The 110,570-nt window shown below is 40.0% G+C and overlaps 2 protein-coding genes across 2 annotated transcripts; one reads left to right on the top strand and one right to left on the bottom strand.

Moving 5' to 3' along the window:
• Positions 1 to 3,771: 3,771 nt before the first annotated feature.
• LOC149080939 (leucine-rich repeat protein soc-2 homolog) lies at positions 3,772 to 89,102 on the top strand. The gene is made up of 15 exons (XM_089237632.1): positions 3,772 to 5,600; positions 54,080 to 54,235; positions 62,885 to 63,019; positions 66,661 to 66,729; positions 67,973 to 68,188; positions 68,279 to 68,374; positions 71,997 to 72,117; positions 73,223 to 73,331; positions 76,013 to 76,106; positions 77,192 to 77,296; positions 81,050 to 81,164; positions 82,788 to 83,000; positions 83,729 to 83,866; positions 85,254 to 85,423; positions 88,293 to 89,102. The coding sequence occupies exons 1-15, from the start codon at positions 5,493 to 5,495 to the stop codon at positions 88,326 to 88,328; spliced, it is 1,881 nt and encodes a 626-aa protein (XP_089093758.1). The 5' UTR covers positions 3,772 to 5,492; the 3' UTR covers positions 88,329 to 89,102.
• A 7,123-nt stretch (positions 89,103 to 96,225) lies between these two features.
• Positions 96,226 to 99,389, bottom strand: LOC149080938 (intracellular coagulation inhibitor 3-like). Its single transcript, XM_089237633.1, has 2 exons — positions 99,331 to 99,389; positions 96,226 to 97,921 (listed from the first exon to the last, which is right to left on the bottom strand). The coding sequence occupies exon 2, from the start codon at positions 97,899 to 97,901 to the stop codon at positions 96,723 to 96,725; it is 1,179 nt and encodes a 392-aa protein (XP_089093759.1). The 5' UTR covers positions 97,902 to 97,921; positions 99,331 to 99,389; the 3' UTR covers positions 96,226 to 96,722.
• Between the last annotated feature and the right edge of the window lie 11,181 nt (positions 99,390 to 110,570).

Here is a 110,570-nt window from a genome sequence, read left to right as displayed (position 1 = left end):
AAAAAAATTTAGACTTTATTGAAATTTTGGAAAATGGGACCTGGGAAATTGCAGGTTCAAAGCAGTTGAATCCAATACGGGATTGAGGGGGGGCGGGGGAAGGGGCCACAGGACATCCCGGGACGGGCGATTCCACCTGATCTATTTCTATTATTTCTAGATTCAGCTTATGTATAGACACTCAATAACACTTTTTGTCGTTCATTGACCTGTTCCATCGCTCTCTAGGTCACTCTTCTGGTCATTAACATGCTTGCACATTGTTTTCTGTCAAATGCTTTCAAACGTTATCGGCCATTCTTTTGGTCACTCCCTTGCTTACATACTCTCTAGTCACTAGCTTGAGTCACTACCATGCTCACACCGTGTCTCCGTCACTCCTTCGGTCGTTCACTGACCTGGTCCCTCACTCTCAGGTCAATCTTTCAGCCATTCATCACATGTCTGCATACGCGTAAGCAAAATTTTCTCGAGAGGGGGGGGGGGGTTAGAACCCCAAAACCCCCAATGCATGCCTGCACATTGTTTTCGTCACATGATTTCATATTGTTTTGGTTACATGCACAGAGTAATAATACTATAGAGTGCGCGCGAGGGGTTGCAATGTGAAGCAAAGATCCGGAGTCACGTGACTCCGGTCGAAAGGCTGGTCAGGGAATCTCGCTGCCAATGCTTTCCTTATGGCTACTCGTATGACGATCTACACGCGCTGTCTTATTTTTGATTAGAATGGCCAACACTTGCGCAGCTTTCGGATGTTCTGAGCGGTTTAGGAAAGGGGGACCAGTATCCTTTCACAAAGGAATACTTTTTTGCTTATTCCCCTTCTTATAAATTAAAAATTGGAATATTTAATTGACGATGCAATGGATTTCTGACGTAATCTCAGTTTTTAACGACTCCATTTTGGATTTAATTCAATTAAAGTTCCAAGTTTTGGTAAAATTCAAATGTCATGAATCATTATTAAATGTTTTAATAGAATTTTTGGCAATAAATGATTGAAATTGTGAGTTTTATGAAGTTTTAACTGAAATATACGTCTCCGCAAGATTTGGCGAGATTTGGCGAGCTAGTGAGTTCATTCGAGTTTTGCTCAACTTGGAAGAAAATATGCTTTTCAGAAGGAGAAATTTATGAAAAATATTCTATTTAAATAGATTGTGAGGAAAACTCCCCCCCCCCCCTAGACAATTGCAGTTTTGCATAAAAATGCATAACAACCTCTAAAAATAATAGTATTTTTACCCATCTTCGTAACAGTTATGTTTGCATATGCTGATAAATACAGCAAAAGCCAACATGAACTAAGCCGATGAAAAAAAAATCTCTCTCTATCTTCGCATTTATTATTAATTTAATTTTTATGGCGAAATATGTGTAGTGCACGCATCTCATACGGACAGAACTAAGTTGTTGAAATAAAGTGATATTTCAGCATGGATTTTTTCCATATTCATTAAACTTACTAACTTCATTTTGAGAATTATTCGATTCATTCGTAAAAAGTGATAAAATTCATCAAACTTACTAAAAATATTGGTAATTATGCATATATTTACCAACTATTATGCATAATTTCTGAAGATAACGCGCACTACGGATTTATCAAATTTACAGTAACATAAACATTATATATTTGTTGTATACAATATTTTGTTTCCTGTGTGTGTATAGATACTTAGAAAGCTATTAAAAACTGTGCCAAAAAAATTTATTTCATGAAATTTATACTCTTTATATTCACTTCCTTCAAATATTATATATTCAATTAAAATTTAAAAACCCATGTGTTAAGAAATTATTAAGAATTATCCCTTAATGGAAAATAAAAAAATTCCGTTTTCCAATATTTGTTTATTTTATAGAATTTATTTTTTCAAATCTGATACTCCCTAAATATTTCACATAAAAATGAGTGAAATTCATTGGAAAAAATGAAGGAAAGTTTTCATCAACTTGATCGAATTGAGTCAAATTTCGTTACAGCAACATCCTTGCTTCTGCGAAAACGTGCCAAATGTAATAGCGCAGAACCTGTTCTTCCCCCGACAATACTGCTCATCTTTTCTTCACGTTCGACAAGTTTTATGAATAGCGTGCGCGGTCTATTTATATCTTAAGTCTATGGTTACATGCTTGTACACTATTATGGTCGCTCACATGCTCACACACTTTTTAGGTCACTCGTTGACCTGGCCCTTCACTCTCCAACCAGGGGCCGGATGTATGGTTTCACCGCCTGTATTCTACTGACTTTCTTGACTACTAATTTCTCAAATTTGCCACCCTGGGCAAAACCCCGGCTTCTGGCCGAACCCTTTTAATAAACGAGTTATAATTAGGGCTTCGGTTCAACATTTATGGAGATCTACGTCCACCCGTCCGGGACCTCCTTGAAAGTAGGTCAAGGACTAATGATGTTCTGGCAACGCAACGATTGATCAGAAACCTCTGTTTAAATTCCACATTCCCATGAAATACACATACATTACATGCATTTATTATTATTAAAATTCTTATTAAGTCACACACCAACATATCTTCACGGGTGGGAAGAGGGGGGGGGGAGGCAACGAAACCCAGGGTCGAACATAGCCCCCCATAAAAAAAAAACCGAGAGATTTATAACTCATAAATTGAACAATAAAGAAACCCCCCTACAAAAAAATAATTTTTCTTCCTGTAATATAATTATAATTCCCTAAATATATTCACGAATAAATTCAATAAAATTCAGAATTAAAAAAAAAAAATTACAATTTCTAACGAAATTTAACATGCATTAAAACCAATAGTTGCAAAAAAAAAATTACTATTGCATATAAATAATAATTAAAAATTAAATAATTTCAAAATTATTAAATTTTTTTAAAACTTTTTTTTTTTTTTTGGAAAATGGGACCTGGGAAAATTGCAGGTTCAAAGCAGTCGAATCCAATGCGGGATAAAGGGAAGGGGCCACCACATACATCCCGGGACGGGCGATTCCACTTGATCTATTTCTTACTCTCTCTAGACGTATTGTTGTTTTTTTCTTGTAAATCACAAATATCCAATAAATAATTAAAAATTATCACTTAACTAATTATTTAATAATAATTATTATTATAATTTCGCATCATTCCAGAATTCGTACCTGCTGCTGCTGAACTCTCTCCGGTCGGTCCCGGGCAGGATGCGTGGTAATATAGTACCTTGACGAGAGAGGAGGAGTGCGTGTGTGTGTGTGCACGGGATCAGCTGATCTGGGTAAGTGGGCGTTGATCATGGCACACACCATCCGACAACAACAACAAGTCTCGGTATATTCCTGTATGGTGATTCCCATCCGGACGTCCCCGTCGATACCGGGTTCCCCCGCGGCGGTCATAATCACGTTAATCTAAACACACGTTATTATTGCTGCCGGACCTGCACATCCTCGTCGACGACGGCAACCCCCTTTGCCGGACGGTTGGAAGAAAACCGCCGCCGCTTCCAAAAAGGCCTGCTGCTGCTGCTACTTCTGTCTTCTGCTCTTGTGGAGGGAGCTGTTGGCTTCACCTGCTGGGGTGTTTTCGGCCCGTCGGTCGTCTGTCGCATCCCTGGACAATCCCCGGGCGTTACGTCACGGGCCCCATCTCGAGCTGAGCTGAGCTCCCAGCCCGAGCTCCTCTCTCTCTCTCTTTCGCTCCTCTCCGCGCGCAACGCAATCTACGCAGAAAGTGAGTGAGAGAGAGGAGAGAGAGAGGGCTCAGTTTCTCTCCGTGTGGTGTGTGTGTGTGTGTGTTATTATACGATGATCGTCGTCGTAGAGAGAGTGTGTGTGGTGTGCGCGTTTACAAGCGATGTTTCGAGAAAGGGGAAAGGAAGTCACAGAAAAAATGCATTTCTCGTATTTTATCGTGAATAATTGCAAGAAATTTTTTACCCGACGTTAACTCAAGGTGTGCGGATTGCATTTGTGCGGCATTTATCGCGATAGCATTGGAAATAATTGCGCATGCAAGCTTTTCTTTCGTAAGAAATGTGCGGATTCTGCAGACGAATTCTTGGTTTGTGCCTCAGCGCCACATTACTACGTTCAGCGTAAACGTGCGTTTGTGTGTGTTACGATGATAGTAGTAGCGGTTTGCAGCAGCAGCAGCGGTGCTCCTTGCTATTACTCCACTGTATGTGCATCGAAAAATGCAGCGTTTGGATTTTAAAATATGCTTTTAATTTTATTTGCAAAATTTAATATTGAGGTACCGGCGCGGAATGCAGTCGTGGGCGGAGAAATTCGAGCAACGAGAAGCTAGAAATAAGTAAAGCAAAAAATTAAATTCGTGCAAAAAAAAAAAAAAATGCAATTTTTGTTTCCAATCTGCAAAATAAATGAATTCGTGCAAAAAAAATTCAACTGTTCGCAATCTGCAAGAAATAAAAAAATAAAATAATTCCTGGAAAATTGTTTTTTCATAAATTTTGCAAAAATGCAAAGAAAAGAAAAACTCTAAATAAAAAAAAAAAAAGAATTCCTGAAAGAAAAATTCCATAAATTTTGCAAATCTACAAAAAAGAAAAATGTGTACTCCTAAGAATTTTTGCATTTAATTAGAATTTAATATTAAGAAGAAAAAATAACTTAACAAAATATTAACCGCTAATTTTTTTTTCAATTTTTTCTGATTTTTTTTCTTATAAAAAAATTAAAATTTTTTTGTAAGAATGTGTATTCCGGGTGGTTTTTTTAATAGCCTCGTGTGAAAACTTCCCGTCGCCAATAGGTTTGCTACTCGAGTTTGTAACGGCGAGAAGGCGGAGCCGATCAACATAAGGAAAACGCCACACGCAATGTGCTGCTGCCGCTGCCGCATTTCTCTCGCCATGTGGTGATAGAATAGTGCTAAAGAGTCAGAGTCAGAGAGTAAAAAAAAAAAACATCGCGAGAGATACGGCGGAGTTTATCTCGCACACACACACACATATACACCGAAACAGCAGCATTTTAGGATCAGTGTCCGCGGCGCGTGGTTAAAAAGGAAGCTTTCACGGCAATGACCGGCTTCCGGAAGATCAGGTACGTTCGACAGCGTGTTGGACATGAACACATACTCACCAATCTCCCACACAAGTTTTAAATGGCAGAGAAGCTCGAGAAGTTAAGAGAGTTCTCGTTCCGGACTCTTATATATATGGAAAGGATGACGAAGATACCCCAAAGACCAAGGTCTCTTGTTCTTCTCCTCTGGTTATGTACACGCGAGTCGGGCAACAAATATTATAGATAGTGGTGAGAGAGAGGTGTGGACAAGGAACGTCCCGATTGGGAGAATCATAGGGAATTGGAAAAAAAGGAAGCTCAAGAAGCTTTTTTTTTTTTTTGTAATATAAAAAAAAATTTATTTGAAATTTATAAACATCCCGTGTTAGTCCTAATTTTTATTTGCTCGTACAAATTCGCGTGTTGTGGTGCTGACCGGCGAGTGTCCGAAATTTTTGTTTTTTAGAGAAAAGGGGTGTCTTAAATGGCAAGGTGTCCCGTTAGTAGGCAAGAACAAGGTGGTGTTTACATGGATCAACCTTCGACTAGTAGTACCAGCAGCAGTAAAGACAGCAAAGAATCATCTAGTAAAGTAAGTGCTGTAAACCCTTCCAAATTATCTTGGGATAATTTTCATTTTTTTTTTTTATTGCCGTACCTGTTGATAACGTTATTGTCAGAGCACGTGTTTTTTTTTTTCTCGAATTCCAACTGACATTATTTTTGTTAAATTATTTTTATTATTTCAATATAAAATATATTTCGTTATGATAAATTTTTTTTTTGAAGTGTAATATAATGATAATTTCTATGAATATCTAAGAATTATCAAATTTGAATGATAATGCTGGGGGAAATATGGCATATGTTGATAATTTTTTTTCATTTATCGTTTCTTCTCAATCGCTGAAGTAATGATTGAAAAGCATTTTTGGCTTTGACTTAAGTAAGCCCTGGGTGTAATAGACATTGATAGGGCCCTCCATGAAGTGTTGAAGATCTATGTATAAAGTTAGCCTAGTTGCTCGTACAGGTGTTGTATATTGCAAATTGGTACGTAGCATATCGTCCAATGACAATCGCATCAATACCGAGTATAACTCCTATCATATATTGGCAGTATTATACTTCTCAAGGCCCCGGGTTAGCACCTTCAAGAAATTTATTGTGTAACTAGAATAAATTGATCCTGGGGCCACAGGCTAGAGAGCCCTGTCAGCCCCTCTGACGATAGAGGTCATGGTACTTATAAAGGGAGAAAAATGATCAAATATGTTGTTATGTCTAGAAGTGTTTCACGGTTTTTTCAGAATTTACAACAAATTCGATATTATATTTGGCTATTATCTGCAGTTGATACAGTATATGGGGGCTCCCTCCCCCCCCCCCCCCCACATTGACTTGAAAGGGACCTTGTGCAAAGCATGCATTGTAGGGTCTACCACGAGTAGGATAAAAGAGGTTTGGATAGTATTTCGGCGAATTTATATTGTGCAAAGTTGGGAACCCCAAAACTATTGGGACTTTAGGGCCTAGGGTCCAGGCAAATGCCCCACTGCTGGATGCGGAGATGAGAATGTTTAGAAATCGGGAGAATTGGCGTTTTATTCTTATTGCGAAAACTGGAAATTTTCAATGAAAATGTGAAGCATGTTTTTTTCTATTTTTTTTAAAATTCAGTTGAGTACTTAATTCATTATTACGTAAGTTGGCGTATCTCAAACGTCGTTTGCAGCGCTAAATGTGAACGTTGTTATGTCGGAATTGTGTGCCTAAGAAACACAGTATAATAAGTAGTATATAATAGTAGTATAATATCTTTTGAATTGAAAGCAAGAGAAAGAAACAATTAAAAAAAATCCATTGTTTTATGGATTAGCTAGTTTTGTCATTTTGTAGTCATTTTAGATTCTTAGTTGGGCTCGAATTCGTGAACTAGAATCTATCCCCGCAATCTGGTAGACGGGGGAAAAATTTTGTGTGAGCATTGTTGAAAGCATTGTATTATTTGAGCTATAATGGAAGATTTCATGGTTTGGGCATTGTGGAAAGAAATTATTCTTTGAGCATTGTAGGAAGAAATTATTGTTTGAGCATTGTAGGAAGAAATTATTGTTTGAGCATTCTTGGAAGAAATGATTGCTGAAAGAGATAATTATTTGAGTGTTGTTGGAGGAAAGAAGTAATTGTTGATAGAGATTACTGTTTGTGCATAGTTGAAAGGAATGATTGTTCGAGCATTTTCTAAAGAAATGAAATTTGTGCAATTTTTGGAACATTTTTGAAAGAAACGACTTTTAGGAAAGCTTTATCATTTCTTCCAAAATGTTCTATAACTTTTTCTAAAATGTTCTATCAATTTTTCTAAAATGTTCTATCAATTTTTCTAAAATGTTCTATCAATTTTTCTAAAATGCTCTATCAATTTTTCTAAAATGTTCTATCAATTTTTCTAAAATGCTCTATCAATTTTTCTAAAATGCTCTATCAATTTTTCTAAAATGCTCTATCAATTTTTCTAAAATGTTCTATCAATTTTTCTAAAATGCTCTATCGATTCTTCTCGAAATACGAAAACTTAATTTCTTCTAAAAATGTTCAAACAATCATTACTTCTAGAAATGTTCCAACAATAATTCCGTCTGAAACTTTTCTATTGTTTCATGTTCAACCAACCATTTCTACTAAAAATGTTCAAATAATTTCTTCAAAAAATTCTCTATGATTTCTTTTTTAAGATGTTCAAACAGTCAGTTCTTTTTAAAATGTTCAAATAGCCCCTTCCTTTCCAAATTTTCTAACAGTGTCTAACAGTCTTTTAAAAAAATCTTCCAACAGTCATTCTTCTAAGAACGCTCAAACAATCATTCTACAAATGCTCAAACAACCATTTCTTCTAAAAATGCTCAAACAATAATTTCTTGCAGAAATGCTTAAACAATTATTTCTTTTAAAAATGTTCCAACATGTCTTAAAAATGCTCCAATTTTTACAAAATGTCATTCTTCTCTAAGAACGCTCAAAAAATCATTTCTTCTAAGAACGCTCAAACAATCATTTCTTCTAAAAACGCTCAAACAATCATTTCTTCTATATAAGAACGCTCAAACAATCATTTCTTCTATATAAGAACGCTCAAACAATCATTTCTTCTATATAAGAACGCTCAAACAATCATTTCTTCTATATAAGAACGCTCAAACAATCATTTCTTCTATATAAGAACGCTTAAACAATCATTTCTTCTATATAAGAACGCTTAAACAATCATTTCTTCTAACAACGCTAAAAGACAATCATTCTCAAAATGCTCAAAAAAATCATCCCGAAAATGCTCAAACAATCATTTTAGTAAGCTCAAACAATCATTTTAGTAAGCTCAAACAATCATTTTAGTAAGCTCAAACAATCATTTTTAGTATGCTCAAACAATCATTTTTGGTATGCTTAAACAATCTCTCAAAATGCTCAAACAATCACTCTCAGAATGATCAAACAATCACTCTCAAAATGCTCAAACAATCGTTCTCAAAATGTTCAAACAATCATTCTCAAAATGCTCAAATCATCATTTTTAGAATGCTCAAACAATAATTTTGAAAATCCTCGAACGATCATTTTTTTCTAAAAATGTTCTTTCACTTCTTCTAAATATGTACAATCTCTTCTTCTAAATATGTACAATCTCTTCTTCTAAATATGAACAATCTCTTCTTCTAAATATGAACAATCTCTTCTTCTAAATATGTACAATCTCTTCTTCTAAGAATGAATCTCTCATTCCTTCTAAGGACGAATCTATAATTTCTTCTAAGAAAGCAACAACCATTTTCTAATAATGTGTAGAAATGCTCAAACAATCATTTCTTTTTCAAAAATTTTACAACAACATTTCTTCTAAGAAAGCCTATCACTACTTCTAAGAGAGTCATATTACTTCTAAGAACACTCAAACAATCACTTTAAAAATGCTCAAGCAATCATTTATTCAAACAATGCTCTATCATTACATCTAAGAACACTCTAAAATTTCTTCTAAAAATGCTCGAACGACTAATTATTCAAAGATCGCTCTATCATTTTTTCTAAAGGGGCTCTAGTATTTGTTCTAAAAATGCTCTATCATTTGTTCAAAAAATGCTCTATCATTACTTTTAAAAATGTTCAAACAATCGTTTCTTTTAAAATTCTTGAACATTTTTTTCTTCAAAAATTCTGTTTCGTTCTAAACACTCAAACAATCATTGAAAAAATGCTCAAACAATCAGTTCTTTTAAAAATGCTCTAGTACTTCTCTTTCAGAAATCTTTCAAATTCTTTAACGCTCCATTATAACTTCTAAGAAAACTCTGTCATTTCTTAAAAAAAGTTCAAACAATCATTTCTTCTAAGAACGAATCTGTCATTTCTTTTAAGAATGAATCTGTCATTTCTTTTAAGAATGAATCTGTCATTTCTTTTAAGAATGAATCTGTCATTTCTTTTCAGAATGAATCTGTCATTTCTTTTCAGAATGAATCTATCATTTTTTCTCAACATCAAGAAATCAACAATCATTTTCTAAAAATGCTCAAACAATCATTTCTTCAAAGAACGGTCTATAATTTGTTTTAAAAATGTCCAACAATAATTTCATCTAAAAAAGTTCAAACAATCATTTCTTTCATCTAAAAAAGTTCAAACAATCATTTCTTTCATCTAAAAAAGTTCAAACAATCATTTCTTTCATCTAAAAAAGTTCAAACAATCATTTCTTTCATCTGAAAATGTTTTGTCATCTTTTTCTAAAAATGTGCAAACAATCGTATCTTTTAAAAATGCTCTATCATTTCTACTAAAAATGTTCAAGCAATCGTTTCTTCTAAAAATGCTGTATAATTTCTTCTAAGAATGCTCTATCATTTCTCTTAAAAATTCTTCAACAGTAATTCCATCTAAAAATGTCATGTCCAGGAATAATTTCATCTAGAAATGCTCCAGCTGTAACTTCACCTTGAAATATTCACTGGTGAATGAATCGTGCCCAGGTGAGCCCATGCGTTAATACAGCACCGATTGTTTGTGTACATTCTGTTGAAAAGAATCATCATAATGTTATCCATCGCTAAAATAATTGATTTCTGGCGCATTTTTTAAAAAAATGATTGTTTGAGAATTTTTAATAAAATGATAGAGCGTTCATAAAAAAAAAATTATTGTCTTTACACTTTTAGAAGAAATGGTAAAGCGTTCTTAGAAGAAATGGTAGATAGAGCGTTCTCAGAAGAAATGGTAGATAGAGCGTTCTTAGAAGATATGGTAGATAGAGCGTTCTTAGAAGAAATGGTAGATAGAGCGTTCTTAGAAGAAATTATTGTTGGTGCACTTTTAAGCGAAATGGTTGCTGGAGCATTTTTAGAAAAAATGAATTTTTGAGCAGTTTTTGAACAAATAATGGAGCGTTTTTAGAAAAAATGGTAAAGCGTTCTTAGAAGAAATGATTGTTGGAGCACTTTGAGAAGAAATGATTGTTGGAGCACTTTGAGAAGAAATGATTGTTGGAGCACTTTGAGAAGAAATGATTGTTGGAGCACTTTGAGAAGAAATGATTGTTGGAGCACTTTGAGAAGAAATGATTGTTGGAGCACTTTGAGAAGAAATGATTGTTGGAGCACTTTGAGAAGAAATGATTGTTGGAGCACTTTGAGAAGAAATGATTGTTGGAGCACTTTGAGAAGAAATGATTGTTGGAGCACTTTGAGAAGAAATGATTGTTGGAGCACTTTGAGAAGAAATGATTGTTGGAGCACTTTGAGAAGAAATGATTGTTGGAGCACTTTTAGAAGAAATGATTGTTGGAGCACTTTTAGAAGAAATGATTGTTTGAACAGTTTTAAAACTGTTAACAATGATGAACAAATAAATGAACAATGAAAATCAAATGAAACAATGATTAACAAAAACTGTTTTAAAAGATGATTGCTATTGCAGAAATTCATTGACTGATTGATTGAATATTGTTTGTTTAGAAGAAATGATGCAGAGTTGTCTTATATACAGAAAAAATGATTGATGTAGTGTTCTTAGAAAAAATGATAGAGCGTTCTTTGAAGAAATGATAGTGTTTTTCGAAAAAATGATAGAGTGTTCGGTGTTTGAAGAAACGTCTGTAGGAGCAGTTTTAGATTTTCTGATGAAATGATTGTTGGAGCATTTTTAGAAGAAATGATTATTGGGGAATTTTTAGAAGAAATGATTGTTGAACCATTTTCTGATGAAATGATTGTTCAACCATTTTCTGATTAAATGATTGTTCAACCATTTTCTGATGATTGTTAGAGCATTTTCAAAACAAATTATGGAATATTTTTAAAAGAAATGATAGAATGTTCCTGAAGAGGTGAACTTGAATAATTCACGAACTTGGTTAATTCGAATTTTTTAGTAACTCGCCTTGGGTTTTCTATTCAATGTAATGTTGAAATTACCTGCTTAATGTGATTTTTACGCCTTATGATCTGAATAATTCGAAGTTTGATTCCGATGTGCCATTTGCAAATTGTCTCATTTTTCTGAATTCCTGGCCAACTTTTAATCATCCTTTTCTTTTTTTTTCCATGGCTCACCGACCTCTCCTAGGAGTGTAATATGTAACCTACAATGAAACGTTACAAAAGTTACAATCGAAAAAAAAAAATCTGAATATTGTTTTTGCTCTATGTAAGAAGCAATGATTTCGTTGCCGATTCCACACACTGGCTTTTGTCTTTCCGTTGGGTTCTGCCGGGTCGCTTTTTATTCCATCCTATACATAGGATTTTTACATGGGGTTACACCAACAACATCTATAGCGGAATTCCTCCGCGCGAAGCTTTGACTTCCCAGAAGTCCATTTCACCTGTAGCCATTGGATATAGCAGGCCGACACATGTGACATCTTTACTTTTTTTTTTGCAGTGTATCTAGTGACTATAGGTGAAATGGACTTCTTCAGTGAAGCCACGAACTTCGCGCGGAGGCTTTCTGCTAAATATGGTGTTGGTTACACTCATCACTATTACGTCACTAAAAGGGGGTTGTGGGACTAAAGAGGCAAGGAGCTCAAAATGTTTTAGTATACGTTACAGTAAATGTAATAAATCGATTATATATATATATTGTGCGTAATTTATCGATTTATTTGCTGATCGTCTGCTTAAAAGATTGGTAATTTTATCATTTGTGACTATGCATAATACTCGCACAAACATCGTTGGTAAATTTGATAAATACTAAAAAAAATTACATCATTTTCACCGGTGATACGTAATGCCCAAGCGTACGTGGTAAATTTGATAAATTATCAAATGTGATGAATTCAGAATTATTTATAATGTTTACCAACGACGCTTGCGTATTATGCACAATCACCGATAAAAGTGATGATTTCTTATTATCATTTATCAAATTTTCCAAAGACGCATAATCGGCGATATAGGTGATAAATTTACGACACTTACCAAAATGGCCTACGATTATGCATGACCTGTTATTATGCATAATTACAGGATCTATCGCATTTTTAACGTAATACATCGGGCGAATCCGACCTATTCTGCCAAGCGAAGAAGGGGGGGGGGGATAGACTAGCCCGAGTGGATCAGAAACAACCTACCAACCCTGTCCTATCTCGAACAGTTTTCGAGTTATAGTGGATAATCGATTATGGAAAAAAATGTGTCAAGTGTAGAAAAAAATCAGAATTTGTGAAGCTTTTAAGAGACTCTTACACGCAAACTGAGCACACATTTGGAAAGAGCAGAAAAAATTCTATAAGTGGTGATACCAATTTCATCGAAATATCTGGTTTTTAATGGCGAGCTACAAGCGCTGAAAGATTGGCAAAGAGTCCAAAATCGAATTGTCGCCAAAATTTTTAATCGCCAATTCAGGAAGCACCCTTCTAGCTACAATCGGTCAAATTTTCCAAAAACTTGTCCATTCCACCAGCTTCCGGAAACGAGCTTACAATAAACCATATTGGCTTTCTGGTTCAAGAGAAATTTATTCTTTTGTTTGCAATGCATCACTGAAATCAGCGTTTGTCGAAGTAGGTATTCGACGAAAATTCGAATTGGCGGTTGCAGATTTTGGCGACAATTTGCTTTTGCACAAAAAAAAAAAATCCTATAAGATGACACTACCTCTACCTACAGGATATCTGTGTTCAATGGCGAGCTACAAGCAGTGAGAGATCGGTGAAGTGCTAAATCGAATGGTCGCGAAAACCTACTGAAATTAACTTCGACAAACGCTGATTTCATTGGTGTATTGCAAACAAACGACTAAATTTTTCCTGAACTAGATGATCAGTTTGGTTTATTCTAGGGCTCTTTCGAAAGCTGGTGGAATGAACAAGTTTTTGGCAAATTTGACCGATTGCAGCTAGAAGGTGTTTGCAGAATTGACGATTGAAAAGTTTTTTTGGCGACAATTCGATTTTGGACTTTGTCAACCTTTAAGCGCTTGTAGCTCGCCATAAAAACCAGATATTTCGATGAAATTGGTGTCACCTTATAGAAATTTTTCTGCTATTTCCAAATGTGTGCTTAGTTTGCGTGTAGGTCTCTTAGAAATTTCGTAAATTCTGTTTTCTTTCAGACTTGACGCATTTTTTTCCATTATCGATTATCCACTATATATAACTCGAAAACTAGATAGTATGTAATACCCAACCACAGGGTTGGTAGGTTGTTTCATGATCCACTTGAGCTCGTCTATCACCCCCCTTTCGTTTGGCAGAATAAGTCGGATTTACCCTGTATATTCTGTATTATGCGGTAAACGTGATAACAGACGTAGCAACGAAGAGTCGCTGCTGGGCAATTTTAAATTTCTCTATTCAAATGCAACAGTTAGAACCCATTTCTTAAGAGCTTGCACGCAATAATGCAGGTTTTTGTTTTACGCCATCCCAGATGGCACTATTGTCATAAACAAAAACCGTAGCTTTCCTCGCTTTTTAATGACGTATTATGATCGTAACCCAATGTTGAAATCCTATGTATAAGATGAAATAACACTGCCGGGTCTTAGATGAGGGCCATTACCTAGATTATCCGCCAGTGGCAGATGCGCAATGATGAAACACTATTTGGGAAAAAATTACTAAATATTATGAGTATATTTGATAATCAACTCTTCCACAAGCGGAACGTCTAAAAGCTGAAACGCTGAAATCTCAGTGAAATGTGTTGGAAACCCGTATCTCTCTAGCATTATTGTCCGTTTATTTTGGAATATCAATGTAACATTTTTCACAATGTGCGAACGAGGTTCATAGGCCTAGTTTTTCCAAGGTTCATGGTTCAGAAGTTTTCAGCGATTTTTCATATTTTACTCTCAAAAATCATAGGAATAAATGCCGTTATCACGAGCTCCCCCCTCCCACGGGCCCCACGAGTTAAGGCGACCCCGATCGTTGAGGAAAAACCCCTTGTAACTACGCCGTCTGAGGGTTTTTTTTTTCCTCACCCACCTCAATTCCAGTAGCCTTTGGACTGGGTTCAAGGAAGTCAAACCCAATGATTAAAAAAAAAAAAAAGTAAAGTAACTGTGTTTACAAACAACACCATGTGACGTCCTTCGCGTGTGTGTGTGAAATCGACCGATAGCCCATCACACAAATGACGTTTTAAACTTAATCTCGTCCGAATCCATCTAATCAGCCATTTGATCACGTGTCTGATTTGTTTCATCATGTGGGAACCTCCGGACTTTGATATTGGGTCTCTCCCGCTCTCTCTTCCTAAAACACGAGAAGGAATTCAAAATATTTATTATTAATTAAGTGACAGTGAAAATTATGAGTCCGGTCGGACCAGGGCCGAGGACGTCCACTCAATTAAAATCCTGACGTTATTGTCATCACATATATGTATACTGACGTCCGATTTCGATAAACAATAATTGAATTCATTGGAATGTAATAAGCCACAGCCTTGACTGTACGTAGCAAATGCAGAATTATGCATTATATTAGATGAGTTTCGATATACGGAGGTCATCCTGATGTTTGTGTTGTTTGTTTGAATTATTTATCTACATGCGTACATTATAATGATTGGTTCAAGGATTAGGTGCGCATTTTCGAAACGAAAACAACGTCATATAATAACAACAACAATAAATTGTAATACGTTATGTTTGATCCGAATTCCTTTAGTAATCTCATGCTAGTAAGCATAACCCTAGGTCAACTGAGTTGGTGGTCCCAAGGACCATTTGGGATAGATTTTACTTATCTAATTAAGCTCCATTGAGCTGGTATGCGTTTTCTTTTGAAGGTCAAGGTGTTGAAGAATGAAGGCGTATAATATATGGAACTCAATTATTACATTCGATTCCTTCTTATCTCGTCTTATACGGTCTGTTTGTAAAGTTTTCCGGGGCTGATTTGGTTTTGTTTTTCTCGACGCGTGCTGGTTCAGCTGTTTACTGCTTGCTGATGGAATTGGCGTATACGTCGAACCCATATTCAACGAAATCAGCTTTATGAAATCGACATTTTCATCCGAGCTTCATTTTGGACTGAGAATTTATTCATTAAATTGAGGAAAATTGTTATTAAATCGGTGTTGAGGTTAACGCAAATAAATGCACAGAAAGCTAGATCTGAGTTTGTTGTATCGTGTGGGGGGGGGGGGTGTTGACTGCATCAGCAGTTTTACACCCCTCCTGTCCGCGGGCCAAATGCAGCCAGCCGGGGGGGGGGGCTGAAATTTTTCCGACAGAGAAGTACCAATACATTCCAACAGTATCAATACATTTCACGATTGATTTACCTAGGCTGAACGCATTTCCTTCAAACAATATGGCAAATCGGGGGGCAAAATATGGGAATAAAATTTTCAATTTTACTCCTCCAAAATTTCGTTAAGGAGTGAAAATACTTCTTCAAATATTGTATATAATAGTTATTATTTTTTTCAGTAGAGTTGTGGTCTCCCTGTTTTTCTTTAAAAAAAATACTCTCTAAATATCGTTTTAAATGAGGGGATATCGAGTCGGGGGTATCGTGGTGGCTTATAGAACGAACTGACCCCACCGTTGCCTGAAGTTGGTTTTCTGTGGTTCCCAGCTTCGGGGCGCAAATGCGAGCCGATCTCCCCCTTTAAAATGTCTCGCCACAGAGAGCAACAGTCCTACAACCAGCACAAGTATTCAGACATTACACTTCTGAAATATAGATGGCAGCAATGAAAAATAATGCGCAACCAGACTCTTAGGTACACGCACTTACACTCCCGGCACAACTCACAAGGTAGTAAACTGCTCATGGCGATAGACCTGAGTTGTGCTCAGTTTGAAAAAAAGAGAAGGAACAGATTACCTCGGTAGTTGATTTGGGCGATGGCCTCACAAGTTGGGGAAGGTCAACTGTCTAAGTATGAAAATTCCTCTTGATAAATGTAAGTACACCCTGTCCTGGATGGTTGGAGCGGTCAAGACTGTGGCATTCATGCGTAGCGACTTTGACGTTTCGTGCCTGATAATAAAGCCAAGACTTTTTTTTTACGGGAATTGCATTTGAGTTGAATTATAGTATATTTTACCTATAAAAATTTACTGTATAAAAATAGTAACGGTTAAAATTTTGAAGCAAACATGACAATTTAACTAATATTATTGTTTATATTTTTAATTTTATTTTGTGCAAATTTTTTCTAAAGGTTACGCAATTCTAAAAACAAATCTGAATCTAATTTTGAAGGATTTTCAATCGAAGAATCGTAACAGTTTCAGTTGATAGGTGGCAGAAAAAGTTCTAGTTCATCTATATTGTATATTCTCCACACATGTATACTTATACCCCCCGTTATACTTATTTTCAAAATATTTTCTAAAAAGGCCCATATTTATTGATAACTTTTATTTTTACCCGTTTATTGGTCGTGGCAACAATAACAAAGAAAAGCGCCATTTTTTCACGGAGTGTCATTCAATTATTACGTCAGCATCGATTGGGGGGGGGGGGGGGTGTTCCGATTTGCTGACTACTGCTTTTGATGACGGGGGGGGGGTAGGATGAGGAGTAGGCCACTTTTGTGATCTCTACATGTTCCGCCAATCCAAATGATGTAATGTGTCCGGACCACTTAAGTGCTCTGGAACTGCTTGACGCATCACTCAACCGATAATTAATTATGCCGCGGGTCACTTTAGTTATCTAGGAATGTGCCGCGGGTAACTTGAGCAATGCAGAACCGCACTGAGGGCCGCTTGAGTGCTCTAAAACTGTGCCACATATGGATCAAGGGATCTCTAAATGTGCCACGGATCACTTAAGTGTTCTGGAACTGTGTCACGGGTCACTTTAGCGATCTGTAAATGTACCGCTTATTTCATTTTTACAAAATTAGTTTTGGGTGCCACATCAGATAACCCCTTCCCCCCCCCCCATGCACATTTGGTCCGCGGGCTTACACATATATGGGTTGCACACACAGATTTTTTTGCTGAGCAAAGAAAAACTATATTCTACAAGGCAGCATGTTATTTTGCCATAACGCACAGATATCAAAATTCTATGCGCAGAGAAACAACAGGTTACTGCCCTACTAATTATTATTTTATACCACCGAAATATATACAGTAAAATCTCCCAACAACGGCCACTAGCGGGACCGTGAAAATTTGGCCGCTATTGGGAGGTGGCCGTTATTGGGAGAGGTGTTTTATTTCTGGAAATAATAAAACAAAAAAAATTTGCGATGCAGGTGCATAGCATGTGAAATGACAATCCATTCTGTAACTGATTACGATAGTTATATAATTGATTACATTAAAATATATGATTATATTTTGATAATATTATAATAACTGATTACTCCCTCGATCAACAGCACTATTATGACATTCTAAAATTCAGGCTTGCAGTGCTCAGGTAAAACACAAGCGGAAAAAACTGATATGGACTAAGACGGTGTATCAGCAACCCCAGATCGTTTTTAGTTCACATTCGACCTTCAACTAGACTAGTGCTTCCCAAACTGAGCAATATCACCCTCCCCCCCCCCCCGGGCGATGGAATGATCCAAGCTATGGGTTTAGTCATAGCACCCACAAGGGTGGGGTTGACAGGGCTCCTTGATGACTATAGAGTGTGCAAGCATGTGAGCGACCAAAACAGTATGCAAGCACGTGAGTGACCAAAACGGTGTGCAAGAATGCGAATAATCAAACGAATGACCCGGTAAGTGAGGGACGAAAAGAGTGACCTAGAGGGCGTGAAAGCATTAAACGACCAAAAGAGTGACTTGGACGCAGAGGCATACTTGCGGTGTGGGATGGGGGCTAACTATACGAGCTATGGTTCAGGGATTATTACCTGGATTATTACCCTTACTTTACCTGGGGCCCGGGAAAAGTTTCAAAATTTTTTGCTTTTTCACGCTATAAATTAACTATAGAAGGGCCTGTGGAAGTCTGACCGGGGGCTCGCAAATGATCCCAGCCTAGGGGCCCTGCTCCTGAATGTTGGGGCCATGGGTTTAGTACAGGATCCTATGAGTTGGTTTGAGTTGGGGGGGGGGGTGATGAGAAAATGTTGAAGGGGGGAGTTGAAAAGTTTGGGAAACTATGAACTACACCTTTCCAGGGCGTTGCCGAGTCAAATCCGATAGCTGAAGACATAGGCTCTGACATACGTTCTTGTTAGAAAAAAAAAGGTTGACACACTCCTCTCAAAAAGTTAACACGCTGGACCAGGGCCGTAACTGGGATTTTTGCCGCCCGGGGCAAATATTATTTGGCCGCCCCCACTGCTTTAAAATTCGATAATTTTGTAATGATGTTCTTTGTTCTCACCTAAAACTGCCGCCCCTTAAATTTTGATGCCCGGGGCAGTTGGCCCTCCCTGCCCCCTATAATTACGGTCCTGCCCTAGACATTTCTATTCTTATTTGCGAGCACCATTTGTATTGGATGTAACCATCCTTTAGACTGGGGAGTGCCGTGAACTTGCATATCCCTCTAACCATTAGAGTGCTGACAACAGGTTCTATTGTCTCCTATATTACATCTCTTCAAGAGTTTTTCTTCTCCACTGCCCTCAATATACTCATCTGGCATTTGTACATAAGAAAAGAAAGCATACATCATAAATTCCCCCCCCCCCCATAAAGTTCGGGGAGCGCAAAAATCCCTTAAAAATCAGCTTGAAAATTATTTTTCTCATAACGATATGCGTGTTTTTTCCCCCCGACGCCATGTCCAAAGTGGCTGTTATTCGGAGGTTTCTTGTAATGTTAAGTCTACGGGACGTGTTCAGTTCCAACAAAATGTGTTCGTTTTTCGGAGGTGGCCGTTAGAGGAGGTTTTACTGTATTTTGTATTCCGCTCAGCCGGGTTTTTGAGCAGTCTGATGTTTATTATGTTTTATATGCCGCTGTGTTATGTTTTGCCGCTGTGGTGGTCGAGTGGTTATAGTGACGGACTCGCGATGCGAGGATCCGGGTTCGAACCCCACAGTGGTGGTCGGCTGAAGTTGGTTTTCTGTGGTTCCCAACTTCAAGGCGCAAATGCGAGCCGATCTCCCCGTTAAAAAGTCTCGCCACAGAGAGCAACAGTCCTACAACGAAAAATCATTCAATCATAACACTTCACTCATAGTTAGAAAAACTGGTGGCAGATGGCAGCACTACACATAACAAGCATTACAGAGAAAAAAAAAAAACTCCACGCCAGGTTTCACTGCACGTACACGCACATTCCCGCATGTACCGATTCGTTGGGGGTTCCGCGGGGGGTTGTGGGCGGGGTGCATGTGTGGTGTAGCAGTAGTAGGTAGGGCTCGTAGGTAGGGTAAAAAAGGGCTCGGGGATCCATGATGTTCTTAAGTCAGCCACCTCGTTGGGCAATTTGCCTGTTGTGGTGTTGTATTTGTATTAGTATTTGTATTGTATTAATATTTCGTAGTCAGCAGGGGTTTCAATGTAACGATATTATTTTATTATTTGCGCACTCAACATGCAAGTGAAATGTTCCCCGAGGCAGGGCCGTCTTAAGAGCATCATGGACCCCCGGGAAAAGGGGTTTTTCTGAGGCCCTACCAGGTAAATTCTAGAAAATTTCAACCAAATCTCATTTTTGTGAGGCCCCTCTTCTCTTGAGGCCCCCCAGGCCATGCCCGGGTGGACCCATATGCGTTAAGACGTCACTGCCCCGAGCTCCCCCCCCCCGGAAGTGTATTTATGGTTTTGCAGTCTGTGGACGATGCACAGTTTGTCATCCTTCACTCATTCTAGTCTAGTTTTCTTGACCTCTCATTCCTCTAAAGTAGCCTCCCTGAACCATAGCTCGTATAGTTAGCCCCCATCCCACACCGCAAGTATGCCTCTGCGTCCAAGTCACTCTTTTGGTCGTTCAATGCTTTCACGCCCTCTAGGTCACTCTTTTTCGTCCCTCACTTACCGGGTCATTCGTTTGATTATTCGCATTCTTGCACACCGTTTTGGTAACTCACGTGCTTGCATACTGTTTTGGTCGCTCACATGCTTGCACACTCTGTAGTCATCAAGGGTTCCAACGTAAAACCTCTAGCGGAATCCTTGATGACAATGAGGCTGCCCCATAAAACTCAAATAATTTTTTGAATATTTGTCCAACAAAAAAAAAATTGTGTCCCCCTGTCGTCTCACAGCCCCAAAGCAAGATAAAAGACGGCTTAGGCACCACCTCTTAATTTACATATTTATTGTCATAAATCGTTGCACCATATCTCATCACGAACAGATAATTTTCCGATGAAAAGGAAAATGACAAATTCGTAAACTTCCGAAGCTTCTGGTTCGACGATTCGAGGAAGAAAAAAATGTGACGTTACTTTTTCCTAAGTTAAGTCATCCAAGAGGGGTCTCATTTTTTTAAAGACACTATCTCGTTAAAATTCGAAATGAGGAACAGTTTTGCGAGTTATACCAGTAACAAAGAAGTGTTCTTTTTTTTGGGATTCTTGAGGTTCCCACGGCATTTGATCATGCGGAACCACAAAAAAGCTTGATCCACTGAAAAGGAAGGGTTCCGCTGCATGGGTTTCCATGCCCTAGAGATTCAGGAGAAACTTTCGCATTTCTAGAAAAGCAGAAGAAGTTTTCGTATCCCCTAGAAATGCAGAAACTTTCACATCCCTCAGAAATGTAGAAGCTTCCGTATCTTCAGAAATGCAGAAGCTTCCGTATCTTCAGAAATGCAGAAGCTTCCGTATCTTCAGAAATGCAGAAGCTTCCGTATCTTCAGAAATGCAGAAGCTTCCGTATCTTCAGAAATGCAGAAGCTTCCGTATCTTCAGAAATGCAGAAGCTTTCACATCCCTCAGAAATGCAGAAGCTTTCACATCCCTCAGATATGCAGAATCTGTCGTGTGTCCCTTGGAATGCATAGAAAGCTTTCGTATCCCTAGGAAACTTTCCGCATCCTTAAAAAGGCGGAACCTTTCGTATCCCTAGAAATGCAGAAGAACCTTTCGCATCCCTGGTAATGCAGAAGAACCTTTCATATACTTAGGAAAATGCAGAAGCTTCGTATCCCTAGGAATGACATCTCTGGAACTGCAGAAGAACTTTCGTATACTAAGGAATGAAGGGACCTTTCGTATACTTAGGAATGCAAAAGAACCTTTCGTACACACACTTAGGAATGCAAAAGAACCTTTCGTACACACACTTAGGAATGCAAAAGAACCTTTCGTACACACACTTAGGAATGCAAAAGAACCTTTCGTACACACACTTAGGAATGCAAAAGAACCTTTCGTACACACACTTAGGAATGCAGAAGCTTCGTATCCCTAGGAATGACAGAAGAGCCTTCCACATCCCTGTAAATGCAGAAGGACCTTTCGTATACTTAGGAAGGAAGAAGGACCTTTCGTATACTTAGGAAGGAAGAAGGACCTTTCGTATACTTAGGAAGGAAGAAGGACCTTTCGTATACTTAGGAAGGAAGAAGGACCTTTCGTATACTTAGGAAGGAAGAAGGACCTTTCGTATACTTAGGAAGGAAGAAGGACCTTTCGTATACTTAGGAATGCAGAAGGACCTTTCGTATACTTAGGAATGCAGAAGGACCTTTCGTATACTTAGGAATGCAGAAGGACCTTTCGTATACTTAGGAATGCAGAAGGACCTTTCGTATACTTAGGAATGCAGAAGGACCTTTCGTATACTTAGGAATGCAGAAGGACCTTTCGTATACTTAGGAATGCAGAAGGACCTTTCGTATCTTTCGCTGAAAGACCTTTCCTAGGAATGACAGAAGAGCTTTCTGTATCCCTCGAAATGCAGAAGTTTTCGTATTCCCTAGAAGAACCTTCCGAATCGCTAGAAATGCAGAACTTTTCATATCCCCTAGAAATGCAAAAGTTGACTTATCTACTTCCCTCCATTAGTAGGGTGCTTTCGTACTTCGTCAAATTTTTACTATTCACAATAGATGTTTCTAGTGCATTTTTTTTTTACCAACACGAGCTACTGTTAGACCGAGTGGGGGTGTTATTGGGTCCGTGATGAAAACCTGGTCCAAAGACTAGATCTCAGAATGTAGGGTGAGGGAGGTCCTATACATCATAGGCAAGGATATACCGGGATAGAAGGAGAATACAATATATCCTAGCGTCTATACGGGGATCAGTTGAATAAACGAACGGACCTTATTTCTGGTTGTATTAAAGATTCGAATGCCCCTATAAATTCCTGGACCGCCGTTTCCCGGCACCCAACAAGCGTTTTCATTTTCACGGCCAAGGTTGGCTTTGCCACGTATCGATCCGGCCGCCCGTTTGAAAGAGCTCAAGTAAAATAATATCGAGGAGAAAAAGACGACCCTCTCTTTTCTCTCTCGTACGGCCGTCGCGACCGTAGTTTGGCCGTATATATGTTACGGTAAATGTGATGTGATTATGCATAATCACCAAACATTTTAGTGAATTTCCTAAATTTATTACTTTTACCGGCGATTTTGTGCATATTACCCAAGTGTCGTTGACAAACGTCATAAATAGTAATAAATTCGTCACACTTGCCGGTTATTATGCATAATCGTCATTTCGTATTGGTAAACATGATAAATCGGTCCCATTTCCTTGGGTTACCGTACTTGTGAGCTTGCGAGCATAGTCTGAACAGGACATAATGAACTCCGATTCACCGAATTTTTCCGAATATCGTTGAAATAACTCAAGTTTGAAAAATTCTGAAATCGGACTTCGATATAACGTACTCATATTTAACAAAATTTACTATCATACCCCGATATAACGAATAATTTAATAAATTATTTGATTTAATAAACAAAACAATAAACAAACTTTTATTTAACGAATTATATATAATCGGAGCTCGATATAACGAACTCTCATTTAACAAACTTCACGATCATTCCTGATATTACGTATTATTTTATCAAATTGTCATTACGTGTAATTTCTTTAGCATTTATCAAATTTACCAACGACACTCTGGTATTATGCATAATCTTCGGTAATAGCGATAAATTTATCATACTTTCCGTGTGTATGACCAAGCCTTTTCCACTTACAAAAGAAAAAAAATTTAAATTAAATTTTAAAAAAAATCAACCGTGCCGCGGGCTTCCAAAGGTTGAGAATTACTGATTTAGTCTATCTGGGAGGCTTTGAAATTACCTGTCACGGGCTCACGGTAGGGAGGGGGGGGCTCAAACATTTTTTGGGCCTCCTTGATCCCTGAGGTGTATTTACTAGACGGAAGGGGGGCTTAGTGGGCTATAGCCCAGGGCTTCAAATTTTGAGGAATTTGTGTTCAATTAGTAGAATGCAAGAGTGACAAAAAATTTTTATAGCCCAAAGGCAGCAAGACCATAAATTCGCTTCGGCCTAGAGAGTAAGAGACTTCGTCAATGAGCGACCTAGAGAGTGTATGGGCCATACGGTGGGAGACAACAAGAGTGATCTAGAGCGTTTGCAAGCATTTCAGTGCTTAAAAGAGTGACCCAGGGTGTTTCCAAGATGTGATTGATCAAGAGAGTGACCTAGGATGTTTCCAAGCGCGTGATTGATCAAAAGAGTGACCTAGAGAGTTTCCAAGCATGTGGGTGATCAAAAAGAGGGACTTAGAGAGTTTGCAAGCATGTGAATGATGAAAAAAGTGACCTAGAAAGCGACGGACCAGGTCGGTGAGAGACCAAAAGAGTGACCTAGAAAGCGACGGACCAGGTCGGTGAGAGAACAAAAGAGTGACGAAGATAATGTGCAAGCATGGGAGTGACCAAAAGAGGGACTTGGAGACAGAGATCGCGGCTGAGTGGGCTATGAAAGTAAAAAATATGCAGAAATGCTTAGAAATACAGTTAAACTCGATTATTACAACACCTCGGATATTACGTCATAATTAGCAATCCCGGAATATTTCCATACAGCCAGGGTCTTTCATGGATCCCCCGCAGGCCAAATGTGACCCGAGGTGATCCGCTCTCTTCGGTAAGTGCCCCGCAAGCCTCACAAAGACTTCAACTTTAGCCCGCGCTGCGTTAACTGTTGGAAGCATCTGCTGTAGAGAAATAATATAAACAAGCCTTGTTTACAACATTGTTGAAAATTCAGCAAACTCGGATAAAACGATTCTGTCTCTTTCAGTTCTATAGCGTTTTCCCTAGAAATTATTTAGAAATGTCCCGTTTTGTCAGAAAAGTTTATTCATAAGCTTCACTAAATCGGGGATGAAGATAACTTGCATAATTTAGCAATTGTATTATTGTGTATGTAACTATAAATGCAATATTATTGCAAACATTATTTGAAAGCAATAAGCTACACCAGGACCCCTAGTCTGGAATTTAGACGGCGAGCCCCCAAACCAGCTTTTCAGGGGCCCCCTCTGTGGTTAATTTATAGTGTGAAAAATCAAAAAGTGATAAGAATCGTTCCGGCCGCTGTCAGCCCTGCCCTTGTTGGGGGTCATGCCGAGAGGTATGTATAATATACATATACATATACCAGTGCTCCCAACACACAGGGTCCGGGTACCCCGGGGGGATTGCACGTATACCTTCATGGGGAAGTTAAAAGTTTTCATTTCCAGGGGCCCTTGATAGGGATCTCATTGTTTTCTTGCTGCTTTAACGTTGAAAAATTTGCGATAGCGGAAGCCCAAGATATATCCAGTCTGGGTGGGGGGGGGGGGGCATAAAATTTGCGAATTCGGTCACGGGCAGTTGCATGGGTGGGCCTGGATTTTATTCGTTGGTAAAACGAATGCAAGTGAAAATTTTTCATGATACTCGCAGCGGGGGATGACCGACAAACTTCCAAGTCGGGGCCCCATGTTTACAAGTTTCGTTTTGGGGCCCCTGGATGAATCTCATTCTTTTCTGTTGTAGAATTTGCCACAGCCGAAACCCGAGATATAGCCAGTCTGGATTCCCCACTAAAAATCTGAGTATTGGGTCCCCGCTACTGGATGGGGACCCTGGATTTCATTCGTTGTAAAATTTAAAAATTTAAAATTTTTGTGGCCCATCACCGGGGAGATGTCCGGCAAGCCTCCAGGTCAGGACCCCATGGAAATGTTGACAGGTTTCATTTTGGGTGTCCCTTGACGAATCTCATTGATTTTTGTTGTTTTACATAGTAAAATTTGCAAGACATCGGTAGCCTGAGATAAATCCTGTCAGGGGCCCCGCTAAAATTCAGCGAATTGGAGTCTGTGGGCCCCATGGGCAAGTTTTCTGGGGGCACTTGATGAATCACATTTGTTTTTTGTTGCTTTGTTGTTGCGAAGTTCGCTTCTTCAGTAAGCTGTTGCTTTCACACGTCCCTTTCCATTGTACGCTGATGAAGTAGGACGAAATAAACAAGATATGTTGTGAAAAGAAGTGTGGGGGGAGGGGGTTGGCCTAGTATATATATATAATTATAACTATTCATTATATAACTATCATAATTTATTGTAGTTACATAATTACGTTATTTTTATCGCACATATATGTTAGACGCATATGTTTTTGGCGAATCATATTTTATTCCATCACGTGACTTGCAGTGGCCCTCTACTTCCTTGCTGTCATTGGCAATTGTTCAGCAATTTTAGCGATATATGGAATAAATAGGCTATCTGGATATTATGCCAAGGTGAACATGGAAAAAAAGTATCGTTCGCTCTACCGGGAATCGCAACTCTCGCCATAGAGAGCAATATGCCTACAACGGTAAAATCTTCAATCACCATGCTTCACTCATAGTTAGAAAAACTGGTGGCAGATGGCAGCACTACACGTAGCAAGCATTTCATAGAAACAAACACGGTTGACAACACGGACACGCTCATCCCAACGTGTGGCAATTCTGTAGAAGTTCCGCAGAGGAATGTGAACGAGGTGCATGTGTGGTTTATATAGTAGTAGTAACAAGTCACACTACTTTTCTTGTTTCAAGGGGGGAAGGATCGTCTCTCTGTGGTGTAATGGGCAGTGCGCCTACCCGGTATGCAAGATGCCCTGAGTTCGATTCCCTGTGGAGAAAACACTTTCTTCCAAACTCGCCTCGGCATATCATCTATTTATTTCGCTTGGCCGAGCAAAAATAATCACAGAATTTTGGCGATAATTTGCAACTTGCCTTTGTACGATCCTCACAGACGTCCGGGCGGCAGCCCTGAGACGATTAGAGAAGTACGCCTATGCGGTCCCAGCCCTGTTCTAAGATGTGGGGGGGGGGGGCATGAACTTTTGACACCGTTTTTTCACCATAACTGGTAACTTTACTTACTTTTGACAATATTTTCCGCCAATTTTTTTGGATCCAGATTTCTTGTATGTTTATGAAGGATATTTTTATGTAGGAGTTCACACTTCTACAGCAGTTCAAACGGCAGAAAAGTGTATTAGAGCGGTCTACACTCATTCTCTTCTACCGGAAAATTTTTCTGTCGGCCGCATTCAAGCCCCCGGACTGGGTGGTTTTCCACCCCCCCCCCCCCCCACCACCGCCCGCCAAAAACAATCCAGGTTCATTAACGTTATTCTCCAACGGAATTAGCCCAAAAAATTATTGACGATACCAAAAATCAACCGCAGGTACGCTGAAGGGAGTAATGCTGGTCCCACACAGACTGAGAAGGTTCAGAACCTTTCGTCTATTGAGGTAGTAATTCGCGAGATTCGACGTTTTAAAACGCATTAATAGTAAAAGATGTTAATATTTTAATTAAATTCCATTTATTAAAAATTAGTTGCAATAAAACATGAACAAAAATCTTGATTTTTGATAATTTATATATAAAAATAATAATTTTAAACTTGTGATTTATTTATAAATGAATTTTTCAAGTAGTTCAACTTATTGAATAATAGACGACGCTGCTGATTTCTTTAAAAAAGGTGAAATATTTTTACTGAGGAGAAGTCCTTTATTATACTCATACTAGCTGTTACCCGCGGGTTTGCAAGCATGGATTTGGTAATCTGAAAGTTACTCGGGGATGATTTCCCCACCTCATGGCTGACCCCCCCCCCCTCCCTTCCCGGGGGAATGAATTTACAGAAATCCGTCTTAGAGTGGAAATCTACATTATAAAATATAATACTGACTAAATTTCATATTTATCTACTTCAGTGATTTTAGCTGCGATTTTGGTTGATTCATTCTTCCCTATAACATCTGCACCCGACCCACCCACTTACGGAATTGCATTTTACAAAATCCTTTCCCAGCGAGTCTCTACATTAGAATACACAAACATAGTCAGAATTTCATATTTATAGCTTCAGTGGTTTCGGCATGGCGTGATTTCTCCGTATGACCTCCTTACTAAATATTTATTATCCCTTATGACCCCCTTGGGGGGGCCGAATTTCGAATTAAAAATAAAAACCTTCTTAGTTGGTGTTTACTTCTGACTGAATTTCATGAATTTAAGCGGTTTTGGCTCAGTTTGATTTCTCTGTACGACTTCCCTTATTGGACTCCCCTCCCCCTCCATTATGACCCTCCCTCAAGGGTCGAATTTCGCAAAATCACTTCGTAGTTGGTCTTCAAGTGATGAAATAAAATTTCTGACCAAATTTCATTTGTTCCAATGAAATAATACACGAATTCGAGTTCAATTACTAGTTGTGTACGAAGCTGTATTGGGTGTGTGTCATCTACATCCCATTCTGAATTTTCACTATTTCGGAACTTTCATTAATTCAGAATTTTCATTGTCTCCGAACTTTCATTAATTTAGAATTTTTATTGTTTCTAATTCTTATTAGTTTACGAGAATATATCTTTCATTAATTTTGAAATGATCTTTCATTAATTTTGAAATTATTTTTTATTAATTTTGAAATTATTTTTTATTAATTTTGAAATTATTTTTTATTAATTTTGAAATTATTTTTTATTAATTTTGAAATTATTTTTTATTAATTTTGAAATTATTTTTTATTAATTTTGAAATTAGTTTTTATTAATTTTAGAATTATTTCTAATATTAATTATAAAACTATTTCTTTTTTATCGATTCTGTGAAATAAGTTCTTTCATTAATTCTCAATTTTCATTGTTTCGGAACTTTCACTGTTTCTGAACCTTTATTCATTCTGAATGTCATTTTTTCAATTTTATCTCGATTTTTCATTGGAATCTGAAATTATATTTTTCATTAAGCTTTTTTATTGAGTAATTTTTTCCATTACTATTAAATCATTTTTCAATTGATTTCAAGATTTTTCTTTTAATAATTCTGAAAATTATTCCTTTTCTTAATTTTTAATTTCTTTCTTTTCTATCAATTTTGACATTTTTTTTGTCATTAATTCAAAAATTATTATTTTTTTCATTAATTCTGAATTCTTGTTGATTGTCGTTGAGCGCACCAGTATTTTTGGTTTAGCATTTTCAGCACTCCCGTATTATGCGTCTTTTTTTGAATGGCTACTTTTCTCAGTAATTCTAGGTGAGAAGTCACAGTGACGGACTCGCATCGGGACCCGAAACCGACCATGGCCCCCCGCTCTGTCCCCATAGGTGATATAAGCTGGTTACCCAGAGGGTTTGGGCCATGGTGGAAGAGCGATGCAATATCCGGAGCACTAAGCACCCAAAGACCACCAGCGGATAAGAAGACAAAAAGTTGAGGTTACATGGGCAGGTGCATACGCACGTCGCCAGCAGGCCACGAAGGGGGGCCCACAAATAACTATAGACACACATATATAAGATACATAAACATATATATACAAGCATATAAACACTCATATATATATATAATATATACAAGACAGGCGACATTGTCCATTGACAGCAACGGGAATCAAGGAACTTCATTGTCTGTCAGAAGTCGCGCACAAAGACACCGTGAGACAATCCCAAAATATCGCATTTCATGCCAGAGGATCATAGTCTGAGTCTGATGAAGGGTTGTTATCAGCTTGTGAGGGAGCTGAAACATTCGTACTTTGACTGTTTCGTGACTGTGATTTTGTCTTCGTTTGAAATGACGTATCTAATAAGGCGCTTAATTCTTTCGATTCTGGAGTGTTTTCTCAGTAACTGTTTCTTCCAAGTGGTGTAATTCTGTGGCGTAGTAGAGCCAAAATGAAAGTCCTTGGTATACTCGCATGCCGTAGCATAGTGAAAGACGGTTCCCTTCCCTCCACATTTACACATGCTTGAAAACCTACTCTTATGAAAACGATGAAGATAGGAGGGGAAGGGGCCATGCTCTGAAAAAAATGAAATAGCCTCTCTAGACCAGCCATAACTAGAGCATTTAACTTGTGGGAGAACTTCATAGATCTCACGACCTGTTTTCGTGTCATTTGACCATCGCGATTGCCATTTCTGTAACAGATCATTTTGCAACTTCTTCATCGCCCACGACTTTGGAAGAAGGATAGAGAAATCTTTTCCTGGTCTTTCGGTCGCTCTTTTGGCTAACCGATCAGCTGCTTCATTCCCAGTATTTTCACTATGCGCTTTGATCCACGAGATATAGATATGTCTATTTGGCAGTACGCATCGGGACCCGGGTTCGAACCCCACCGTCACCACAGTGGTGGTCGGCCGAAGTTGGTTTCCTGTGGTTCCCAACTTCGAGGCGCAAATGCGAGCCGATCTCCCCATTGAAAAGTCTCGCCACAGAGAGCAACAGGCCTGCAATCATAAATCATTCAATCATTACACTTCACTCATTGTTAGAAAAACTGGTGGCAGATGGCAGCACTACAACACATAACAAGCATTACACAGAAACAAACTTCAGGTTTCACTACACGCACATTCCAACATGTACTAATTCATACAAAAATTGCCACGTTTTCACCAAATAAATTCAATTGGTCGAATGGTCGACGCGTTTCGGCTCTTCAATGGAGAGCCGTCATCAGGACCTCGGGGTCAGAATTCACACGAATGAGTCGTGGAGGGGTGATGTTTACACGCGTCTGGTCGTCCGAAGAGTTCGCCTTTGTATTTGCTGCGTCCGAGTGGTCTTTGGATGCGAATTGGGGAGCCATCTATTGCAAAGTGTTGAAAGTTTTGTCACGACTGAGGTTAATAAAACCTGTCCAAGCTGACGAAATGGGTGGCGTGTTTCTTCCATCATTAACGAGGAAATTCTGGCATGTTCTGATGAAGTATCCCTCGAGAAAATTCAATTCAGAATTGTGTGTTTTCTCGAGGGATACCTCATCAGAATTTCCTCCTTAATGATGGAAGAAACACGCCACCAATTTCGTCAGCTTGGACAGGCTTTATTAACCTCAGTCGTGACAAAACTTTCAACACTTTGCAACGGATGGCTCCCCAATTCGCATCCAAAGACCACTCGGACGCAGCAAATACAAACGAACTCTTCGGACGACCAGACGCGTGTAAACATCACCCCTCCACGACTCATTCGTGTGAATTCTGACCCCGAGGTCCTGATGACGGCTCTCCATTGAAGAGCCGAAATGCGTCGACCATTCGACCAATTGAATTTTATTTGTCTTGAAAACGTGGCAATTTTTGTATAAATTACAACCAGGCAGTTTCTCATTTTTGTGATAATGTACTAATTCGTTAGAGGTTCCGCAGAGGAATATGGACGAGGTGCATGTCTCTGGTTTAGTAGTAGATGAGAAGTCGGATATTTTCCACTTTGAATTAATGCTCCATTAAATGCTTCATTAATGCTCCATTTGAAATTAATTAATGGGGGTGGGGCATGGCCCCCACAAGGGGTGGGCTGACAAGGCTCCAGCCCTGGGGCCCGGGAGGATTTTAATCATTTTTTGTTTTTCACACTATAAATTCATCATAAAGGGGGCCCCGTGGAAGTCTGGTCAGGGGCCCGTAAAAGATCCCAGCCTAGGGGCCCTGCTTCAGGATGTGGGGGCCATGGGGTGGGGACGAAATTTCCTGCCGGCTCCGGACTCCCCAAAAGCACCGAGATGGATCTAATAATGACTCACCCAGCTGCACAGCCATTCAATTTTTGTTCAAATCTGAAATCATGATAATTTTGTTGCTCACCGTACTTAAGTAAGACATGCAATAGTCTTATAGTACTTGCTGGTGAACATGCTTTCTAACTGCTTTAAACTTAGGAATACGCTTTATAACTTAGGAAGATTGTACTAATTTTGAGATTTGATGATTCCGATCGGCCAGTTAGTGACCTGCTAGGGCTATGAGGTAATTATATATGATCTGGAATGGGTCTCCTGAGATTAATTACTGTTCTCGAAAATCATAGTATACAGTGAAACCTCCCAACAACGGCCACTTACGGGACGGAGAAAATGTCGCCGTTATTGGGAGGTTGCCGTTTGTTAAGAGAGGTTCAATTTTTTTCCTAAAAAAAAAAAAATGTGAAATTTTGATTTCATGTAAAATTGTAACAATCCATACTGTATAATCACTGGAAAGAAGCTGTTTTGTCGCACCTGATATTTATTCTGCATTGAAAATGCGTGAATTTAGTCTGCAGATCTTGCGTACTCGTTAACAACTACAGCTGAGCCCCGTTATAACGCCTCGGATGTTGCACCAAACCCTCTTTGCGCCAGAAAAATTTTCAGTGAGAAACAAATCTTCCGTTTCTAGGCCTTACGTATGTTAAACCGTAACTCAATGTAACGCCGAACTCGTTATAGTGCCCTAATTCTGCGAAATGAACGGTGGCGTTTCATCGGGGTTCGACTGTACTTGCGAAACAACCCGTGGCCTGCATTTTGGAAATCACCGACGTAGCAGGGGTGGGTATAAGCTGTGCAATCTGTGCGGCCGTTATGCAGAAATCCTTGTTGGCAGAGGCGCCAACGTGAAGAAAACATTGGAGGGGCTGAAAATTGAAGGCCGTCCCCCGTATATACGAGACTCAATCACGTACGCAGGAGGAGGAAAGTGCATTGCATTGTTTTTTTTCAAAAATTATTCGGGGGAGGGGGGGGGGGCTCAGCCCCTTTACAAAATTTATTGGGGGGCTCATATGGGCCTCAGTACCAGGTTCCGGCGCGTACGCTTGTTGGTAGGCTAATGAACCTTTTTATTAATCCAATGGGATGCGCTCTGTTCCAAGAAAATGCGACCGTTGTTCCTAGGTTACCGTCAGGGCCTGACTTGGGCAGGTGCAAAGGGTGCGATCGCACCAGCCCGCAGAATATTAGGGGCCTCAAAACTGGATTATATTGCATTGATGACGAATATTTTACGATAACTGCTTTAAATAGCCAGAACTTGAAATTCTCTTGATCTACTGGTGAAAAATATGTCGATGTAACACATATGATAGTGAATCCGTGGCCCTCGTATTCTTGAACGGGGCCTACATTTTCGACAGAGCCCCAGAATAAGGTTTTTAGCTGGTTTCTTATGTTGATTTTTCAAGAAAAATTATAGTTTTAAATATTGGAATGAGATAAGACCGATACCCGAGACCTGTCAGCTTTTCTTCTGAGGGGGACAATAGCTTTAACAGCGCCGTGAGCCCTTGGGAAAAATGATTCTCTGAGCCCATCACCCTATCAGACTTCAAGTGTCTGTCAACACCATTGAAAATCTTATTTCCACGTATTACACATTATTTTGTTTTGCATTTATACCTCGTTAACGCGAGACTCCTTATCCGCCTGAAGACGTCCTGGTTTCTGGTCGTCTCAAGTTTTTTTGACGGATCTCAATTCTAAGACTTAGTGGGTTCCTTAATTCAATTTCAGTGGATATATTGAGCAAACATGAGATAACCTCTGGGACCAACCCCTATTACATCTCTCTCGTAATATTGAAGAGGGTCGCAAAACCGTTTTCGCAAGGGCCGCTAAATGACTAGGTCTGGCCTTGGTTACCGTTGTTCGCAGGCGACCGTTGTGGGAGGTTTTAGTGTATCAAGCCTGATTATCACGAGATTCCTTTTGTAGTTGAAGTTCCCGCGCCATGTCTGGTCGGGCCCCATGCTTTAAAACGGCCCTGCTGGAACCATAACAGAACGATAACAGCATTGAGACACTTCAAGATGCATTTCCGGTTTCTCAGCAGAACTTATCTGTACCACCGCTGCCCGAAAGTTACGGGGGGTGAAACCGCATGTAAAAATATTAGTTCTCAGTATTTTTCATGGAAATTTACACAAGTCATAGGCATGAATCGAAAGGCAATTGTAGGAAAATTAAAGAAATCATAATTGAGAGAGACACGTGTAAAATTGTTCACATGCCAGTATTGAGCTGCGAAAAGTTCGAAACGTGCCTTGAATAGCAGTAGTAATGCAGCTCACCGAGTCTTCGGGGAAGGTCATAGAAAACTTTTAACGATGTTACGACCTAATGAAGAGTATTTAACTTCAGACTAATATCTATTACTTCATCCTGTTGTTCATCCATGACTTTTCCAAAGCCATTGATAACACGTTACAAACCGACATCATCGTCTTGCATTTTTCTAAAGCCTATGACAAAGTTCCTCACAATAAACTCCTCCTTAAACTTTCAAATCTTGTTCTCAATGTACAATTGCTCAAATGGTTAGAAGCTTTCCTAAAAAATGGTAAACAATTCTTTGATTTTAAAGATCATGATTCACCTTTTCCCACTGTAAATTCCGGTACTCCTCACGTGGAGCGGTTCTCTCTCGCCTTTATTGTTATATACATATATAAACGATCTCCTTGAAACCTTCAACTGCACCATTCGTTTTTTTGCTGATGACTATGTAATCTACCGCTCAATTAATCACAAATCTGATCAAGTAACTCTCCAACGTAGTCTTGTTTCTATCTCAGACTGATGCTCACATTTTGGCATATACCTATCAACCTATCTAAACCAGTTTTCATATATAATATGAGAGGCTCTCATAAAACCCTTCTCGAATTCTCATACTCGATCAACCTCGGCTGACCTCCGTTGGAATAATCATATCAATTATGTCTATACCAGAAATGTCTCAACAAACTTCTTTTCCTTCGCCGCAACATCAAACATTCTACTCGTGACGTCCGACTTCTCTGCTACCAAACTTATATTTCTACCGTTCTTTCTTAAGCAGCTGGATCCCCACACCTCTTGTAACATCAATGAACTTGAATCTATCTAAAATAAATCTGCCCGCTTTATTTACGACTGCTGGTCATCTTTTAGTTCAGTTTCCGATCTTAAACGCGAACTTAATCTCCACCTTATCCATGAGTATTCATGGTCATCTCTCTCAAAGATTATTCAATCTTTGCAAGATTATTAAAGATTAGTCATTTAAATTTCGATACGTCCGGTATTCTGACTAAGCCTTACTATGTTTCCAATAGACTTGACCACCCAAAAAAATTAAAACCTATTTTTGCCTCTACAGATTGTTTTAAATTCAATTTGTTTCCGAATACCCTAGTTGAATGGAACAAACTCCCCTCTACTATTCTTAACTCTCCCACGATCTCCGATTTCTTGTCAAATGTTACAAAGCATATGTGTACAAATCTACCGCGTCCTGTTGTAAAGGCCTTGAAGGGCCAACAATATTGCATAAATAAATAAATTTAATTTCTAAATATACGTGTGATACACGATGTCAGGCCCGTGGACTAAAAGCGAGGCTATAGTCGTAGTGGTTTGATGGTCTAATCATAAACTCTTCTCAATGCTGGCAGTGTATGTGTTAGCTCTGAAAAATTCCGTGTCGTTTGACCAGATAACTAAGAATCCGTCTTGTTCAGCCAGATTCTCTAAGATGCCATCTTACTTAGGGCGGTATTCACCGACATGGTGAATACATGACTGTAGTCACAATTTTTGGATAAGAGATCAACATAGATTGGTTAAAAACCTGAATTTAACCAATCCGTGTCGATCTCTTATCAAAAAATTGTGACTATAGTTTAAACCACATGTCGGTGAATACCGCCCTTAACCAGATGACTTCAGGATTAGGTTTCATTTGACCAGAAACTCCAAAAAACTAAGTTATTTAATGAGATAACTTCAAAATTCTGCCTTGTTTGACCAGATAATCCAAGATTTCATCTTATTTGACTAGATAAATCCAAGATTCAAACTTGTTTGGTCGGATACTTTAAAATTTTGTCTTGTTCGACCAGATATTCTCCAAAAAGCCATGCTATCTGACCTGATATTCCAAAAATTCTCATTTATGATTCCATTTATGCTTATTTATTATTATCTAATTTATTATTATCCATTTAGGATTTTAAGATTCCATTTTATGCTCGCGCGCAAAAGAAACCAACAACAACACAACTGTGATATTTGAACAGATGCGTAAAAAACCGTATTATTTGAATGAATGAATTTGATAAACCCAAGATTGGTCTTGTCCGACCAGACATTCCAAGATTGGTCTTGTCCGCCCTGACATTCCAAGATTCCGTCTTATTTGATCACATACTCCAAAAAAAAAAGTGTTATTTTTCAGTGAATAGGCCTACTGAAAAAAAAACCCATTGTTTGAATTAGAGAAATCCAAGATTCGACCTTGTCTGATTTATAGAGCTGATAATTTGATATTTGTCAATATTTTATAAGCAATGATATTATTTAAATTGTCAATTTCGCTTTAAAGTTTTAACAACTGATATTTTATGTACAGTCAAATAACAGTATTGTTTCCAAAGTGTGGCCATTAAGACGGGTTTTCCTAGGAGCAGGCTTCCTGTTGCGCGTCCAGCGTGAAAACTGCGATTGGTCATGAAACCTTAATTTCAGGTTTTTAACCAATCAACGTTTTCACTTTTCTTTCACGCGCAGAAATTTTACTCCTAGGAAAACCCGGCTTTTGCTTCTTTCGATTACAGTCGAAAAATCATATAAGGCCAAGGATGAAGCTGTTTTTTCGATTTACATTCTCTTCAAGAAGCCAATGTGGGCCACGCTATGCAAGTGTTATACTAACGTTATTTTACTGATTTTAAAAACCAATGTTAAAATTTTGCAGCAAACTTAGTAATTTAATCTATATTATTGCTCAAAAAATATATATTAATATCATACTATATTGTTTTTTTATACATATATATCATTTTTTATTAATTCTATTTTCAAGGATCATTAACAGTTGTGTTTCTTTATTTCATAGGAGGCAGAAGGGGGCTCCAGTTAAAAGATGTTTCTCAATATAACAATACATACTGTTCAGTATAGTTATTTTCTAAAAGGGATATTTCGGTGGTTAAAACTTTCTTCTTAACCATTTGTTGGTTATGGACAAAAGTAACTGAGAAACGCACCATTTTTTCATGGTTAATAAGTTTACAAAATATGGACTTTTAGAGCCTGAGAATGACAAAAAAGTGTGAGTACTTCCGTGTACACCGAGTTTCTGCTGCTCAGAAAAAAAATTACATACCATTGTATATGAGGTAGTATATGGTATTTTTTTCATTCCGCACAGAGAATGAACTAGTCTGTATCCACTATCTAGAAAATAAAAAGTATCTTTTTTTTTCACGAAATTCGAGCAATTGACATGGACCACATAATTTTTAGGCCCCTACAATGAAGACTTTGCCCCTCCTCAGGATGCGGATTTATCGTTTTGTAGCCTATAGTGGTCTACACAAATTTTGTCTCCATTCATTCACCCATTCTAGTCGAATTTTCTTGACTACTCATTCCTCCAAATCAGCCGCCCCGGCCTACCTATCCTCTCCCATGCCATAAATATGCTTTTGTATCACCATCTTTCGGTCGTTCATATGCTTTCATACCCTCTAGGTCATTGTTTTCGTCCTTTTACTTACCAGGTCATTGTTTTGATCACTCACATACTTCCACATTCTCTAGGTTAGTCATCCAAGTGGTCCGGGTTTTTTTTAAAACGTGACACTATACCGTTAAAATTTAAAACGAAGAACAGCTTTACGAATATCTCTCAGCAACAAGAGTTTTCTTCTTTGAAAGCTCTCCAGAATCCAGGATTTTTAAGGGTTCCGTGGCGTTTGATCATGCGGAACCCCAGAAAAACTGCCGCTAAACCCCAGGGAACGCCAGTTGGAAACCCGTGGTTTAATCGGATAGGCCAATTCCACGATTTCAGATGTTCGATCGGATAGCCCAGTGTTTCTCAACCTTTCTGAACCAGGACCAGACACGGATCCAGAAGGGGGATGTTTGTTGGGGTTTTACTCATGGCCGTCTCTACATCAGCATTTCTCAACCTCCAGGCCCTGACATCAGTCAAACCGGGCCTGATTCACCGTTTTATTTTGCTTTTTTTTATTTTTTGCCCATTAGTCGTGGGTGTGACCGGCCCTTCCACTCACAAAAGAGAAATCCACCCCGGGCCGCTGGATTCCAAAGCTTGAGAACCACTGCTCTACATCCGGGTCTCCGGGCAAAATGATGGGGGTTCATAGTTAGCTGGAAGAAACGGCTAACTTGTTTACATACTTACATTCGAAAATAATAGTAACCGATCTCACCATGCAGCCCCCCCCCATGGATATTAGGCCTGGGAGCCATGGCTTCCACAAGGGTGGGGCTGATAGGGCCAGGGACAATTACCGTCATTTTTTTTTTCATGCTATAAATGTAGAAGGGCCCGTGAAAAATCTGGCTTTTGACCTGACAAAGATTCCAGCCTAAGGGCCCTACTCCCCAATGGGGGGGGGGGGGCATGCCTGAGGTCGTGTTCACATAGGTCCGTGGGTTAAGGCGGCCCTGATGCTATGGGAAGTAGTCACGTTTTTTTCCCCATTGTATTTCACTTGGAAGCTCTAATCCTTCACACGTGTCCGTGGCTCCCTTTTCATTTGATTTTCAATCGCGGCACCCCTTAGAATATCCCAGAGGGGGCTGAGAAGCCCCCCCCCCCGGTTGAGAGGCACTGGTGTACGCTTCGATTCGAGAAGGTGGAGATGGCAATTTCGTTTGACATCAAGATATGATTTCACCCATGTCCACGAAGCTGTATCAGAGCTGCTGCAATTCGCATAAGCAAAATCTTGGTGCCAAATTAAATTTACATCTCCGTATGAGTTTCCCGAGTTCCCAACTTTTGGAATGAAAACGGTGGGCAGCGAGTAAAAGTGCATTCAGATAAGTCTGTAGTCTTCTCTGACTACTGCCCTGGTATGGTGGTCGTACTGTCAATGATAATTGACGCATTCAGTGGCGTATAATCAGGAATTCATTCGGTTTATTTCCACGTAATGACACATACCAAAGGAAAAACTTTGCAGTTAAAAATTTAGAAGAGGAAATAAATGTTTACATAAAATTCAGTGATGATATCTTACCACAACGTTAGACACATTCAATATAACGACCGATTCCTCTATAACGATATTTTTGGATGAAATCAGTTTCATTATTTATGAGAATAAAACTCGGCTTGATTACAAGTTACGTTAGAGACTGAAAATTTAATTTTAAAAAAAAATTCAAGGTATATTTTTAGGGAATTTTATTGCATACAACGTATCTTTAATATTTTAGATCAGTGGTTCTCAACCGGTGTTCTGCGAAACCCTTGGGCTCCGTGTGCACTTCCTAGGGGCTCTGCGGTTACTCGAGGATAATAAAATAAATCAATAAGTTTGACAAACAAAAAAAGGCTCCTCAAGTTAAACAGGGCTCCGCCATAGAAATTATACACTGGAAGGGCTCCGCGAGTCGGAAAATGTTGAGAACCGCTGTTTTAGATCTAGTTTTACAAACTTTTTGTTCCATCGCCCCCTTCATCAGAATTTTTCCGTTTGTCATCTGCCAAACTCAAGTGAACCCATAGGATCGTGTGTTAAATCCGTAGCTTCTATCGCACCCACTGGACCATTACATCGCCCATCAGGGGGCGATATTCCTCGCTTGTGGAAACACTGTTTTAGATGATCGACAACGATCTCGATTGTGGAAAAATTTTTCGCTTCTGAGCCAGCTCTTTACGCCATGCTGCGGCGGTTTTTTTTTAATTAAAGAAAGAAATTATAAAAAAAAAATGAAAAAACAATTGAAAAAAAAAAACAAGCAATTGAAAAAAATTAGAATTTTTTTTTTAAAAAATGAAGAAAAAAATTGACAAAAAAAAAAGTAAAAATTTGGAAAAAAAATTGCACCAGGAAAAGAAAAGGGGTGGAGCCACAAGGAGATTTGAACTCACTTTTGCTCCCATCCTCAACCGAACCTCCCAGCCAACCTCCCAAACACTTCGAAGCAAATTCGGTTGCGTCTCCTTTTATAAGCCCATAAACAATGGTGAAATTCATTCTTCTTCACAACAGGTAGATTTTGTGGGAAATTCGATTCTTTGGTTCCTTTTTTTGCGAAAGAGGCGGCAGCAACAAACGCATTTTGCAGCACACAGATGCATGTACCAATTCGTTTATCCCATTTCTATTAGAAAAACCGTATTCAGGAAAAATATCTTCGGGGAACTACGAGCACAAATCCAAAAAACCGCATCATCAATGTTGATTGGGACGTACCCCGCTGACCCATGTGACCACACGGGGCGCTTCTATACTAAGGGCTTCAAATCAAGAGTAAAAGAATAAAAGAAATTATTGGAGAAACTTTTCCCTGGGGGAAAAGAATGAGAGAAAACCCAGGGCGAATCATTTTATTGCAACCCCGACCCACCTTTTCAAGTATACGGGAAAAATTGTAAACCGGACGCTTCCTGATTAATCTTCCCTGCCTACTTTCTGGTTCCAGCAGCTGATGACTGTTTGTATCTTCTTTTTGTGACCGTAGTATTCATATTGAGCTATCCTGAGTTCAATGTCATATTAACGCATGGCCTACCCGGCCACAGCCCGGGGGCCTCAGAAAAACGATTTGGATTTTTTTTTGAGAATTTTCCCGATAGGACCTCAAAAATCACTTGGCCGGGAGGCCCATGATGCTCTTAAGACGGCCCTGTCTGGGTTTACGACGTATGAAAGACTTGTTACAAACAGTTCGAGAAGAAAATTCACAAAATGCCTCTGTGGGGAATCTCAGTCTGTGGGACTCAGCGTTGATATAGGCCTACAGTAGGCCTATGTATTATTCAAGAAGATCCGGAACAGTAAGGAATTTTTTCCGTCATCGTGCCACTATTTTCCCCTCATGTAGATGTTTTCCATATCATGAGAGTAAAAATCCGGATCATTCGAGAATTTTTTCATGGCCTCTCTCGTGTCAATCTCGATGGGTAGTCTATTGGTAAGAATTGGGATCACGAAAATTAGTCGCACTGTTCGGGAAAACGTTCTAACGGCCGTATTCACCAACACAGTTCAAACTGCAATCGGAGGTTAAAGGATTAGCGATCGACACGGATTGGTTAAAATCCCCAATTTAACCAATCCGTTTCGATCGCTAATCCTTACCCATTGAGATTTCCCGCTTAAGGCGGAACACAGTGAGGCGACCACGAGGTATGGGAGTGCATAATACAGACTATCGACAAAACAATTATATTGCTTTGTTCTACACCGCCCATACTCGGAGAGAGAGAAAAAGAAGAGAAAGAGCGCGGCCACTCAACGAGGTGCGCGACTTGAACAATCCTGTTTGTTTTCACCTCGATCTGGTGATTTTCGCTGTCAGCTGATTGGTTCGTTTCGCCTCCCCCCCTTTTTTTTCTTCCCCTCTTCTGCGGAGAGATCATCATCATCATCCCCCCTACATTTCAGAACCCCTTCGACCATTTCCTCTAACCTCTCTTCCTCTTTTAGCATATGTGCGGACATCTTTTCCTCCACCCCTTCACATTTTTTTTTTATTCCTACTCACTATTCCTGGAACTCGTATCTCTTCGCTTCACTATGATCGCAGCCTAAAGCCTTTACCCGCTCGCAATGTCTTTTAATTAAGCTTTTTTTGGAAAAAAGTTGCAAGCGGATCCACTGTAGGTGTTTTTCGAATCCTGAATGCACACACAAGAGTCCGGCCCAATAAAGAACTTTCCCCCGACCTCTGACCACTCATTTTTTCCTCGCAATACGTGTTTTTATATATGTATTATGAGTTCAAAAAGTACTTCCCAGCAAAAAAAAAAAAAATTCTGCGTGGCCTCATGCCATTAATTTTTTTTTTTTTTCAAACAGGTATTTCTCATATCATATGAATGCAAAATATTCATCCCACCAAGAAGTTTTTTTTCGGTCCATATTATGAACGCAAAGATCCGACTGGATCAGTGTTTCTCAACGTATGGTCCGTGGACCAGTAGAGGTGCGTGACGACAGGTGGCCCATCGGTGGTCCGTAGACAGACTCGATAATCCAATTCTAACTTGCTGAAAACTTATTGAGTTGTTCCCTAATTGATAAAACTAATATCCATACGGGTTCCTAAAAATTATACCAGCATACTTAGGTTGACCGTACCTCATCAAGGAAAATGCGGTAAAAACTGCAATCCCAAACACGGGATATCACGAATAGTAGTCATAAAAGGCAATATACGACGAATTTGGTAATTACGGCATAAAAATGGGCGTAGGGTGGGGGTAATAGAGGTAAATAGAGGGGGTAATGCGAAATTAGGATCTTAAATACGGTAAAAAATACGGGACGTCATCAATTGTCATGAAAAACGTTGCATAACGCTGAAAAATCCTCAATTATGGCAAAATCGCTGAAAAATTGAGGGGGAAAAACCGTTGAACCTGACGAATACTGTATGTGAGGTGAATAATATTTACAGCCATAAATTATGGCCTATAATTATCATGATAGGTTATGAAAACGCTGTTTAGTCTTGATTTTAGTGAACATTACGAATTCAAATACGCATCGTTAAAAAACGGGAAAAAAATGTATAAAAAGAAATTCGGAACAAACAAAAGTCCCGTAATACGGGACTCAAATGGTCCGTCGAATTGTTTCTGACATTTTACTGGTCCTTGGGTTCAGAAAGGTTGAGAAACGCTGGACCAGAGACCCAGTAAAAAAACTTTTTTCCGGTCCATTCGAGAATTTCTTACGGCCTTGTGCCAATCAATTATTTTTCTTTCACATACACATTTCTCATATCCTGAGAGAAATGGCACCCATAGAGTGCACAAAATCCGCCCGCCATTAAAGAACTTTTCTTCGGCTCATTATAGAACTTTTTTTCCCCGGCACATTGTGCCAACCATTTTCATTCTGGCTTATTTGAACAAACTTTTACGACCCTCATACCGATTTTTTCTGTCATATGAGTGTTTCCTCTTATAATGAAGGGTTCACTACCATAGTAGACCAAGTCCATTTATCTTTATCATGGACACTAAAACACCTTCAGGGGCGTCGGTAGTGTTTCGAAACTGTGGGTGCTCGTCTTTAGTTTCATATCGTAAACTTTAATTTCTGAACCAATTCCTGGGTGTGCTCGGATCCATGCCACAAGTTACCGGGCTCAAACAGCCACGTTAACTTGTGGCAGTGGGTGCTTGAGCACCCACAGCAACCCCGGCTCCGACGCCACTGAACACCTTAAAGTTTTTGTAAGACCAGGGCACTAAAAAATTATAGTTTTAACTGAACTTTGGCATATTTAATTCCTTTACATCTCACTTGAACTGAATTAATTGTTTATCAAAGACTTTAAGGTGTTATTATCCATAATAATAATGATAAATGAATTTGGTCTACACTATGGTTGTGAACCCCTCGTGTCATAAATGTACAAAATCCGGCCCAGTAAAGAACCTTTATTTTTTCTGTTCTCTTGCCAATCATTTTTTCCCCTTCATATATAGGTGATCCTCATACCACAAGTACAAAAAATCTCTTACGATCAAAAAGTTTTTTCCGGTCTTGTGCCACTCAGTTATGTTTCTCATGTAGGTGTTCTTCACATCATGAGTATGCCCCCCCCCCCACATCTTGCAGGGCCCCTAGGCTGAGCCTCTTCTAAAAGTTTTATATGTTTGTTATTTTTTTTCTCTTTGACTCAAAATAAAGAGTTCCGGACTCTGCCACGAAGCTGAGCTGGAAGAGATCTCAGCAACGGGATAAGTCCGGGGGCAAAGTTCTGGCGTTCGTTCATTCTGAGCTGTTTGACTGCCCCCTCGCCCAAGTCAGACTTTTCATGGGCTTCCTTATAGTGAATTTATAACATGAAACCCCCCCCCCCAAAAATGACAGTAATTGTCCCGGGTCCCAGCACTAGAGCTCCGCCAACCTCACTTTTGTGGGGGCGTGGCATGATCATGATATGCAAAATTTGTGGCCCATTGAAGAACTTTCTTCCAGTTTCGCGTGTCACTTATTTTTTGCTCGTATAGGTTCTAATCATGAATAGGTTCACGAGGTTTTTTTTCTCGGGTACATGCCACTAATTTTTTCCATATAGATCAGTGATTCCCAACGTGGGCGTTAACGCCCCTTTGGGGGTGATGGAAAGTTCCAGGGGGGCGGTAAAAGCTACGGGTATAACATAGGATCTTATGGGTTAGATTTTGTTGGGGGGCGATGGGAGAAAATATGTTCCGAAGAAGGGGGCGGTGGGAAACTATGATATAGATGTTTCTCATATCATGAATGCAAAAAAAAATCCGTTCTATAAAGATTTTTTTCTCGGGGTTTTCGCACCACCCATTCAAGTTATTTTTTTCGCGTGCCACAAGTGCGAAAGTTCCGAACCGTTTGACAATTAAAGAAATTGCGGCCTCTCATGTCACCTATAGAAACTGGTGATACCCTTCTATAGGTGATGCTGCCTCATGCCACTCATTTTTTTTTTGGGTCTTCCTGGTATTCTCATACTATTCATACATTAACTTCTGATGCGCAGGACAATCTGGCCCATTCGTGATTTTCATTCCGGTCTCTCCAGCGCCATTATTTTTATTAAAGGTGTTCCTAATATTTAAAATACCGAGTGCAAAGAATTCGGCCGAGGCACATTAATGGGGTTTTGCGTTCTTCCCCCCCCCCCCATTCTAGTCAAACTTTCTTGACTACTATTTCCCCGAATTCGCCACCCTGTGCAATAACCCGCTTGGCCACCCTCCATTCCTGCAAGTACACCTGTGTTTCTCTAAGTCATTCTTTTTGGCATTCCTATGCTCACTCACTCACTCACTCATTTAGTCATTCACATGCTTCCACACTATTTTGGTCGCTCGCATGCAGAGTCGCCGACTTGAAGAAAACATAGGGGGTGGGCGCCGAAAGTTGCTGGTCGTCCCGTATATGCGGGACTCAAGCGGGAACGCAGGAGGAGGAAGGTGCATTGCAGTGTTTTTCAGAAATTATTGGGAAAGCACAACCCCTTCACAAAATTTATTGGGAGGGAGCTTAAATGGCCTTAGCCCCTAGATTCCGGCACCTATGTTCACATGCTTGCACACGATTTTAGTCATTCATGATTGCACACTGTTTTGGTCACTCACACGCTTGCACACGCTCTGCGTCATTCTTTTGATTGTTCAATCATTTGGTTCCTTGCTGGATCGCTCTTTTTATCATTTACACGTTTATACACACTGTAGATAATTCTTATGGTCATTCACAAGCATGCATACCCTCTAGATAATTCTTATGGTCATTCACAAGCTTGCACACCCTCTAGATTAGTGGTTCTCAACCTTTGGAAGCCCACGGCCCGGTTGAGTATATATATATTTTTTTGAGTGGAAGGCCCGATCATAAACACGACTATGGGAAATTAATGGGGAAGAATTAAAAGATGAATTATCCACGGCCCGGCGGTTGAGAAACAATGCTCTAGATCACTCTTTTTGTCATTGACATGCTTCCACACTCATCAGGTCATTCACGTGTTTCCATGCACTCTAGGCAACTCTTTTGCTCATTCACGTGCTTGCAAACTCTCTGGGTAACTCACTGTCCCTAGCCCCTAGCTCTCTCTGGACAGAGGTGGATTTATTGAGGGTTATACAAATTTTTTGCCGCCTTTCTCCCATTCTACCAATTTTCTTGGCAAGTCATTCTTAAAATCTGCTGCCCTGTGCTATAGTCCGCTAAGCCCCCCCCCCCCTCCACCACTGTAAATACGCCACTGGAAGTACGAAAGACTGGTTACCAAGTGGAGGTGAAATTCGAAAAGAAAACTCACAATGCATGCCTTTGTCGGGGATCGAACCATCAACTTCTCACAGTCCTGGGTGCTTGCTCTATCATTAAGTTACAGAGGACTTTGACATTTTTCTTTCTTAGAGCGTACGCCTACATCCGGGAAAAGTTCTTCACTGGGCCAGATTTTGTGCTTATATAATACGAAAAACATCTACGCATATGAAAGAAAACAAAAATGAATGACCCGAGGTCGTGGGAAAAAAATTCTCGAATGGGCCCTCATGCCCGTAGTCAGAAATTTCGTTCGGGGGAGGAGAACCAAAATGATATAACAATAGATTTGGCCATCTTTTACCCCCTTTTTCCACATTTCGGGGGTAGGGGGAGGACCCGTCCCTCCCCCCCCCCAAGTCCTCCCCCGCTACGGCCTTGAATGAGCCAGAACTTTTGCGCTCATGATAGAAGAAGCAAATAGTGGCATGAGGCAGGAAAAAAGTTTTTTTTACTGGGCTGGAATTTTTTGCATGGATTTAGTGCATTCATGTGATGTGAGAGAAACGCCTATAGGTCTAATGCAGTGTTTCCCAAAGTGGGCGATGGAATGGTCCAAGGGGGCGATAGAACCAACTAATTTAACATGGGATCCTATGAGTTTATTTGGGTTGGGGGCGATGAGAGAAAACAAAAAATTTGAAGAAGGGGGCGATGGAACAAAAAAAGTTTGTGAGACTATGGTCTAATGCAGTGTTTCTTAACCTTTTTTGCCCGTGGCCCCCCTTTGAACCATATTTTTTTCTCGTGGCTCCCCCCGTCTTACTCAGAGTTTTCGACCCTCACCTAGGAGCAAGATCCTTTATTCGTATTGAATTGATTTTTTCAGTGAATGTATATCGAACGAAAGTTTTGCAAATATGATTGGCCTCCATACCACTGGCCTAGAGTTTACTGCTCTGCCCGCTAGTCTGAGTCTTAGTCAGGGCCGTCTCAACATCATGGGCGCCCTAGGCAAAGTGATGCTGTGGTAGTCCCATATTTAGCTGGAAATAAAGTCTATATATTTCCTACAATTTTCAAAATTTGTTGTACTATACAAAATATCATAAGGTGGGGGTCAGGTATTAACATGAGACCCCCGGGCATGACCCCTCACAAGAGTGGGACTGACAAAGCCCTGAGCCTGATATGGCCTTCATTTTTGTTTTTCCACACTATATGTAATATAGTGGAGCGGTCTGTGAAAAATGTAGCTGGTGGCCTGCGAAAAACCCCACCGTAGGGAACCTGCAGCAAAATGTAGGCGGTGAGTCCATGCCCATAGACGGCCCTGGTTTTATGTGTGGTTTTTTGGATTCAGTAAAAGTGTATAGTCACTAATACAAAAGCTTTATTTCTTCACTCCTTAATTTTTCTTCTCAGCTCTCTGCAGCCCTCCAAACCACCTGTCATGGCCCCTTTCTCCATTTTCTTCCGTGCCCCCCCCCCCTGAAGTATCCCAGTACCACTAGGGGGGGGGGCATATGGCCCCCGGTTGAGAACCACTGGTCTAATAGAAGAAAAAATGATTGCCCCAAAAGGCGGTAAAAAAATTCTCGAAATGGGCCGGATTTTCGCACTGACGATAATCACGAGAACAGCGCCGCCTTAAAAATTGCCGGGCCTCGCAAAAATGTGCGACCTGGTTGAAGTTTTCTAGAATTTACCAGGTGGGGCGGCCTAAGAAAAAAAAACAACTTGGCCCTGGGAGGGGGGGGGGCTCCCATGATGCTCTTAAGACGGTCCTGCATGAGAAAAATCCACACGAGAGCAAAGAAAAAAAAAAGCGGCACGAGACGGGGGGGGGGGGAATTCTCGAATCCTCTAAACTCATAATAGGAGGTGGGGAGGGGGGAAGGCACGAGGCCGCCGTAAAAAAATTCCCCAAACGAGCCGGACTTTTTTTTGCACACACGGTACACAAAACCCAAAAAAAATAACCCCACGAGGTAGACACAAGCCCCAGAACAGCGGCTGGCTTCTTTCTGCTGGCGCCCATCCTCGTGCCGACACGCGGTCCGAAAGGAATGCCCGGAATCCGCGATAACCGCATCCAGCGATCGCCATTGGTTAACCCTTGCACAAATAGGCCCCGCCTCCCATCTATACGTATGCCAAACAATCCAGCCGAGATCCACCTACCACGTGAGAGCACACACACACGATCTTCTTTATTCTTCTTCTCCCCCTCTCCCCACTCTCTTCTCTCTCTCACACCTCGAACTAGCCTCAAAGCATATCTCTTCTTCCCCCCCCCCCTGAAGATACCAAAATATAGACGACTCTGATTGGTCGACTCACAATAACGGAGCTCTGGGGCAAAAATACTGCTGTCGAGGTTAGCACGAAGGAGGGGGGGGGGGAAGTGAGTGGGAGAGGGGGGGAATAGAAATTGGACGGAAACGCCCATTTTAATCTGAACATTCGGGAGTGTGCACACGCATGTTTTTTTATCCCCTCCAGGAGACTTGGGCCAGATTTTCCAGGGACAGGAAGGTATACACGCTTGTTTTTTGTTTTTAACCCGTTTATAGCAATGATGATAACAAAATTTCGGACCCGTTTGTTATCATGAATGTTATCAGCATGTTATAGTGGCAAATGCTTATCCTGCGATTGTTTGCATGACTTTGGGTTTTTTTTTTTTCCCCACCCTCTTCCCGTTTTGCGCTTTTGTCGCCAGGGCACGAGAGCCCGCCGAGTTCCTGCGCGTGTCGAGACGGAATGGCGGGAAAATTTTCGGGCGTCTCGCTGGCATTAGCATGCCCGCCCGGCTAATCTTTTTTGCTGGTGCTCTGCTAGCTAGCATTAGCTGAAGAATGTGACACCGTGATATTTTTTATGCTGTATGTGGCTCTTTTTTTTTTGGCATCGTCTTGCCAATTTTTTTTTGTTGCTAGAAAAAAATTTAATTTTAAAAATACAGTAGTTGCAATGTTCTGCGTGCAGTGAAACCTCGATATAACGATAGATACTCTGGGGGGGGGATCAATTGTATATATCGTTGTATACGCGGATTATCGTTACATAGAGAGTCATTTTTCTCCAAAACAAGACTTGGAAAAAAAAATATCGTTTTAGAGGGATTTATATCGTCGTATCGAGTATCGTTGTATAGCGAGGTTTCACTGTATTTTCATTCCTCTAAAAAAAAAAAATAAATTCAATGATAAAATTTGTGCATTTTGATGAAAAACAAAAAAAATCGACTAATAACGGGGAAAAAAGTACAGGTTGTCTCATAAATTCGCAAATTCAGTAGATCCCGCTTATAACGTTTTTCAAAAAAAATCGTCATGAAGAGACGTTGTAAGCGAGAAAACGCTTAAACCCGGAAATCTTAGTGGGAATTTCTTATTCCCACGAAGAGGAGGGTTTTTTTGGTACAGAAGGAAAAAAAAAAACGGTTAAATTTTTTTTTCCGGTAGAGGGCGATGCACAGAAACAATCCACATTTCTCTTAAATTCTCTACCATATCCGACCCCCTTTCAAGTGGTGGAGGCCCCTGTGCGGGTACACCTGTTGCACCTCCATAGTTACGGCACTGAGTGCCAGTAACAGGAAAATTCATAAGTTCACTTATCAGAATGTTATCACGGTTATCCTGCAATCAGGGTCGTCTTAAGAGCATCATAAGCCCCCTGGGCCAAGTGGTTTTCCAGAGGTCCTACTTAGCAAATTCACTTCTCGTTTTTTATGAGGCCCCTCTTCTCTTGAGGGTCCCCCGGGCTGTACGCGGGTGGGCCCATGCGTTAAGACGGCACTGCCTGCAATGGTTTGCATCACCTGTAGTTTTTATCCCCGTATCCAAACGCTTTTCTTATTTTTGCTTGGCATTTGTCGGCTGTTTGTCGCCAGGGCATGGGAGCCCGTGTTTGGGCACCGAACAACTTCGCCAATAGTGCTTTATCCACCAATGACAACATCTCAATGGAAATCTTATTGTAAGTGCCAGCAGTACCGTAACTATAAGTACTTGTAGTAATTACTATGTCCTGTGAAATAATTTGCATTTAGGCCCATTCTACCCCTAGAAGGGCGGGGGGGGCAGTGCGGGTGCACCTGTTGCACCTCTCTAGTCAAGTAACAGAAAAATTCATAACTTCACTTATCAGCATGTTACCACGGTTATCCTGCAATTAGGGTCGTCTTAAGAGCATCATAAGGCCGCCGGGCCAAGTGGTTTTCCAGAGGTCCTACTTAGCAAATTCTCAAATTTCAACTACTTCTCATTTTTTATGAGGCCCCCGGGCTCATGCATTAAGACGGTACTGCCGGCAATGGTTTGCATGACTTGTAGTTTTTATCCCCATATTTTTAAGACCGTATCTTAACACTTTTCTTATTTTTGCTTGGCATTTTTCGGCTGTTTGTCGCCAGGGCATGAGAAGAGCCCGTGTTTGGGCACCGGAACAGAATGGCGGGAAAGTTTACGGGTATCTCGATGACATTAGCACAACAAGCTAAATTTTGTGCTGATGTGCCTCAAGGGTGACTAGTACTTTTTGCTGCTATGTGGCCATTCAAGTATTACGTAAGCAGATTTTCAGCCATTTTTGACCCCTCCCCCCTGTCAGCAAAATTTCGTCAGTAGCTCAGAATATTTCATATCTCCAAAAAGGGGTGGTTGATGACGCGTAAGCGCACCTTCAAACACCCCTCCCCCCTTGTCATCAAAAGTCAGCAAATCCGAACCCCCCCCCCCCGATGCTGACGTAATACTTGAATGACCCCTATGGGAAGTAGGAAACAAGCCTCCTAGAAGTAGTATCTAGGAGGCTTTGGTATTACCTACAGCCTTCTTTCCCGCGCATACATTAGAATATGATCCTTGAATTGGTTATACTTGAAATTCATCATGAGCATGAAATTTGCATTTTATAATTTTTTTTTTAAAATCGACCAATGACGGAACCTTTTTTACGTTGTTGAATTTTTGCATTGGTTTTGTAAAATAATCACAGTCAAGTCATGTCACAGTAAACCCCTCCCCCCCTTAAATGACGGCTGCGGTCACCCCACCTCTTTTAACGGCCAAATAATATAATTTCCCCGTACATAATAAAAGTATGCTTTTCCTACCCCTGATTAACGGTCACCCTCTCTTTTGCGGGCGAATGTTTTCTGTCCCGCCCGGTGTCTTTAGAAGAGAGGTTTTTGTTTTTAGTGTATATATAGTTATATGACTACTTCCCCCCCCCCCCCTTCTATTTTGTCACGCCAACAACGTGCATGGGTAGATAGTTCTAGAGCTCGCTGTTGCGAGGAGTGATTTTACTAATTGGTTGCGAGTTGGATGTCCCGTATTTTCTGTGACAGTCCCGGTTTTTTTCCTGTTTTTCTTTTTAGTCGTCCCGACTTTTTTTTCTCCCGTTTCTCAGTCGAAGTTTTATTCAGTTTGTTATTTTATCAAAAACGTTGGTAAACAGGTTATTTTCAACGGAATGACTGAATGCAATATTATATATAATATATACACTCGTGTGCAAAATTAAGGAAATTAGCACATTATGTCGAATTTCTGAAAAACTAATGGATTTTAATGAAATTTTGTCCGAATACACAGTTATAACAGAGAAAGAGAATATACCGTACAAAAGTCATAGTACGCACGTATGATTGTCAGTGAAGCTCATCATTGCAGGAATGTCCAAAATCCACGTTGCAAGATCGAACTGAAAATTATTCTAATACGGGGTACGGTTCCCCTCTCTCACACAGTCAAACAGGTCGCACAGCGTGACGGCATACTGGACACGAGGCAGTTGAGAAGCCCCAGAGGCAATCGGCCCCATTCCTGAAGCAACCCAGTTTTTAGCTCCGGGATGGTTCTCGGAGGGGGGGTTGCGAGATTCAATTTTTGCCCCAAGAGGGTCCCGGACATGTTCTATTGGTGGTGGTGGGGGGGGGGGGTTTAGGTCAGAAGATCCGGCTGGCCAATCCATACACCGCGAATATCCTTACTTTCCAGATAATCCCGATGTGGACGAGCGTTGTCGTCCATGAACAGGAACCGAGGGCCAACTGTGCCCCTAAAATATCGAACATAGGGCTCTAAGTTCTCTTCTCTACACCTCGTAGGCAGTCAGCGACCCCTTTGTCAAACACATGAAGGGGGTGTGCGGCCGTCCCACATGATGCCTCAAATAGACACAATGTGCAGATTCTCGTAATTTTACGCACGAGAGTATATGTACGGGGAAATTAATTAATAACGGTAATAACAATTAATAACGCTAGTCTGTCGTTTATGAAGCTCTTTTGATAAAGAAGTGAAGTTATTGAAAAAAAAAATATTGGGACGCTCAAAAATATCGGGACGAACGAGGGGGGGGGGGGATTGAAAATATTGTGGGGCTTAGGCCTACACCACGAACTCTTGCAATATAAATCAGCAAAAATTATTCTTTCTATACGAAGGGACTCGAGAATATTTTCTCACTGAACCCTGCGTCTGGTATAATGGACGACCCTGAATTTTTTTTATCGAGTCATTCGCTTCTGCAACATAATGATGCGCAACATGCACATCCTGTAATAACATGCGGCTGTGTTTGACGACACCATCCGGAGGATTTTAAAACTAAAAAAAACACGTGGGTAGTTCGAAATCTCATGATGAAACAGTTCTGCCAACTATAAATATTTAAAAATAGTTCAATTTCATTCATCATTTATTACAGGAATATTCATGGGCATTTTTATTTATTAACAAAATAAAAAAAATCATGAATTTCCCGGAAATCGGGACACATGGTCGCCCTATATAGGGGGAGTCGCGCTTCAAAAAGTTTGGGAACCACTGGCTTAGAGAAATAAAATCCGCAGAACATTATTTTTATGCTTTGGAAAATTTCCCGTTTTGTGCTCTTGATGTTTTTGGTAGTGGATCAGTGTTTCCCAAAGTGGGCAATATCGCCAATTGGGGAGGGATGAGGAGGAAAATGTTTTGAAGAAGGGGGTGATGGAACAGAAAGTTTGGGAAACTATGTAGTAGATCAGCGGTTCTCAACCGGTGCTCCATGGAGCCCTTGGGGCTACGCGGCCACTCGAGGGAAATAAAATAAATTGGCAAATTTGATAAGTAAATTAAAAAAAAAAGTGACTTGCAGTGTTCTACCATAAAAACTATTCACAAAAAGGGCTCCTCGAGTCAAGCAGGGCTCCGCCATAGAAAAGACCGAAAAGGGCTCCGCGAGTCAAAAAAGGTTGAGAACCACTGTAGTAGATGGTTTGCAACCAGCTGGCAAAATCAAAGACCCGCAACCTTAGGGGGGGCCTTTGATTTTGCATCTCTGCTTTATAATCGGTTTCAAACTTGACACAAAGTTGCTCAACTGTTTTGCAAGATCAACTTTCGTCATTAATTTAAGATTCTTGTCGAATTTTTCCGAAAATTTCCAAATAATCTTTCAGAGAAAGCGCCTTTCGTTTATCGACATTACGGAAGGCGGCTTTGATTGACACGAGCACTACAGTAAAAAGGAAATTCTACAGGTAATGATCAAAAGAAATGATAAACTACTGTGTGTGTGTGTCTGTACGGTAAATGTCCCTTATTGACAGAACCTGTACGCTCCAAATCCTTACAATGGACTTTCGAATTCTCTGGGGATAACACAGAAAACACCGGGAGGAAAGAAAAATTCTAAAAGGACATATGGCCGTCTCTCAAACAATTGAAACTCGTTTCTTTGGAGCTCGCCGCGTCCGCGTATCCTCAGAATCAAGCAATAAACGAATCACTCAAGTGCCCACTTTAAAATGCTCATCAGCCAGCTCAATTGCTATTTTAGTATGTATCGGCAATCACCCAAAAAATTTGCAACAAATCTGGCTTTTGCGGTGGCAACATGCAAAAAGAACTGTTGCAGCAACGCGCTTCTTACTGCATGCAAAAATTTTGCTCATTTGATGGATATAAAATGACGTTTTTCCGAAAGATTCGGAGTTCGAGTAGAAGTTTAAACGTTGAATAATTGAGGTTTCTTTTTTTTGAGGTCGAATAAATGAATTATTTTAACATTAAAATGTATAGGAAGGAACCAATATTGCGACCGAAACCGAACGTCGTATAAATGTGAAAGTCTAATAACTGAGTGACGTATAAACGAGGTTCCACTGTCAGTGCCGTCTTAACGCATGGGCTCACCCGGGCACGGCCCGGGGGCCTCAAGAGTGAAGGGGCCTCACAGAAATCAGATCTGATTAAAATTTACTAGAATTTACAAGGTAGGGCCTCAAAAAAACCACTTGGCCCGGGGGCCCATGATGCTCTTAAGACGGCACTGTCCACTGTATACACTCGTAGGTATGGAATGATTCCAATGAATCTTAGCAATCGTGCTTTGTGAACGTGCTTCGTAATTTGTGAACGTCTTCTAATTTGCACTCAGAAATGTCATTTGCATGTAAACTGTGGATGCAAATGGCGTTTCGACAAGCTATAGCTTTGCTTTTTTCCCCCTCACCTTCGTTAATAATAAAGTTGCAGAATGTGTATAATTAGGTGAATATTATACACGCTCACCTAAAAAAAAAATGTGTATAACATCGATGTAATATTGGAAGTTATTGCAAAAAATGTGTAATTTTTTCTTCCTTTCTTATCTTCAGAGAAGTTCGTCCTCTTGTTGTCAAGTAGAGTGTTGCGGCAGGGGCGCAGACAGTGGCGGTGCTTCATCCACGGCGTCATCAGAGGAATCCGGAGCCACGGTCCGACCGGGCCCCAGTTCAGCAGGAGATATGGAGATGAAAGAACGAGTGAATAGTGTATGTATATTTCATTGTACTGTAAAGCGGTGTTTAATCAACCTTTTTTTTCCAGCCCCCATGATCCCCTTTGGAATATAGTCGAATCCCGTTATAACAAACTCCAAGCGAACGGAGAAATCACTTCGTTATAACGAAATTTTGTTATAATGGAATTTCGGGTTTTTGCATTGTTCCTTTGTAAACTTATCTGGGGGATTATAGAAAAGTGTTCGTTAAAACGAAATTTTTCGCTATAACGGTATTCGTTAAAACGGGATTCGACTGTATATATTCTTCTGGTGCCCTGCTTCCCCGTCTTATCCGGGGCCCCCTACCCTCATTCAAGAGCGAGAACCTTTCTACTTATCGAATTTAGTCAAAATTAAATTTATAATGAACAAAAATTTCATAACAATAAGGCCGGTCTGTGGAACCCTAGGTCAGGAATGGATCCAGAAGGTGGGTGATCACATCTTTCCCAAAAACCGAATAACCTGTATATGGGAAAGATAGATGTGCTTAAAATACGAGACGATCCAACAAACCTACGCGATGAATCGACCCTCCCGACACATCACCCTTGGTCCACGCCTGACCTAGGCTAGAGTTCAGTAAGCTTCCTTTTTGTAGGGGAATTTACGCATGGCCTCCTGGCAAAGTGATGTTCTGGGGGCCCCCCACACTTAACTGAAGAAGTAACAGCTTACATATGCAGTAAAATCTCTCTTTTGCGCACACCGGCGGGACAAGAAAAAAATCGTCAAATTAATCATTTGGCCGTAAAAGAGGGGTGACAGCATCTTCACTGCATTTACATGACAGTAGTCATTTCTTTCACATCATTAGAGCCCGGAAGTTCAGGCAAAATGCCATAAATGTGTGTGCGTGCGTATTCTAACATGTTTTCAAGTTTGTTAGTGAATTTCAGCGGTCATAATTTGCAAAACTTGGATATTTTTGGCATTGAAAACTTCAAAAGAATCGCTCTTTTTAAAAATTTCCGACTCTCAGTATTAATTATCATCAAAAGAGCCCCCCCCCCCCCCACCTGCAACTACATTTAGACGCATCCAAGTGATCTGAGAGATTGCTGTTGGCATGAATTAATTTTGCTTTGACCGGATGGTATTAGACGCATGGCCCCCCACATGGAGGGGGGGGGGGCTGACAGGGCCCGGGAAGGTTATCATCATTTTTTTGCCTTTCACGCTATAAATTAACTACAGAAGGGGCCCGTTAAAAATCTGACCGAGGGGCCCGCAAAAGATTCCAGCCTAGGGGCCCCTCTACAGGATGTGGGGGCCATGATTAGACGTGAATGGTTTTGTTTCAGATGAATGCAGCCCGTGACCGATGATTTACCGAAGCTCTTTCGTCCAAAATGCCCTTTCGTCAATTCAAGAGGTCTTGCTCATAGAAGGCGGAGTAGGAGTAGACAGGGCTCTGTGGGGGCCCTCCATGTTGTTTTGGTTTAATTTTTTGCACCATAAATGCACTGCAAACAACCATGGCTATTTATTAAACATACATATTTAGTACTCGATTAAAAATTGGCAAAAGTTCCCCCTCTGGGGCGTGTGACAGATGCGGTCACGTTGGGTCCCCACGCTTGAAGGAGGCCCTCATGCGTGGTTATATACAAAAAAATTAATTTTTCTTTTTAGAAAAATAAATGATTATTCAAAAAATGATACAACAAATAAACGAGAATCATTCGCAACTCCCCCATTCGAGAGCCCCACAGATCATTATCCCTACCGACTCCGCGTCTGGTAATGGCAGCCCTGGAAATGGCCTAATTTTGAGGGGTCTAGTAACATTTTATTTTGGACTTGAAATCAATTTAACTTGCATAATATAATGCAGTTATTACACACTGTAATCAAAACAATAGATGGATTAAGTGCAATCGATTTGTCAGCTAGTTTTTGGACACTAAATACCTTAGTTTTTAGTTATTTGTAGTTATTCTTTTCTTTCTTCCAAAAATTATAAATTATTTTTTTAGTGCCTATTTTAGGCACTTTTAGTGTCTTTTTGCCTTCCGGGCTCTACACATCATATTTCACTTGAGAGCTTTATTTCTTCACAGTTTTCTGTGGCCCCCCTTCCACCACTTGTGGCGGCCCCATTCTTTCATCTGATTTTCACCTGTGGTCCTCTTAGAACATCCCAGGACTGCAGGGGGGGGGGGGGCCATAGGTTGAGAACCACTGCTGCCAGCATATGTTATTTACTTTCGAAAATGTTATAACGTGCATTTCATACATTTTGAGTTCATATTCATTACGTTCACCGCAGAAAAAGTCAAATCTCTAGTTATTTCTGGACGGAAAAATCCCAACAAGATACACAAATCTCGTATTAGTCGGCCCGTTCCTCTCTCACAAATTTCGGCCCAAGGTGATCACACGAACCTTTGGGGGGGGGGGTCCCTTCTTTTAGCATCCATTGAGAAACTGCTATGGAGTATTGTTATGTGAATACTTTCGAAATATATACTAAAGTATGCTATGACAGTTGCTTATTTTTCTACTTGTCAGTCGATTTTTCAAACAAAATGTTAGTGTTCGGCCGAATAACGGTCTATGTCACTTTTTTTTTCCTTCAAACTTTAGAGGAGACAAAAGTAAAGTTATCACTGAATCAGGTAGAGCAGTTGCAGTTTTTTTTTTTTCTCAGTTCAAAAATCTACTGAAATAACTTTAATAATCAATTTTTCTCAATCTTTTGACATCTCCGGCTCCTTCGCCCAGAGATATTATGCAGAGGTATTGGAATTGAACTTCCCGGCACCTGCTTATTATGTACAGTAGTTCTGCCTCCCACACCTCACGATATTGAATGTAAGGGCATCTTGGAAATACATCATCACTGATTCATCATGTGGGAAAGTGATTCATGTCGTCGTTCAGAGACGTCCATCGAACATAATCACCATGAATAAAGGCTATCACGGTCGGTATCAAAGTCAGAAGATCCCTTATAGAGCCGTGGTCCAGATGAATTACTAGTAAACGTTTTCCGTCCACAGCTGCTGTGGAAAACCTTAGTGTAAACGGTCCACAAAAAAAATTTATAAATAAGGTCGATTTCCGGACCGCTGGGATAAAATTCAATGAACTTCCCTCTTTTGAAGGGTTTCGTGCCCGGACGCCTCAACCTTACGGGTCCCCGATCAAAGTAATCTTCTGTACTTAGCTGGAAGTAACAGCCTTACATATTTACATTACTTGCCGTCGAAAATCGTCATCTTGTCATCAAAAGTCAGCAAATCCGAAACCCCCTCCCCCTCGATGCTGACGTAATACTTGAAGGACCCCCTTAATCGAACATTATGCTTCACAAGCCAATTATGAACACAGATAATGTTTTTATTGAATGAAAACATATTTATAGAATTAATGGAAAATATGTTACTAGTGTACGATAAATATATTCGAAAGTATGTACTCTAGAAGTATTCTTCAATACGTACGCTTAATTATTTCATTTTTGTTCTCCGTTGAGCCAATTAGAGGGTGCTAACTTTCCTAATGAAAAAGTAAAAATCTTAGATATTGTGATCATTGCAATTAAAAACAATTTCATTTCATTTTTGATGTCTGATTTATTCGAGAAGCTTTATTAACATTGATCCCTCATTAGTTCTCAACATACAAATTATACTAACGTTGTAAAATGACAATTGAATTATTCCCCGAATACCCCGCTTAATCGGATATTATGTGCTGGAATCGTTGATATCCGATTAAGCGAGGCCGAATGTACCATTCATATTCGTCATGTTTTGAAAATATCTGACAAGACATTGTCAAAGCTCCCCCCTCCCCCCCACAAGTAAGTAATCCTTGGTTATCCTGAACAGTTATCGGAATACGGTTATTATCCCATCTACGATTACGACAGAAAGTTGTTATCCTACGTCTGGAAATGAATATATATATATTCCAAGAAAGATAAAAAGAGAGAATGTGCGATATTAATCTAAAGTAAGAGAAAGAAAAAGAGTAAGAGTTCGAGGAATAATTGATGAGAGATGTGGAGTTATATGGTTTCCTATCTACGTAGAGTTATATCCGCGTCTATCTATCTATTCAGTCTAAGTTATTACACAACCGATAGTGACAAAATCCATGCAGATGGATCGTAATCTCTGAAACTCAGATAATGAAGTGATATTGATAATGACGTATCGTTATGAACACGCAAGTCTCCATCTGATGAAGCTTAGAGGTTTGAGTAATATGTGAAACGTCAAAAATAATTTTCCCATGAATCTCATCAATATATTGTATATCTCATATAAGGTTTATAGGAACAAAATATATGAGTTCGGATCGAGGGAAATCACACAACTCTTATGGGGAATTATACGTTATATTAAATGGGATGAGAATTCTGCGGTATTAAATAATAATTTTATGATGACGTGAAGAATAAAAATTGCCAAGTCGATCGACGCCAACAATCAGACAGAGGTCATTTACACGGATTTCACTAAGGCATTCGACAAAATAAATCACCATACACTATTTTATAAACTCCGTTCTCTCAATGCGTCCTAGAACTCTATCATGTAGTTCACCAGATACTTAAATTTGAGAACGTCCCAAGTTGTATTTCATAACGCAATTTCAACAAAGTATGTCAGTGGATCAGGTGTTCCTCAGGGTTCGAATCTTGGATCATTGCTTGTCTTAATATTCGTGAATGACCTTCCTCGGTGCTTCAGTGCATCTAAGTGTCTGATGTATGCTGATGACATGAAAATTTATCGCGAGGTTGGGAGTTTGGAAGATTGCATGGGCTCTACAAAAAGACCTAGAGTCTCTCCATGATTGGTGTGGGGCTCAATGTTCGTAAATGCCACGGCGTCAGCTATACAAGAAAATTGTCATCGACCGAATTTGACTACACCATTGATGCAGTCTCAATCAGTCGTGTTTCTGTAACCAAAGACCTTGGTGTTTTCTTTGACTCCAATCTTGCATTTACCGATCATATATATGATCTCACAAATAAATGCTTAAAACTGCTAGGATTTGTTGTGATGACCAGCAACAATTTCAAATCAATCGCAACACTTTTCAGGACTTGTGCTCCCGAAACTGGAGTATTACACTATTATGTGGAGTCCTCGCAACAATCTAGACTCACTGATTCTAGAAAGAGTCCAGAACAGATTCCTACGTTATATTTCACAGGCAATTCCACGCCTACATTAATGACGTAAGTACAACTGAACTGCGACGTTTTTTCCATTTTCAACCATTGGAATGCCGAAGAAGAAGAAGTTACCTTCGCTTTTTGTATAAAATTGCCAATCATATAATTGATGACCGCGATCTTCTTCAACTTGTTGATTTTTCTGTGCCAATTGGAAATAGGCCTGTGTTTGGCAGACTTTTCGCCTGCCTAAACCCCGAACAAATATTTTACGACGGTCCCCTATTTTTGAGATGTGCAATATATATAATCAGTGCGATGTGAAACCCGATATGTTCAATTCAATAACAAGGGAGTTTCTTAAAAGTTATATGTGAGTATTGAATGTTCATGTTATTATGCTTTTCCGTATGTATTTCTCAGTATCGTATTTTTAATCATTGTTCCACTCGTTTTTGTACTTTGTTGTATTCACCTTTTGTGTGTGTTTTGTATTTCTCTTATCTTTTCCATCTCTGTAATTGGGCAATCCTTGCCTGTGTGTGTTGAGATGTGAATCAATAAATACATTTTTATGAGAAGAAAATAAGATATAACTGATCCCCCTTCAAGCTGCGAGCATTTGCGATTATGCACAGCGAAATCACCAAATACAGTCGGCCCCGCTTAATCGGATATCAACGAGCACACAATATCCGATAAAGCGAGGTATTCAGTTATTCGGAGAACAATTCAATTACCATTTTACAATGTTAGCATAGTTTGTATACTGAAAATTTATGAAGGATCAATATTAATGAAGCTTCTCGAATAAATCAGAGATCAAAAATGAAATGAAAATTATTTTAAATTACAATGATCACTAGGGCTAAGATTTTATGCTCTAAAACTTCTATAAAATGCTCTATAAAGCATGCATTTATGCTCTTAAAAAACTGTGAATGTGCCCGTTGTAAAACGAAAAATGTATGTCCTTAAAATTTTTTTCATTCCTATCTCAAATAACATTAGTTTCAACAAAATAATATGGTAATGAGAAGTGTTGATGCTGCGTCTAAATTATTTTGAACCATTACTTATTGTATGAACAGAAATTCTTCGTTTTACTAATTAACCTCACATCGTGCCAAAATTTCTCTCTAAGATTTCCCTTTTGAGCAAGTTTTTCCCTTCCAAATTCAGAACTAATGTGTTTCCATCTATAGGTAAAAATACCTACTTAAGTAATGTATTTAGCTTTAGAAAAGCAGAAAATTAAATAAATAAAAAATTCTTTTTATTGGATAAAAACTCTCAAAAAAAATTTCCCACAAACGCTAAAAATTTTTCTCCCGTTTACCAATTTTAGCCAATTTTTCCCCACGAGTTACCATCACTGATTCAGATGATTAATCTATTTACAGCCACACACCAGTGTCCTTGAAGGGCTAGTATTTTTATGCTCTGAAAATAATTTGGTGCGGGTCGGAATCGAGTTTCAGTTTGATCTTCACATCCACAGAATACAATTTGATGTGGGTCGGGGCGTCATTCGGTGTTTTGGTTTGTTTTGGCCTACAGACCCCACAGAATACAATTGGAAGTGACCTCCATAAGCACAGAATATAATGCGGCCCTTATATGCTCGGAATATACAGTGGATCCCGACTATAACATTTTAAAAAAAACCGTTATTAAAAGCGTTGTAAGCGGGAAAACGCTTTAAACGGGAAATCTATATGATCATTAGTTGAAGTTGGGCCCACGAACACGTAGGGGAAAACGTTCTAAGCGGGAAAAAGTTCTAAGCGCGACCATCATAAGCGACAAGTGTAATTGAATGTGGCCTTTATTATAAGCACGGAATATAATTGAAAATGTGGTCTTTTTTTATACGCGCAGAATATAATTGAATTCGGTCTCTATGCGGACAGAATACAATTGAATATCAACACCTTCTATAGCAGAAAGCCTCAGCGCGAAGCTTTGATGTCACTGAACTCGTCCATTTCGCCTGTAGCCATTGGATATAGCAGTCCGACGTGTATGTGAAATATTTACCTTTTTTTGCAGTATATCCAATGACCGCAGAGAGCAACAGGCCCACAACGGTAAAATCTTAAAACTTTACACTTCACTCATAGTTCGGAAAATATTTAGTAGATGGCAGCACTATAACAAGCCCCCCATTAAACAGAAACAAGCTTCAGGTTCACAACACAGACACGCACATTCCAACATGTACCAATTCGTTAGAAGTTCCGCAGAGTAATATGGACGAGGTACACACGTGTGTTTAGTAGTAGTAAATCCAATGTATATCCAATGACTATAGGCGAAATGGTCGGCTTCAGTGACTTCACGAGCTTCGCTCGGAGGCTTTCTGCTATACAGTCGAATCCCGTTTTAACGAATACCGTTACAGTGAAAATCTCGTTTTAACGAACACTTTTCTAATCCCCCAAATAAGTTTACATAGGAACAATGCTAGGTAACCTGGAATTCCTTTATAACGAAATTTCTTTTTAACGAAGTGATTCCTCCGGTCTATTGGCGTTCGTTATAACGGGATTCGACTATAGAAGGCGTTGCCTGTATGCACAGAGAATATGTATGCCGCCTGGCAGTCGAGTGGTTACGGAACTAGCTTCTCACTGTGCGTGCAGGTCTGGGTTCAAATCCCGGTTCGGGCATGTATGTCTTCTATAACCTAAACTAACAAATTCCCTGGACGTATCATGCCGATCCCCTTGGGAATACGTGAAGATCACGTTACATAAATTTAATGTGGCTTTCAAATGCACAGAATATAATCTTGAGTATTTTTCAACACGCACAAAAAAGTTGAACGCGGCCTTCATACTCACAAAATATAACCTAACGCGTGTCATACGCACAGAATATAATTGAAAACAGCCCGACTCCTGGTACAAATCTGGTTGATTGGTCCTTTGCTTCGTGTGAGAAGATTATTGAGAAGGGGCCAATCAAGTATTACATAAACAGATTTTCAGCCATTTTTGACCCCCCCCCCCTGTCAGCAAAAGTCAGCAAAACACTGACCCCCCCCCCTCCCCCCCGTCTACTAAATTTCGTCAGCAGCTCTGAAGATATGAATATTTCATATCTTCAAAAAGGGGTGGTTGATGACGTAAGCAACCTTCAAACACCCCCCCCCCTCTCCCCTGTCATCAAAAGTCAGCAAATCCGAAACCCCCTCGATGCTGATGTAATACTTGAATGACCCGGAAGATATAATCTTATATATAATCTTATTTATCATAAGATTGTAATAAATAAAAATAGCGATTCCGAACTCACTGGACACTAACATTGAGGGGGAGTGATGTTTGTAAAGAGAAATATAGCGTCTAATGAAAATTGGAAATCATCCTGCCATTGCAGCATCCATGATGAAATTTTAAATAGTGATTCTGATTATAGTTTTAAAAAAAAATCGTGGTGTAATATAAGATGTCCATTATTATTTTTATTAAATATTGTTATTATCTTCTCCAGCAAGAGAAAAAGTTGAGTTCGGGCTCACTTGGTGGCGGCGGCGAGAGCACTAGGCCTAAGCAAGTCACGGTTCATCCCCCCGGAATGAAAGTTGCAAAGCCTACCATCAAGAAAAAGCTCATCCAGGCTGACCTGGTCAGTATAACTCCTTACTACCAAATACGTTCATTTTTATAGAAAGCTATTCATTATGAGATATTTTCTATTCAAATTTGTTCTTTTGATTAGCACTCGTAGATGATTAATTAATGAAGCTATTATTACAGAGCTGGTAATCAGCGCCGTCTTAACGCATGGGCCCACCCGCAAGAGAGGAGGGGCCTCAGAAAAATGAACAGAGTAGTTAAGTTTTTCGAGAATTTTCCAGGTAGGGCCTCGGGAAAATCCCTTGGGCCGGGAGCCCATGATGCCCTTAAGACGGCCCTGCTGGTAATATTTATATTTTAGGAGTTTATCGTGCGACTGGATGTTAAAATAGCATATTCCGGAAAAATATTTCTTCAGAGCCCAGGCTCGTCGAACTAAATAAATTCTCAAGTAAATCACAAACGAGTAACACTGTGTACTGTGTTACAGGAGAGCAAAACCAACCTCTAGCTTTTTTGATTAATATGTTGCGCGCCAATTCCTCATTGACAGCTAAAAAGATAGCTGCCAATCATGAAAAAATCGCAAACTTTGAAATCAAATACCTCGCTTTAAAAATTTTGTATTTATGCATACGGAGCATGGCTAGGGACGTTTAGGCCCGTGGTACACATGCTCCCGAAAAAGTTTGCTTATTTGCTACTAGGTATAGCGTGCTTGCCGCGTGTATGCATTTGCTAGGACCTAGCACAGCCATAGGCTTGCTTGTTATAGGCATTTTTTTGATGTGTGCTTTATTTTGAGTGTGCGCCACACCCAATATTTGATGAATTAAAGGATACGTAATTTTTCATATTTGAAAAATAGATGTGATAAATTTTTAGCCTCGGCCAACATTATGGTATAAATAAATGAGTAAATAAATAAATAAATGTATCATTTTCTCTAAAAGAATACGAAAATTTGATTTTCACCACTTTTCCGCGAATCTCGTTTATTTACACTTTTTGAAGCCAAAATTAGTAATAATTTTGCTGAGCACTTGAACTGTAGATCCTTTTACTAAGTACAGCGCACTTTAACCCTCTGAACAGTCTTTAAAATTTTCCTGGTCCGCATTACAACTGCCATATTGGAAATTAATGCGTGTTAAGAATCCGAGATATTCGGGGCGTAACCGAAATAAAGCAGATAAAGTTTGACGAGATATCTCGGGATTGCCCCTGTAAAGGTTAATAATTTACCTCGATATTAAAATTTGAGAAAAAAAAATTTGTGACGATAGTTTAGAGTTCGCTTTTGTGAATGAATTCGCGGAACTTTTGATTTGAAAAAAATATCTTTGAAAAACAATTGCAGAAGTTTTTGATTCGAAAATTATTTTTGCCAATAAATGCAAAATTTCCTATTATTGAATCTCATTTTTTGCGAAATTTGGGTTTTTTTATTTGCGAAATTTACGTGTGTCTATTAATTGAGTAACACTTAACAACTATCTTATTAATTATTCCTCCGCAAAAATTAACAAAATCATTGAGCAATTTTTATTGTGCAGTCGAAACTCCATAGCACTCAATGTTCCTATATAACAAATACAAACACAAACAAATACAAATACAAACAAATACAAATGCAAACTAATACAAATACAAATACCACGCCACAACAGGCAAATTGGCTTCATTCACATAAGCCCTGGCAGACGAAGATGTGACCGTAGTCTGTTATTTAACTGGAAGTAGGCTACTGTACAAATAGGCGAATGAAGTTGTTACATGTTCACGTATGTAAGTTTGGAAAGTCTAAGAATAGGAAAAAGGGTGGTAGAAAATTCGACTTTTCTGTGTTCTCCTTTGCTAGAAGTAGGTACTTCAAATTAATGTTTAGGCCATGGACCTTCAATGCATGGCCCGCGGGCCACATTTGGCCCTTGGGGCTTTTTTTCGTGGCACGTCGATCATTTTCAGAAAATGGATGAAAGCATTGACAAACGATTAATTCTGGAATTGATCAAAAAATTATTTGGGAATTGATGAAAGAAATTGTTTTAAAATTTTTGAAACGAACAATCGGATTGGATTGGATTTTAAATTTGTTGGTGCAAGGACCAATTTGGTCAAACTGCGCCAAAACAAATGATAATATAAAAATTGTTCTTTGGTCATGTCAAAAAAACTAAAACTGTCCATGATAAAAAGCAACGTGAAACGTAAAACAGTAACATGAATTGTTAAAAACTATAATTTGTCGTACAAACCAATGGCCTTGATGAATTTAAAAATGCGAGATGCATCGCAATGGTCAGATAAAATGTCATGAAGTGGGAGATGATTCTGACCAAAAGCGGTCATAAAATGATGGCGGTGATACGGACAAGTGAAAGTATGAGCAGTGGTCAATGGACTTTGACAATGAGGGCACTCTGGTTGACTCTCCCGTAATAACAAAGAAACGAACAATTCAAAATTAGTGAGAAAAAAAAAAATAACTTATGAATCTGAGAGAAATAATTTCGTAATTTCTGATAGAAATTATTTTACAATCAATAAATGAATAATTGCATAATTATGGAAACAAATGATTTCAAGATACGTACATTGAGAAAAAAAATAATTTCATAATTACTGAAATAAATAATTAAAAAAATCATTTGAAGTGATTTCAGAGTAAAATTATTCTCAAAATTAACTAATCAAAATTGATAATAAATCAAAGAAATAATTTCAGAATAAATAAAAATCTTCGATTATTTTTGTCCCTGTTTAAGCATCACCACCTATAGATCAAGGTAGAACCCCTGTATACCCGTATATGAAGGCGTCTTACATCAAGGCCTCCGCACGAAGCTTGTGACGTCAATGAAGGCCATTTCTCCAATTGCCATGGAGTATACTGCAAAAGAAAAAAGGTAAAGATATTCCATGCTTCGGGGCCTGCTATTTTCAATAGCAATAGGTGAAATGGCCTTCTTCAGTGACGTCACAAGCTTCGTGCGGAGGCCTTGGTCTATAGGTGGTGTTGGTTTAAGTCGGGGGGCTCCATTGGCTCCTTCAATTAAGATGCCACTAAATTACATGAGTTTGTAGTGCGCGTGGGAATTTTCAATTTGGCCCACCGTGTCTGAAAGGTTGAAGACACCTGGTATAGGCGCAGCATGTACTGCAATTTAAATAGTGATAATTAATCCTTAGTTTAATTCTTGATGAGATAGAAAAGAAAAAAAATTGGCGATTTAACAAGAATTTTTTTGTCGCTATAGCGAATGGTTTTGATTTTAAACTCGCTAATAAAGGAATTTTTTTTGTAAAAACAAAGTGGCGTTAGATATCCACAGCATAGCAACTGAAATACAGTCGAATACCGTTATAGCGAAAATCTCGTTTTAACGAACACTTTTTCTAATCCCCCCGATAAGTTTACATAGGAACAACGCTATGTAACCTGGAATTTCTTTATAACAAAATTTCAAAATTCCAGGTCTATACATTTTTCCTATGTTAGCTTATCTGGGGGAATTATGTAGGAACAATGCGAAAACCTGAAATTCCTTTATAACGAAATTCCATTACAACGAAGTGATTTCTCTTTGAGTTCGTTATAACGGGATTCGATTGTACTTCAAGAATTTCTTTTTTTCATTTATTTTAGCGATATTTCCTTTATTAATCTTATAATCTTATTACTTTTAGGACGTTTCAAAAGAGTTTACGAGGTGTCGGGAAGAAGGAGCGGATAGATTAGACCTCAGCAAGTCAAGCGTAAGTTGCAAATTACTCTCAAAATTAACCATAAAGAATGATAACAAATAATTAAAAATCCCCCAACGTGTATAGCAAAAATTCTGAACTTCATTATACAGGGTGTATAGCAAACGGGGGTATGGCATGGCATTTAACTGGCGAACCGTTGATCCTAGAGGTGCACTTCCAGTTAGAAAAAGTTTCCAAATACTCAGATATGACATTCATGTGGCAAGGAGTTGTATACTTATTAAAATGAAAAAAAAAAAATTAACTTTTTATACCGTCCTCTTGTGCCCCAAAACCCAGTTAGAAAGTTGTTGCCCTGCCTCTCCTGATGCCAAAAAAAAAAAAAAAAATTCCATGTTTTTAAATGCAATATTCAATGATATATTCGAACTCAAAAAACGGAGGATATTTGGGGGAAGAATATCATTAAAAGCGGGTAAAACTGTCTTTCTCTCCTAAAGTACCAAAGGTATCGCGAGTTCGATACCCGGTTCGTCCTTGTATCCGAACCGGGAGGAGGGAAACCTTTGTATCCGAAAACCTTGGGGGGGGGGGAAGAAGAGATAAACGTCACAGAACAATGCACATTAAAATGGACATAATGGAATTAAAATGCACATATACAGTGAAACCTGTCTAAGACGGACACTATATGAGACTGAAACCTGTCTTAAACGGAATCAAAATATAGTCTGTTCAATGATTAGTGCTTTTATTTGCACCTTTATAAAACGGAAATCTGTCTAAAACGGAATATTATTTCAGTCTGCTGACGTTCCGTTTCGCACAGGTTTCACTGAGTATATATCAGTCATTTATTTTCTCACATTTAGGGGAGTGCGGACCCCCCCCCCCCGGTCCACCTTTCCCGCTACAGCCTAGCGTGAGGCTACAGATACGCGAATGAAAGAATGAAAGCACTATCAATGTTATATGGATGAAATGGTGTCATTCCAATTCCAATCCGGTAATTCCCAAAATTTTTCACGTCCGCGGCCCCTTCCCCTTAAAAATGAGATAAGGATTTCGAAAATCTCTCGGCACCCTCTGCCCAATCCTAAGAGTGAGACTCACTGTGGGACTCCGTTTGGGAATCATCGCCCTACTACTGGTACTGTACTTACATTTGAAATGAAGCGACTAAATCATAAGCGACTTTTAAAAAAGGCATGTAATGAATTTTCGCATAATATTTTTTTAAATCATTAAACAATGATTATATGAATAATCATTTTAATTCACGTGATTACAGATCACAGTACTTCCATCATCGGTAAAAGAGCTTACTCACCTGGTAGAATTCTATCTGTACGGGAACAAGCTTTCGACCCTTCCCGCGGAGATCGGATGTCTCGTGAACCTCAAGACCTTGGCGTTGAGCGAGAATTCCCTGACCAGCCTGCCAGACACATTGTCCAACCTGAGGCACCTCAGGGTCCTCGATCTCCGACACAACAAACTCAGCGAGGTAAGACACTCTCTCCTTATATATAACTACATGAAATTCTTCTGTAAACTGTCGAGAATTAAATATGGATATTCATCGTACTTTTCGCAGATTCCGCAAGTCGTCTACACCCTGACATCGCTGGTAACTCTGTATCTGAGGTTCAACCGCATAAGAGTAGTTGGCGAGGAAATCGCCAACCTGAAGGTCAGTTTGCATTCCATCCTTTAATTTTAAATTCAGTTTTTAACCAAATAAAAACATCAGTTTTTAGCTTCCGGGACAACTTACTTTACCCTTTGAAAGGGAGGTAAAATGGCCATGACGGCGATGAGCCAGGGCTGTGCTTGGTGTAGTTCTCAAACTTTTGCTACCCGTGGTTCCCCAGAATAATCTTGAAAATATACATATTATCGTCGTGATCAGAGGCATATTGAAAGCGGAGTTGTCCAGGGATCGATGTTAGGCCCGATCTTATTTACTTTGTACACTTACGATATTACTCAGGCTGTGTCACCCATCTCTGTATTGCAATTCGCTGATGACGTGAAGTTATTCTCTCCAGTGGAAAACACTAGGGGCTTAAGAATTGCATGCCAACAACTTTTCCAGTGGAGTTGTCGGTATAAGCTACCTATTTCATCATCAAAAAGTGGATCAATGCATTTAGGTAGACGCACCGATCCTGAATATTACCAACTAGGTAATGAAACGTTACAGCAATTGGATACATGCGTGGATTTAGGTATTGCAATGAGCCGCATTCTGGATTTCACTGATCATTATCATGGCATAGTCTGCAAAGCTAATAGAATTTCATATTTGTTACGTACGGCATACCGTAAGTGTAATGCGCATACGTTGTCATATGCTTTCTGTGTGTACGTTCGCCCGACTCTGGAGTTCTGTTCGCAAGTATGGAGCCCTTACAAAATCAAGGACATAAAGCTCCTCGAAAAGTCACAGAGGTCGTTTACTAAACGAATACCTGACATGAGCGGTCTATCTTATTGCCAGAGACTTCAATTTCTGGGTTTACACTCGCTGGAATGGCGTAGAATCGCTGCAGATCTGAAGATGTGCTACAAAACTAGTCCACCAAATTGTTTATCTACCATCGAGAGAGCCTTTCTTTGAGATCATAGACAGGCGAGTAAACCTACGTAGGCATCGCTTCCAAATAAGAATACCAACGGCTAGAAGGGATTGCTTTTTCCACGGATATAGATGCCGTGTGGCAAGAATATGGAACAGTCTTCCCTATGCAGCAATATTTGCTTCCGCTATTGGGGATTTCGACCTGACTCCGTATGCGAAGTGCTTCCCGTTCTGACTATTATTATTATTATTATTATTTTCTTCCAGTATAAGTGCATTTCATGCCTTCTGGGGTTATTGTAAATAAATAAATATTTACGGTTTTGCCGCCTGTGGGTTACACGAATTTTGACACCCATCTCCTATTCTAGTCTAATTTTCTTGACTACTCTTACGCTACCCAGTGCTACAACCCGCGTGGCCTCTCCCCCACTCCTGCAAGTACACCCGTGTCTCTAAGTCACTCCTTTGGTCACTACCATGCTCGCACAATCTCTTAAGTCACTCTTTTATATATTCTCATGCTGGCACGCTGTTGTGGTCGCTCAAATGCTTGCACACTGTTTTAGTCAATCACATGCTTGCACACGCTCTAAGTCACTCTTTTGGTTCCTCTCTGACATGGTTCCTTGCTTTATGGGCCACTCTTTTGATAATTTACACGTTTACACGTCATCTAGGTCATTCTTTTTGTCATTTGCATGCTTGCACGCACTGCGGGTCACTGTTTTGGTCATTAAAAGGCTTGCACACGCTCTAGATCAATGTTTCTTAACCTTTTTTGCCCGTGGCCCCTTTGAACCATATTTTTTTTTTCTCGTGGCTCCCCTATCTTACCCAGAATTTTCGACCCTAATCCAGATACTTTATACGTATTGAATTGATATTTTCAGTGAATTTATACTGAACGAAAATTTTGCAAAAGAGATTGGCCTCCAGACCACTGGCCTAGAATTTATTGAGCTCCCCAATAGTCCCAGTTTATTCAGGACCATCTCAACATCATGAGCCTCACAGGCAAAGTGATGCTATGGTAGTCCCATTACTTAGCTGGAAATAAACAGCCCACATATTTCCTACTTATTTTCAAAATTTATTGTACTATACAAAATATCATAAGGTGGGGTCACTTATGGACATGAGAGCCCCGGGCATGACCCCTCACAAGAGTGGGACTGACAGAGCTGCCGCCCGGGGCCTGATATGGTTTTCAAAATTTTTTTGTTCTTCACACTATAAATTTTATATAGAGGAGGGGTCTGTGAAAAATCTAGGCGGGGGCCTGCGAAAAACCCCATCCTAGGGAACCTGCTGCAAAATGTAGGCAGTGGGACCCGGGTGGGTCCTTGCCTTAAGACGGCCCTTGTTTTATGGGTGATTTTGTAGGATTCTGTAAGTTTATAGTCACTTTCTTTGATTTATTTATTTATTTTTAACATTTATTTCTTCAACACCTTAATTTTTCTTCTCAGCTCTCTGCAGTCCTCCAAACCACCTGTCAAGGCCCCTTTCTATTTTCTTCCGTGGCCCCCTTGAAATATCCCAGTACCACTAGGGGACCATATGACCCCCGGTTGAGAACCACTTCTCTAGATCACTCTTTTGGGTATTCATATACTTGCATACGCTCTAGATCGGTGGTTCTTAACCTTTGGAAGCCCGCGGCCCGGTTGATTCCTTTTTCGTGAGGGGAAAACCCTGTCATAGACACGACTAATAGCGAGTAAATGGGGAAAAATGAGACAGTGAATCATTCACGGCCCGGTTTGACTGATGTCAGGGCCCGGTACCGGGCCACGGCATGGCGGCTGAGAAACACACTGCTCTAGATCACTTTTTGGGGTATTCATATACTTGCATGCGCTCTAGGTCACTCACTGGTTTGGTTCCTACCTCTCTGGGTTACTCTTTTGCTTACTCGCGTGCTTACAGACTCCCTATGTCACTTTTTGGTCACTCACTGACCTAGTCCCTAGCTCTCTGGGCAGATGTGGATTTATTGAGTGTTATACAAATTCTGCCACCCTTCTCCCATTCTACTAATTTTCTTGGCTCATTCCTCAAATTTGTGGCACAGCTGCTGCCCTGGGCTTTAGCCCGCTAAGCCCCTGTGTAAATACGCCACTGGTTGTGATGTGAACTCCATCACATCATGACATTGACTAGGCCAGTGGATATTGACCTTTTTCAGCCGCATCCCATGAGATCACCTTCGCGACACAGCATGTAACTGTTTCGAAATTAGTGAAACCAGTGTTACAATAAACGCGTTTATAACAGGACTGCACGAATCATATAGGACAGTGGTTCTCAATCTTTGCGACCCCGCGGCCCGGTTTCATTTTTGTGAGTGGAAGGCCCGATCAAACACGGGACCAACGGAAAATGAATGAGGAAAAATGAAACGGGTAATCACTCGCGGCCCGGTACCGGGCCTCGGCCCGACGGTTGAGAAACACTGATATAGGAAGCTCTTGCGAATCAAGTTCGGGTCGGGACCCGTGTGTGGTTTAAGAATCCCTGGTTGTAAGTGGATTTTTACGATCCATCTCGGAAACCCCTGCGACCCAAGTTCGTGTAGCGAGCCAAAGGTGTAGAACCCCTGATTTATCGTATGCAATTTCCAGGGCTTATAAAGACGCTACTTATGTATAAAATGTATTCGACAAAATCATAATGATTTCATATGTCTAAGGAATATTTAAATATTTTTTCCCTTCCTATATTTTAGAACTTGACGATGCTTAGTTTGAGAGAAAACAAAATCCGTGACTTGCCAGCCGGAATCGGTGACCTGAAGCAACTGGTCACATTCGACGCCTCAAACAATCATCTGAAGCATCTGCCAGCCGGTGAGAAATTATGAGAAGCCCTTATGTATTTATATATATATTTATAAATGAATATATTGGGTAACAACACATAGGCGTACGCAAAATTTTCTCGAAGGGGGGGGTTTCAATTTTTTTTGGGGGGGGGGGGGGTTTACGTTTTTTCCTGCAAAATAACACTATATTCTCGGCTTGAGGGGGGTGTTAGAACCCCCCCCCCCCCGCTTATGCCGATGCCGATGGGTAACAATCATTTCGATTTAGCCCGATAAAATAATTCATGAAATTCATAACGTGAAACGGAAACATTTCACATTAGGGTAAGAGATAAAAATTTTCTCTTCAACGATAATTCTTCTAAACATTGCAAAATTTGTCTCTCAACAATGCAATTCGACAACAATTGCAATCGAAAAACGCTTCCCAAAATGAAACACTACGATATTTATCTTTGTAATGATAATATCGGAGAGAATAATATCTTTGAGGAAGGGCCACTTCATTCGCTTCAAAATGTGCCGCTTAAGTGATCTGGAATAGCACCCCAGGTCACTTAAGTGATCTTTAAATGTGCTGCGGATCACTTGAGCATAAATGTGCCGCGGACCACCTAATTGAAGTGAGACTGTGCCGTGGGCACTTGAGTGATCTGAAACAGCACCCCAGGGCATTTGATTGATCTGGGAATGTGCCCCCGGCCACTTGAGTGACACGGAACAACGCCCAGGGCACTTAAGTGCACGTGATGCGGGTCACTTAACTGATCTGGTAATGTGCCGCTTAGTTCATTTTTGCAAAAAAAATTAGGTTTCAGATCACGAGCCACATCGGATTACTCCAAGAGACAGATTTGGCATCCATTGGTTAAACATGTAGGATTTACATACACGGGGAAATGGATTTTTAAGTACACCGAGAGAGAGAGAGATGAGTCATTACATTATGTCCACCCAGTTATTACGCTATTTCGTGTCTATGGAATATACAATTGTATTTTAATGGAACTTCTTGACACTTATCCTTGTTTGTAGATTTTTAATTCTGTGGTTTAAATTTTACAACTTCGTCTGCATCTGCAGTACATGTGTATACGAGTTTTTCAAACATGTGTATAACTTTATTGCAGAGGTTGGAAACTGTATCCAGCTGTTGACGTTGGACGTCCAACACAACGAGCTCGTAGACATCCCGGAAAGCATAGGGAACCTGAGGCAACTTTCCAGGCTTGGAATAAAGTATAAACTGCATTTTTGTGTCTATTTTATTGTTAAGATATGCATAAACAAACTGTTGCAAATTGTTTGCACAACAGATATCTCTGCAACCATTGACTTCAAAAACATACTTTCAATTACAAAAAGTTTTCAAATTACACGCAGTTACTTAAAATCTCAAAATTCGTTTTAGGTTCGTCGTCGTGTACATAAATTAAAAGCAATGAATTTTCTATACAGTCCCCGTGTGCGAAACTTCCAGTTATTGAGATATAGATCCCTCTCTGAACAATTATTTGCAAAAAAATAAGTATTTTTAAATACAATGTTCATCCACATATTAAATATACTGGGTGTTTCAAAAATAATTAGCCGATTTAAAAAAAAACATAACTATTTAGCTTTTAATCTGTTTTGATCGAATAATGTATAGGTAGAAAGAGGGAAATCTCGAGTTTCACGCAGTTGCCGACAGGTAGCGCTAAAGCTCTACCGACAAGATTGCAGCGCCATCTATCTATCATTTCTGGAACACAATATTTGCTCATTAGCGCGTACTTAAAAAAAACTGAATTTTCTTCAAATCACAAGGGGGTTGACGTTGTCCCCCCCCCCACTTTGGGAAACAATGATACAGATCTATGCAGCAATGCAGACATTGGAGATACAAAAATACAAAATTTTCATTACCTATTTCTGTGGGCAAGGCCTCGATCTTGTTCTCTTCGAGGTCCAACACCAAAAGCTTCCTCAAGTTGCCGATGGTGGCGGAAATCCTCTTCAGCAGGTTGTTAGACAGGATGAGGACCTCCAAAGACTGCAGGTACTGAATGTCGTCCGGAATCTTCGACAGCTGATTTGTTCCCAGGTTCAACTCCACCATGTTCGTCCACGTACCGATATCTAGCGAACAGAATTTAATTGTACATTTACACACATTGTTATACTGTAATATTGATTCAGTTCATATATTCTCAACCCACGTCCCGTGGGCCAAATGTGGAGGCCCGTGACCCGTACCGACAGGTAGCGCTAAAGCCACTTCAGTGTTCGTCAAGACGGTGACTTCACAACAGAAATCGTTTTGTGTTCTAAGCTTCGCGAAGTGCGATTCCGTAACAACTGTTCATCGTGCTTTTCATCGACAATACAATACCCTGGTGTTGAACTTCCTTCCGCTAAGAGCATTAGGCGATGGTATAAACAATTCCGAGACACGGGCTGTCTGTGTAAAGGGAAATCCCATGGCCGTCCCCGCATGTCAAACGAAAATGTGGAGCACATCCGACAGTTTCGCACGCAGTCCACAGAATCAACACAATCCACTCGCAGTGGATGCAAACATGCTCGCAAAAGTTTGGGACGAAATTGACTACCGTATAGACATATGCCGTACATCCCAAGGTGGACATATTGAGCACCTTTAGTTTGGTTTGTACATAAACTTTATACAATACAATACAATACAAATACAACGCCACAACAGGCAAATTGCCCAACGAGGCGGCTGACTTAAGAACATCATGGATCCCCGAGCCATCCTTTGGAGGCCCTACCTACTACTACTACAACAACAACACCCCCCCCCCCGCGGAACCCCCCAATGAATCGGTACATGCGGGAATGTGCTTGTACGTGTAGTGAAACCTGACGTGAAGTTTTTTTGTTGTTTCTCTGTAATGCTTGTTATGTGTAGTGCTGCCATCTGCCACCAGTTTTTCTAACTATGAGTGAAGTGTTATGATTGAATGATTTATCGTTGTAATACTGTTGCTCTCTGTGGCGAGACTTTTTAACGGGGAGATCGGCTCACATTTGCGCCTTGAAGTTGGGAACCACAGAAAACCAACTTCAGCCGACCACCACTGTGGGGTTCGAACCCGGATCCTCGCATCGCGAGTCCGTCACTATAACCACTCGACCACCACAGCGGCCATATGATTAGCCATGTAATATAAAATTAATCTTAAGTGTCTATATTCAATATTTTTCGTAATATACGCATTTCAAATCGGGTGATTCTTTTTGAAACACCCCGTATAAAATCACCATGTGTTTTAGCGACTTAGAACGGTGTTGGCATGTTTTCATTGGCTCAAAAATTGCAATTTTTAGCATCATCTCCACAATGAATAGCAATTACATTTTTTTGGCAATTACAGAATTTTTAAAAATTTGAATTTATTTTTCGCAATTTGTGAACCACACCCTAAATCGGCGAAAAATGCTGAAAAATTCAAAGTCAAATATGTCCTTTGATATTGCATTTAAAAATATGACTTTTTTTTGCGAATGACTTCCAGTGCCGCATTTACATTTCACTAACTAGAAGTTACGGCACGCAGGGTTCACATAAAAAAATTATTTTCCCTGTTTTTTTAAAGTATGCGACCCCTTGGGAACATAGGCGTACGCAGAATTTTTTCGAGGGGGGGGGGGGTGTTTACGCTTTTTCCTGCAAAATAACACTATAATCTTGCCCCCCCCCCTCCCCTTTCCGTATGCCAATGCTTGGGAAATATAAGACATTTTGGGTAACGGCACATCATTCGAAAACTTTTTTGCAATTCAAAGTATGTTTCTAAAGTCAACGGTTGCAGAGAGACATGCACTGTGCAAACAATTTGGGACAGACTGCATATTGTCTCCATAATTGTTTCGTTCAGATGTCGTCATAATTGTCATTTCTGCACCTCGCACAGGTACAACCAACTAACATCAGTGCCGAAATCTCTGAGCAACTGCGTGAACATGACGGAGTTCAACGTCGAGAGCAACGCCATTTCGCAGCTTCCCGTGGGTACATTTTCAAATGTTATTGCCACTTTACTATGACATAACATGCAAACTTCTGCGTCCTTTTTCATCCATTAACGCCTTATCATAATTGATAAATAATAAGCATGAAGAATATCAAGATAATATTCAGTCGATCCCGCTTACAACGTTTTCGGAAAACCAACCGTTGTAAGCGGAAAAACTCTTTAGTGGGGGTCATTCAATTATTACGTCAGCATTGAGGGGGAGGGGGTTTCGGACTTGCTGACTTTTGATGACAAGGAAGGGGGGGGGGAGGTTTGAAGGTTGCTTACGTCATCGACCATCCCTTTTTGAAGATATGAAATATTCTAAGCTGCTGACGAAATTTTGCTGACGGGGGAGGGGGTCAAAAATGGCTGAAAATCTGCTTACGTAATACTTGAATGGCCCCCTTAAACGGGAAAGCTTAATGATAATTAGTTAGAGTTGAGACCGCGAAAATAAGTCGTACTAAGCGGGAAAACGTTCTAAGTGGGAACGTTATAAGCGGGATCGACTGTAGTCAAGATAATAAGCACAAAAATAGTTAGAATTTGAGAACACAGAAATAATTGTTATTGATGCTATTAATAAGCCACTACTACTATAAACAACACACACACGCACCTCGTCCACATTCCTCTACGGAACCTCCAACGAATTGACACATGCGGGAATGTGCGTGTACACGTGTAGTGAAACCTGACATGAAGTTTGTTTCTGTGTAATGCTTGTTATGTGTAGTGCTGCCATCTGCCACCAGTTTTTCTACCTATGAGTGAAGTGTAATGATTGAATAATTTATCGTTGTAGGCCTGTTGCTCTCTGTGGCGAGACTTTTTAATGAGGAGATCGGCTCGCATTTGCGCCTCGAAGTTGTGAACCACGAGAAACCAACTGCAGTCGACCTCCACTGTGGGGTTCGAACCCGGATCCTCCTCGCGATGCGAGTCCGTCACTATGACCACTCGACCACCACAGCGGCGCTATTAATAAGCCGCAAAACCAAGAAATAATTATTTATAACCATATTGAGTATGAAATTATTATTTTTCGATATAACGTATTATATCCATCTGCAGGAAGGCCTTCTATCGAGTCTGTCCAACTTGACTACACTGACGTTATCCAGGAATTCGTTTACATCGTATCCAGTGGGAGGACCCTCCCAGTTCTGCAACGTCTACGTGAGTAATATACAGTGTATATCGAATTTGAAATCGTATACCAGGCATCTTCATCCTTTTTGCTCGCGAGCACCACGGTGGCCCCGAAGCACCCAGAGTGTTCGTGTGTGATTTCGTGCCAGCGAGCACTCGATCAACGTTCAATTAAACGCCTTGTACAAATTGTATTCAGGGATCAAAATCATCCTGATTTCATGCATTCGTGCATCAAACTTTGCCGTAAGGGTGCTCTTCTCATCATGATGGGCACAGTCAGTGCTCGTGACTAGAAAAAAGGTTGAAGACATCTGGCTTGAAGTTGAACTCCTGTCTCTCGATATAATGATAATCTTTTCACAACGATATTTTTTTTCTTTGTCCATAGATTATCGTTATATCGAGATTTCACCGTATTTTAATATGGATATTAGAAGTAAAAAAGGGGAATTATACTGTTGTTCCAAGAAAAAGCGATTGTAATCCGGTTGTATTTCGATAGCTGTCTTTTTAGTATAACGCCAACAATCTCTCCTGGGAATAATACAGTCGCAGAAACTTTTATCACCATATGAATCATTTCAATTTTTGAGATTAGATGGCACCACCTATACTATGAATAAAACAGTTGAAACATCGAGCTTAAGAAGTCTTATGCTACGTCCAGTAATATAAGCATAAGTTATGCTTATATTACTGGAGGAAGTATGACGTCAGCGGTCTCCGCCTTGGCAGTGCGTAAGCAGTACCTCCTATCACAGGCGGAGATTGACTTGGAAGTCTGGGGGGGGGGGGGCAACGTCATTATTGTGGGGGGGGGGGCACGATGATGGATGATGTCAATTCATATATACATATATACATTAGATCAGTCGAGCCCACCTTTGACGCCCCCAATAAGAGGCAATGCCTCCTATAGATACATCTGAAACGCCTTCATATAGTGTATAAAGGGGTTCCAGATAGATCTATCTCTAGAAGGTGCTCTCCTAAGGCAGAGCAAGTTTTGGCAGTGCTGAGAACGTTGTCAAAATCATTCGTTGGAAGATCACGTGACTCATTGAATATACAACTTGTATATCGGCGCAATCTCTGTTATTTTCTAATGGCAAAAAATATTCATTTTAATCCACTGCAATTTGCAGTAATGCTTCATTTCCCGCCATTGTGATTTTTTTGTAACTTCAGCAATATTTGGCATCTTTGTTCGGTTCTGGCGTCATTTTTGGCGATAATGGGCGATGTCCCGTATTTTCCCATATTTCACTCGAGGAAATATGGTCAGTCTAAGTTTAACACAAACGAAAGAAATAATTCCAGCATCGATGAAAGTGATAATTACAAAATTAATGAAAATGAAAATTCCAGAATTAATTAAAGATAATTCCAGAATTAATGAAAGATATTTCCAGAATTAATGAAAGATAATTTCAACATTGATGAAAGTTATAATTCTAAAATTAATAAAAGAGATAATTCAAAAATTAATAAAAGAGATAATTCAAAAATTAATAAAAGAGATAATTCAAAAATTAATAAAAGAGATAATTCAAAAATTAATAAAAGAGATAATTCAAAAATTAATAAAAGAGATAATTCAAAAATTAATAAAAGAGATAATTCAAAAATTAATAAAAGAGATAATTCCAAAATAAATGAAAATCATAATTTCAGTATTAATGGAAGATAATTCCAGAATTAATGGAAGATAATTCCAGAATTAATTAAAGATAATTTCAGAATTAATTAAAGATAATTTCAGAATTAATTAAAGATAATTTCAGAATTAATGGAAAATCACTCCAGAATTGATGAAAGAAGATCACGAAGTATCACGAAGAAATTCCAGAAGTAATGAAAGAAATAATATTTAATAAAGAAAATAATTGCAGAATTAATGAAACAAAATAATTACAGAATTAATGAAAGAAAATAATTACAGAATTAATGAAAGAAAATAATTACAGAATTAATGAAAGAAAATAATTACAGAATTAATGAAAGAAAATAATTACAGAATTAATGAAAGAAAATAATTACATAATTAATGAAAGAAAATAATTACAGAATTAATGAAAGAAAATAATTACATAATTAATGAAAGAAATATTCCAGAATTGATGGAAGAAATTTTTCAGCATTAGTGAACGAAATTATTCCATCATTAATGAAAGAAATAATAATTAATAAAGGAAATAATTCCAGAATCAATGAAAGAAATGATTTCAGTACTAATGAATGAAATAAATAATTTAATCTCTTTTCATCCTTAGATATGAGGATTCTCTATCCCTTTTTTTAATCTTTAAAACGCATTATTTAGAGACCGGACTGTACATTTCTATGAGCAAATCGACAGGCGAGAACTTTGTGTTCACCGAGTCACGTGATTTTCTTGTGACTGGATGCTTCTTCCAGTAATATAAGCTCAATGTTCGAAACATAATTTTTTTACCTGTCGTCTGCTGATTTTGAGGTTCTTTGTTTTTGACTTCTCCTTATTTTCTGAGAAAAAAAACTGAACTTCTTATCAAATCCAGTTCAAGTTTTCGACTTTCCTAGTAGGGAGCTGAACTGAATAAAAAATTCTGCTCTTATCACCCATGAGTAACTTTTAATCTTGAAATTAGATGGCAGCACCAAAACAGTGAATCAAACAGCGGAAATTTTCTGTCGTCTGCTACTTTTAAGGTTATTCGTTTCAGGCACCTCCTTATTTTCCGAAAAAAAGAACTGAACATCCTATCAAATCCAGTTCAAGTTTTTGATTTTTCTCGTAGGGAGCTAACTTGAACGAGATATTCTGCTCCTTTGACTAAGACAGTTCAAAAACCACAGGAGTAATTTCTAATTGTGAGATTAGATGGCAGCACCAACACTGTTAGATTAAATTGTAGGGGATTTCCTGTCGTCTGCTTCTTCTGAGGTTCTTCGTTTTGATTACTTCCTTATTTTTTTAAAAAATAAACTGAACCTCTCATCTAATTCAGTTCAGTTTTTCGGCTGTTCTTCATAAGGAACTGACTTGAACGAGAAATTCTGCTTCTGTGACCTAAACTGACCATATTTCTTTAGAAAAATACAGGAAATTGGATTCCAGGTATTGGAAAACGAAGAACAACGCTAATTATCACCAAAAATTATCCCAAAGGTAAGTAAAGTTGCAAAAATTGCTAAAACCACTCAAAAATCGCCAATGGCGATAAATGAAGCACTACTGCAAACTACAGTAGATTAAAATTCTATGGAATAAAACGTTCATTAACGTATGTGATATGTGAATATTCTCATTCATATATAGTTATGAATTGTCATAGTATAATTTATGTGTTGAAAAATAATTTCAATCCTTGATTTCGATGAATCTTTTACTCGCGAGAACCATGGTGATTCCCCTGAAGCACCAAGAGTGTTCACTGCTCCGGTCCGATTTCATGCTCGCGAGCACTTGATCAACGCTTCAATTAAACACCTGTTAAAAATTGCATTCAGGAATGACAATTATGCAGATTTCAGACATACGCATGTCAACGTTGCCGTAAGGGGTGCTCTTCGTTTGGTGATAAGCATGGACGCGGTGCTCACGACTCAAGAAAGGTTGAAGCTTGAATGAATTGTCTTATATTGCTTATATCGCAGTGTTCTTCAACCGCTACTCCACGAACCAGTACCGGTCCGCAGCTGTAAAAAGGTTGAACAACACTGATGTGTATATCGTGTGAGCTCTGCCTTCGATTGAGAAACAAAAGATTATAATTATCGATTATTTTTTTCCAGTCAATCAACATGGAGCACAACCAGATAAACAAAATTCCATTCGGGATATTTTCTCGCGCTAAGAATTTGACGAAGTTGAACATGAAGGAGAACCTCTTGTCATCTTTACCTTTGGGTAAGTTCAATGTTTAAGACGATATAGACTTCTTTTAATGAAAAATGTCCCGTTTTTTTTCTGTCCCGCTTTTTTCAATGAAGCGAAATTGAATTTGCAATCTTCACGGAGATGAAGACAGTTTTCATAACTTAAAAATTAGAGACAAATTCGGATGTAAAGACATTGAAGATTTCTTGAGATTTTGTCATTACAGTCGAATTCCGTTTTAACGAATACCGTAATAGCGAAAGTCTCGTTTTAACGAACCCTTTTTCTGAATCCTCCAGAATGTCCTTATAACCGAGTTTGAAAATATAATGGTGATGAATATACGGTTAAACATTCATCTCAAATATTTGTTATGCGAAGCTTTTTTTTTTCTCTTCCGAGTTATATGCTGTCGAATCCCGTTACGACGAACTCCAAGAAACCGGAGGAATCAATTCGTAATTACGAAATTTCGTTATAAAGAAATTCAAGATTTTTACATTGTTCCTATGTAAACTTAGCTAGAGGGGGAATTAGAAAAGTTTTCGTTAAAACGAGATTCTCACTATAACGGTATTCGTTAAAACGGAAATCGACTGCATTCATTATAATATTGATATAGGAGAGTGCGGGCTGCGTCACTCATTTGAAAACGTGTTATGGGCCATTTAAGTGTCTATAAATGTGCCGCGGATCACACAGACGGTCTGGAAATGTGTCGCGGGCCGCTTGAGTGTTCTGGAATTGTGTCGTGGAAAACTTAAATGATCTGAAAATGTGTACCGCGAGTTAATTTATATAAAGTTAGGTTTGAGGTCACGGACCACATCAGATGACTCCGTGGGGTAACATTTAGCCCGTGGGCCGTTGGTTGAGCATGTATAAAGTAGTAGCTAGGTATTCATTATAATATTTGATATAAAACGTGAGTGCTCGACCTTCAGGAGTGTGGGGCTGCTTCACTGATTTGAAAACCTGTCACGGGCCACTTAAGTGATACTTAACTCATGTGGATATGTTATGTGTGCCACTTGAGTGATTTAGAACTGTGCCACGATTAACTCGAGTGATTTAGAACTGTGCCACGATTAACTTGAGTGATTTAGAACTGTGCCACGATTAACTCGAGTGATTTAGAACTGTGCCACGATTAACTTGAGTGATGTGGAACTGCACCGTTGGCCGCTCAAGAACTGCAGCACGCTCAAAAGCTCTGGAACTGTACCGCATGGCACTTGAGAGATCTGTGAATATGTCACGGATCGCTTGCGTGCTCTGTAAGTGTGCCACGGACCACTCAAGGGCTCTGTAAATGTTGCTCGGCCCGTTTAAGTGCTGTGGTGCTGTTAAGTGGGTCTCTCAAGAGATCTGTAGATGTGCCGTTTAGTTTTACAAAATTAGGTTTGGTCATGGGCCACATCGGGTGTCCACATTTGGCCCGTGGGACATGGATTGAGTGCCCATATAAGTGCTCTAATACTGTGAAGTGCACATCTGCAAGTGTGCCGTTAGGTAAATTTTTTACAAAATCAGGTGTGAGGTCACGGGCCTCCACATTTGGCCCGCGGGACGTGGGTTGAGAATATATGAACTGAAACAATATTACAGTATAACAATGTGTGTAAAAATGTACAATTAAATTCTGTTCGCTAGATATCGGTACGTGGACGAACATGGTGGAGTTGAACCTGGGAACAAATCAGCTGTCGAAGATTCCGGACGACATTCAGTACCTGCAGTCTTTGGAGGTCCTCATCCTGTCTAACAACCTGCTGAAGAGGATTCCCGCCACCATCGGCAACTTGAGGAAGCTTTTGGTGTTGGACCTCGAAGAGAACAAGATCGAGGCCTTGCCCACAGAAATAGGTAATGCAAATATTAGCATTTTTGTATCTCCAATGTCTGCATTGCATAGAGTTGTATCATTGTTTCCCAAAGTGGGGGGGGGGGGGCAACATCTTCGCGCGCCCCCCCCCCCCCCCTGTGATTTGAAGAAATTTTTTTTTTTAAAGTACGCGCTAATGAGCAACTATTGTGTTCCAGAAATGATAGATAGATGGCGCTGCAATCTTGCCGATTTCAAGGAAAGTCATAGATTTGTAATAAAGCAAATTATAACACCATAATTATGGGGAAAGATGTGGGGGGGGGGGGGGTTTGAAAATAATTGTAGGTGAAGGGAGTCAGTATCTATAGCAGGTGGTTCTGAAATTTAGGAAGCCCGCGGCCCGGTAAATTTCTTTTGTGTAAGTGAAACGCTCGGTCATACACACAACTAAGGGGCCATTCAAGTATTACGTAAGCAGATTTTCAACCATTTTTGACCTCCCCCCCCCCCCTTGCATGGGCGGAGATACGGGGGGGGGCGTGAGGGGGACCATTGCCTAGGCGGGCAATTGGTCGGGAAAGGGGGGGATCCTTTGCCCCATTCCATTCAAAAAGGAAAAATTCGTATTACTTTTGGACCCCCCGTACATGGCAGCGTAACTTCACAACATGCATAATGTAATCGTGTTTTTATTAAGTTCTTTATTTGAAATCATGTGCATACATTTAGCAACAACATGTTTTGATATTTATTTTTTTCCGTTAAGGTTTCCTGCGTGACCTGCAGAAGTTGGTGGTGCAGAGCAATCAGTTGGTGAGTCTTCCGAGGGCGATCGGTCACCTGTCGAACTTGACATTCTTGAGTGCTGGCGAAAACAACTTGAATATGATTCCAGGAGAAATAGGTATTCATCACTCTGCTCTGTAGTTTTTACTCAATTTGGCACGTGTGTGGGTGGGGATCTATCTGTTGGTTAATCTCTGGCATTGCTATACAGAAATGCCAATTTTTCTTATAAGGCAATTATTGTCCAACTGTGAGTAGAGTAGAGTAACGACCGGCGACCATTCCGAGGCTGTTTAAAGCAGTGCTCTTCACCCGTTTATCCTATATTTATGTTTTGCCAGTCCACAAATTAATCATAATATCATAGGCCCCGGTGAAATGTTCAGATTCCCGCTACATGTGGCTGTAAGCAAGGGACAGAGCAGGGGCCGTGTTTGGTTTGGTGTGGCTGTGAGTAACCGCCTATAGATTTGTATGCTTATTCTTATAACCGGATCATGTGTCCTGGTGGGCTTATACGTTAAGACAGCGCTGATATCAAAGGCACGCACACGCATACACACCGTATTTAATGTAAATTCTATGTCTCTTGTTTGAAGGCCCGCTTAGCCCCTCCAGTTCCCGTAAATATGCCTCTGTATAAGTTCTCACACTTCTTTAGCTCACATGATTTCACACCATCTTGGGGTCACGCTTTTGATCACTCCCATGATGCGGTCTCCCATATTTACCATTCACATACTTGCAGACTATTTTGCTCATCTGCATGCTTGCACACACACACTCTATAGATAAGTGTTTCTCAACCTGAGGCCATACGGCCACCAGGACTTGCCGTCCTGGGCTATAACCTACTTATCCCCCCCCCCACCCGTAAACACGCCGCTGTGCGTACAACTTTGAAGAATAAATTAATATCTTGTTATGTGAGTGACACGCAGAGTGATGAGCGTATTTTTAGCATTGCTGAGACAGCAGTAGTGCACGCAGGATTTTCACAATGGAGGGGGAGGGGAATCTAGTGTTCACATTTTTTCTTTCCGGCAAAGAGAGGAATAGGGTTTAACGCCACCAATCTCCCCCCTCCCTTCGCCTACGTACGTCATTTGACAGATCTCTGATTAATACCAGATGGCATTTGTTCCGAACAAATCGCAATGATATAAGATTGCTTGGACTCGCAATACTTCAATACGAGGCATGATATACATGATACGTCCAGATGAAAAATTTGATACACAGAATCATCTGTTGTTGGTCTCCCGATTAGTGTGTGGGTGCCTCAACATTATGTGTAATAGACTCATCCATCACAGGATAGCATGATTGAGCAACCCTCCAAATCGCATCATTAAATGATGATGAATGAGTTTTGTTCAACATGTGCAAGAACATGATAATAATTTTGTGGTTAAAAGAGTCCGTAAGATCCTCCTTATAACCACTCCCAGATAATCGATGTTCTGTTCTAACATAATGTGCTTAATTTATTCTGTTTGTTTCAGGGACTCTAGAGAACTTGGAATCGTTGTACATCAATGACAATCCAAACTTACATAACCTACCTTACGAGTTGGCCTTATGCGCCAATCTACAAATCATGAGCATTGAGAACTGTCCACTCTCTCAGATTCCTCCAGAGATTGTCAGCGGAGGGCCCTCGTTGGTCATACAGGTGAGGAAATTATTATTATTACGCGTTCTACGGTTATAAGTGTAAGTTACCTCGGTTTATAAGTTGATAAACTTACTAAAATTCACTACATTTATCACATGCTAAGTCTGATTCTACAATTGGTAAGTCTGATAACTTTAGAGAAACTGATCACTTTTGCACCAGTGAATATACAGGGTGTCCCATAAATTCGTAAATACATGTATTTTAAAAATTCATAAAAATTAAAGGAATGTTAGCAATAAAAGTTTTTGTCGATAGAGAGTGCTGCAGAACAGAAATCACAGAAAATATGCAAATCAGAGTCCTATGAAATGCCCTCGGCATGGTGTCCAGAAAATAAAATGCTTCCTTGATATCTTGGGCTGAGAAAAAGCCATCTATCTCTCTAAAATTAAGTTTTTTGAGGAAAAATTAAATTTTAGATACAAAATTTTTTAAATGAATGAAAAAATTTTTTTTAAATGCATGAAATGAAATTTTTTAAACTTAGAAAGAAATGAAATTTTTTAAATTTAGAAAGAAATGAAATTTTTTAAACTTAGAAAGAAATGAATTTTTTTAAATTTAGAAAGAACAAAATTAAAATAGAAAGCAAATTTAATTTAAGGAATAAAATTGAAATAGAAGGAAGTTGAATTAAAAAAAATGAATTAAAATAAGAAAATAGAATTAAAACGAGGAAATTAAATTTTTTGTAGAGAAACATAAAAATTACTTTTATGTTTTTATGTACAGTAAAATGCATGTATGTGATTGATAACTGCGTGTTGGTTATTTTTCCACTTCCACACTTTAATGTACGCACGCAAAGAAGCCGAAATTACAGTAGTGACATCAATTGTTACACATATTATGCATCATGTGATTTTCTTAATTTCTACTCATTTATTTTTTGCCGATCCGCGAATTATTTTCCGCTATTTTCGCTGGTCCACAAATTAACGTCCCTCCCCACGTCAGTTACCACTGGTTTGTAAATTGTTTTCCCCCCATTGCCACTAGTTCATAAATTATTCCCCCCCCCCCCATTACCACTGGTCCCCTGAAATTGTTCAACTGCTTTCACCGAGACCGCAGCTGCGAAAACGTTGAAGAACACTTTTCTATACTTTCCAGATAATTGTGGATTATTTACTTTTTCTGATACTTATGGATCACCTGGTACATGCCTTTTGCGTAGGGGTAAAATAGTGTAAAAGAAATAAATATATTCACTGGCTGTTATGAATGACGACTGTTAGGAAGAGATGTCATAGTTACGTTTTGCATCCGGGTAATTTGTTCGCGTTGTTTTCACACACAATGGTAAATATGGCAATAACTTTCGACAGGTGCTCATACAACACTCGGGAAGTTTTGTTCTCATGGCCCGGGTTCCGGCCTATTTTTGTTGGTTGGTTTTTTTTTAAGTGTTTAGTAATAGACAAAAAAATGTCGCTCGTGACAGCATCCGCAAAATCTACTTCGGTAGGTTATGTAACCGCAAATAATGTAAATAGAACAAAGAGCATCCCCCGTTGGTGCGGTTACGCCCGTCTCGCAAACATTACATTTCCATGAAAATTCACCTGCGCTTCGTCCTAAAGTAACTAAAAGTTCCGTGATTGGCTATTTGTAGGGCCGCAGTTAAAAACGAGGCTTTACTGTTGTTGCCCGGGGTCAGTGCCTATTTTGGCATCAGTGATTTTGAAGGGGAAAACAGGAACTCCTTTCCTGATCCAGCCCTGGGGAATCACATCCTCGCGTTCTGTGCCCTTCCTAGTTGTGGCCCTGGCCAGATGCGCATGCACAGAGACGGGGAGAGGGCTTGGCGGGTTATAGCCAAGGGCAACAAATATGAGGAATTAGTGGTTAAGAAAGTTGGTGGAATGTGAGGAAGAGTGACCTAGAGAGCAAGGAACAAAGTCAGTGGGTGAATTTAAGTCTGCAAGCACACGAGTGGCCAAAAGAGTGATCTGGGGGAACGAGGGACCAGGTAGATTAGTGAAGCGCCCGAGTGGCGGGTTGGTAAGATGTTCGTCTACCACCGGTGAAGGTTGCCGTCAGGTCCTAGGTTCGAACCGCCGGAAGAATATAGATACGATATTTTCCCTAAGGGGCCGTTCAAGTATTACGTCATCATCGACTTTTTAATGACTTTTGCTGACAAGGGGGGTGGGGGGTCAAAAATGGCTAAAAATTTGCTTACGTAATACTTGAACGGCTCCTAACGAGCTTTTGGGGCGACCACTGATAAATGGCGTCGCGGCACATTTACATACTACTCAAAGGGACCCGTGGCATATTTATAGATCACTTGCATGACCTGCCGAATGATTCCAGAGCTCTTAAGTGGCCCGCGGCACATTTCCCGGTGTGGTTCCGGATCACGCACAGTTCCTGATCACTTTTAAATGGCCCGCAGCATATTTATAGATTACCGTTTCACAGTTGCAGGGCACTTAAGCTTCCCATGGCACAGTTCCAGAACCCTTATTGAAATGCCCGCGACAAATTTACAAATCACTAAAGTGGCCCGCACTATCCTGAAGGTTGGACCTCCTTATTCTAAGATAACTCAGGTCTTCTGATACGAGAACATCTCTGAGTTACCCCAAATATTTCCAATAACTTTGCCCCTATATCGTGGTAAAGTTTGCTTCTCTTGAATAGAAAGAAACGATGTATGATTGTCATTGAGCATAATTATTGGCCCATACCTACCAATGGCAGACGAACCAAATTGGTGAATATTGGGCTCCTTTTCCTTTTATATATTTTTCTACGCAACCCGAAAACTTCAAATTAACATACTGCTTAAAATCTATCGGAAATAATGACCAACAAGATTTACATAAATTTCTAATTAATTCAATAATTTTTTCAGTACTTGAAGATGAAAGGCCCATACCGGTCCATGTGATCCTGATTGTGCTGCTGCTGCTGCTGCTGTTGCTGCTGAAGATTTCATATTTACTCTGATCGATCCAACGATCGATCATCGATTCTTCAAAAATAAAAGAGAGAAACAATGGACTGATAATAAATCGAAGGGGGAAAAAAATTGCACGAAAATATATTCGGATATTGCGCCAAGAGAGTTAGTTCATGGTTCGAACTCCAGGTGGCGCGCCTTGCCGAATTCCAAATGACGACGATGACGAAGTAAATAACAATAATGAAATAAAACTTTTGGAATTTTTTTTTTTTTTTTTCGAATGTAATGATGTTACATGTATTTTTGTCTATTAACCCGTGACCGTGGACCAGAAAAAAAAAATAATTGTTGCACGTCTGAGACGAATATATATATATATATATATTGTCATGTAAAATGCAAAAAAAATGTAAATTATTGTTTTTTTTTTTTCTTTTTTGTGTCTGTAATTAACCGGAAAAAAAGCACTTTTTTCAGCATAAATTACGCAAATTGTAACGTCCTAGTCATTTTTTGTGCCCCACATTTCTGTAAGTCATTGCGGGGGTAAGTATTTGCAGACACGAATCTTCTGTGACCGTTATACAGAGCACCGAGCTCAGAAGAGCCTTACATCTTGGAGTAACACGATGTTACATCGGCATGAAAATGATAACATTTGAAGAGGAAAACACACCATTTTATTGCGGAAAATTGTGAAAACCTTCTCTTTCATATGTATTAAATTTATATACATAATATATAAATTTCCTGGCGTGTAAATATTTTATGTCTCATTGCTGAATCATTATTTTTAATTATTGCTTATGGAACAACTATTCGGGGTGGTTCACGACACTGCACGCAAACCCTTTCAGAGGAAGGATCGATAGAATACTATTGTGACCGGAAATGTCACCCGAAGCTGATGGTAGGAGGCACCGTTGTTAGGTGACCGGTACCATTACTAATATGATGACTGGGAGGCGCTGTATTAACGTGACTTCCTCTTCCTAATCAGATCATGAAGGGCCTACCGCTCTGTCTCAATGAAGAGTTGTAAGCAGGGGTGGTCGAAGAAAGCCTGAGATGGAAAACCATTAACATGATCGGAAATGTCATCCGAAGCTGATGGCAGGAGGCACTGTAGGTGCAGTTGGATGACCGGAAATGTCACCGAAGGTGATGGTGGGGAGGCGCTGTAGTAGGGTGACCCCAAACCAGAACATGACTCCCACTCTGGTAATCACGACTCCCACCAAGTGGTAATCAATGATGTATTGCTGTCCCGCCCCTAGACGCATACAGCGGGATGTAAGTATAAAAGTAATGAGACCGGAAATGCCACCCGAAGTAGTGGGAAGAGGCACTGTAGTTGGGTAACCGGAAAACCGGAGGCATGACCGGAAATTTCTCCTGAAGCTGCTGATGGTAACAGACGCTGTAGTATTGTGACCGGAACCATGACCGGGAATGTCACCTGACGGCGATGGTAACAGACGCTACAGTAGGGTGATCGGAAATGTCAACCGACACTGATGGTATGAGGCGCTGTAATAGGACAGGTTGTCCGGAAGCATGACCAGAAATGTCACTTTAAGCTGATGAAATAAAGTGATGTAGTTGGGTGACACCGAAGGTGTCATCACGGTGATGGTGAGAGGCTCTGAAGCAGGGAGGGTGACCAGAAGCATGATTGGAAATGTCACCCGAAACTGATGGTAGAAGGCGGTGTTGTTGGGCGGAATCATGCCTACTACTAAACCACGCATGCACCTCGTCCATATTCCTCAGCGGAACTTCTAATCAATTGGTATATGTTGAAATGTGCGTGTACGTGTTTTACACCCGAAGCCGATGGTTGGAACCGTTGTAGTGGGGTGACCATGAATGTCATACGAAGCGGATGGTGGGAGGCACTGTAGTTGCGTGACCGGAAATGTCATTCGGAGGTGACTATGGGCCCCCCCCTTTGTGGGGGCCATGACCTCCTACTCTCAACCACATCATGGTCCACCACCTTATCTCAAGGAAGAGATACAGTCGAATCCCGTTTTAACGAATACCGTTATAGCGAAAATCTCGTTTTAACGAACACTTTTCTAATCCCCCGAATAATTTTACAAAGGAACAATGCTAGGTAACCTGGAATTCCTTTACGAAATTTCGTTATAACGAAGTGATTCTTCCGGTCTCTTGGCGTGCATTATAACGGGATTTGACTGTATAAGCAGGAGCAGTTGGGTGACCGAAGCACCACCGGAAATGTTACCCGAAGCCTATGGTTGGCAATGCAGTGGGGTGACCAGGAAGCCCCACATACGAAGCTGATGGGAGGCACTATAATTGCGTGACTGGAAATTTCACCCGGAGGTGACAGTGGGGGGCACTAGTTGAGTGACCTCCTACTCCCAACCAAATCATGGCCCACCGCCTTATCTCAAGGAAGAGATATAAGCAGGAGCAGTTGGGTGACTGGAAGCATAACCAGAAATGACACCCCCGAAGGTTGCAATTCTGGTTATGTAGAATGCTCTGAAGTTGGGTGACCATCGCCCCCTCCCCAAGAGAAAATATTTGACGAATTGGGAAACACTACAAACATTCCGAAATTTTATGGAAATTAGGGCTGAGCTTATCATTTTGCGGCCCGCAATAGTGGGAGGCTGATAAGGCTCTCGGAAACACCCTAATACACCTTTTTCTTCATTTTATGCCCTCTAAAGTTGATAGAAAAATAAAATATAGAGATCTCGCTAGGGTTTCCAGACGTCCCGTATTTTTTTCCGGAACGCTTATCAATCCAGTATTCTGTCCAGAGAAAAAATAATTACACTTTCATCAGAGTATTTGCCTGCACAACTGAGATGTACCTTTGGTGCCCGAACGATTGTTGTCGTCAGTCATAATCCAGGCGAAGCAAAAATAATAGAAATTATTTTTGCAATTATTAATTATTATAGTACTGGAAGAGCACGGAAAGTGTTATATCGTCTCAATCACGCCATCTGTCGCGAATAAAAGCAAATAACTCTCGAATTTCCCGACTCCGGTGCATAATTCAGGATGTCAGTAGGTAGCGCCATCTGTCTTTTCATTTCATACCTCATTGAGATGAATGTGTCTCGTGTTTCAGTTTCGTAAATTTCCCAGTCCTTGGGCTTACTGATTATTTCAGCTAAGATGCACGTTAATGAAGAATACGATTTTTTTTTAAATATAATATTTAATTGATTGAATTTTAAGTTAAATTTTACATAAAATTTAAATTACATGAAAATTTACTTTCTGAAAAGCATTGAGCTGGTGAAGCAATATAACTACATTTGTCCTACGGCGGCTCGGGTCGTCGTGGGAATTTTTTCCGCCGCGTTCTCTGCGCATTTCATTCAAAAGCGACACGTACACAGTCGAGTCTCATTAATGCTACCACCCTCCTATAAAAATTGTTCTGTGCTGAGGTACGGACGTGGAGGGAGGGGACACAAAAATTATCGCTCATCGCCTGTATATACATAAGGGGCCGTTCAAGTACTACTTGAACATGGTGGGTATGTGTATTGATATGAATGCTTTACTGGGGTTGGGGGGCGGGCATTTATGTAAATGTCACTAAGAGCTTAATTTGCTCATGCTGTGATTTACATTCACGGTGTACAGGGTGTTCCATGAATTCGTAAAAAGTTCGAAAATTCATAAAAATTGAAGTTGTTATATTTGAATGCGATTTTGTGTGCGGAAAATAAGGGATTTTTTTTGGTAAAAAGTTAAATTAAGTTAAAATTTTTGTCTACAGAGGGCTCTGCAATAAAGTAAATCACTGTAAATATGCAAATTTGACTTTCACAGTTTCAGGCGCTTACGTAAGGTTTCCATGGTTTACGGAAATATCCGCTCCAACATTTCGCCCCCGGTGCATTTCACCCCGGGCATTTCGTCTGCCCTGACCTTGTGAGCGACGAAGTAAGTGGGTGAGTGATCAAGTAAGTGACTGCATGAGTGACCAGTAAGTGACTGCATGAGTGACCAGTAAGTGACTGCATGAGTGACCAATAAGTGACAATGTGTGAGTGACCAATAAGTGACAATGTGTGAGTGACCAATAAGTGACAATGTGTGAGTGACCAATAAGTGACAATGAGTGGCCAATAAGTGACTATTTGTGACCAAATAAGTGACAATGTGTGAGTGGCCAATAAGTGACTATTTGTGACCAAATAAGTGACAATGTGTGAGTGGCCAATAAGTGACTATATGTGACCAAATAAGTGACTATATGTGACCAAATAAGTGACTATATGTGACCAAATAAGTGACTATATGTGACCAAATAAGTGCTTATGTGTGACTAAGGTATGAATGCCCAAGTGAATGGTTGCAGCCTTGATCAGTCATACAGTGACTTTGATCATTTTTGTCGCACCTTGGTCATTTTTTGCACACGAGGGCTAATTAGACCGGGGCCTACAATTTATTGCCGATCCCGAACGGCAGGCCTGTATTTTTATGCTCATCGAGAGGTTGGTGCGCTAACCCCTCGATGGGGGGACTTCCTGCGGTAGCAATTTTTTCTGCAGTCACGTCGCCGTTTCGGTTGCACCCCTGTGTCAGGAAAGTTCTCTGACAAGGACGAGCCGGGTATCGAACTCGCGACACCTCTAAACATCCTTTGGCAGGCGAGTGTCTTATCGACCTGGGCTACCGCGCCCTTGCCGTCTACAATCCCTCCCTCGATCGCTGATATGGTTACTCGGTTACTCCTACACTTATTTGGTCACTCATACGGTCACTCACTGACTCATACAGTCATATGGTCGTTCACTAAACCGTCACAGTCATTCACGCTCACTTGCTCATACGATCACCCACTTGGTCACTCGCGCGGTCAGGGCAGGCGAAATTTCCGGATCCCGGTTTCCATCGTGATGTTGGCGTTGTTGGTTAAAGCACTAATGAGGAAGTTGATTTACCTCAGCCATGAACGGCTTGCTGAATGTCTCGGACGCAGAAATGATCGAAGAACGATTCATATCCAGGCATCGGTGGTTTGTTTTCCGCGTAGTGCCCTCTACCGACGAAAATTCGAACTAATTTTCTTTCCTACACCAAAAAAAAACTCCCAATTCGTGAGAATAATTTTTCCTCGAGCCGCATTTCTTCAGTTTTGCATGAATTTTTAAACTATTTATGAATTTGTGGGACACCCTGTATTTTGTTTACTGTGACGTCATTATCACGTTGTTATATTATATTATGTGTGGTTTTTTTTGTATAAACAACGTACCATGAAAAAAGCACGCTTGTGATTATAATTTCCAAAAAAGAGTGACTCTCTCTTCATTGGAGTCACGAAATGTTGTGTTTACAGTCGATTGTTTCCTATTTTCTCCCCCTTCATTTTTATGATGTTATTTTAGAAAAAATTGAAAATTTGTCATTATTTGTGAATTTCTATTGTACAAAAAGAAATTATAAACGAGTGCATGTTTAATTGCGTCCGTGTGTTTTGATCAATTTTCGTTGATTGGGAGAGGCGCGGGCAGAGTTATTTTTACGGGTTTACGGAAGCTTGGTTGGTTCGCGGTGCTTCGTCACGGGCTGGACCAAGTGTGTGAATGAATGACCGAACGAGTTAGTGTGTGATCGTAGGAGTGACCGCATGAGGGGGCCGAGTGGTTGAGTGATTAAGTGGGTGCGAGTATGAGGGACCGAGTGAGTGACAGTATGAGGGGGACCGAGTGGAAGTGTGATTAACCGTATGAGTGACCAAGTGAGTGACAGTATAATCGACAGAGTAGATGAGTAATTGGTCGTATGAGTTCATTTGTAGTCGTATAAGTGACCAAGCGAGCGGCAGTATGAGGGACAGAGTGGACGAGTGACAAAGCGAACGGCAGTATGAGGGACAGAGTGGATGAGTGACCAAGCAAGCGGCAGTATGAGGGCGACCGAGTGGAGCTGTGATTGACCGTATGAATGACCAAGAGAGTGCGAGTATGAGGGACCGAGTGAGTGACAGTATAATCGACAGAGTAGATGAGTAATTGGCCGTATGAGTTAATGTGTGGTCGTATCAGAGACCAAGTGGATGAGTGACCAAGCGAGCGGCAGTATGAGGGACAGAGTGGATGAGTGACAAAGCGAACGGCAGTATGAGGAACAGAGTGGATGAGCGACCAAGGTAGCGGCAATATGAGAGACAGCGAATGAGTGTTCGCATGAGCAACCAAGTGAGGGGATGACTGACAGTATCAATGACTGCGCCCGAGTGGCGCAGTGGTGAGTTACAGACTGAGTAGGAGATGCCCGTATGAAAGACTCCATCACCAGCTTACTCACACGTCCACCCACGTTCAACTACATGTACTCTCACCAGTCCGCAGTTCTAAAGACGTTGAAGACCACTGCTCTAAGCGGCCGAATGGTGAACCTGTGACACGAGTACCACCAACAGCAAACAAAAAATATATCTGGAGGTGTATGAAATTTTAAAAATTAGTTATTGAACCTAAAATTTTCCGGGACACCAGGAGCTTCCTCGAAAATAGCGGACGGTTCCGTGTATATGGGACGCTTGCCCCGCTTTTAATGAGCGATTTAAAATAGAAAAGAAAACTAGAGTGGCATGTATATAAAAGTTTTCACATGCTTGAGTGTGGCACGCAGCGCTGAGCAGCTTCAAACTACGCAAAAACCAGTTTTAGGCAAGTGTGGATCATTTTAATAGTCGATTTTGAGTAAAACCGATTTAGCGCAGCCCAGAATCACGTAGCGCGGTGGGTGTGGACCCCGGCTTGAGATTGCCACTTGGGGCACGGGCTTCCGTTAAAATGACGATGAAACCATGTGTATCGTATATCAGTTACGGTAAATTTGACGAGTCGATTATAATACATACTAAACGGTTATCATGCATAATCCCCAAGCATTTTGGAAAGACTCCCTAAATTTCCCTAAATTTATCACTTTTACCGGCGATTATGCATAACCCAAACGTCGTTGGTAAATTGAATAAGTACTAAAAAAATTACCACTTTTAAAATTATCAATTGCGATTATGTGTATAATTATCAAGCTTAACATCGTTGGTAAACATAACAAATTGTGCTATATGATATACTATGCATGATAATTCACTCATGTATCGTGGAATGATCGTAAAATGTTTTTGTCATTATATCGGGGTCCGACTATATCACTACATTCACCACGCATTCTAGGCTGATATGGATTTTTTTTCATCTTTATCAAAGTCATCAAATACACTAGGGTATTATGCATAATACCGTATACAGATAAAGTCGATAAATTTCAAGTATTTATGAAATTTACCGACGGCGCTTGACTATTATGTATATCCGCCGGTGAAAGTGACAAATTCATCCAACTTACCGAGACGATTGGTAAGCCTGCATAATAAACGAATATTATTATGTATAATAACCGATTCATCATATTTACTGTAACATATCTCTCAGTATTTTTTGACTAGAATTTCTCACTGTGGACTCAGCTCCATCTGTTGGTTGGTGTCATCTCACACCATTTTGTTCCCAGATTGAACGATCCCCCTCCTCCCTTCATACCCGAAGTCGCATGGCCCTCGGGGTTATAAACGAGGGTGTCGGAAGTGGTTTTGAACCTGTGGGCTCTCATTTTGAGTTTCATGTAAGAAATTTTGATTTATGAATCAACTCTGGGGGTGCTCGGACCAATTCTACAAATTTCCTTGGGTGCCCGAACACCCACGGTTCCAACGCACCTGGGCGTAAAAGCTACAGTACAATTTGGAAATCTCACATGGATTGGCATCAGATAGGGGGGTGCCGAGAAAAAATAACCTGGAAAGGGGAGCGGGACAAATAAGTTTGAGTTGCTCCAATCAAAAAATATAACACACAAATTCTAACAAATGGCTTATTTTCATATAAATAGTACATTCATAAGAATACAAACCCACCTAAAGCTTCCGAAATCCTTTACATATGACCACGAACCACATATCATAAAGAGGGCCATCCTAAAAGCACCAGGGGCCCCACGGCAAAGTGATAATAGTTGTCTCTCACGTAGCTGGAGGTGCCTGCCTACCAATTCACTCGGAAATCACAGTCTCATATCTCATTATCATGAGGCCCTCAAGACCTTGCCTGGGTGGGCCCCCCATGCTTTAAGACGGTCCTGAATGCAGGTGAACACGAATACTGATTAAGCATGCTTGTAACTGTACATGAAGGCTCAACAAATTATGTTTACGAGATGAATGATAGCTCTACTATCACCACGTGAAAACACTATTCTTCGTGGCTCGAAGCTTGTAGTGTCAAGAGCTGAGGTTCCAAACACACGCGCATGCGCATCGCAGTATGGTAATTGGTACATATAATGCATCAGGTCCCTTCAAAGGTTCGAAACTCGGCCCATGAAGAGTATCAATCCGCTCTTCGTATCTCTTATCAAGAACAAGAACGGTCTGTTGAAATGGAGCTTGAGAGCCTTTATCCTGGACACTATGGATATTATGGTGACCGAAGTCGCCGTCGCGCCTTCCTCGTCGACGTCCAGAGCAGCCTTGTGGATCACTTCTTGAATCGCGATCTCACCATTCCTGCTGATACCCGAGAGGTCGGCGTCCCTGAACGAGAACAAGCTCTTCATGCCCATCGCCTCCAGGGGTGCAGCGAGGTCGTACTTGCTAGAAGCCATGAATTTGGGGACGCCAAGTTCAACAGGGTTTTCGGACATGTCTCCTAGAAGAGTGCGGAGGAATTCGGTCGATAGGTTCCGCTGGAGCAGGTCGAAGTCCCTCGGGGATTCCGGCATTATGAACATGAAGCTGATGTCCCCTTTCATCGGTACGTCCACGGCATCGACGGCCAAGTCGTATCCCGTGTATATGGACATGTTCCTCGTCGCGTACATCGTGTCCACGTAAGTGCTCTGCCCGTCTTCGTTCGAGAAAGGAGACGGTCTCGTTTTGTTGCGGTCGAAGGTCTCTTCCCAGACGCCCTTGAAGTAATTCGCGTTCAGGATCAGCATCACGGTGTCGGGATCGGGCGGATTGGACATGATGTTCCTGATCCTGCCGCCGGTCTTCAGAGAGGTCCAAGAGTTGATCCAGTCCAGGACCAGGTCGCCGAGGCCGGCGAAGGACGCGTCGTGGATGTGGGCGTCGTAGTACCTCTGCAGCTTGAGTTTATAAACGGGCGACACGCGGAAACTCTCTTCGATGAGGATCGTCGAGAACATGTTCATCTCGTAATCTTGATTGTACCTCAGCACGTGCTCCCGAAGTTGCTTGAATCCGTAGTGGACGCTTTCGGGATCCAGCTTGTCGAGAGACATGACTTTCATCATTTCCTGCAGAGTTCCGCCCCCGGCACCTAACAAAACCATTCCTAGGGAGAAGGCGACGCTCCAGGGCGAGAAGACCAGATTGCCTCTGTTCGGAAGAGCCTTGTGCAAGGAGAACGCAAACTTGTTCGTCGATTCTGAGACCGAAGGCGTGTACGATGGGGTGAACTTGGCGGTAACTAGAGTCAGTCCGATGACACACATCAGTTGAAATGACCACTTCATTTTCGATTTGGCAAGAGGCTCTGCAACAAGGAAAATGACGCTATTAGGAAAAAGCTTCAAAAAACCCCAAAATAAGTCAAAAACGAGAGGCGGATTTATTCCATATTATATTATTAAACCGCTCACTCCCCCCCCCCCCCCCACCCTCCGAATTTGCCACTCATCTAAACTTGACGTCCTAAACTATAGCTCACAGTGAATATTGCAATCATAAATGTGAAATTTTTTTAGTTGGCATCAGAAGAGACAGGGCAATAACTTTGTGATTGGATTCTCGAGCACAGGGTGTCCGTATAAAAAGAAAATAGTCCGTATAATAGTTTTAAAATCATTAAATACAGGGTGTTCGATAAATTTGTAAATTATTTAAAAATTCATAAAAATTGAAAGAATTTGTACACTTTAATGCGGTTTGGGGGAAAATGCTATCTTCACGGAGAGGATTTTTTTTTTCGTTTGGGAGAGAAAAAAACATTAGTTCAAATTTTCTTCGGTAGAGAGCGTTGCTGCACGAAAGCAAATCAAAAGAATTTCGGACGTTGAACTTTCTTCGATCTCTTCCAAGTCTGAAACGTTCGTAAATATTCAGCCGGCTACTCGTGACTCAGAAAAAACAGCTTCATCAATGTCAACATCGTAATCAAAACATAATATGCGATGAAATAAATGAAAACGCCGGTAACTGCGTTGATTTCTCACCCTGCCAATGTCCAAATTTCAGACTTTGGTCGGCCCCATGTATTGATTCCCCCATATAGCCCTTTATATCGATCCCTAAGCTATCGATAGTCTGAGGAACGTTCGTTAAGAGGGGGTGTAACTGTATAGTGATTTGCAGGGCCGTCATTTCAACTTGGGGGGGGGGGGGCAAAGCACACGTACTCAATGTATGTATTATGTGTATATATATATTTATATATATATACAATTTTTAGTGTATTTTCAAAAACTTGGGGGGGCATGGCACCCCCCCCCCCCGCCTAAATGACGGGCCTGGTGATTTGCTTCCGTGCAGTGCCTTCTATTAACGAAAGTTGAACCAATTATTTTTCAGACCCAAAGAGAAAAAAAATCCCCTTTCGCGAGAGAATAACTTTTTCGCAAAATTGCATCGAAATACATCAATTGCTTCAATTTTTATGCACTTTTAACTTTTTATGTTTTTACATGCCCCGTATGTATAAAATAATGCATATAATAAATAAACCCTGAAGTTAAGGTCCTAGAAATGGTCGAAACAGGCCTTAAAAATGCCTTAAATAGGCACTAATAAAAGGCATTTATAGTTAATGGAACAAAGGAAAAGTAACTGAAACTAAAAAAGTTTGAAAACAGGCACAGAGATGGAATTTTGCCTGAACTTTCGGGCTCTAAATAATTGAGTAAATTAAGTATAAATATCAAAAGGAAAAAACGAATTTCACATTACTTTTTGGTTCGCCAAAATCCGCCGCGCACACTACGAACAAGTACGGAAGATGATTACAAGTGAAATAGTGTTTCCATTTTTTTGATGACAAATATATACGTGTATTCATTCGAATTCCCCGGATGTTAACCATCAAGTAATCAGTGGCGTATAACGTCAATCTTTTTTCCCGCCCCCACAAATAGAATTTCGTAATGGCACACACGCGCGCACACAACTGGAATCGGAAATTCATTCGTTGAATATTTGACATTTATATTTCCCCACATCCGTGGTTGGTGTATTGTATGTATTGGTGTTATCAGAGTAATGAATCAATGCACGGCCATTTAACGCAATGTTCCCCCAAATTGAACGATATTGCCCCCCCCCCCCTCCCACGCTCACCTAGCATGCTCTGGAACAAATTAGAGTCTATTTATTAGACGTTAGTATTTGATAATACAAATGTACTGCCAATCAGGGCCACCCTAAACAGACGCGGGGCCGGTGCAAAAATGATAGCGGGCCCCCCCCCCCCCCCCTTTAGCCCCGATTTTCCTCTTCCGTGAGAAGGGAAATCCAAAATTCAGAAAACGAAAATCATGGAAATTCAGAATAAAAAGAAATATTTTCAGAATTGATGAAAATTCAGAATAAATGGAAGAAATAGTTTCAGAATAAATGGAAGAAATAGTTTCAGAATAAATGGAAGGAATAGTTTCAGAATAAATGGAAGGAATAGTTTCAGAATAAATGGAAGAAATAGTTTCAGAATAAATGGAAGAAATGGTTTCAGAATAAATGGAAGAAATAGTTTCAGAATAAATGGAAGAAATGGTTTCAGAATAAATGGAAGAAATAGTTTCAGAATAAATGGAAGAAATAGTTTCAGAATAAATGGAAGAAATAGTTTCAGAATAAATGGAAGAAATAGTTTCAGAATAAATGGAAGAAATAGTTTCAGAATAAATGGAAGAAATAGTTTCAGAATAAATGGAAGAAGTAGTTTCAGAATAAATTTAAGAAGTAGTTTCAGAATTGATGAAAATTCAGAATTTTTAAAAAATCAATTTCAGACATGGTGGAAATTCAGAATTTATAAAAGAAATAGTTCCAGAATTACTTCTTTCTAGATGAAAATGCAGAGTTCCAGAATTATTTTCTATCATTACATGAAACTGAAGAAAATTCCAGAGCTATCTATTTTTCTTTCTAGATGAAAGTGACGACTTCCAGAATCGATGAAAATTCAGAATTTATGGAAGAAATTATTGTGACCGAAACTGCGGAGCCCGCCGCGACCATTCCTGAAGACCAGACAAGACCCGGACTCTGTCCTTTAAGGGATATAAGTCCTTTACCCTGTTGGGTTAGGTCATGCCGTAGAGTGGGACCACACCTGTCGCACGTCCCAAAGGGCGGCTCTGCTACCAATATAGGATTCAGCAGTGTTACTTAAGAAGAAAGCAGTGGGGTTAGCAGGCGCTGATTCAGACCTCCAACAGCCAGAAATATAATGGAAATAATGTTCTGTCCTGTAAAATACGGTATTTATATTCACCATACCAAATTACCACATTTTGAGCCGGGTTTTCTTAGGAGAGGTTTCTTGCGCATCGTGAACCGAATTGGACTATTTCGCGTCGGCAGAAACATGTTACATAATCACGCTACGCGTTTGTGTTTTCCTAGCGTGGCGCATCAGATCAGGGCGGCTATATTATAGTAGATGATGGCCTTGCATCAGATAATCTGTCGTCTGCATACTCCGGTTTAACGGGAAGGGAAAGAAAACACACAAGAGTGAAGAGAACATCGGCAAAACGCGCGGCGCACGACGCATTTGACTCCTCCAGAAGCAGTCGGCCAATCACGCCAGACGTAAAGCGCTGTCGAGCCCTATTGCGCTCTGTAGGAGAACAGTCACGCTGCTTTTCTTATTGGTGAGTGGACGGCGTGTCGCACTGGGCGATTCACGTAGCACAGAAAACCTGCTCCTAGGAAAACCCGGCTTAATGCCGGGTCCACACTCGCAGCGTCACGCCGCTCCGACCCCAGTATTCTAACAATGATGATTTCTAAAAAGTATTCTAACAATAATGATTTCTAAAAAGTATTCTAATAAAAATGACTTCTAAATAGCGTTCAACAAAAATCGCTTTTAAAACAGCGTTCTAACAATAATGGTTTAAACAATGAGTGCTTAAAAATAATTACTTCTAAATAATGCTCAACAGTTATTGTTTTTGAAACAGTGTTCTAAGAATAATCGTTTTTAAAAAGTGTTCCAACAATAAAGATTACCAAAAAGTGTTCTAACAATAATGGTTTCTATAAAAAGTTCTAAAAATAATGTTTTCTAAATAGTTTGTTCTAACAATAATGTTTTCTAAATAGTTTGTTCTAACAATAATGTTTTCTAAATAGTTTGTTCTAACAATAATGGTTGCTAAAAAGTGTTCTAGCAATAATAGTTTGTAAAATGTGTTCTAATAATAATTTCTAAAATATGCTCTGATAATAATGGTTTCGAAAACGTGTAGCCCAGACATTACAAAAAGTTAATGTTAAAAAAAAAACGAAAAAAACGTTGATATGCTATCTTTATCAATTACTGTTGACATTGAAAGCTTTCTGAAGGAGTTGCCATCCCCCCCCCCCCGAAATATTTTACGCCCCCTGCAAAGGTCGATCCTACGTACGCACTGATTGTAATCCCCATTTGGTTTCCCATGATTCAGTAACTATTTACGTAGATGGGCTCACCTAAAAAACATAATCAAATTACAGTTACTTATTTCGCGGTACAATAAAAAACCCACAAATTATGCAATAAATTTACCACATTATGATCATAAAATGCATTTCAAAACAGTTCTTTTTCTTGGGGATTTCTTGTTAATCTCTTGAGTAGAAGGTCAAATTTTTAAGAGAAGAGAAAGTGATGGACACATGAAAAATTAATTTACCTGTTTCGGAAAAAGTGAAGAAAAACCTGTTTGTTTTTTTTTCACTGTCACTGATGGAAGTTTTTTTTGACAGAACCTGATTCTCTTCTTTAACAAATTCTCATCCTTAACAGAAGCAAATCAAAAAAGGTGGTAGACGTTACTCCGCTGGACGGACTTGACCTCCGCAACAGCAAGAAAAAAAACTTCCAGAAATTTCACATAGGAAGACAGCCGAGCGCTACACACTACAACAGTAGTTACTATAAAAGTGACCTCTTGCGTATACACGCTCCAGAGACGAAATGAGACTCGATGGAAGTTTTCTTCCCCTTCAAGCTGTTTGGTTTGGTCTTTCTCCGCAACGTGGCGCTGTCTGTTGTTTCTCTAACTCCCCTTTAACCATCTTTTCGTCTTAAATATAATTTAATAGAAGTTGAAAAATTTTTCATCATTGTTAGAGATACGTAAAATTTCGCAAATAAAAAAAAATCTAAATTTCTTTAAAATAATGAAAGCAAATCCGAATCGGAATTTGGCGTTTATTCGCGAAAATAAAAATTCACAAGAAAAGAATTTTAAGAGAAAAAAAAAAATTCAAATAAAAAATTTTGCATTCATCTGGGAAAATATTTTTCCAATCAAAAATTTTTCATTTTTATCAATTCTGAAATCATTTCTTTCATTTATTCCGAATTTTCATCAATTCTAGAATTCTGAGCTTTCGTCAATTCCAAAACTGTTTCTTTCATTTATTCTGAAAATATTTCTTTCATTTTTTCTGAATTTTCATCACTTATGGAATTCTGAATTATCATCAATTACGAGCTATCAATTATTGCTTTCATCAATTACGAGCTATCAATTATTGCTTTCATCAATTACGAAATTATTGCTTTCATCAATTACGAAATTATTGCTTTCATCAATTACGAAATTATTGCTTTCATCAATTACTAAATTATTGCTTTCATCAATTACGAAATTATTGCTTTCATCAATTACGAAATTATTGCTTTCATCAATTACGAAATTATTGCTTTCATCAATTACGAAATTATTGCTTTCATCAATTACGAAATTATTGCTTTCATCAATTACTAAATTATTGCTTTCATCAATTACGAAATTATTGCTTTCATCAATTACGAAATTATTGCTTTCATCAATTACTAAATTATTGCTTTCATCAATTACGAAATTATTGCTTTCATCAATTACGAAATTATTGCTTTCATCAATTACGAAATTATTGCTTTCATCAATTACGAAATTATTGCTTTCATCAATTACTAAATTATTGCTTTCATCAATTACGAAATTATTGCTTTCATCAATTACGAAATTATTGCTTTAACCAATTCTGAAACTATTTCTTTCATTTATTCCGAAATTTCATCAATTCTGGAATTCTGAATTTTCATGGGTGCTGGAATTACTTCTTGCATTTATTCTAAATATCCAGGATTTTCATTTTCTGAATATTCGATTCGCCCAGAAAATATTTTTCTGATCTAAAACTTTGCATTCACTCGCAAAAAAATTTCAAATCAATGAATCAAAAAATTTTGTATTCATCAAGACAAAAAAAAAAAAAAAAATTCAAATCGAAAATTTCGCATTCATCCGCAAAAGATATTTTTCGAATCAAAAATTTTGCATTAACAAGGAAAGAAATTTTCAAATCAAAAAGTTGTATTCATTTGAAAAATTTTTTCGAATTAAAAAGTTTGCGTTCATCCGCAAAATAATAATAATCTCAAATCAGTTATGCACTAATCCGCAAAAATATGGATGTAGCCGTAACACATATAGAGTAAAACCTCTCTTAACGGTCACCCTTCTTTTACGACCAAATAATAATTCCCCTTGTAAATAAAAGTATTTGTTTCAAAACCCTGATTAACGGCCCCCACTCTATTTTACGAACGAATTTTCTTTCGTCCCACCGGTGTCCGCAAAAGATGGGCTTTACTGTATTTTACGTTGTTGATAATGTTTTAGGCCTTCAAAATTGTGTCCATTTGATTGATTGCCTGGAGCTGCTCAAGGAAAGAGTTTTTTTAAGGCCGGAAGTCGCCTTAGATTAGAGCCAACCTCGGCATTTCCTAGTTCCTCATGTGAAAGCATTTTTATCGCTAACCCACAGCAAGTGTATTCAAGCCGGATGCGGTACACATTTCTGCTTAAAATTTATTGTTTACATTCTTTAACATCAATCATTTCATTTCATTTCATTCCGTGCACCGCCCAGGCTCTATCGACCATTGTCAATTTTAGCCATTGCCCGGATGAGGGGCTGGGCGATGTCGGGTGCTTTATTATGCATATAAAATATAAAATACATGAACATTGAATATAAAAACACATTATTAAAAAAAAAAAAAAAAAAAAAATGTATATACAGATTTAAATATTTCTATTATACAATTTATTCCGATGAGCTGTTCTGATGTCCTTTCCAGCTTTATTGAGCCCGAGCCCCCTGTTCCTCTCTGTGGCCAAGCGCCAGGTCCTGGACCCATGTCTTCCCTCGTTGGCTTGTTGGCTAGTGTGAGCCCTTCGTGTCACATTGGTCCAACCAGGTGCCAGGTCCTTCAGCATGAGGGGAATTCATTCAATTCATTCTATTTGAAGTCAGAGTCAGAGTCTTCCCATATTTCGACCGCTTCTTCTCTCTCCGATTGCTCTCCCTCTGTGTCGTATTCTTCGTCTTCCAATTCTTCTATTTCCTGGGAGAGTACCCTATCGACGCTGTCTTCGGCTTCTGCCCTTGCTCTCAGTCTTTCGCTCCTCCTCAGTTGTTGCGTTTCATGTGGAGTCTGGATGGTCTCATCCCTCTTGGTGTGGAGATGTTCCTGGTTGGCCTCTAGGAATTTAACCAGGTCCTTGATGGTTTCCATTGCTTTTCCATCTCTCTCCATCCTTTTGAACCATTCATGCTCCAACTGAGGGAGCGGCTTAACCAGGTGGAAATCTGAGGTCTTTTCGCACTCTGTTGCGTAATGCAATGGGCTTCCGACTCCTCCACACAGGCACTTGTCATTGTTTGAGATCCCGAAGCGGAGGAAGTGAGTGGGGAACGGCCCGTGGCCCGAGAAGAATATCGTCTTCTCTCTGCTCCAAGATCTCTCTCTCCACTGTATTTTGGACAGGACCCTATGGATTAACTTCCCATGTGTGGCGGGGTGGTCCCAGAATTTCTGCCACTCTCCAAGGATGTGAATCTTTATTATCCTTTTTGCAGTCGCTGCTGGAATCTTCTTTTCCAGGAGGATCGTACGGCTCAAGGTTGCTGCCTTGGCCAATCGGTCCGCCTCCTCGTTCCCTTTTTCTCCGACATGGCCACGAACCCAGTTCAATTGGATGTTTGGATTTTTTAATAGAGCCCTGCGGACGGTCCTGGCGTCCTCGTGTCTCGTGAGGGGGTCTCTTATGGCTTCCAGGCTGGATCGGCTGTCTGTGTATACTTTGGACTGGGTCGTTGTGTTTTCCAAGCTGCTTACCGCTTCTCTTAGAGCGAAGAGCTCCGCCTGGAAAATCGTGCACCCTGTCAATATCCTCTGCTTCCACTTCTGGGTTACTACGTCATCCTCGTATCTCACGAAGGCAGCACCCGTTCCATCCTGGGTTTTAGAACCGTCTGTGAATATGGTGGTTCCTTCGTATGAGATAGGGCCCGTTTCTTCCAGGGTGATGATCTGGCTCTCCTGGATGTCGGTGGCGGGGTGCATATCCCAGCCTATCCTTCTCTGCTCTAGCTCACTCCACTGGTATTGGGCCTCCCCCAGACTAATGTTCCTCTTGAGTCTTGTCACCATGGCTGCTTTGGCGACATACTCCGTCTGAAGACTCAGTGGGGGAACTCCTGCGATGGCCTGCATGGCTGCTTTTGACGTCTTGTGGTAGGCTCTTGTGAGAAGGTGCAGGAAACCTCTGCAGGCTGTCCAGCTGCCTCTTGAGCTTCTCTGATGGGTCCTGGTACCACGCAGCAGCTCCGTATGTTATTATCTTGATAGCCACCTGGTCGTACAATATCCTTCTGAGCTTCTGCGTTAGTCCCCATCTTGGGCCTGCCATGCTCGCCAATGTTTGAAGGTTAGCGTTCGCCTTGGCTCCCTGGGTTTTTACGTGTGATATCCAGTCCAGGTCTTTGTCCAGAGTGACCCCAAGATATTTCATCGTCTTCTTCCATGGGATCCTGGTTCCCTTCATCCTTATCTTGGGTCTCTTGATTCTTGAACTGTACCACAGGTAAGAACTTTTTTCGATTGCCGGCTCCAGATCGTTGTTGTGTAGCCAATTGGCCATCTGATCCAGAGTCCTGGTGGCCTTTCCTTCCATCTCTTTCCATTTCTCTGTGGCCATGACTATGAGTATGTCGTCCGCAAAGGTCTGGACTCGTACTCCCTCTTCCCAGGACTGTTTAAGTAGGCCGTCCACCGTGACGTTCCACATAAGGGGGCCCGAGCACGAGCCCTGCGGACTACCTCTCGTTTGGTCATGTTCCACGAGCTCACCTCCCAGCTCCATGCCCACTTTCCTGTCTTTCAGGAGATGCATCAAAGTCTGTGTTAGATCTTGTGGTGCGGGAATCTGGGCAAAGATCTTTCTCAAGTTGGTGTACCGAAGTGCATCGAATGCGCCCTTGATGTCGATGGACACCAGCGCCACGTGCTTTCCTTGTGTCCTGGCTTCCTTGATGTTGTCGACAACGTCACAGAGTGCTTCGTCCGCCGATCTTCCCATTCTAAAACCATATTGATTCTGGTGCAAGTATTGGTGTCTCTCCAAATGGTACATCACCCTCTGGACTAGGATCCTTTCCAGAATCTTTCCGGCGTGTGGGAGCAGGGTGATTGGACGATACGACTTTATGTCGTCCACTGGCTTTCCTTGCTTTAGGATCAGAATAACCTTTCCCCTCTTGAAGACCTTGGGAAATCTCCGCAGCTCCAGACACTTGTTGTAAAGAGCGGTCAGCAGCTCCGGGTGCTTGCCATTAATCGCCTTCAATATGGGCACGGTAAGCCCGTCCGGACCCGGAGCCTTCTTGTTACCTGTCCTGCTCAGCGACCGCTGTACTTCCTTCTGGGTGATGTTCGGTTCCATCGGGCCAATGGGGGGCTTTTGGTGGTTCTGGCCCCTTTCTTCCTCCTCGTCTGCTTCTCTTCCCAACTCCGCCTCGTCAGTCGGGTACAGGGTTCTGAGTTGCCTGGCTATGGCCTCTTCCATCGTCTGGTCTTCTTCTCTCATGATGATCTGGGCCGTGTTTTCTCTTCTCTTGGCCGTCACTCCGTAGACGTTGCCGAAAGCATCCGTGGCCTTTTCACAGTACTGACGCCATCCTTCAGTCTTCGCTTTCCTGAGCATCTTTGTGTACTGTGCCTGGTGTTTCTTGAATTCGATGCACCTCAATCAAAAATGGGGAATCTTTACCAAGAAAAATGGATATTTTCTTTGTCAAAATGTCGGTTCACTTAAAACATACTAGACCAACCCATGGCCCGTGGGACAAATGTGGCCCGTGACCTCAAGCTTAATCTTGTAAAAATGCACTGAGCAGCACATAACCAGATTACTTAAATGGGTCGCTGCACATTTTTACTTCACTTCTCTTTGCGCGAGGCACATTTTCAGTTCACTTAAGTGGCCCGCATCACATTCGCAGGTCACCTAAGTGATTTGGGGGAACTGCTTCAAATCACTTTAAAAGACCCTTGACACATTATCAGGACAATGCAAGTTTTTTTTATTGCATGTTAACTGGTGAGAATTTCGCCCCACTAGCATTGTAGTACGAAACACAAGTTGAATACAGTGAAACCTCGCTACAACGATACTTACTCCATGCAACGATAAATTCATCTTTTTTTCATATCTGTTTAGAGTTGCATATAGTCTAATTTAACTCCTCGCGATACAACAATATCCTTTAGTACGATAAATCCCTATATAACGATATTTGTTTAAGAGATTTTGCAACTGCTACAACGATATCTTATGTTTCTCTTAAAATCACCTTCAATATATTTTCAAATTCCTCACCATTTTTTTTTATTCTTTCGAGGGTTTCTAATAACATCGGTATTTTGCACAATCTACCCACTAAACGTATTAATGAAGTTGCCGTGAAGCTACTTTCGATGTAGTGCACAAACATATTGTGCGAAATAACAATAAATAAGTTGATATAATTGATTAATAAAATGAATTTTATTAATCAACTAAACAACTAGAAGTTTTTGGTTGCGAATAAATGCTTAGAAATGTATTTTATGGTGGTAGTAGCAACGCCAGTGCAGAAGAGATGCCGACACAACAGCATAAATTTGGTGGCAACTGATGATAACGGTAACTGTTGATAAAACGGTAACCCGCCCTTTACAATGTATTTTTTCTTGATCCATCCGTTATATCGATGCTTCACTGCACACGTATTTTCTTTAGAGTGTTCTTTCCGAAAAAGTGAATACAGGCTCTTCTAACGAAGGAGGAGGGGGGGGGGTAATCACTGGGGGGGGGGATATGTGTAGTAAACGAAAAGAGCGAATTTTTTCTACAATACGCTTCTTATCATTCCGAAATATCACCGTTGAAGATTGGAAATATCGAACGTATAGGCATATAGTACAAAAAAAAAAATGTATGCCCGGTCAAAATTTTTACGTGCCTCTGGCTCCCGGGCAATAATAGATTCGTACAGCCCTTGCTCCTACTTTAAAAACATAACAAATTAAGCAGTACGAAATACATTTGCCACGGGCATCAAGTTTTTAGACGTTAAATTCCAATGGTTCATGCTCCCGAAGGTATCATATTAACCGATTATTTTATAAGTGGGGACTGATCAAAATAATCGAAATTTCAGTAAAGTTATGAGAAATTACATTTACGAATAGAGAGTGAAAATATAGGACGTCCATAATTAAAAGACCATATTTTAAAGTAGCCTACGGGCGAAACCAGTCATCAGAGAATTGTGAAATTTTGTGGAGGACTTCATGAAGTGATAGGAATTTGTTTCGGGGGAGGAAAAGAATTAGTTGTTTATGTCGCCACCAGAGGGCATTTCATTAAGAAATAACACATTTAGGCAAACGTTTACAATTTTAACAATTGTTAAACACTTTTACAATTGTTACTGCAACAAAACATGTTCCACATGATGGCCATCATTTTCGGATACCATGCGAAATCGCAAGATGGCATGTTCCACAACTAACCGAAGAGCGTGAGGGGAAATGTTCAGCACGTGGCGTGAAATGCTTCCTTTAAAGCCAGGTAAAGTTCTTGGACTGTCACGACTTACCAGACGTTTCCGTGGAGCAGTAGCTGCGGAATTGATGTTTTGGTAAAACATCGTCATTGTGAGCAGCAAACACATTGAAAAACAAGAACTCTGCGAATGTTTCTAGGTTTTATAACAGCCGCTGCGTGACATCACATAAATTTACACGTTTACTACGGGTATTAAAAGTGAAACGCCCTCTGGTGGCGACATGTGCAACTAATCTCCCCTCTGAAGCGAATTCCCATCACTTCATGAAGTCCTCCACAAAATTTCACAATTTTCTGATGACTGGTTTCGCCCGTAGGCTTCTTTAAAATAGAGTCTTTTAATTATGGATGCCCTGTACATCACCAAAACTCATACGTGCAAAATCCGAAAATGCCGTTTGTAATCAAAGATGGATGATGCTCGGAAACAAAACATCCTGGCACGTTTCATGACTTGAGGTTTCACGAAGTTGGAAGAGAAAATCGTATTAGCCGATATATCAGTGTAACCGATTTTGTTATAAGCGAGCTAAACTTTCTTAAACATCGTTGAAATAAAAAATTACAGTACCTCTGTTTTTAAAAATAAAATTAAAATAATATCTTTTAAAAAATAATTGTTTTTCTGAGGAAAATAAAACGAAAAAATATCGTTCATTTAATATCAGAAAATATTATCTAAAATTGATAATAGTTGCCCCTGTTGAAACCGAAACTAATTCTGATTGGAACGCGTAATTAACGAAACCGAAACTTAAGACGGACATTAATATAGTGATTCCAATGATTCCGGTCTCACGAGAACAAAATAACTAAAAACTGTTTTAACTGATATTTGACTGCATCAAATTTCACTTTAAGATCGATTGTGATAAATTTTATCAAATAGTAAATCGCGATGTAAATTTCCCAAAAAAAAAGACAATACACATATTGTTAAAATAAACATCAATTCAGAAATTAGTGGTTTAAATCAACAGCAGATGACGCTAGTGAAAATATTTTTCTACATTTTATATCAACACATTT

This window comes from Pholcus phalangioides, unplaced genomic scaffold (genome assembly GCF_987345545.1).
Source record: "Pholcus phalangioides strain wild (caught in Gottingen) unplaced genomic scaffold, Ppha-v1.0 ptg000010l_1, whole genome shotgun sequence".
Taxonomy (NCBI): Eukaryota; Metazoa; Arthropoda; class Arachnida; order Araneae; family Pholcidae; genus Pholcus; species Pholcus phalangioides.
The sequence above is the reverse complement of the archived record's forward strand: the minus strand, read 5'-3'. Positions and strand labels throughout refer to the sequence as shown.

Excerpts from the sequence above, each read along its gene's own strand:
- LOC149080939 (XM_089237632.1), top strand. The coding sequence starts at position 5,493 with ATGGCAAGGTGTCCCGTTAGTAGGCAAGAACAAGGTGGTGTTTACATG. Across the intron at positions 63,020-66,660 it reads AGCTCATCCAGGCTGACCTG|GACGTTTCAAAAGAGTTTAC; the intron begins GTCAGTATAACT and ends TATTACTTTTAG. Across the intron at positions 68,375-71,996 it reads AGGAAATCGCCAACCTGAAG|AACTTGACGATGCTTAGTTT; the intron begins GTCAGTTTGCAT and ends CCTATATTTTAG.
- LOC149080938 (XM_089237633.1), bottom strand. The coding sequence starts at position 97,901 with ATGAAGTGGTCATTTCAACTGATGTGTGTCATCGGACTGACTCTAGTT.